We start from the raw sequence: 144,179 nt of genomic DNA on the forward strand, positions 1-144,179 counted from the left end.
CATAGAGTTTTCCAACCTTTACAGCTACTTCCTACCAATAAATACAGATCAACCGAAACACCTGGTCCAATGTGCTGATTTTGGAACGAAAGCCCACCTGAAAGTAACTCAAGATTTTTGCTTCCTTTATCCAGTTCGTAACCCTTCCTAAACCCTGCTTACAAAAGATTTTCTGAAGGGAATCAATAAGGCTAATGGACCTATAGTTCATAGGGGTAGATCAATCCCCTTTTTTAAAAATGGGCACTATTTCAGATATCTGCCAGGAGGGTGGAATAGGGGCACCTGTCAAAATCAAGTTGGTAATCAGATTTATATATAAAACCCACAGCATTTTGTCTTCTTTATACAGATCATTAGGGATTCTGTCCGGGCCAGAGGCACGTGCCGACACACAGGAAGATATTGCGGTTAATGTTTCCTCTAGTGTGATAACCAAATGTTCATCTTCACACCCCCTAGTGAGCTCCATTTCTACTAATGCATCACTAGCTGTGTAGGTGTCGTCTCCATAAAGGGGACCAAAATGTGCGACCCACTCCTCCGGTTGTACAGTATATTCAAGTGTAGGTCCTTCACCTTTTAGCCAGTATACAGCTTGTCTCCAGAACCCTTTGGGGTCATTATCCGATAGGGCAGTATGTAAAGAAGCCCAAAGTAAATCCTTCCACTCCTTTTTTGCTTTATCGATAGCCTTTTTGTACTCAGCTCTGCAGGTAGAAATTTCTACATGAACCCCTCATTTAATGAATAAGCACCCCCTTTGCCTTCCTACAGTCCTGATTGAACTAGGAGCTCTTATTATCATGCTTTAAGCCAATACATTGTCCCCCTTTTCTGCTTGATTTTTTTGGTTGGCTCAATAAACCTCTTATCTCATTGAAGAAAAGATCATGGGTAGGCCCTAAAGTCGCAATGGCATCTTTAGGATAAAGAACGCTTAGATCTTTGATCAGCTGCCTTTCTTTAACCTTCACTGCTTCTAAGGCTTCTGGATGTTTCTCCACCCATGTCCACTTTAGAGCTCTCTGGTTGTTTGCAGTAGTAAGTATACCCACATCGGGATGCACCCTGTGAGTTGGCTGCAGAGGGCCCTCGACTGACAGAATAAGAGCGAGAGCATAGTGGTCACTTTCCGTTCTTTTCACCACTGTCATGTCGACTAATTGGGGCCAAAGGTTTGGGGTGATTAGACAGTAGTCAATTCTGCTGGTTTTACCTGGTCTATTAAAGGTATGTTCCCCTTTTGGGTCAGACTTTGTCCTACCATTGGTAGCTCTAAGCTCATGTTGTAGAGTTAGCGCAAGCACCCGTGCTCCTCTCTTCGACCACCTTACTGTTGGTAGATCTAAAGGGGGAATAGACCATGAGGGATCCCAATCCTCAGTAAGGTCTTGGGGGGGGGGGGGGGGGGGGGGAGTAGTAATAAAAGGTTCAAAAGTACAGTATAAATACCCTGCAACTATAGTGGGGGTGTTGTCGGAATATTTTGTCAGGGCATCGTCTAACTTGTATATAGTGCCTGTTTCCTCTACTGCACAATCTACTCTATTATAAACATTACATATTCTAACCTTCCACCCACAGAACAAGGTCAGCTCAAGTGCCAAGATATCCTGTGTATCAACATTTAGAAGACTAGCTTTAAACCCCAATGTGATTTTTACCCAAGTAGCAAGACCTCCATAAGGTCTTCCCTGTTTTTTCCTTTTCGCGTCAATTGCATATACTGAACAACCCCTCCTGTAAGGGGTGGCCAGGCTCCATGTGTCCTGGAAAAGGAAAACATCAAAAGTGTCCACAAAGCTACACCAATCGGGGTCCGATTGTAATTTCTGGATCTCAGCCATATTCCACACCAAAATCAGAAAATCAGAAGCAGAGACTATCCCACCTTCTGACTCAGGGCCATGGATCAAACCACCTACTGCGCTTGCTGGTGGACGATCTATGACCGGGGGAACCAATGCCCATCTATCTCTATTTCTAGTGCTTTTATTTGGGCTATTGCTATCTAGTCCAACATAGGTTCTTAAATTATTCGCCTTTTCACCCACCCTCTGGCTAGTGACTAATGTTTTAGAAAGTAGTGGATTTAGCTTATCCCCTGAATTAACCCAATACATTTCTAATAAGCTGGTTCCATGCGTAGAGGTGACACAGCAGACGTAGCCGATAGATGTCTTTAGGATATTTATTGAGATCTTAATATCCATAGTAACAGGGATAGCCGCCCCACCAGGAGCAGCCTGCTAGCTGCTCAGCCCATCTTCCCAAATGTCTCAGTAAGACCAGGCACCCAAGCATTCGACTCATGTAAACATTCCACCCAGATCACTCACACTGGCTGAGCAGCTAGTTACAAGGTAAAGGGGAACACTATGAACATACCATGAAGATACTACAATTTACATGTAATTTCATTTTTGGTCTGACCTAGAGAAAGCATTACCTGTTCAAAGGTCTCATGTAATAAAAACAACATTTAAAAAACACATAAAATATATATACATAGATGGGCTTTCAGTCACTCCTCTTTATCCATTGGTCTGTTCAACTATCATTCACTTTTTAATTCATTCAGCTTAAAATATGAGACAATAAGTTAGCCCACTTCAGCTATGATCTCTCTTGCACTACTGAATGCCTTTTCCAGATAACATGCGAAATCCATCTAAAGAGAAGTGCACTTCAGTGTAAAGGCAGGTAGGCCAATACCTCACTTTTCCAATTTTTGTTTTTTATTTAACATTCACTGTAATTATCTGGCGTCACATTTGGTTGGCAGCATGATTGCGGCTTTTCATTTTTGTAGCATAAGCTCACAAAAAAATTAAGAATAATGATCGTAAACTTGACTTATTGGCCTTGTCGAATGTTTTCTTCCTTTGGGCCACTAACTGAGACTTGGAGTAGTGTATTGTACATGATAATACAGGCTTTTATTACTTTCATCAACACACGTTCTAAGCTTGACAGTGTAATTAGTAATCAACTGGATTCCAATTTTATTTCAAATATTTTTAACTCGTTTTGCTATATTTTGAACTATAATTTTTACGTTTTGTTCTCCATTGTCTTTGTACATTATACTAGACTCACTGAATAGTGTAATTTTGAACACCACTTATTAATAAATAAATAAATAAAACAGGCTTGAGGTTTCGTTTTCATTAAGTAAACACATACTCTGCCGCTCACCATTAACTTTTAACAAATGACAGCACTCCTGGTTGAAAATTAGAATAGAAGCCTTTATTTTTAATAACAGCAATATATGATTAGCAGGGTCCTCCTTAACGGGCAACTCTTTTAATTTAGGGTGCTTCAAGGAAAGTGCTGGGGCGAAATATAGAAGAGACAATCTTTCCCGTAGAGTTAATTGTGCCTTCGCCGTCTGAGCTGGATTCAGAGTCGCTGCTCCCCGAGTAGGCCCCGAGGCCGGGCAGGATACCAATACACACGGAGGCGGAAGGGCAGTGCACTATCGAACCACGGACTGAGCTGCTTCCGAGGGGATTGCTAGAGGTGCTTCCTACAAATGCGAAAAACAGAAAAGCATGTTACTACTTACATACAAAGCCGTCCATATGGCTCGTACTTATAGGATCAGGATGGGCATTTAGCACCACCTTTGTCATTGAATACATTTGTGCTCAGAAAGTACTGTAATGTGACCTTCAATAACTTTGACCCTTTTTAAGGTCATTTCACAGATTCATGTAATAATTAGTTCCTCACCATAACATAGCTACTATTCATCCTAATAGTACTTCATTAAAAATGGCGTTCTCCTTGAAAAAATAACTAAAGCACTTGTAGAACACGAAGACTAAATCTGTCTGGCCTGCACAGACTGCCCTGGACCAGGCCATGATCCTCTTCTTCCCATCTGCCATACTTCACCAGGACAGGGAAGAATACACTTGTACGTGTACTGCATGCATTTTGATAGAGTAAACAAATGCAAGGACTGAACCTAGCTTCTATGTACAATCCAAACAAATAATACATAGCAGACATATAAACGGACATATAACATTTCAAAACTCCATAGGAGTAAATAACCATTTAAAAACGCACGGGCATACACATTTACAAATGTCAACTAATTCCAAGTTGAAATCGTGTATTTTCAGGTTCTTTCTAAAGCTAGAAATAAAATGTAGCTAAATATTCAGCAGATTCCTAACATGGTACTGGCTACAGCCAGATGCTTTATGGCAAGCGCAGACGTCTTCGAGGATTACGTAGGGTCACACACCTTGACATAGTTAATACAGTTAATGGTCAGTGCATGTATGCCTATTCCTTCATTACAGGGTGTCCCTTAAATTGAGCAGCCTAGCCACAAATAGGCCTGGGCGGAAAACTACGCAACGTTCGCTGAGTGTGCGCAACTAAGCGCTAAGCGAATCGCACGTAGCTGGCATTTTTTGCTCGCTCGCGGTCCTCAACGTCAAGTTGGCGAGCGAGCAAAATCAACATCCCGGCGAGACTTTTTCCTCGTTCGTGATTGGCAACATCAAGTTGCCGATCGAGACAGTGGAAAATACCTCCCAGCGAGATTCTCAACGCGGGGAGGTCAGGTTTCTCATTGCGAGTGGTCGTGTATGCCCACGATGAGAAACTACCAGTCTGTGTTGAGAAAGCTGCTGCTCGAGTACAAATCTTCTCGAGCGGCAGAAAACGACCGCTTGCACTGTGCATGATGCCGTTTGCAATGATTGCACAGAGCGGACAAGCATCCGGCACTGTGCAATCATTGCGAACAGCATTTCCCTTCCGCACTACGCGTAGCTACGTGTCGTGCGAAGTGCACATCGCATAGCGCTACTACGCGATCTACACCCAGGGTTAGCCACAAGGGGAGACCAAGCTCTTGTTGCAGGCTCGACACAATCATTTTTACTTCAGTCAAACAAGACCCGAATGGATCTCTTGTGAACAGCTTGCAAAGTTGCCTCATGAAGTTGTGAAATCTGAAGATAATAAGCTGAGAGAGGGGGAGCCTTGATATACAACGGCTTCAAGAGGGCAATTCTATGTCTAACTTGCACTAAGGAGCAGATGTTTGACAAGTTGCACGGATGAAGGTGAGCCACTCTAATAACAGCTAAAACTTGGGGGTCAAAAGAAATCTCTAAAGCTAAATACCCTCAGACCTGTGCCTTGTTATTATGGGCTCAGGTGTCAGGACTAAACACAGCCGAGTATGACTGGTTGTGTAGGATCGAGATAAGAAGTACAGAAGCCAAATCCCTGTGCCTTCCAAGCTCGGTTATCACTGGATGAATATACTAATCTCCAAGCTACAACAGAACTCAGGGGAAAGGGAAAATGGAGAAAGAAAATACAACATATGACAAATAGAGTATTAACTGGATACCAGCCTGAGGTCTGAGGGGGTAGTAGAACCTCCTCCTTATCAATAGGTTCCAGAATTTACTCTTTCCCCACTGGTAAACCTAGTACACTTAAGACTGTTTATCCTTGTGAGGATCTTTGCACAGTGGAATTACTTCATTCCTAAACACCAATAAACAAACGACTACAAAATAAAATGACTTATTTATGAATGGGGAAGCAGCTACCCCACCAATGGTAAAAGAATGGGAAACTGACCTGGACTGGTGCTGGCAAGCAGAACACACAATATATGACAGCAGAGGTTGCCTTAAGAAATGGGAGAGGATATGGGGTTCATAGCAAGAGTATAGGGGTTTGTAACATTACGAACGGTGGATTGGTGTACTTCTGTCTTATCCTGCAAATTGTAGATAAGATTCTCATAGGTGGTTTTGAACATTTCTGTGAGCCAGTCCTCATGTGTGGGTGGATTCAGGGAGAGCAAGTGGAGTAGGATGCAAAGCTTGGCCGCTGTGAGGGACGTGTGGAGGAATTGGCATTCGTGATTGGACAGTGAGGGTCAGTCTGCTGTGTCATGAAGCATTATCAGATTGCGCAGCAGTAGGGTGGAGATCACGACTGCTCCGCTTAGCTCATGTCCCACTGCGTCCAGGAATGCGCGTACGACAGGGCAGTCATGGAGCATGTGTACAATGTTGCAATGTTTATGGTCGCATCGCCAGCAGTAAGAGTGATGCAAAACCCTCGCTATCTTAAGTTTCACAGGTGTCCAGTGCCAGTGTTAAAGAATTTTGAAGAGGCAGAATTTCATTCATGCCTCCAGTGCTCTGCAATTCAGATTTTCCAGCAGCTTGACCCAGTCTGGAGTCTCGTACTCCACCTGGAGTTCATTCTGCCAGATTGTGCATAGCCGCTCAATCTGTGACTGGGAGTATAGGTGTTGTATCAGGAGAATATAGAGGCCTAACATTACTCAGGAGAGTCCAAGGCATTGCCCCCTCAGCCTTCTAGAGAGAGAGTGAAACAATTGCGTATATATTTCCCCCGCTGGGTCGATGGTAAGTGGAATTATTCACAGAACATCTTAAAGGATTTGGGTGCAAGGATAGAACCCCTGCCGAGCGCCACAGGTTACAGTTGAGCATGTCACCCCCTATGAATATTTTGGCATTATGCCACAGCGGCATGCACCAAAACTAGCCTGTGAGCTTGTGCCCAATTTCTGATCATGGCCTGAATAATTAGTACTAGAAAACAGCACACTGGCAATGTAGGCTCCAAACGGCGCACGGGTGTGTAATTAATACACATTCTGTTTACTTCAACGCTCTACTTTTGTGACCCTATTGCCAAGAGGACACCCCAACACATGGTCAAGAAATAAATAATGAAAATGAGCGTTCAATTCTATACAGGATTATCTGTTACAAAATCAATAGGTGGTTAAACTTTTCATCAGAAATAAATCAAGTAGTCATGATGCGACGAATAAAAGTTATTCAGGAGTCTTGCGAGTTGCTTTGAGTCCAATTTTATAAAAAAAATGCCAATTTGACAGAATCAACGCGTCTCGTCCCAGTGGGACTTCATCAACGCTTGATCAATAACCCAATTTAGTCATCCACCCAGTGTTTGGCTCCTGCTATTTTTTCATAAATCCTCATAGATACAATTTTGCACCACTTGATGGCGTGTTGCGCTCCCATCTTATCTTCATCCTTTTCGCTTCCTGCTTCGAATGTCCTTTGAGCACACTCTCTCTCCGGTGGTAAAGGACATTGCCTCTTTGAACTACAAACACTTTTTGGCTAAATCTAGGCACTTCCTTGAGCAATGAAATAGGCTAACAGTAGGTCTTACGGGACGTTGTAACCTGATCAAAATGGTGATTCTACCTAAAATCATGTATTTATTTAGAGCTGTTCCTATATATTTAACAGCTGCTTTCTTCTCTCGGGTTGAAAGGTCTAGGGTGCAGTTCAATTCGCAATATAAATGTTCTCACTGCTCAATATGTAAAGGTGGGTGGTCACTTCAGAGTTTAAAGTACTATTATTGGGTTGCTATCTCGGAGCACGCCTCAAGTAATGATGGATCATACATCCTGGTACTTGTGGTCTTTGTATTTTGAAGTTGGACCAAGGGTACGGTTCCATGACCCCTATTACTTTAAGCATACTCAGTTTAAGACCCTCTGGCTGTTTTACTAGTTGTGGTGAAGCTTAAGGGCTAATTTGTCAATTGACCCTCACTTGTTAGACGACTCTATGGTTTAACTCAGATTTTCCTTCTTTTTCTAATGATTTACAAGCGGTAGACTGATCTAGGTCACGCCTTAAATCGGTTGACCAGCTGTTCACAGGGCATCATGTATCTTTTTCGGATTAAGTTACACAATTTGTGGTTCAGAGCACAGTTTTTTTTAAGTATATGCAGATTAGGATTTTAGTTTTTTTAACAAACAAGTTAAAGACTCAGGGCAGTTGAATCATGTTCAGTGAATTGAACTGTTGCATAGAACACATGGAAGAATGAGTATTAATCTATTTTATAAATCATTAAATTCGGACCAATGCAACAATATATCCACCTTAGCCTCAAATGGACTTGTTAATTATCACTACAAGTGCCTGCTTATGCTGAATCAATCCAGTTAATAATCGGTTCGTGAATGTATCTAAGCTGAAATACATAATTTCAAGATTCTTCAAGATACAGATCACACTCTAAACCTATTATTCAACTGGGGATGCCAGTCTAGTTTGAAATGCTTTAGGTGTGGCACGGTCGGAGCAGACACTGTGCATATTTTCTATTCGTGGTGTAGTGCAGCAATATTGGCAGGGGGTCTGTGAGGAAATCTCTAGGGTTACTCGAAGTAGCATTTACCCGTCTGATAAGCTGATAATCTTTGGTACATCATATGAGGTACCCCTGAAGTTGAAGGGTATTGTTTTCTTTACGATTCTGACGGCTAGGATTCTGGTTGGGAGTTTTTTGAACCCTCAAATGGCTATTACCTGGTTTAAGCAGTTCTTGGATATTTACATTTTAGAGCTGTCCCTTGTCAAGTGGGATCCTGCAAGGAAATATTTACGCCAAATGTGGGCTGGGGTCGATTTAGATTCTGTGGTTGGTAGGGTTGAGAGTCCATACATTTTCTATAAGCAGGCACCTTTTTTGATCTTTCTTCACTCATTAAGGCCGCTCACCTATCTTCTGTTATACTTTTATTATATTTTGATATTGCTGCTTTGGTTCTCTGATTTGTGTGTTATGGTATCGCCCCTCTGTTGCATCAATGTTGTAAGAGTGCGGATAAATCAATAAAATCCTTTAAATAAAAAAAAGCAAATGCAAGATTATAAAGGGTAGGTCTGCAGATGAAAACAATCGAAGATGTTGAGAATGGGGTAGGAGAACATTAGACCAGAAAGGATATGGATTTTGAAGCAGAATAATATTCAAATAATTTCGTAGATAGAAATGTTGCTGGATGATAACTAGAACTCCTGCAGACGTTTGTGTAGGTCATTTCTGTAAGAATTTTGAAGCTGGAACTATGTTAAGGGCGGTATTCATGCTTAATCTAGATTCAGTGATAAAAGAGGATGTCATGACTGGGGTCAGAGATATAATGATAAATGTTCAAATCCTAAAAATCTTTTTCATTGATCTGACATTTAGAAGGATAAAGGAAGGTAATTGTGTTGTCTCAGGTAATAAGATGGGTTCTGTAGAAAGAATCTGGGAGGAAGGAGAGGTGGAATTGTGTTAATTTCAATCAAGCTGGCTAAGCAGTAAAAAAGACATGGAAATTATGAGGGAGAAAGCAAAGGTAAAGGAGGCGTGGCACAAGTTAGTGAGGCTGATGTTTGATGGGCAGGTATGTCAAAGGAAGAGCTGAAGGCTCAGATGTTGAGAGAGCAATAACAGCTGAGGTGTACAACAGTAGGAATGTGTAACGGAAATGGAGGCTAAAGTTGGAGGTGAGGCAGAAATGGATTTGATTTGAGGAATCGGGAGTAGTAGTCTTGTGGGTAAGAGGAGATGGAAGGTGGTAATTAGATAAGCGAAGGGAGAATTTATATTGAGAATGGAATATATGACAGACGAATGGAATGAGGATGAGTGGGATGGGGAAGAGGCAAAAGAGGGGTGAAGAAGTTAAAGAGAATGTGATCTTTTAATAGATGGCAGCAGCAGGAGATTGAGATGTTATAGCAGTGAGGCAGGTGGGGAATATAAACAAAAAAGTAAGGGAAAAGATGGCGCAGAGAAATACAGGTAAAGGATAAGATAGATTGTGGGAATAAGTATCAACCAGAGAAAAGGTAGGATTAAGAGGTTGGAAAGAAAGCGGGATGATGCGGATGAAGGTATGGGAAGAGAGGTAAGATAATTATTCTCATTGGTGCACAGTAGGAATGAGAATGTAAGGATTATTTATGTATTTTTTGGGCTGGATGGTGACATGAAAGAGCATAACACAAAAAAACAAATAAAACATTGCATGTTTAAGTCAATATACACATAATTAAAAGCAATAAAAACTTTGCGGCTTCTACAATTAAGCAAAACAGCCTCACTGAACCGTCATGGACGTGAGAATTAGGTAGGACCACTAGGGAAGTAGGACTCTGAATATAGCAGCATATTATTATAAAGTGCAAGGATTTGACAAGTTGAAGCGGAATAATATATCATGGCCCGGCCCAATGTAAACAACATAAGACTCCCTAATAACATTAGACCAGCCATTAAACAATATTAAACGGGTCCTAGGCTGGTGCAATGCTTAAAAGGAGGCAGAAAGTATGCATTAAAACTGCTACCGGGACTAATTAAAGAATAAGAAACATTCATCCTAAAATTAGCTAATAAAAACAAGAAACCCAGGCTATGTTGAAGCAACATATACATCTGTACCCCATGAAGACGAGGGTGGCTACTCCTCACTTCTAGTATTCCTTAGTTTTACAGCTGATCTTAAGAAATTCACAGTGCTGAACAGCGTAAATGGGTCTGAGGAAAGTTTCAGGAACAAAAGTGCCACCTTAACCTGGCTAAATTTGGTACGTCTTAAAATAGTTTTTAAAAACAATGACCTTGGGTACGCATAAAAGGGACAAAGTAAAACAAAATGGAGAGTATCTTGCGGAGATCTCTGATCGCAGCCGCAAGGTCCCTTTGTGTCAATGTCTGCTGTGAACCCTGAAGGAACTGATAAAATATGATGCAAAAGATTCAGTCTAAATCTGGTCATTAAGAATCTATCATGTTTGTTGTATATATTAGACAAATAAAATTCCATTCCCGGCAATGATTTTGTTAGCAGGTGGGCTCTCACTGTGACTTTCAACAGTTCTCTATCCTCCCTTTCTCATGCTAAGCGCCATAGAAATTCAGTCTTTATAGCACCCTTGTCTCGGGAAGTGAGTGTAGAGGGCTCATCAAAATGGTTGGCATAACCCAACCATTTCAGGGTATCCCTTACATGTTTGAGCCAGGGTATCCGATAACCTTTGTCCCGAGCCTGCCCGCCGGGTTGCAGGCGCTCGGATCTGGGCTGGAGTGCTCCATTGTGCTTGTTGCTCTCGGCCAGGGCAGGTGAATCAGGCTTGTTCTACTATATTAGGGGGTCCACTAGTGCTCAAGCCCGAGCGTTTTAGCTTGGTGGTTGTTCCATTTCGTTAGGGCGACAGATGCTTCTGTTTTCGAAGTATGGGGTGGGGGGTGGGGGGTTGGGGCTGGTTTGGGGTGGTTTCTTCCTCCTAGGCAGGGTTTTGTTGGTAGAGGGTGACCTCCTCTCTGTTGTTGTTCCAAGGCATCATGTAACCTTTGACCTGCTCTTCTGATCGATGTCCCGCTCTCCCTCCTCTCTGGGGACCCGCGCAGCCGCGCCTCCATTGGCCCCTTTTTAAGTTCACGACCATGGCTGACACGCCCGTTCCTAAGGCCGCCATGCGTATATTGTCCTGGAATGTCAATGGTCTTCTAGATCGTTTTAAACGCATGGCTGTCCTTAAATATGCACAGCGCGCGGAGATTGACGTGCTCCTCCTTCAGGAGACCCATCTTCTTGGCAATAAATGTCCCTTACTCGCCCGCTACGGCTACGATAGGGTGTGGCACTCCGGTTTTGCGAGGGGATCCCGGGGGGTGGCTATCTTGCTTCGCAGGTCCTTTCCCTTTGTACTGGCTCAGGTGCATTTGGACCCCCAGGGAATGGCAGTTGCGGTTTGTGGTACTCTTGAGGGGCGACCCCTCACATTGCTGTCCCTTTATGCGGCGCCGTCCCTTCTCTCGACGGCCCTTTCATACACCGCGGGGCTCCTCCCGACGCTTCCGGCGGGCTCCCTCGTTCTGGGAGGGGACTTTAATGCTGTCTACGTGCCCCATCTGGACTCGACGGGTCCGATCTCCCTTGCCCGAGCCGCTCGCGCGAAGCAGCTGTCGACTTGGGCTGAATCGCAGGGCCTGTGTGATGTCTGGAGGATTTGGCACCCACAGGCTCGACAATACACTCACACTTCGGCGGCGCACCACTCTCACGCCCGGATCGACCTCCTCTTCGTCCCGTCTACCGAATGCGCGGGGGTGCATGATGCACGCATTCTTCCGAGGGGCCTATCGGACCACTCGCCGGTGCTCCTTGCTCTTGGCCCACCTCCCCTCTCTGCCCGCCCGATATGGCGTCTGAATGCTTGGTTCCTTCAAGACAAAGCTTTTCGAAACGTGGTGGGAGGTGAGATAGCCGATTATTACTCTCACAATGCGGGCTCCGTCTCCTCCGCTGCCATCCTTTGGGAGGCTGGCAAGGCGACGGTTAGGGGGGCTGCAAAGGGGCATGTGCAACGGCAGAGACGTAGGCAACTCCGACAACTCGCGGCTCGAGATGCTCAGGCCTTGGAGCTAGAGCGGAACCAGGGGGCGTTGGGAGACACCACGTGGGCGCGCCGACTGGCCTTTCTGCGGGAGGAGATACGCCTGCACTCCCTGGAGGCGGCGAAGACTCTTTGGCACTCCTCGGTGGCCCGGGTCTACGGATGGGGGAATATAAATTGTACACTCCTACTCCGGCTGGCTACTTACCCCCGGGCGGCCAGGATCATTCCTGCTATCACTGACTCTGCTGGAGGGACACACACGGTCTTGGTGGCAATGGCCCAGACCTTTGCTGACTATTACTCCCAGCTTTACCGAACCCGAGCGTCGGAGATCTCCCTTGCGGAGTTGCTGGGGGCGAGTGGGGCGGTTCTCGGGCGGTTGGAACAGGAGGTGTGTGAGACCCTCGACTTGCCCATCACGCTGCAAGAAATTGAGGAGGCGATTAACCGCCTGGCGTCCGGGAAGACCCCGGGGCCAGATGGTTTCCCACAGGAATACTATGCTCACTACCGTGAGGCCCTGGCCCGAGGCTTCGGGATCTTTTTGCAGAAGTGGTGGAGGGGGCTCGTTCCCGCAGAACACCGACACAGCCACTATAGTTTGTCCTTCCCAAGACGCAGCCCCCATCACAGTCCTGCTCGGATTACCGGCGGATATCCCTCATTAATACCGAGCTCAAGATATATGCCACTGTCCTCGCGCAGCGGCTGCGCCCGTTCCTTGCCTCATTGGTCCACCCGGACCAATGTGGATTTATGCCTAACCGGGGAACCGGACACTGCTTGCGGCGCTTGCATCTTGCCCTGGCACACCGCGAGCGCCTTTCCCCCTATCTGGCCCTTCTGCTGGTTGACTTCGAAAAAGCCTTTGACTCAGTGGGGTGTGACTACCTGGGTGATGTCTTGGAGCGAATGGGCTTTGGTCTCCGGTTCCGCGCTATGGTCGCTGTCCTGTGCTCGAGCCCGCGAGCCCGTGTGTTGGTCAATGGGGCTCTATCCCGCCCGTTTCCCATAGGACGGGGGACGCGGCAGGGCTGTCCGCTCTCGCCCCTCCTTTTCGCTCTGGCCATGGAGCCCCTGGCTGTGCTGATCCGGTCGGACCCCACTCTCCGTGGGTGGGATTGGCCGGGCATGACCCCTGACAAAATCGCTCTATACGCGGACGACGTCCTTCTATATCTCTCTGACCCGGCGGTCTCGGGGCCCCGGGTCCGCCGGATTCCTTGCCGGTTTGGCCAGGCATCGGTTCTTCATCTGAACCCCAAGAAATCCGTACTGGTCCCGCTGCACCCGTCGAGGGAGTGTTTCGACTGGCAGTCTGATATTCCCCTCCGGAGGCTCTCCTTTAAATATCTGGGGATCTGGGTCACCCTCCTTCCGGAACTTTGTTGGGCCCTCAATGTGGCCCCTGTGGTCAACAAGACCAGATCCGATATGATCAGGTGGCAGTCGCTCCCGTTGAACCCACTGGGGAGGATCGCCCTCTATAAGATGATGATACTTCCCAAGTTCTTATATATGCTACAGAACACTCCGTGCCCCTTCCCGCGCTCGTGGTTCCGGGATCTGGATAAGGTGGCAACTAAATTTCTTTGGGGCGGCGGCAGACCCCGTTTGGCGTTGGACCGCTGCCGGGTCCCCTCATATGATGGAGGCCTGAGCATGACAAATCTTTACTTGTACTATTTGGCCACCCAGCTGCTGGTGATTCATGACTGGTTCTCAAACGGTTGGGACGATCCGGCCTATAGACTCGAGGTGCAACTTACCGGGTTCTCATCTATTCAGAATATGCTCTATGGGGCGACGGTTTCCCGGTCGCTTCCAGATGTGGTGCGGGCACCGTTTCTGGCGTGGCGCGCTGCCTTGCGGCATACCCGTTGGTCGGGAACAGTGACCTTGGTCACACCACTTTGACACGGGACTTGGCTGCGGGAGGTGGCGGGGCTTGAGGGATTTCGAACGTGGGATCTTCTAGGGATCTCCAGCTTGGGCGATGTCTGGCGGGGGAGCCACATGTGTTCCTTCGAGGAGCTTCAGAACCGCTTCTCTTTACAGTCTTTGCAGTTTTATAAATACCTACAGCTACGCCATGCGGTCCAGTCCCATGTCCCTCTAGATTCCAGACTACCTGCCCATAGTCCGCCTGAGGCTCAGATGGGTCCCGTACCGAAAAGTACTTTCTAACTACTGCCCTGGTGGTGGCCAAAAGAGATATCGCGGCCGCGTGGAAACAAACCGACCCACCCAGAAGTGCTACTTGGAGAAGAGGGGTGGATTGGTGTGCCGCTCAGGAGCGGACGTTGTACGCTGCCCGGGGCTGCCCCAAAAAATTCCATAAAGTATGGGGGAAATGGCTTGGGGGCCTGTTTTAGGGGAAGGGGAGTGCGGGGGGGCGGGGGCGGAGGGCTGCGGAGGAGGGGAGGGTCTTGCAATTGACTGTCAATGCTTCCATGATAGGTTTTATTGATGCCGAGTTAATCAAACTGTTGTATGTCATCCTTGTTTTTGCTTTCTATAAAGAAATAAAAATGTGCTTATCAAAAAAAACAAATTCCTGTATCTGGGGTAGGTGGATCAGCCAAGCCACCATGATTGTACAGGCTTTTAAAGTGAGACACCCAGGCTTCAGGCAGGATGTGACAAGCCACCTTCGGGTTATTCGGTGCCTGAAAGCAGGGGTCATTAATTACCCTCCAGAAGCTAATAGTGTCCCTACGCTCGGCAGCCTCTCTCAATGTCTCCCATGCCTGATTCTGTAAGGAAGTTTTTCTCTGTTTTGTAGCCAATTTATATTGAGCCCTACAGTCAGCAACCTTACTCCTATCCTTCGGGACCATTTTGAGTGCTAACTTCAGATCCCTTTGTGCCCTAGAGCAGTCATGGTCAAACCATCTGGGGTATAGGTGGGCCTGCGTCTTCTTTTTGCCCCTCAATAATCTATCAATATGCTGCGCAGTGCCCTCAAATGCGCTAATCAGTTCTCTCCCCTCCACTGTTGGATCTAGACACCTCCAGGTCTGACTTTCAGAATTAGCGAGAAGCGTTCTATAAAACGCTTCCCCGTCTATATTAATCCATCTTATTCTCCTGCCCTGGTCAGTAGCTTTGAGTAAGCCGCTGGTAATACTGTTACCAGGCTGTGTGGATAGGTTGACGTCCCTCATGGACAATACCAGTGGGTTGTGGTCGCTGAAGGCACTGACATTTATACTAAAATTTGTGACCCTACATTTAAGCATATTTGTGACAAAAATAAAATCAATAATCGTGTCTCTACCCCTACCCTTAAAGGATGGGTTGATTGTGTTAAGCTTCCCGCTTCGGATCAAATCCATCGTATGTGTTAGGTCATAAGTACCCAGAATCTTGCTTAATTCCCTACCCTCTCTGGAATGCTCTAGATGCCAGTCCTTGGTAGATGGACATGATGCCCATTTTCCCCTTAGCCCATTTCAAGTAAGGGCACTGATGGCAGTTAAAATCACCCATTAATATCAGCTGGGAACTTGTGTCCCCTGCATCTTGTATGCAAGCCAATCTATCATCTAGCTCGCGCAACCTTTGCATGGACTGTCCCGCATTAAAAATGAGTTTTAGGCCCTTCTTACGATACCTGATACCCTGGATGCAGTCCGAGCCCCATCCCAAATCCTCCCAGGTCCCTTGAATTGTCAGGGCCACATAGGTTATTAGGCCGCCCTTAGCGCGGCCCATATTTGTTTTGCAAGCCGGGACGAAAAACATTTTGTAACCCTCTAGATGTGGGGCACTGATGTTAGTTTCCCAGGTTTCCTGGAGACAGATGATATGATGTTGTCTGATGAAATCTAGCCATTCCTTGTTTTGTAATTTGGCTAAGATCCCTGCAATGTTCCAGGAGACCACTATAATCTCTTTAGTTGGTGGGTCGTCCGCACTTCTATCTGAGCTAACCTTCCCTGAGGATTATGACGTTTCTAACCTGCTTGCAGCTATTACCATGCCTTCCCCCCACTTCTCTCGCTGGGCTACCATGTGGGGTGCATTGCTAGAATCTATTTCTCCTGGCGAACCTTTGGCGTCAGTCTTGGAGCAGCTCTTATGTGTTATAACATTCTCCAATCTCCCTCCCATGCCCAGTCAGTCCAGTTCATTTACATAGCGTTTACTACAAGACTTTAGGTCAACCTAGAAACTTACTAAAACAAAAGATGGAAATCAGGGGTGTGGCTACAACATGGACCCATGTAAATGTTTCCTTGACGAGAACCTGACACAAGGGTGCTTTCCCCACTCACTGAGGTGCCTAATTTTACTAAATTCCTGCTAAATGTAGTAATTTTAATAGGGAACCCGTGAGGATCCCAATGGAAATAAATATGGAGCAGCAGATCAGTGGAAACATAGAGGTGAGCTTTGTGTTCATTTCGACCCCCTGCTTCGAGTGACACCAATCAAGATGGCTGCTGAGACGCATAGAGAAGAAGTGAAAAGAGTGGGATGGATGAGGGTGGAGTGCAATTTTAAAAGCAAGCCGTAAACCCTTGAGCTAAAGTGAGAGGAGAAACAGACGGAGGTTGCTGGACATGGGAGAGAGATAAAGAGTGGCGGGTGCGGAGGAGAGATGCTGTGCCTTGCTGCCGTGTATTCATAGTCAAAGAAGGATTAAGCTTATTTGAGTGGAAGCCTTCAGAGACTATGCTCTGAGAATTAAGTGAGGAGATAAAATGCTTCTCCCAAAGAGTGTCTCTCATTAAAAGGAAATAAAACATAACAGATTGCACAGCAGCAGTGAGAATAGGGTCTAGTGGTAAAGATCCAAAAAAGTTTGGCGATGGCAGAGATTAACAAGAAATGGTTGCTCAGGGAAAATTCCCTCTCTTGTGAAGGAGAGGTCTACAACACTGAAAAGCGCATAGTATGGCAAGATAAAACTGGGCTTTAAATAGCCGGAAAAAGAGGACAGTAACTGGGCTTGTACACATTAAGGGAGTAAACCCCTCTAACTGTAGGTCAAATGAGTGTCCTGACCGTATTCACCTAAAACGAAAACACCAAAGGTGTCCTCAACTAAAGACATGCTTCACTCCCAGGGGAACTAACCAAAGGGGTCTCTTCTAAGGGATAATGCCACATCGAGTACACAGGAGGCCACCAACCTGACAACCAGTGAGCTCTAGATGCCCAGGAGACAAGAGGCGGCATTCACCAGCTGCTGGACAGTGCAAGTGTGAAATTGGAACATTAAGATGAGACCTCATCAAAGCCATCTCGGGACAGATAACAATTTGCAAAAACTGAACCGAAGGTAGATCAACTGGGGTTTGCACTGGGAGAGGGCGGCTCACAAACTAGACAAAGTCGACATTTCAGTAGAAGAATTAGAAAGACACTATCAAATTATCTTTGACAAAGCGAATAACAGTAAGGTGAATGACAGAAAATTGATCCAGACAGAACAACCTAGGCATTCTGGAGAGAGTGGCAGATCTAGAATTACAGCGATACATACAGGAACTATTTTGTCATCTGTTGCAGGAGCCCAATGGCCCTCCAGTTGAGTTGGACAGGTCAACTAAATTATTCACACCGCCTACCACACCCAACACAAACTTACTCTCCGATGACCTGACACAAATTCATTTCTTTAAAAAAAAAAAAGACGATATTATGAGAGAAGCAAGGAGGACAGCATGACACCACTACAGTGTGTGAGGGTAATATAAACAAAAGGAATTTTTCCTTCCCCACTCTCTAGTGGGTAACAGCTCATTGCTTCAAGAAGGACCTTCCCAGATCAAACTTACCAGGGTTAGCTTTAGGTACTTGTGAACCTTGTTCACAAGACCGTGGGGTACTTTTTGTGGATTAGTGTTTAAACACGGGAGGACGTACTCCCACAAGAGGTTGCCTCTCGGCCCTTTTGGCACAGGGGAAGACCCCTTTCCCTGGATGCCATAGTTCTTTTGTGATTAATGAAGCGGCCCATAAACTATTAGATACAAAACAACTATATTATGAGAAAATGGGAATGGAAAAACGCCTATAAAATTAGTTGACAGAGCCTTGAATGCAACATGGGCTACATGGGATGAGGAGGGAAGGGATTTCTTTAGAAAACGGATCAAGGTATCAAGTATGTCTTGACAGAATTTTACTCTAAATTAGACAGGGATGAACCATGCAACCAACTTTTCAGGCGAACTACTTAGAAGAGATTGCTTTTCCAAACATAGATCCCAACATGTTATTACATTGGAAGAGTGAATGGTATATTGCAAATGAGTTATCAAACTCAGTTCATAAAGCTGTTCAAGCAATACTTAGTTTGGTTCTGACCAAGGTTTTCAATTAATTTTCAGAAACACACACAGTCACTCCCAGCATGATGAGCTCCACGCTCCCTTAAATTTTGAAGCCTGATAAACTCCAGGGTCTTATGGCTTATATAGACCAACTGCCCTTCTAAATTGTGATGTAAAGCTTTATACATAGATTCTGGCTTAGAGAATTAAAATTCTTTAGCCCATCTTTATCTCACCCTTTCAGCATTTCTTTTATCAAGGATAGGTAGACCAGAGACAATATTAGATTGGCCCCGACTGTCAGCCATAAAGCCTCAACGGATATGGTACAGTTACTCCTACTCTCGCTGGATGCGGAGACGGCTTTAGACAGGGTACACTCGTCATATCTGAAGAGGCTCTTGGTCAGACATGATCTAGATCTGAGAAATGGAGTCTTAATTAAAGTTAATATCCAAGAACCAGCTGCTAGATTATAAGTGGGAGCGAGGTTTTGGGACCCAATGGTTTTGTGATGGGGTAGGAGCATAGGTGCCCTTTATCACCTTTCATTTTTCCTTTGACCATGGAACCTTTTTTATTTATTTTACTTTTACAAAAGGTGAAGGCTAATCAAGATATCACAAGAATGCAGACTAAGAGGGGCAAATGAATGTTGCTACGTTTTTTGACAATGTCCTCTGCTTTTAAACTAATCACCAAGTGTCTACTCCGAGATCATTTGGAAGCTCCAGGATGTACAGGGATCAATTATTTTACATCTAAAGGGATAGTTGTGGACACATATTTGAGGATAGTAGGGGAGAGACAGTTGACCATGGGTTAGAGTGGTCACCCCGGGGGATATACCTTACCACAGGGGTGACTCCTCCCCTTCAACAAATGTACTACATGACATTAATGTGCAGCTAAGGCTTGGGGCGTCTTTCAAACACCTCTATAGGTGGGGGAAGTTGGTGTTCTTGAGTAAGGGGAGGATTACTTGTGTCAAAATTAACTTTATGCCTAGACTATTCTTCTGGGATGGGTATTCCCAGACGTGGGACCCGTGCTCACTACGCCATTGGAGTCAAGCTATCCTGGCTGATGACGGCTGATAGCCAGAAACCAGTCCTAGGATGCTTGATTCCGGTCCAGGAAGACATGGCTTGGCAGTTCGGGCTGGACTGTTCCCATGAGGCACAGGGTCAAGACTGATTTGCATATGGCCATGTCTGAACTGGGGTGGCGTAGTGGGCAAAAGAACGATGGATTTAACCCAGATCTCTTGACTGGGGGAGAATGTCTGCATTGTCAGCATTCCGTCTATCATTTGTTTGTTGTAACGCTTTTCGCCCTAAGTGGGATGGGTATTCCCAGACGTGGGACCCGTGCTCACTACGCCATTGGAGTCAAGCTATCCTGGCTGATGACGGCTGATAGCCAGAAACCGGTCCTAGGATGCTTGATTCCGGTCCAGGGAAGACATGGCTTGGCAGTTCGGGCTGGACTGTTCCCATGAGGCACAGGGTCAAGACTGATTTGCATATGGCCATGTCTGAACTGGGGTGGCGTAGTGGGCAAAAGAACGATGGATTTAACCCAGATCTCTTGACTGGGGGAGAATGTCTGCATTGTCAGCATTCCGTCTATCATTTGTTTGTTATAGACTCTTCTTCTGACAAGATTAATGCCCTAAAATGTTCCAGAGTAAAATCCAGAGGTTTATATGGAATAATGGATCTCCAAAAAGCTTCTGGGCTTCAGGCTGATGAAGGAATAGGGGCTTGAGATATAGACAGATAAGTCCTGAGATTCAAGATAGCGCCACCTTTGTTATGGGTGTACATGAGGCGGGAAAGACCGTGGTGCCACAGGATGGTTACAGAATTGCACTACACCATCTTCATTGGCTTCCCCTGCGGACACATAAATAATCTGGGTCCCTGATGTCGTCCACCAAAATTACCCTGTTTCACTTGGAGAGCAGTCCTGACACAAAAGAGTACTTATTTTCCTATCCCCTGGACACTAGTCTTTTGGAACCCCAACTTAGATGGGGATATGTCAGATAAGGAATTCCTGAGATGGGCAGAAGGAAAGAGCTGTTCAATTGGGGTTTATTTTTTAGAGTGGCAGCCTCATAAAATTACACAGTGTGCTAATGACTTCCTAGTGCCACCCAATGATATATACCGATTAACGCAGTTGTTGCATTGAGCTTGGCAGCCATCAGTGACTGTTTCTGGGTGAGTAGAGAAACTACAAGCATTCAGGACATACACATAAAGTTGGCAAGACTAGTGACATAGTTGCAAGGCTGTGTAACTCTCCTCCCAATCAAAAATGTAATTACACAATCAAGTGGTTGGAGAACCTTGGACAGGGTTTATCCGACAGCACGTGGATTTTGATTTGTCAGAGGACAGCTGTGTTCCATAGGCACCCAATATAAATCTAATGCTTACAAGATCATGGTGTGGTAGTACAGGACACTGGCTATGTATGTCGGTCCAGATTTGTGGTGGAGAGGTTGCAGGGAGAGAGGAACGTACATTCATATGTAATCGCTTGAGGTCCTTTTGGGCAAAGGTTGTGTCACTGATCAAAGATATTGTATATGAAACTACAGGTTACCACAGAGAGGATATTACTTGGACATATGGATGTGGGGGGAACCTTCCATTGTCCTCCCATTTAGGCAAACTCACTGCTCATCTTTTGTTAGATGACAGACTGACAGTGGCTCAGAAATGGAAAGCTGCTGATCTTCCAACTGTGGCCCTTTCGTGGTCAAACTTATGGAACTTAGGTTCTATGAAGAAATTAAGGGCTATACTTAAAGACAAGAATGTAAACTTTGGAAATATTGGACAGCCTTTCCAGACACATGTAAAAAAGATGTTTCAATGTTGGGGATCTACAGACAGCTTGGCGTAATTTGTATAGGAGGGTTCTCTCCTTTCCAGAAGGGTCCTCAGAGGTGGTGGGGGAAGATGGGCGGGAGAGGCTAATCTAGATGTTCTGAGGTTAAAGTGGATGTCAGAAATTTTGAAAATGAATAGATTATTTTTAAATGCTGAAGCTTGTTCTGAAACCTGCCTCTAAATTGTACCTTTAGAACAAATGTCCTGTGATTTTCTACCTGTCCCTCTCCAGCTTACATATGACTTGAAATAAAAAAGGTTAAAAAATATGGAAATCTACTTTTGCCCTGTCAAGCGATGATAAATCTACAAACAACTGGAAAATAAACGTTCAATTTAATTTTGGTTCTATATTGGGATTATATACTTGAACCATAAACTCATTGAGCGCCCAGTGGTTATGAAAGGAATATGTTACCTACCATGTAAGCATTTATACGTAGATTGTAGTGCTATAGATTCATATGCTTAGCATTATCCTGCCATCTAGTGTTGGGCTCAAACGATTACAATTTGCTTTTCTTCGAAGAGGTCTTCGAGTCACAAGGTATAGTGACTCCTCCTCCAGTGTGTATTACACATGTTCCCCAGCTCCTTTGTTAGATTGTTTTGGCTCATTGGGTGAGCGTTAGGAAAGGAGCAAAACAGTAACAGAATAGAGAAACATACGCAGAAGTGTGTGCTAAATGTAATAGTAAATACTGCAACCAAAAGCTTCCGGGGAGGGTGATTGTATATGAATCTAAGGCACTACACGCTACAAATAGATGTTAAACGGTAAAGTCCGTTCATAGCAAGTGTCTGCCATAAAGGCATATACTTAGCATCTAATGAAAAGCAGCGCTCCCCTTTGCAGTGGCTATCGACTTGTTGAAGTAGTGTTGGGGTATTAGGATTAGTGTTAGAGGCATTTGTGTTAGCTTCTGTACCACATATGGAATGAGTGGGAGAGGAGGGAAAGAGAGGGCAAACACTTCTGACCAATTCATCCATAGGGCACTGCCCTTGGATTGCGGATGTGGGAACTTGGAGGCAAAGCTTTGGCATTTGGTGTAGAGGTGAGTGGCAAACATGTCTAGGTCAGGTGTCCCCCATCTTTTGAAGTAAGAGTGGAATAGTGGTAGGTTGATCTCCCACTCGTGTACCTGCTGATGTGTTCTGTTGAGCATATCTGGGAAGTTGTTGTCCACCACAGGTAGGCATTCTGCTAGGAGGTGGATTTTGTGAGAGATTGCCCACTGCCAGATGTGCTCTGATAGGAGGGATAGCTGTGAGGGGTGTTACCCCCCTGTTTTTGAATATAATGTATTGTAGTCATATTGTCTCTGCGTATGAGCACTACCTTCTGGTGTAGGTGACTGCGAAAAGCTTTTAGCACTAGTTGAATTACTAGAAGTTCTAGATGATTGATATGTAGATGCCTCTGATACACTGTCCATAGACCGTGAACTGTGAGATCCTGCATATGTGCTCCCCATCCCTGAAGGGAAGTGTCTATGGTAATAGTGACCTGTGGAATTGGGGCTTTGAAGGGGCAACCCTGCAACAAGTTGTTGCAGCTCCATCACTGCAGGGAACGATGGGTCGCTGGCCCTACAAACACTAGATCTTGTAGATGCCCCTCCGCTTGAGACCGTTGAGACTGTAGAGTATCCTGAAGGGGGCACATATGGTACTGGCACGTGGTACTATGACAATGCAGGAAGACATCATACCTAAAAGACCTATTACTTATTTTCCTGCGAGTTGAGTTTGTGGTTGAAAAAAGAGGCAATGTTTGTACAAACTTTTGAATTTGAACTCTTTCTGGACTGAGATAGGCTTTGGCTGTGACTACATTTGTAGGGGTTGCAGATGAGACTATAGTATGTGGAGGGTAAACCCTAGTTTGTACAAAAAGTTTATACTGCTGATAGTTTTCTATAGAAGAATAATCTCGAGTGTCCATCCATTCAAAATAAATCATAATGCATTCCTTCATTGATTTTCATGTGTTCCTTTATTTTTCGACGGATCCTTCAATAGTCCATCAATAATGAAGTGTGCCACCTTATATACAAAGAGCCAACACATGTTTTGCCCCCTATGGCTATTGAGCCTGGGGCTTTCTCAAGGCTGCAAAAATGAGATGGACAAACTATCCCCTTCATTTCTACACATGACTTTTCTCCAACAGCTAGTGGGTTTTTACACGTACAAGAACTAAATCTGCAAACTGGGCATATCCAAAACCAAAGAACTTGCAATAAATGGTCACCCCTACACAATTATATTTTTTAAACTGTGAAAGCACTAACATGATCTACTTAATAACCTGTAGCACCACATCAGAATCCAAGAGCATTTCTGAAACATGCACAAAGATGACCACAAGTGCCATCATTTTTCTTTGGCATTTACAGCTTCTCTATATTAATTTCTTTTTTATTTCCTATTTCTTCATCTTCAATTTGGTTTCATGAGCACTAGTGTGGGCTATAAGATGACACTTTTGAGAGACTGGACATACAAACTAATATTTAGTCCATTTTTAAATGATTTTAGAGGGACCCTGACATATATTTTCCTGTCGTACTTTACAGGACTTTTTTTTTCTAAATACCTGTCTTCCTGATGAAGGCTCTCTAGCCGAAACGCACAGTGGACCACATAGCCATTAGAAATGAATATCCTTACAATTTCAATATTGTTTATTGCAGAATGACGCCAATATCATATACAAGAAATTTCCTGATATTCTGATAACAGTTTTTCAAGTTTTGAACACTATTGAAAATAGAAAAGCATGTTATCACTAGGCATGTATATTTAGATAATTTATTGTGATGTCTCATTATGTAATAAAGAGGAATGAATGAATATGTAAGACTGTATGATTGAGATCTATAGGAGTATTGGTATAAGCACAGAATATATTTTGTATATGCATCGTGATGTATATATTTATTAACTGTTTTTTCATACAATAAATGCACCACATGTGATTATATTTTGGGTCTTCTGGGTCATGCATTAGGAGTCCCCTAATTTAGTATTGATTTGTGTCAATGATAATAACTTGTATAGTTGCCTAGGAATATTTTAGTACAATTTATTTATTTGTCCCTGACTTAGGAACGTCATCCCTGCCCAGGGGAACCCCAATTTATTTTCAGTTAATTACTGGGTATTATGCATTGATGGGCTGTCATGTGATGACCCTACAAAAAAGACTATACTGAGATAAGCTGGCTGCAAGAATATTGACCTGTAACAAACCACCAACTTAATCTTGGTATGAGGAACTGCAGGACTTATTTGCATTGTGCGAATTTACTGTTTTTCTACGGTACATGTCTAACACGGGGTACCTACCACTTATTCGATCTCCATTTGCACATTGAGCTTTTATTTACTAATCTCCCCTTATCAAAGAGCACCTAGACACTTAATGAGCAGTTCTGTGGTCGATCCAAGGGTCTTAATACGAAAGGTTTTAATAGCAACAGGTAACACCTTCACCATTTGCAATTTACTTGTGCAAAGATGGCGGCTTCTACCAGCCAACCCATACTCTCGTTATATGTAGAATCTACCCATATATCCCACTTCCCTCTCAAAACTTTACACTACACGCATCGAGGCTGTTTTTCCACACTTAAATTAAATATTGTGACACTCGTGACGGACCGAAAGTGAATAGACCGAACAGATACAAGTTACACATTTACTGGCCGTATTTTACCTGCTTAAAGATGGCAGCCTCTACCAGCCGACCTATTCTTCCATGATACATAGATCCTACCTCCATGTTAAACACCCCACATTACATACATTGTAACAGTCGGTCCACATTTTGAATATTAAAATATTGGGATATCCTTTCCTATTTTTCTAGTTGCCGTACCTTTAAGTCTATGACAGTAGATAATAGCCTCAAATAAATACAACCGTACTTGGTAAACAATTTACTCACTTCACACTCAAAGATGGTGTCCCCCTACGGGATGCCGATCCAGCAGTTCCACTAGCTGCACTGACACCAACATGGGATCCAAGTACATCTTAGAACATGGCGCTATAGAACCACGCCAGTACCACAACCAGTGGACGAGCTACAGATGCGGATTCCACCCAGGACTAGGTAACAAACATACAAAGACAAGGTACCAATGCATTCTTTTTGACTTACTTGTAGCACACCATAGCTCTAGGAACCACAGGCCTTTTAGCACATTAACTAACAAGCATAATTTATCGGGCCCAACTATATTCTGTGCACACCAGTCTAAGAATAAGCTCAACAATGGCCACCTAGACCTGCCATTTCATTACAGTGTAAACTGCTCAGGAGTTCCGGAGCCTTCTCTTTTCTTTATTCTTGTCTATGTTGATGTACTAGGAACTCACCTCTGTTTCACTATAATGTGCGTTTACGGTCGATAAACACATTGTACTCAGAGACGCATTATGATTAACTTTTAATGTCTAGTACTTTCGGCTACACTCTGAGAAATATGCATGACATGTTGATATGGCCGCCATAGTCTGTTAGTATGTAATGACATAAGACGGCTAGTACTAATGTGGTACTCCAAAGACATGATCTCCTTGTTTCTGAAGCCGTATGGATGCTTTGTTGGGGCTCTGCTTTGATGAAATGTTTCAAAAAAGCACAGTGCGGAGGACCACAGTTTTTTTCCTCTGCAAGACTTGAGATGTACTTATGACATATCAACATTTACCCCTAAGTCTGCTAGTCTGTTATGATTCATTTTTGGTGGTTAGCAGTAAGGTGGCACTCTGAAAATATGAGTTCCTAGCTTCTGAAGCCTTATATATGCATAAAGTGAATTCTATTTAGATGTAACAGCCCAGGACAATATCTTATAGATGAGATTTGAAAAACAACAAATTATATAAATGAGATATTGTGATTGGTTAGGTCTATGTAATGTCAAGTAACTATGCCCTCTCTATAATAGCCTTTGCCACTAAGCATGCCTTAAAGTACTAACAAAGGCAATTCTGTTTAAAGTACTTATCTACCCCATAAGACAATGGTCACCCACCATTAATAAACCTTCCCCCCTCTTGCCTCTTCTTCCACCTCTTACCCCCCGCGCCCCCCCTCTTCTGCCGATCCTTCTTGATTTCTTCAGTCAGCCCGCTTACACTTTCTCCTGCTTTTCTTTTTCCTCCTACACCATTGCTCAAGATCACACCCTCAACCCATCTGCTTATCAATCTAACTTTCAACATTTTGTTTGCTAGCACCTACTAATAGGATAAACACCTAGCTCCTCCTTTATATAACGAATGACCGCTGCACGGATCTGGGTAGCACTACTGTCGCATGATGGATATAAAACTTTTTGGACACAATTAGACACTTTGAATACAGGAAGTCTTAACGTCTGCACATGATCTCATGGGTGCTCCCTCACTCCAACCCATGGTGATGGTCTTATCGGAATACAGAATCTCTATTATAGACAGCCACTTGTTCTTCCCACTCGTTTTCACAGCCTTGAGAAAGCCCCAGGCTAAATAGCCATAGGGGGCGAAATACGAGTCTGCTGTTTGTATGTCAAGTGGGGAACGGAAGGTCCAAAACTCAGAGTGGTCCACCCCTGCGAAATTATGGTACTGCAACAACACGAAGAGAGCGATGGATCTGGCCTTCTACCATCCTAACTGCTGGTAGCTTGTGTTTTTGATGAACCAGTCGTAGAGATAGGTGTATACATGTATTCCTTCCCTTCTGAGGTGAGCAACCACTACTGCAAGGCATTTGGTTAAAACCCTTGGAGCTGTAGTGACCCTGAAGGGTAGCCCTTTGAATTGGTAGTTTTGTCCGTTGAGTTGGAAATGGAGATAACGGCGGTGCGCTGGATGTATGGGAATATGGAAGTATGAGTCTTTGAAGTCTAATTCGGTCATGTAATCCCTTTGCTGTAGCAGTGGTATCACCTCTTATAGTGTGACCATGTGAAAATGTTCTGAGGAAATGTAAATGTTGAGAGGCCTGAGATCCAGGATAGGCCTTAATGTTTTGTCTTTTTTGGGGTTTAGAAAACAGAGGGAGTACACTCTGCGTCCCTGATGTTGTGGGGGTACGATCTCCACCGCCCCTTTATGAAGGAGAGATTGGATCTTGTAAGAAGTTGGCCTGGCATATGCTGTCCACTAATTAAAGTGGGCACCTTGCACCAGTCCAAACGACCCTTATTGATGATTAGGTTAAAGACAACCTTTATAGAAAGCTATCCTAGTGGTAGCTGTGGAGAGCAGCCTTCAGGCTAAGTCTCGAAGGAATGTAAAGCAGCTTGTTTTACCAGAAGAGAACCTCCTCAATGACAAAATTAAAGGAGAACCACACAAGTGTTATTATAAAAAATATGTATTCATTACTAAACACACTCTACTAATCTCTAGACGAGATTAGAACAAAAAGCACCCAATATTTAATCAACAGTACGTCAGTAAATAGCACAATACACAGCGGGCTCCAGGGGGAGACCGAACCATATACTAAGAAAGTGGTATAACAACCACGACTTCAATAGACACAGTGCCTAGAGCACGTAGAATCGCTGGGACCCCAAGGAACCACCCACAGGAGTGACACAGGGAGTCCACAGAGGACCGGTGCAGTATCTCGAGCAGAATCACAAAGCATCAGCCCACAGAGCACTCGTGGAGTGGAGGCTGGAGATCTTCAGTGGAAATGCTTCCAGGGTCGGGACTACAAGTAGTCCAAAGCACAGCCTCAGGGATCGCAAAAAAGCATATGATGCTGCAAAAGTACACGGTGCACAGGGGTTCGGGTTGCACGGTCCCCACGAGGGATACTGGTCTTAGGATTAATGAGAGAGTAGATCGACCTCAGAGACACTCTGGAACCCACCTCCTGTGTTGCAGAAATCTTCGGAGTCCTCAGGAGCTCGGGAGATGCAAACTGGTCATGCGTTTAGGTGCCTGCTGCTGCAGGGGAGTAACTCCTTTACTCCAAGGGAGATTCTTCTGTCGTCCAGCGGAGTGTAGACCGTTGAAGTACTTGGTTTCTTGTTACAGAGTTTAGTCTAGGTAAAATCCAAAGTCCTGTAGTCAGGTTTCCTACTTTATATCCAAGGAAGGGGTTGGCCAAACTCTGGGGACCCTCCTGGGGAGGGGGGGAAGGCAGGACAGAGGGGTGGTTGACCCATGTCCTTTGTCCAGTTTCGCGCCAGAGCAGGAGCAAATGGCTCCTGCAACTGGTTTGAGCTGGACTATGCATGGGGATAACAAATGAGTGGACTTTCTGGCACTCTCAAAGTGCACCCAGCCAGCCCCAATACACTAAAGCCTGTCTGGGAGGTGGTCACACCTACCTGTGACAGGAAACCTATAGTCCGGCCTTTCTCTGCTCAAGCTTGGCTCAGAAGCAGGAGGGCAGACTCGTGTTTGTGGCTGGCAGCATCGATTTTGTGCTGCCCAGGTCGAGAAAGCTGGTACGGGGTAGACCGGTGACCCACAGTAGTGGTTCTAGAAGGGAGGAATCATACCTCCCACACCACTACTGGTGTGGAAGTATGATTCCAAGGGGTTTGACACCAAACACAACATGTTTCTAAGCAGCCGTTTTAAGTTAGCATTTACCACGAGGTTATAATGCACTTTAAATATATACGGTGGGCTGCATCACAGACAACCCCGGAGAATAGATTCCGAAGGCTGCAGAGGGGCCCTGCTCATGCAGGGGCACCCTCTCACACAAAACCCAGAACCCTGCCGTCAGGATCGATAAGGCCTGCCATAGGGGTGACTGATAGGTTTATATGTGCAGTGATTTAGAATAGATATAGGTAACCTATATGCATGCACCACCTTACACAGGCTGCAGTAGCAGACCTGTAGTGTCAATTTGAATGGTCTCTCAGGGGTGGCACAATACATGCTGCAGCCCCTGGGAGGCCTCTGGGGTACCTATGCCCTGGGTACTTGGTGTACCATATACTAGGGACTTATAAGGGTACCCCAGAATCCAATCTGGAGTGTACCTAAAGTACATGCAATCAATTTAGAGGAGAAAGTAGATAGACTAGGGTCCTGGATAGCAGGATCCCGGTCAGACTAGGTCGCAAACAGTGATACATCAGCAAAAATTGGGGGTAACCATAAGAGGCAGATCCTACTCTCATACAGATCTCAACCTGTAAAAAGGTAAGATGTTCTTGTTGCATTTTTTGTGTTCTTGGTGGTATTGTGGGTGGCATCTCCTTGAGTTCTAGACAATACCCATTTTTAATTATTGATAGTACCCATTGGTTTGTGGTGATGTGCTTCCAATGTGGATAGAAATTTTGTAACCTTACCTAACTGGTGTTATATGTGGTGGGAGGAGGTATAGGTGGTCACTGTTTTGGAGGGGTGGGAATTTTGGTAGTGGCTGCACAGCCTCTACCTCTATTTCTGTAGTTTGATCTATAGTATGAACCTCTGGTAAATTCACTTTGATATGAGTGCTGTTGTTTAGGGGCAGTACTAGTGTCAGTGGACGATCGCCCCTGTGGCTTCACCCCTGTATTGGCCTCTACGAAAGGAACTATGGTTTTGGGAGGTCAGTAGGGTCCCCATTGCTTGAGCAGTGTCTGAGTTCTTGTCTAACGTTTTCAACATTTCATCCACCTGTGGACCAAAAAGATTATGTCCATCAAATGGTAAATTGAGCAAGTGTTGTTGCATATCCGGTTTGAAGCAGGAGACTGATCCATGCATGGTCTCTGATAAGGACACTGGTGTTGACCCTGTGGCACTGATGTCTGCAGAGTCCAGGGTGCAGTGGATAGTGGCATTAGAGACAGCCCTGCCCTCTTCAACCAATTGAGTAACATGTTGTTGATATTGATCAGGGAGGTGTTGCAGTAGCTCCTACATTTTGTCCCATGTGACACGAATATATCTGGAAAGTAGCCCTATAGAATTGGCAATACGCTTGTGGTTGGCTGCCTGTGCTGGGACGCGCTTGCCTGCAGCATTGTATTTTCAACTTTCCTCATCTATAGGAGGCACGTCTCCTGTGCCCTGCGAATTTGCCTTTTTTCAAGGCTGTGTGTACCATTAATAAATCTGTTGTAACTTGGCCCTTCATATATTCAGGGTCCAATAGGCCTGCCTTGTACTTTTTTTCAATTCTAAGGGTGACAACCCTAGATTTAACTGGCTGCTTAAATATGTCCTGAGTAAAGGACAACCTGCCTTTAAACATAGGGAGCGATTGATCTGCCTTTTGCCAAGTGTTTCTACTAGAAAATCATCCTCCTGCTGCTTAGTGTGTAGGTTTACTTTATAGTATGCAAACGCTCTGCTAATAATGTCAAGATATAGTGTTCTATCTGGAGGTGATTCTTTAGATGGGTAGCTGTTAGGATCGGAATCTTTTACAGGATCCACATCATAAATATCCCATGAGTAAGGGGTGGTTTCAGGATCCCCCTGTGGATCTGTGAAATAGGGGCTATTGTATGTCTCTGGTTGGTCGTCACCAATAGGCGACTGAGCTGGTGAAAAATGTGGCTGCTCTGAGGGGAGGTGTTCAGGAAAGGGTGAAAGCCCTGGCCTTGGTGGTGGTGAAGGCGCAGTAGGCGAGGATGGAAGCAGAGAAGGAGGGGAAGGAGTAGGACAAGGAGGAGAAGGAGAGAAAAAGATAGGGCTCTTGCCTCTGTCATTCTTCTTCTTTGGTGGTTTAGCGGTTTCAGGCCCAGCAATGTCCTCTTCAAATGTGTTCTTCCTTTTGTGAAGTGTAAGGGAAACAGGTGGTGGTGCTTTGGTGCCTAGTTTCCCAGTATCAGGGTAAGAGTCTTTTGTCCCCCATCAAGCTTGTCTTGCAAGGGATCTAGAATGGACTGCACTGGTCTTTGCTGTGGCAATCTTTATTGATTTTCATTGGTGGGCGCCGAAGAGGGTTTTGATCCTGATGCAGATTTGTGCGTATTGATATTCAACACCAATGTCTTAGGTGCCGGCGTTGGCGCCTATGGCTTTGGTGTTGAAACATCTTTTGATTGCAAGGTTTTCTTCGGATTCATTGTGCTTTACTTTGGCTCAGAGTCTTTGCCAGACTTTGGTAGTGCGTATGTGGCTTTTTTTTGGTATGGGCAGCGAAGCAAATAGGCCTTATTTCATCATCATAGTCTTTATTCGAATTTAAAATTCATACAAGACACAAACAAATACAAAATAAAACAGCTATTAACATTCCCTGTACAATACATGAAATCATTCAATAAATACTTAAAAATTAAGTCTAAGAAAAGCATTAAACATGTCAATAGACTGAAGATGAATTGGTATTTATAAAAATTCAATACAAAAGGGAGGAATAATGTAACCATTAGGGCAAAGAATAAGTCAGCCGACTTCCCATCGTCGCATAACCTCACAAAGATAGTCCCGGAGTTTTCTTAGAAGCCTTATTCCTTAGAGACCAAGCCCAACCCAAGTATTTAGCTAAAGCGATTGAAACAATTGGTAAAGTGCTTGTGCATAAAATTCTTAAAGCAACGGCACAACTCCTTGTGCCCAGAGTTTTGCACATAGGAGACAACCACACTCGTCTAGGGATAGCATATACAGGACAAACAAACAAGAAGTGGGCATTTGATTAGTCTTGGAAGCCGCAAGCAGGACATAGTTCTACGCTTGCTCCAAACCACCCACTTGTAAGGGACCTGAGTGGAAGAGAACCTGCTCTAAGCTGAAAGTAGAGTTTCCTATCAATAGGTTTAGGGATCAAGTCCCAGGACGGTTCTGGGGCAGGTGTAACCTTAGCCTCCAGAAACCGTCTGGTCATCCTAGGGCAGTTGGTATCGCTCCAGGCCCGATAATCAACCTGTTCCCAATAGATAGTTTTCAGGAATCTCTTGGGGGGAAACAAAGCAGCCACTGGGTCACTCCACAGCCCCTCCAAACCCAAATGTATCAAAAACTCGCGGAGGCTCCTCAGCCACCCGACCTTGTGGAACGTGTCAGATTTTATTACGTCCATAAGACTCGTAGCATATGAAGAAAGCTCCGGGGTGGTCCACAGCCTCCGCCAGTATAAGACCGTGCGAAGTTTGGCTAAGTCCTTGATAGCCTTCCTACCTAGATCATATCGCAATGGTACCAGGGGCGTGCTCTGTGGGAGGCCAGTTATGCTACGGAAAAATGTATTTTCGACTACTGATAAAGAAATTAACGCATCGAAACCCCATAGCTCAGCCCCATACAACACAGAACTTAGGGCCTTGGCCTCGTAAACTTGGGAGCACAGGTTTAATTGGCTTGGTAAAAGATTTTTTGTGCTCGCTGATCAAGGCTCCCGATATCTGTCTAAGTTTCATAGTGGACATCTCGATGTGCCTGCTCCACTTGCTGTCATTTGTCACATGCATACCTAGATAGACGAAGTTGTTAACCTCTTCAAGCGACTGCCCATTTATAAGGAACTTTCCCGCTTTATAGCTTGAGTGTGGATTAAGGACCATAAGTTTGGTCTTGGTCACGTTTACCTCCAGGCCGATTTCATGGCAAAAGTCTTCGAACACTGACAAAGCCCTGTGCAGACCACTCGGAGTTTTAGATACAATAAGAGTATCGTCCGCAAACATCAATATTGGGGTAATAGCCCCAGCCAGCTTAGGGGCGTCAGTATTAACACTAAGCATGCGGTCTACTACTCCATTAATATACAGCGTAAAGAGCGTGGGGGCCATAGTGCAACCTTGGCGCACACCTCGCTCAACCGGAAACTCGGGGGTTATTTCGCCAGGTCTTCCCCACTGTATTTTAGCAAAATTAGACTCGTGGAGCCGCATAACCAAAGTCAAAATTTCTAGAGGAAGCCCCAGCTTTTCGAGGACAAACCACAATCGCGAACGGGGCACAAGATCAAAGGCAGCTCTTAAGTCCACGAAGGCGACGTAGAGACTGCCTTTTCCCAGGGTTACAACCTTCCAGTATAGTTGGACGAAACGAAAAACCTGGTCCACTGTACTGGTAAATTTGCGGAAACCAGCTTGAAAAAGGGACAAAATCCTATTGTCTTCGATCCAGTCCAATATCAAGTTCAAGACCATCCTCCCGATGATCTTCTGGATAGTATCTATTAAGCGGATAGGTCTGTAATTACCTGGGAGTGTCTTGTCTCCCTTTTTGAAAATCGGGATTATAACGGCACCCCCCCCCCATGATGTAGGCACTGGGGCACCTTCAGCCACGGCGTTAGCCACCAATGCAATATACTTACCCCAACAGGTTTTATTGTGGAGAAAGAGGTCGGATGGAACCCCATCTAATCCTGGGGCACGCCCTGCGGCTACAGATCCCAGAGCTGTTACAGCATCCTTGGGACTAAAAGGACCTTGCGAGTAAAAGACATGGGATATCACCCCCGGGGGATTATATGAAAGGTTACATGCATATTGAGGTTTAAAATACCTTAGCCACTCCTCTTGCGTGACATGGTTTGACGGTCTATCCGGCAAGCCACCTCTGTTCCACTTGATAACATTCCAGAACAGTCTAGAATCCCTGGCGTAGCATGCTTACTTCAAATCTTGCCAGTACAGATCATCCCATTTCTTTTTTGCCTGATCAAGACATTTCTTGTAGAGCTGTCTGGCCTTTTGGATACAAATCTTGTGACCACTAGAAAGGGCTTGAGCCAGATTACCTCTGGCACGTCTGCAATCGCCGGCGTGCCACCGTAGTCCCTTGGGTGGCGGCTTATTACCCTTGCTCGTTGGCTTCAGGAAAAATCCACGTAATCCCTCAAAAAAGGACTCATGTAGTCTAGTAAATTGAACTCTACCATCTTTGGTAACCGGCGCACCCTCTATTTCCAACGTAGCTTGGGCAAGCTCAAAATCAATATTAGCAATGACCTTGGCATTGGTCTTAACCTGGGTCCACTTAAGTCTACGCATATCATTAGTAGGGACGCTTTCAGGAGGCGCTGATTGCAATGCCTCACCTACTGTGTGGGTATCCCCCCACCACCAGTGTGTTACACAAATAGGGTTATGGTCGCTCTCGGCTCTTGGTTCGACCACCATGTCTTTGATGTAATGCCATAGCCTCATACAGCAGAGTACATAATCAATTCTACTTTTAGAGCGACCATTGTCAAAAGTACTAGCACCCTTCTTATCCCCTGGGGTCCTGCCGTTCAAGGCCCTTAGTCCTTTCTCGTAACAAAGGGCATTTACCTGCACTACCACCTCGGACCATCTTTTAATTGGGGCAAGCGCCAGGCCAGGTATTCCCCACAGCCGGTCCTCCTCGGGGTCGAGACCCCATTCCGAGTCTGAATCTAAGAGGGGTTCAAATGTGACGTTAAGGTCACCCGCAATGATCACATCCCTCTCATTCGAGATTGCTTCTATAAGGCTGACCAAAATGTCCAAAACCCGCGACCTTTTCCCCTTGGTCCCTCTAAGATATAAATTGTAAATGTCAAGTTCGCCCATAAGTCCCAGGGTTAGCCTAACTAGTTGGATGTCAGGGGACCCCGTGGGTATCTCGCTAGCCCTGGGAAATCGGTCCTGCCGGGCCCAAATGGTTAGGCCACCCATAGGGCGTCCTTTAGGACCCTTGATGACTGGGACATGAAAATTCAAGTATCCCAGCAGAAACTGGGGCTCACTGGACCAAGTTTCCTGGAAAAGGCAAACATCATAATTACTGGTGAATTCAACCCATTCAGGAGAGTCCATCTTTGCCTTCAGACCAGCTAGATTCCAAGAAATCAATGTACCTTGCCCTTGGCCTGACGGGGTACCTTGATGAGCAGCAATAAAACTTTCCTCATGTGGCCTCTCGTTCGCCCTATGCGATCCCGGTGTTGTGTCCCTATGTGGGGTGGACATCCCAGATGGAACCAGGGAAACAACATCAGGTCCACCAAAGAGCTCACTTCCAGCTACCGTGACGTCCTTAAGAATTAGTGATTTCAACTCTCTCTTCCCCGGTCAATACTGGGCGTCTAGGTTACTCAGACCCTTGCAGTGATCAACATAATCAGAGGGTGAGATAATAGGCCCGGGGTTCAATCCACTCGTCACCCAGTCCTGTCTAGTTATACCCTCATAGTTAGGGGACAGATTGTAAAAATGATGTAAATCATGCACCTCGATCCCTGATCGGGACCCAAGGAATGCGTGGTCACAAATAAACCTCGGTATCCGCCTGTCCACAAAATTTACAATAATGGAATCACCCAAAACATCTTTAGGTCTAGAGCCCACCCAGCTTACCCTTCTAACAAATAGAATCCTCCCATTCATATTGTTGGGGATTGGTCTGTTCTTGTTTAACCAATGACTCACTTTGTTTTTAGGTCTCGGCTCGAAGGCTGCGCTTGCGCAGTCTCACTCCGAGATTTAATGACTTGGAGAAGAGGGGCTTGAACCCGCCCCTCTTCTCCCCTCTTCTCCATTGGCTGGCCTCTTGAATGCTGGCCAGCCATTGGAGAAGAGCTTCGTCACTCCGAACAGGCCCCGTCCTTTTCGGATTCGGGGCGTGTTTTTTTCAACTTTTCTGATTATCTCCTCCAGCCAATGGCAAGAGGAGAGAAAAGCAAAACACGCCCCCGAATCCGGAAACGCCGCTGCCTTTCTCCGAGGCAGTTCTGGCTGACCTCGGAGAAAGGCGGTGGTGTCCAGCATCAGGTTAGTGCAGCTCGCAGCTTGCAGCTTCCTCCTTGTTACAAGGAGCTTCACACGCCCGCTCTCCCCCGCTGGTGCTCACCGTGGTTTGCGTGCTCGAGGGCCGCTGGTGCTCACCGTGGTTTGCGTGCTCGAGGGCCGCTCGTGGCAGTGTCTCATTGGCAGATCTCTTCAAAGCAGCCTTGCTGCTTCCTGATAATGACCCCCCCCCTTAGTAGCAAGTGTATAGCGCCTTCTACCATTAGTAGCGCTTCCCTACCCCATGTTTTTGAGCTTCCATTGCTCGAGGAGCTTCACACGCCCGCTCTCCCCCGCTGGTGCTCACCGTGGTTTGCGTGCTCGAGGGCCGCTGGTGCTCACCGTGGTTTGCGTGCTCGAGGGCCGCTTGTGGCGGTGTCTCATTGGCAGATCTCTTCAAAGCAGCCTTGCTGCTTCCTGATAATGACCCCCCCACTTAGTAGCAAGTGTATAGCGCCTTCTACCATTAGTAGCCCTTCCCTACCCCATGTTTTTGAGCTTCCATCGCTCGATTGTATATTGCTTGGCCGTGTGTGGTTAGTAGACATTTGATTGTTCCAACGCTAGTTTACTTATGACTCATGCTGATTAATGAACAGGAAGAGAGTCCCTCCGGATGGCGGGGAGCCCGGACAGCCTGGCACAAAGGGTCCTCAAATGCCCCCTAGCCACGGGTCTCAAATCCAAAGGATGCTGATAAAAAATTGCTCGTGTGCTGTGCAGGGGTCGTGCAGTGCTGGCTCTCATATGTTCTGATATGATAGCGCCGCTGCCTTTCTCCGAGGCAGTTCTGGCTGACCTCGGAGAAAGGCGGTGGTGTCCAGCATCAGGTTAGTGCAGCTCGCAGCTTGCAGCTTCCTCCTTGTTACAAGGAGCTTCACACGCCCGCTCTCCCCCGCTGGTGCTCACCGTGGTTTACGTGCTCGAGGGCCGCTGGTGCTCACCGTGGTTTGCGTGCTCGAGGGCCGCTGGTGCTCACCGTGGTTTGCGTGCTCGAGGGCCGCTGGTGCTCACCGTGGTTTGCGTGCTCGAGGGCCGCTTGTGGCGGTGTCTCATTGGCAGATCTCTACAAAGCAGCCTTGCTGCTTCCTGATAATGACCCCCCCCTTAGTAGCAAGTGTATAGCGCCTTCTACCATTAGTAGCCCTTCCCTACCCCATGTTTTTGAGCTTCCATCGCTCGATTGTATATTGCTTGGCCGTGTGTGGTTAGTAGACATTTGATTGTTCCAACGCTAGTTTACTTATGACTCATGCTGATTAATGAACAGGAAGTGAGTCCCTCCGGATGGCGGAGAGCCCGGACAGCCTGGCACAAAGGGTCCTCAAATGCCCCCTAGCCACGGGTCTCAAATCCAAAGGATGCTGATAAAAAATGTGCTTGTGTGCTGTGCAGGGGTCGTGCAGTGCTGGCTCTCATATGTTCTGATATGATAGCGCTTTCTTTTGTAGAGAAAAGTTAGCAAACAAGGCGCAGGTGATACTAGACGCTTTGGAAGTCAGGCCGGGATGTGAGGAAGGTGGTGGCAAGGTCACCTTTTAGGAATAATGTCCTCACTCCTATGTATTTCACTCTCCATTCCTTCTCATCGAACAGATGTTGCCACCCCTCCCCCAGCCCTTTATACCCTGTAACTGTTGCCATGTCTACTCCCACATGCCTTTCCTTGCACACATGCAGTTTCTCCCTATATGTCTCATATCGTCAACTAGACACCTTCAACCTGTGCATGTGCCGAAGCCGTGCAAGTATTTTTAGTACTCCAGGCAAAATAACTTTTTCCCGTTGGAGCGCTCTCCTTTTAGTGAAAAAGCTAATTTAGTAGTATTTTGCTCCTGTCTGTAGGGCCCTTGTTCAGAGTGTCTCAGTAATGCACCCGTTAGCACTGTGCTAAAAGCGGCGGGGGGGGGGGGGGTAGAGGAGGGAGGTATTGGAAGAGAGGTAGAGAGAAGGTAGCTCTCTGCGAACCGCCAGGCCTCTAGGACTTTCACGAACTCCATATAAAACGCAAGCAGATTTTCTTCGCCAAATGATGTTTCTCCTCATCAGCTCACAAGAGGTGACGTGGGTGGGTTACTATCCCCTGGCATTTGCTGCCTCCCTCCGTCCCAGAGAGCTCACAAATTCACTTTATGACACTGAGAACCCCGAAAGGTCTGGGAGAAGAGCCCCAAGCCCCCAACGCCAAAGCAAGGCGCCCCGTGAGAGTTTAGGGTTCTTCGTGGTCTCCGTGGGCCTGGCTTCTCCTCTGTGCTCTTGTCTGCTTTTAAATCAGTTGAAGAGTTTACTATAGGGTTGAGGTCCTCAGCTGAACGCTTTACCGTTCCTTAAAGCCCCCTAGGTCTGAGCTGCAGTTGAGCGCCTGTAATGAGGGAGCAGGGCTTTTAACAAGGGTTATAGCCCGATAGAGAAGAAGAGTAGAGGGCTATTACAGCCTTTAGAGAGAGATTAGAAAATTCCAGAGTACTTGAAGTGAAACAGAAATACAACTATTGAAATCTCGGAGCACCAGGCCTCTGGCATCCATTATTGACCCTGCGCCACTTAATTGGCTTAGAGGCGCTCCCAACATTCCAGTGGTCTGATCCAAATGAAACACTAGGTTCCTCTACCTGCTGAACTTCGGTGCCTTCAAGAACCGATTCAGAGTGCTACCCAGGAGCGCAACACCCATTGGACTCAAAGGGCTTCAGCCCCCCCCCCCCCCCGTCGTGTGTGGCAGCCCGGGATGAGACACCTTCCCGGGCAAAAAAGCAGCCGCACCCGAGCACTTCACAGGTCTTTAAAAGACCATTTGCATGTCAATGAGGCCTGTCTGTTGTTTCACCCCTTCTAAGAGCCCCTGCAGCTCCACTCTAGCAAAGGCAAGAGACTGGCCGCAAATGCCAGAATTATTGGCTTTTTTAGGTCTGATGTTAGTCAAGACCTTAACATTTTACGAAATGTATTTGTATAACAGAGCTATTTTTTGGAGTTTTCAGTCACAATTCACCCATTAGTCTGCTGTTGAGCCAATCACATTTTTCTTCCACCCACTCCAGCATGCATCATGGGACAATGGGTCAGTGCACTTTAGTGATTGGCTAACTTCACTGTGAGTTAACAGTATGTTGCTCTTTCAAAAGGAACACACCCACACACAATTTGTGCCTTTCAGTGCCAGGAACTACGATAATGCCGTGCTGCATGCCTGAAAGTAAAACAAGCATTTACAATGCAATGGTCTCGGCATTGGTAAAGTTAGAGCTATTGGCATTGCTCATGACCTTATTTTTGTTTATGTTTTTAAAACATTTAAAGAAACGGCATTGTCATGAGCAATGCCAATAGCTCTAACTTTAACAATGCCGAGACCGTTGCATTGTAAATGCTTGTTAAGTTCTTGGAAGGATTCAGGTTTGCTACCTAGTAATTCAGGAACACCAGTTAACACTACTACATAAGGAAGGGATTCAGGTGAAAGGTGAATATGGGCCAGGGGGAGTTTAGGGGGATTTTTGTGAGTGTCTAGATTTACAACTTCTCTCTCTCCCATGCCTTCCTTAGTGGGATTACCCCTGGATAGGTTGCTTGTCCCTCCCTCCCTCCCTCCTGAAAGTTTGGTTAGTATTCACCTGAGTCTTTAGAGGACCAAAACCTGGACCTATGTTTGTTGTCACAGGAAGTTTAATGATAGGGACCGGTACAGAGGTCAAAGGCTTTTCGGGGGGTAGACAATTGGGTTTAACGATATCTTTTATAGACAATTTAACAACATTTTTCAGTGAACAAAAATTGTCAAGAATCGTTTGTTCCAAACGTTCAATTTTATCGCTGACTAATTTTACCCTTTCTAAGAGAGGGAGTATTAGTGATCGGACCACCTGCTAGATCTGAGGGATCATGTCACCACTGTAAGGCAGAACAGGGACACTTTTGCTGCCTTCATCCATGATCAGGCAGTCATCTGGAGATGAAGCGTCGGGCTTAGCCGCGCTTTTTGTTAGTTTTGACATTTTCGCCTGCCTAATGCCTTGAGCATCCCCCCCACGTTTCCTCTTAGGGTTAACAGGTCTTGATGTTTTGTTGCCAGCCCTTGTCTGAGGGAAGGTAGCTTTGGGGTTTAATGAACCCAAGCCTGCCACAGCAGGGGCACCATTAGTAAAGCCATTGTCCTCCTTAGACCTCGTGCTATCTGGTGGCGTATTGGGATTTGTCTCAGTGTCTTCAAGCTGGGGCGGATCACCGCAACCGTGCCCCCTATCCTGTTTGGGGATTTAACCAGGGCCAGTGTGCCAATAGATGAACGTCTGGCATACATTGGTTCTGTTGAAAGGCGCCGCTCGGTAATAGCGATTTCGTGTTCTAATACCGAAACGGCTCTGGTAATGAATTGGTCCAGAGTACCAGACACTGTTGCTGACCCCACTATTCGCTTCCCTTTTCCTGTCATTTTGCCACAATACGCAGGTTTACACAATAATTAGCAGACTAGAATGTTAAACAAACCCAGGAGCAATGATCAAAAAATGCCACAACGTCTTACAGAATCACTGTTTGTTGAAGGGGTGGCCCAGCCCAGCCTTGTCCAGCCCCGGACGGCCACAGACGGCCCGCCCTTTGCCCGGGCTTCGCCCCGGTCTGCGCCCCGCTCGCGTCCCGCTCTCGCGTAGGTGGGCGTGTCTCAAATAGTAATGGGGGAGGGATCGGGAAGAGGCCCCCAGCTGCAGGCAATGTTCGCTGCGCAAGGTCCGCTGGTCCTCGCAGTCCCGATATCAGATTTGGCAGTACAACAAACCCTCGGCCCTCAGTGACACCCGGTCTGCTCCTCCAAGCCAGGGAAAGTAACTGCAAGTACAAAGAAAATGTCCAAGCTTACGACCGGCTCCCGCGAAGCGGGGGCCGTGAGGCGTTATATTTCGTAGATGGGAGGGATCGGTAAGAGGCCCCCAGCTGCAGGCAATGTTCGCTGCGCAAGGTCCGCTGGTCCTCGCAGTCCCGATATCAGATTTGGCAATAAAACAAACCCTCGTCCCTCAGTGACACCCGGTCTGCTCCTCCAAGCCAGGGAAAGTAACTGCAAGTACAAAGAAAATGTCCAAGCTTACGAGCAGCACCCGCGAAGCGAGGGCCGCGAGGCGTTATATTCCGTAGATGGGAGGGATCGGGAAGAGGCCCCCAGCTGCAGGCAATGTTCGCTGCGCAAGGTCCGCTGGTCCTCGCAGTCCCGATATCAGATTTGGCAGTAAAACAAACCCTCGTCCCTCAGTGACACCCGGTCTGCTCCTCCAAGCCAAGGAAAGTAACTTACTGACACCTCTTTGACAATGGTCAGTCTTAATTGCAGGGCCACATGCTTGTTCAGGTTCAGGCCTTATATTTTCAGTCGCTAGCTGGAGACTTTCCAAGCAGAGTGGATTTATCTTTGTGTGCCTGCTGTTGGAGACCACCATGTCCCGAGAGCAGTGGGGCTCCGAGAGCCAGTTTGGGTGGTTTGGCAGCGGGCTGGGCAGCTTTCGCCGAGGTACTCACATGCTCTTGCCTGGAATCGGGGTCAGAGTCCATGCTAACCCTACTGCTAGCCAGCAGTTTTGGTACATATGGAGGCGCTGCCTGTGCCTCTGTGTCCTCCAGTTCCTGTTCGGGGACTGGTGTCTTCTCCCCAAAGATGTCTGGTGCGTCTTCTGTGCGTCGCTGCATGGTGGTGTGGGCCAAATGATGCTTCCTTCGCTCCCAAAGTGTTTTCTTTATCCGGAACGCCAAGCACACACCTCGCAGGAAGTCTCCTTGTGTTCCTGTGATAAACAGAGATTGCACACTTCGTGTTGGTCTTTATGGGATTTATTCATGTGGCACTTGAGGCAAAAACTGAAAGCCGTGCTATCCCATCCCTTGTGGACATTAGCATGGAGGCAAAGAAGTTTTGAAAGGCTGAGCCAGCGCTTGGAAATGTTCAATAACGGTGTTGTTGGAGAGAAAAACAAGGGGCGCTGCCATGTTGGCGTCCTGATGGCGGAAAAAAACAATCTAACAGAGGAGTTGAGGTACATGCGCAATACACACCGGAGGAGTCACTATACCTCGTGACTTGAAGACTTCTTCTAAGAAAAACAGCGTGTAATTTTCCGAGCCCAACACTAGATGGAAGGATAATGCTAAGAATAATTATCTATGGCAAACACATGCTACAAATATTTGTTTTCTGGACTATTACTTTATCATAAGAGAAACAAAGACAACTAAAGATAATGCAAAAGGAAAGCTGGGCAATGCTTATATAGATAGAAAGGAAAATGGTTCTCTTGGAAATATTATTTTTGGAGTAGTAATTAGAGGTTTAAGGAACCAAAAACTGATCAAACTAGCTCGTAAGTAGTTAGAAAAAAAATCTTAACATAAATACGATGCTTTTCAGAGAGACATAAGTTATTAGCAGCAATAGAAATATATCACAAAGTTTATTAACAAAGACGAATATGTGAAAAAGAATGATTTACAGTATGTCGAAATTGACATGGTGTACCAGGCGAGACAGGAAAAAACATGTGCATAAGAGCAACACTAGTTGGTCATCTGCTTAGAAAGGTTACTAAATAATCAAATTTTTAGACGTTTAGTTAATATGTATAAATGTCGATAGCATGTCATCGCTAGCTCTCTTTGAGGGTCATCATCGCAACAGATGAATAAGGGAAGATATCAAGAATATGGCAACATTTTAACATGGTCTGTATTTATTGGTTACTGAAGCCATGGTTCTAAAAAAAGGTATTCAAGGAAATACTCAGAAGATGCACATGCAGGACAATTTAGCTCAGGTTTAAGTGAGTCTAAAAAAGGAGTCAATATTTGAATGCTAGCAGCCTGAAATCATGAATCGCAAAATGCTCCATTGTGTTTTGCTCAGGACTGTAAATGAATTGAGGGGTACTACCAACAATGAATGCTCTGCACAACTAAAGACAACCACAGTGCAGCGCTAAAGAGTTCACAATCTGAATGCACAAGTACATGCAGAAGGAAACAATAATATTTTGTTGAAAAAAAAAGGATTAAAAGTGTGCATGTAAAGTTGCTGATTTTACACGTGTGAAGTATGTCAATTTAACTGTCAGAAATAAGAAACTCTTGGGGGCAGAGATAATCCATTTTCATTGATTAGATTGTCTGCGTACCTTTTTGCGTTTGATCGTGTTCGTGGTCTAACCTTAGCTTCTTTGAACTACTTGAGTTCTCTGTACTATAAAAGAAACAAGCAAGAAAATTAGATTTTAGAGTTGAAAAAGTACAAAACTAAAATATCTTACATGTACTCATTTTCTAAGACCTGAACTGGGGATCATGGATAAGGAGTGCCAATATGTGTTGATTGGTAAGCACAAACAGGCAGAGGCTATACTAGGCAGTAGTTTTCACTTAATGACATAGTAACCCTCGTTCATTGTCTAGCAATAAGGTGATCACCATTCAAAGGCCATATGCTTTAAAAAAAAGAAACAAATGTTTTTAAAGATTTGCTGTTTAACACAGCTATTTTGTCAAACAGTCAATTATTCTTTGAGAAATTGTCTGCAGCACATGGGGCTACTTCACTGAAAACCACCCATTGCTAAGAAGATTTTCTATGATGCTACTAACAGTCTTTAGCTGGTATGAAACCTTGAATCATAGGATATATAAGCTTGGGCCTACCGGATTTCTGGTGTCAATACCCTCAATGCAGTTCCAATTGTTTCCCCTATGCATTGGTAAAGGGCATTTAAATTGATCCACAGCCAAAATGCATCAATGCCAAATGTTCACACTATCAGATATTCCTTATGTCACCTCCATAATGACTACATCTATTTAATCAAATACCTAAAAAGAATATGGATGCTGATGTTCTTGTTCCACTGTACAATTTCTCAAATCATAACATGTTCCAGGGAGCATTTTGTAGCCCTGTCCAAGGTTACACTGAATTTCAAACAGTAGGCAAGGAACAAGAGCTCGACTGGTATTTTTTTTGTCTTTTAACATGACATGCTAGGCATTCAAGACAGAAATATTTGCTTAAATTATAGGATGAGCATACAAATCATGGTAAAGTTCCCAAAGAGAATAGCTGCTTCGGTTTGCAATAGTAAAAGAGGTGTGTAAAAGAGGAATCCATTGGAACCTGCTTCTGCTGTTCCAATAGACTTACTCTGCTCTCTACTAGCAGCAGTACTCCACAATCAGAAGCTTAAAGATGCAAACGTATGGTAAAGAAACAAACAAACTTTTTGTGCTTGACTGCTCCAGCAAGAAGCTTAGCTTGAGAAAATTTGTTCTTGTTTTCAGCTACTTTTACAGATGGTTTCTTCTCTACTTCCTTCTTTGAATCTACATTTTCACCGGCTTTTGCAACAGCACTGTGGAACAATAGTTAAGGATAACACGCAATATGGTATACAAAAGCCACAGTTCAACTAGACTTAACAACCTAACATCAAAGTAATAATAACACATACAATTTTTACATAATGATTGTGGTTGTATTTCACAATAATCAGGGTCAACAATGAAGACCTGCACATATACAGACTCAAAAATATTGACTACCAACTTATTGTCAAGGTAAACATTCATAGGGAAGTATGGATCTACTTGCATTAACAATACATTGGTATTCTATATTGTGGGCTCAATGCAAGTGCAGATTGTTATTTATATTTTACTATTAAGCTAGAACACCAATGTTTTCTCAAAGGTTTGGCAGCTTCATATAGCAGTACATGTTTTCACATTTGTACCAGACTGCAAACCATAGAAGCAGCTTCAGAAAATTAAGTTACACACCATCAGAATCAACCGCGCACATGTTATCAACTCTGCAAAGATGACTCGTTTACAAAATACAATTTGCACAAAAAATTGTGGATGTATTGTCTCGGGACTGGTCAAAGATTGAAAATGGTCCAAGGAACCAAACTTGAACCAATACAGAAATAGTATCCATGTTAAATGGTACTTATTTATGTTCTCTAGCCAAGTTGTTGAAAACAGTCAATTATTGCACCTGCGATGAGGTGGTATGACCAATGACTAATGTGCCAAACGAAGTGTAGATGACTGGCCAAGAAAACAACACCTATATGGACACTGTGCTGTAACCTTCTTATCACCGAAAGCTTATTAATACGAACTCAAGATGCAGCTCGAGTTTAATATTTAGGACATTCCCACCTATCTGATTCACTTTATTTACGCTTGTTATATTTTGATTATGCTTGCATTTGAATCTCCTTTGCACATCATTTGCTGTCTTTTTTTTTGCAACAGAAGGAATTTGCCTATGGTTCATCACCAATTAAAATCTCCAAGCATATAGTTTATTGCAACCCCACAGGCTTTAGTGGTGCAAAGCAAGCTAAAACATGTGCAGTCTTTCTAGCCAGTACATCATGTATCCAATTGTGTCCTTCTGCATACAACAACTATTGAAAGAATGCAAATGGTAAGCAGATCATCTATTTATGACAGCTTTCTGCACTGCCTGTAACCCTCTTGAAGCATGGCCAGACTTGGACTAATTCCACAGCTATACTCTACAGAGTGGTTTTTAACCTGTGTTTCGGGGAGCCGGGGGGTTCGTGAGGCTTCTTCAGGGGGTCTGCAGATGTTTTACAGAATTAAATAGTATTCAAATTAATAACTGTAAATTAATAAAGTATATACAAATAAAGAAAAAAATAGAAATTTTGAAAACATTTTTCAAAATTTTATTGTGAATTAAACTAAATCTTACAATATTTGGTCATTTGTTTGGTGTATGCATGGTTTTGTATTTTTGTGCATTGTTTCGAGGTTCAAATCATAATCAATTGCTAAGGGTGGTGATCCCCAGCTTACATTAATGACTCAGGGGGGGGGGGGTCCCTGGATTCCAGTAATGATCCAATGGGGGTCCACAGCTCTCAAAAGGTTAAGAACCACTGCTCTACACTATCCATGAAAAATGATATATACTCTCATAGAGCCACTATTGTAGAATTCCAAGCACTGCATGTTGGCCCACTACTAGCTGGAGTGCAGCACTGTGGGCAGTTTAAATAGTATTCTGTGCTGCAGACTGATTTTATTCTTACCATAAAGCTCATGTTTGGTGAACTGAAGAGCATGATGGAGAGCTTGTCAGGATGCAGAGAAATGGGAAAATGCTGCACTTCAGCTCTTTAATGCGGTTGCTCCCTTGTAATCCTGCCAACTACCAACTGCAAAAGTAGGAGTAGCTCCACTCGACTCAGATGCATTTTTATTTCTACCTCTTTCACTTTTTCACTTACTACAGAAACCCTACACGACTGAGAAAACAAAGATACCAGAAAAAGGGACAATAACAACTCCCTCATCTGCAAGATCGATTTTGTTTGTTTATTTCTAATTCTTTCAAAGGTTCGGAGAGGGGACAGCAGAGCTTTTTAATGGAGATGGCCACTACTGAGTCACTTTGATAAAATACCAGTGCCTTGGCCTGGACCCCTATAGGCTGACTATCTCTAAGCAGCATGTGTTCCTTCAGAACCTAAACAGCTGGGTTAATGCCACAGCCAATTAATATATTGAGGAGGGGATGAAAATATGGACAATGTTGGTGTCCCATCTGTGAAGCCGGACACAACCTCATCTCACAGATTCTAAAACGAGCAGTACCTCCCATCCCATGGCTTTATTTGATCACGTCATCTGAACCACAATAAGACTTCACTTATGAGTAAATCACATATTTGGGTCTAGAATATGTGAAAAACCATGTGTGCATATACCAAGCACCATGATCTCCTACACTCTGAACTCCTCTGGAACTGCTCCCCTTCAGTAATTCCTGCCCTGCTGGATTAAAACATAAACTGTTGTTGTCGACCAAGTGGGAAAATTCAATCATAAAAAACAAACTCAGAAAAGACATTGAAAAATAAAGTTAAGAACAGCTTTTGAGGGGATTGGAGGTCACTTTTTCAGTCATGGCACAAGTGGAGCTCTTTTCCATGAGTTGGCACAGAAGGCACAGTCCTCGTTGCAGCTCCCTCGGTTGCTGCAGGTGCAGCCCAGACTTTGGTTAAGCATTTCTTTGCTGGGTCCAGGGACAGTAGGTCAGTCCTTCTGGACTGCAAAGAAGACAGAAGGAGTGATTTGTGTGTATGGGATGCCTCTTTTATGCCCTATTCACATTTGTGGGATGGGAGGACTCATTAGCCATCAATTGCTCTTAATAAGAGCAATTGACCTCTAAGGAGAAACAAGACCGCCAGGTATGGAGTTAATCCTTACACAGGGGAACAGCCTGGTGACTCAGGTGACAATCGGCTGCAGATAGACAGGTAAGGTTAAGACAGGTTTAGGCAACAAGGTGGTGAATTTCTATGAAAAGTTACTTTAAATCCAATTATAGCAATGAGTCAGGTTTATTGTGACAATTAATTTTATACCTAGTAGTAATATCTGTGGTGGTCCTAAATGGGAGTTAGGAATTAGCGGAGTGGCTGGTGTAATTCCATGTTCGCCATGGGATTACCAATCTTGATACAGTGAAGACGACAAATTCAAGTTTTCACTGTCAGGACATGTAAAGTTTCAATCAGACCCATCTTTCTTTTTAATACCAGGCACACTACCTTCTGAACTACTAAGGTGTGCCTTAGGGGTGACAAAAGATGCATCCCAAGCAGATTTTTTAAGACCAGAATGTAATCATAAGACAGAAAATGTCTACTTCGCAGGTGTCCTCTGTTTTGAGAGATCGTTTCAATAAAGTAAAAATTTTAAAGATATATTTATAAGGAATAATTGACCATGGGGAGCTAGGTTTAAATTCTTGTTCTTCACCAAGTACGTATGTTAAGGCAATACATGATTTGGAAATACCTGTGCAATTCTATATGTACAATAATATAACATTTGTTTAAAAAAAATAGGGAGCAAGGTTTAAAACTATGGAACCTTTTGCTGCATTTAAAATAAGCTTCTGCTCACTTATCCGCTATGTTATTTTCTATATGTGATGGATACTTTCATTGCTGCCGATTTCGAAAAAAGGAAGGTCTGGGGCATGGCCGTATCAACTTGGGCAGTTTAAAAGCTGCCCAACTAGCCTGTCTGCCTACACCAAGGTGTCCACTACCCGTTGAAGCCGATCCGTTAGCACCTTCACAAAAACCTTCCTCTCTACAATGATCAGGGATACCGGGTGATAGGACATGCAGTCCTCCTTCGGTTTCCCTTCCTTATAAATGGGAACTACCAGTGCGTGCCGCAGGTCTTCGTGGAATGATCCCTCAGTTTTAGCACCTTTGTATAGTTACCCCAACTAGGGCATCACTTGCGCCCTGAGAAAACTCAGTGGAGAAGCCATTTGAGCCGGAGGCCTGGCCCTTCTTCATACAAGTAAGGGTCTCAGCGATCTCGGAGTCTGAGATTTCCATGACTAGGGCTGCACAATCCTCCCCGTAAGCACCGGGAGGTCTCGGACAAATGCCAACAAACCATCCATATCCCTTGTGTAGGAAAGTGCCTCTTTTTGACATGGTCACTTCCACTTTTTGCCTGGTATCTGATGCAATTTTCACAGAAGTGCACTGGGATCCAGCTATCCAGGTCCCCAGTGCCAAATCTCTTTCCATAAAACAGTACAACTGTTTCACCAATTGGCAATACCTTTAGCACCCCTTGTAAGTCCCTAGTAAGTGGTACCCCTGGTATTTAGGGCAAAGAGGCTCAAGAGGATCCCTAAGGGCTGCAGCATGTATTGTGACACCCTACGGAACCCCTCAGCACCAACATGCAAACTGCCATTGCAGGATCTGTGCCAAGGAGCAGTGAAAATTGAAGACACAGCATGGCACACCTCCTGTGTGCGATGCTGGTAGACACTGCATGCAGCATAGGTAAGTCACCCCTACAGCAGACCTTACAGTCCTAAGACTGGGTTTACTATACAACATGTGTGGACATCTCTGCTTCAGCAGATATGCCCCTATGATATCCAAGTTGATTCTTGGATATTACAAGTAAACATGGACGCCATTTTAAGAACATGTGCTGGACACTGGTGTTTACGAATTCTCCAGCTACATGATGACTTCACTGAAACTATAGATGTTTGGTATCAAACATCTCATATTAATAAACCCACACTGATTCCAGTGATGGATTTATCAATACAAGCACCTAGAGGGCACTGTAGAGGTGCCCCCTGAAAATCTACTGACTACTCGTGTACTGTCTGGTGTAGACCAGCCTGCCATCACAGACAGGTTTATGACCCCTGCCGGTGGGAGCCCGCACTCTCTGTGGGCAGAAACAATGCCTGCTCTCACCGGAGGTGTTGTTACCTCCTCCAATTAGGATGGCTAAGTGATCAGCTTATCAAGGCTGGAGGCTTCAAAGGTATCTGCCACCTTTGATATGCGACCCACGGCTTCCCCAGACAGGGGAAATGCCACACCCTGCCCCAGGCCTATTTGGCACCAGGACAGGTGGGAACATGAACTAGTCAGGAGGCACCCCCCCCCCCACCCCTCAGGCTAGTTCCAACCCCAAGGTGGGCATCCTGATGTGGACACGACTTTTAGAAATCCACCATCTTCGTTTTGGCAGAATTAGGCTCTCTGGGTCAGGATTATGCCCATTTCCCACAGGAAGTGGTCATTGGCTAATACCTGTCACTCCTAGTATCGCCCCTAAATTGAGTACTTAGGTGGCACGCCTGACACAAGGAAATTTGATTTGACGGATCAAGAAGAGGACACAAGAGTCGTAAGACAAAGTGAGAACTGAAGATTGCTGTGGAGTTTTGGCACAAAACCCTGCCAACCTGCACCAAGTCTCGACAATTGTGACCAGTGACTCGTCCTGTAGTGGACCAGCTTCCAAGAACCTCGGGAGACTGCCAGCCCTTCACAAACTGCCAGCAATCTCCCTTGGAGTAGAGGAGCTACTCCCCTGCTCCGCAGGCACCAAGAAGCTAATTTCGGTTCACTGAGTTGCTGCTCATGAGCCAGCCAGCTGCTGCACCCCCCCACCCCCCAGGAAGAGGTACCTGGGCACCTGAAGATCAGATCATCTGTCCCCCACCAAGTGACAGGACACCAAAACCAATAGGAGCCACATAAGACCAATACCTGGGGTACTGGATCCCTTGCAGCAAGACCAGACCGTGAGAGTCCAGACTCTGAGATAAAGCAGCCATCGATAGACGTCAGCACCACACCGGCCCAATTCCAGAGACACCCTGCTGTCCTGATTTTGCACCCTCACCTGGCGAGCGCAAGGCCCTCGGATGCACCGAGGTCAGCAGACCTTTCCACTCTGCACCCAAGCACCTCAGCCCGGGTACCGATGAACTAGCTATGCCCCTTGTCCCCTTGTGACCAGAGCCCCCTGCTGGGAGCTCCCAGACTTGTCTCCAAGTCCCCATTGCAACCTGTTTCTAGGTGACCCCCCCCCCCCTTCTTTCTACCAGCGTAGCGCACACAGCTACCAACCCGACCAGTACCACTGCACCCAGACGCCCCAGGGCAGGTACTGAGTAACTGCTGGTGGTGCTATGGACCTTGGCCCTTCACCACCCTACCCTCCTGAAGAAGACCCCTAGAAACCGATCGCAAATAACTATATGTAACATATGCCTTTCCTCCCATAGGGAAGCATTTGCTGCGTAAAGATGCATTTTAAGTGAAACATGTACTTACCTGTTAAAATTCATATTTAAAAAGTACTTACTTGATAATAACGTTCTTGGTATCAACATTAACATAAAAATAGGAGTTATTTTTCAAAATTGGACTTGGATTTATTATTTAGTGTGTCTCATTTATTGCCAAATGCTGAGCACTGCCCTCTAATAGGCCTAACTGCCCACCCACACTACCACAAAAGAGAGAGCATCCGGGTTATCATTTGTGCCTATGTAAACCAATTGGGGTTTGCCTGGACTCTTTACACAGTGTGCCTCATTTTGGTCCACTATAGAAAGAGCCAGCTTCCTACACCCGGGGAGCTGTGAACTGTACACCTAACTCGTGTGGGCCACCATCACTCAAGCGATGGCCTCTGCGGTCTCCACCAAGGACCCATCCTTGCACATTAGTCCCCTGAACCACCGCTGCCCCTCCTCCTGCTTTGCCAGCTAGGCCAGTAACTTCCCTGCCTCGTCTCCAAACTTATATTGTTGCCCCTGTTTAGCCCACAAATGAGTTCTGGCTCCCTGGCGGGCCAACACTCGATACTCTTTACATGTCTTCTCAACCTCGGCTGCCAGTTCTGGCACTGGGTTGACAATGAACGCCGCCTCTAGGTCGACTAATTTGTTCTCCAAGGACACAGTCTTTCTCCCTTTCCGTCTTCTTGCCCACTCTGCAGGCCATCAAATGACACTTAATCATGGACTTATAGGCCTCCCATAACACCACACCTGAGGACACTGCGCCTTTGTTTTCCTCTTGTGGTCTCTGCGGCCAGCTGTTTCCTGGCGTCCCAGTCACTGAGCTCCCAGGGATCTAATCTCCATATCCCCCTGCTGTGCCAGTCCCCCCTGGTATGACACCATCATCGGACAGTGATACGAGATTCCACTTTGCAAATAAGTCACCTCCCTCCAATGTCCGGATTGATACCCGGGACCAACAGATAGTCTAACCTGGAGAGGAATTTCCGGGCATTGGCCACATAGGAAAATTGCCTAAGGTCAGGGTGTTGTTCCAACCACAGGTCCACTAACCCCATACACCTAAAAAATGTTGCCAGGTGTGACTCTGCCTTCGGGGGGATTGGGGGGGGGGGGGATCGGGATTGCATCACCATGACCACCTACCTGTACATAATCTGGTTGAGGTCACCCCAAAGGACACGGTACAGTCGCTAACTAATTTCCCATACGTGTCAGACCTTCAGATTGCAATACTGGTGAGAGGCACCAAGAAAGGCCATCGCCCTGCACCAGTATTGAAACACCCACGTTTTCAAGATGTGAAAGGGGACTGTCTTCCGGACACGTATCCCCACTCCCTGGAAGCCTTTCAAGAATTCAGCATGATCCACTAATCGGAAGGTACCCTTTTAGAAGAAACCCCAGTATATTCCCCGCCAGATGGGTTTTCTGCAGCAGTATCACATCTGAGGCGTGTTTGGAGATACATTTCTTCACCACTCCACTCTTAATACTGCTCCCCTGACCATTGACATTCCATGAAAGAACTTTCGGGCCCTTCCCCGGTCACCCCCAGGAGGCATCCCTAAACTGTTCCTGTGCCCTATTGTTAGGCATAAGCATACTGTGAATTAAGACTTTGCCCCTTCTGCCACTGTTAAATTAAGAACCAACCCTTCCCAAACAGCCTAACCTGCCGAAATAACCCCCCCCCCCCCCAACTCCCTAACCCACCCTGTGTCCTCGTGCAGGGAGTGTAGAACCTCTCACCCCCCAATGCTCAAGGCACCCGTTGCCCACTCCCCAACACATCACATTGCAACCTGCTCATTCTTGCTGTACTGCGGTAACGCCTTGCGCCACGACCAGGCCATTCAGCCCATCCATTGGGTTGTCATTCTTCACTGCAGGACCCATTGTTACTGGCATCAACCATTAAACCCCTCGGGATCTCAACCACCGGTTCGACCTCTCACACAATCTCATCTGCGGTCATGGGGGTCACCATCTCCCCCTCTCCTCCACCAGAGGCCTAGTCACTGTCTCCCAAATCTGGGGAGTCTCTCGCCAGGGCATCCCACTTGTTATTATTAGCCAATGGGTGACCCTCCTGCACCTCCTGGACTACCCTTGAGCGCTTTATCGGTGCCTGGTCCTTCATGGGGGGTTCTTCTGCCTCTTCTCCTGGTTGAGTGGCTGGATCTGCGTTCTTGCCATTCCGTGCTGCCGGATAGGCCAGCTAACTCGGGTGCCGGGTAGCATTTGCCCTCCAGCCAATCCCATACCTCTGCTGGGGAGACAAAGAAGAGAGCCTCTCCTCCAGCTGTAACACAGAGCTTTGCAGGGAAAAGGAGAGCGTATTTTAAGTTCAGACTCCTCAGGTGCCTTTCCACTTTCAGGAAAGTTTCCCTTTGCACTGATGCAGTATAGTCCCAAAAAATATTAACCGGATTGACCTCAACCTGCCAGGGACCCCTTCCATGTGCCTCCTACAGAATAAGATCCCGGTCCCTGTAAGCAGTCTAGATAGGATTGTCTTGAGGGAACCCAGGTGAGAGTGGCTTGCTCGGGTCCCTGTAGGCCCTCTATATGGAGTACAAGGTAAGAGCCTTGCCTTCGAACACCTCTGTAAGTAGCCACTGCTCCACAAACAAGTCCATACTGGGGCCCTAAGCGAGCTCCGGGACCCCAGTGATGTGAATGTTATTAAGTCTAGCGCCGCCCTCTGCATCATCTGCATGGACCTTCAGGTGTCTGATGTCTGACTGCAACTGTATGATCTGTGCGTCATGGCCCTTGACTAAAAGGGTAAGATCTATGATGGAACTTTCCACCTCCCCTACCTTCACTGCTAGCTTAACGGTGATCCCCCTTAGCAGGCCCAAATTCTGTGCCACAGTCTCAATTTTCTGTTCAAGTGCCACCTTTGTGCCGAGGATGGCCACTAGGATTCTGAGCGTGCCTCAGGTGGTGACCCCTCCGCCTTAGCGCAGTCATCCAGCTTAACGCTGGGGGTCATGGACCCCTGCGACCATTTAGCCTGCTTTGGGCATAGTATTATATCTGGTCGGTGCTTAGTCACTCCCCACAGTTGGGCCCCTCCGGCAAGTGGCACACAGGAATGTCCTTTCACCCTTCCTGCACTGAAGTGATCGGGATCGGTGGGCGAAGGTCTACCACCTCCACACCCCACAATCGGAGGGACCAAATGGCCAGCAAAGTCTTTCCAGGTCTGGTCAGGTTCACTTCTGCTCTCCAGTGCTGCTCCCAGGATAGGGTCATATGGTGTGGAAGTGAGTCTCAGTACTTCCCCGTACTTAGTTCCATCAGGCTCTGGTACGCAAGGTCCCTTTATCACTCAATCCTTACCCCAGGCGGGTCTCACTGCCTTATCTGAGATCCAGCCCATGCATCAGGGCCAGAGGGGTGTCACTCTCAGTTCAGCGCCCCCTTCACTTCTCACTCCTTGGGGCGCCTGTAAAGGTGCGTCATCCACACGTGCTCACTCACCCCCTTCTTCAAGACTCTTCTGAAGGTAGAATATGGGATGAAACATTTGGCATCATTACAGGCTTGTACTTGTAAAAAGTAAAGCGGTAAAACAACAAAAATCCTCCATCCTACCACAATTACCCAATATGCATATTTAATCATTACCGTCCCATCTCTAAAATAAATGCTGTGTAGGGGTACTAGAAGTTGTACAACTTGGGTTGTAAGAGATGTGTAATCTTCACTTTTCACTTGCTCAGAATGGGGACTGTTCTGAAATAGAGAGGTCAAGTTATGCAGCTGAGGGGCGCCAAGGGATAGCATGGACTTAGTATTGAGGGAACTCAGAAGTGTGGGGGATCTCATGGTTTTGATTAGCATCCTCCACAAAAACGTCCACCCCTGTTTGCGACAATGATTTGGTTCCCTATTAACAATATTTTCTTAGAACTGCAACCAGGAACCTGGCCTTTTCCACACAGGAATTTAGAACTGAGTCAGTTAATCTAAAGAATATTTCACTACCCCACCCTCTCATCATGCCCACACACACCAGCTACTTCCCATCCATATGAACACATTCCTCGCCTGCGAAGCAAAACCCTGCTGTTCCACCCAAACAACGTTAAATTCACTGTACTTACTAGTTGAATCACATAAAATGTTTCTCTGCTATCACATCAAATTAGTGCCAACCATTTAAATCTCAAATTCTATCACTGGCATATTTAATCTTCCCACCAAACCTCCCACAACTGAGATACTATCAATAAGTGGGTATTCTGTCATAAAAATCCTCAGGACTACTCATTTATGCAGCATGTACTAAGCATATGCAAATGTGGGGTCTCGTATTCTTGCTTGCTATAGTGACTGTTCTGGAAATGGATGTTTAAAATACACCATGAAATCTACTTACTACTAGACATGTGTTTGTTGCTATTTACCATGCCATGGTGATTGGTACTTTTGCAAGAAAACACATTGAAATACCTAGTCCTAAGGTGCATATTTGATGTTGGATGTAGAAAGGGTAAACTCAATACTTGTCGATAATGCAATGTAGAAAAAATGTGTGATGTTCATCTTGTCCCGTAATCAGTACTATAAATACTAGTTTGATGTTCTGCATCTTTAATGGTTCATATCTCAGTTGATGTACATCAATGACCATAAAATGAAATGGGCAATAAAGGGATGGGTGGGTAGAGAGGAAATGTTTACTGAGGCACAAGCTGGTTTTAGATCAAGGGTTAGAACCTTAGACCAAGCAGTACACCTATACTTGATCACTTGCATACAACAAAAAGAAAGTCATTGTTATATTTAATCTTTGCTGACTTGAAGGCAGCTTTAGATCTTGTGGAACAGGTGAAGTTATGGAGATCCTTGGTATAGCAAGGGGTAGACATAACTCTTGTAAAGCAATAGTGGCGCTTCACACCAATAACACAGCCAGGGTTAGATAAGGGCCGAGAGGTGAATGTAGCTAAACTTTACCAACTAGAAAGGGTGAATTGCAGGGCTGTATATTATCCCCTCTTCTTTATTGTCTTTTGTTAAAATGATGTTGTAGATTATTTATTGGAAAAACGTATTGATGCCCCTATAATAGTAGGACGAAAGGTCCCAATCCTGCTGTTGGCTAGCAACGCACTCTTGTTGGCCTAAACAGAAAATGAAATCTATAGGTTACTAAAAAGATTTGTAGAATACTGTCATAAGTAGGATTTGACAATTAACAGCAACAAGATAGCGTATGGCGCTGAGAACGTCCCCCAGGAGTAAGAGGAAGTTAATGGTAAATGGTGAGGACAGAGTGTGTTAAGCAGTATGATTATCTGGGGATACAGTTTACTGAGCAATTACATTGGGGAAAAAAAGTCACATACTGAAGGCAACTACAGTTTTATACCAGACCTCAGGTTTTTTTTTTTAATTTAGGCACAAGGCAGGTGCCTAGAGCATCAGCACCATTCTTCAAATTAATAAGCAAAAGGCAGAAGCAGCAGCACTCTGTGATGCAGAGCTTTGGAGGTACGAGAACTTATATCTACTGCACATAGCTGAAAAAAACTTTCTCAGGGTGTTAAGATTGGACCCTGGCTAGCACTTTATGCGGAGCTCAGCCTCATCAATCGTTGAAGTAGCAGCCATGAAACCAGTGTTAAGTGGTAAAAAACCCAAAAGCCACAATCTACCTAAAATTCCTGGAAGACTCTGATAAAGTCGGCAGTCCGAGTAGGAGTACTTGATTGGCTCATGTGAAAAGCACATTGAATGAGCTGCAGCTGGGGTTTCTATGGACTGACCAGAGTAAGGTAAGGCGAGATACTGGAGAGCTCATAAAGGAGTGTTATTATGCGTCAGGTGGGAGAAAAAAAGTTCCATGATAAAACTAGGAAGTATACTGGGGGAGTATTCAATAGTGGGGACAGCCCAGGGAGTATGCTATACCTGGACTTGATTATTTCTGAACCAAAATGTACACTATACGTCAAGTTCATATTGGGTATTCTGCCAACTGGGATATATCTTGTAAGATGCTCAAGGCTCACCATGGGAAGCGAATAATGTGACTGTAAGTTTGTGGGGGAATATTAATTTATTAGACTTGTTTTTTTTGCACAAAATAAGACCTAGCACATAAAAGATGGCTTCTGCCCTTATTTAGATTGTACAAGACCAAATCTATTGGATCGGTACTATCATTTTGTATTAGGACAGACGATGAACATATTTTTAAGTCAATAGCCTCGTATTTATGGGCAGCATGGCCCAATATGAAGGAATTGCCAGCTGCTGGTAGAAAGTGATCAGGTACCGCAAGGAATACATACTGCTGGCGGAAATATGCTGTAAAAATGCTGTAAACAATATTACTTTTAAATGGCAATTTATGGTGGAATCATATTAGCTATAATTAAACTATTGTTATGCAATTGCACTTTGTTAGGATGTTGATAGGAAGCGGCAGGTCAAACAGATATCCCTTTCTACACTCAACAGGCTATATGTGCTAGACACGAGACTGCGGTTTTATCTGTTTTAGGGGATTTATTGAATGTTTTTATTTATTATTGTATGGCTGAAAGGTGAAACAATAAATAAACTTTACTTGGACAGAAATGGCCAATACAGGTCAACTTTGAACCACCTACACTTTGTAAATTCCAATTTACTGTCTCCATCAGCCTGTTTTTGAAACCTTTCTTACAAAATACATAACATGACAATGAAGAAGAAATATTTTAAACAAATGAAGACACAGAAATAAAAGCATTAGAAGACGCAAAAACGATTCTTCCAAAAAATCTCCTACAGAGGTAAGAAAAGAGAGGAAACAGAGGTGCGTATAACAAAAAGGGTTTGAGGGAGGGAAGGAAGGAAAGAAGGAATAGCCTGCTTGGGGCATATGAAGAGTGAGTTACCCACAGTTATGCATACAAATTGTGGGTTAATGGGCAAGCTTTGATTTCCTTTAAAAAGAATCATTACGTTACCATGAAAATGCCTGCTAAGTATTTTATACAGAGCATAATATTGATATCTGGTCTTTCTCCAAGCACTCCCAGTTTTGCCAGGTAAGGGTAAAGAATATGTGGGGACTTACTCAACACCACATTGGAACCAATAGTGTGCCCTGAATCTGGTCTGGTGGGTCCAAAGTCAAAATCCTACCCACTACAACGCATAGCCTTGAACTGTATTAAAACATTTTAAAAAACAAAATTCACACAAAATGGATTTTTACACTTGGTTATGTTATGTGAGAGCCAATTTGTTCGAAATCCCCTTTTTTTTAAAAGATGAAACTGAGATAAATGGGCCAATAGTGAGCCACATATCTAACGTACACTACTTTGACATTTCAATACAAAGGATATCCTGTATTCATTTAACTCCTTCATATCTTCTTCCCTTCTATGTTTTTCAATTAGTTCTTGTTTTCTGGAAATCTCATCCAGGAAATTGGTCTCCTCTTCATCCAAGCCTCTTACCATATTTTCTAAACAAAAAATGAAGAACAAAAAATTTACAATACAAATATTTTTGTAACCTTGTACAATTATGGTAAACAAAGTATGACATTTCACACATCTTGTAGTTTTATAGTGTTAAACATTTATTCCTGCACTTATTCAAGATGCAATAAAGACAATAAAGATAAGAACAACAAAAATAAAAAGATGTGAATGGCTAGAGTCAGAATTGAGAATGATAGACTGAGGAAAATAGAAATAATACATACATGGCAAAGGGAGCATGACACAGCCCAGCTCTCAAAAGAGGTGAAGTAATGCTTGTGCCCGCCCACAAGCCACGCGCGGAGAGGGAGCCATGAGGGGAAATGCTGCTGCCGCTGATCACTGCTTGTAGGGACTGAATTGAGCTGAGCTGATGGACCCAACGGAGCTCTGGGGCTACCTATTTCAAAACGAGTCGCTGCATTCTTACAGCCCCCCCAACCCTGATCTGGTGCAAGGTTGGTCTCCATACCACGACAGCCCTCGACAAGGACTGCAGCAATGTTGCAGCATCGTTGCTGCTCCCATCGATCACCACTGTACCTTGCCCGCTCGTGGAGACAGGCGGGTGAAAGGCAGGGCGATGGGCAGCAGTGGCTGCAGGTGCTGCTCTTGCGTTTGGCTGATGTGTCGTACCTCTGGGCCTGCCATGGCAGTCTCCTCAGCTGTGGTACTATTTCCAGCTGTAGGGGAGGGCCCTCCAAGCCTAACAGGGGTATTGGCTGACAATTGAGCTCTGGGCGGACAACTGAGCTCCCAGACTAGGCCCATTCTACCAATTTCCAATAAGCGAGCGGGCCAACATTAGATCGTCAGCTTTGAGGACACCCACTATCTGCCATCTTCTGCAATCTGCTACGGCCTTGGCTTGTGTGGGTGGAAGCGGCGGCTCTACGGGACCAGGGGGAGGAGGTATGTGGACAATTGCAGTTGTTGTGCTGCTGGTTTTTCCTGGTTCTGCTGTACCTTGCCTGATCTGTTAGCCTTGTCACTATTAGTATGACCTGACATTCTTATTGGGGACAAGACCCTTCCTGCCGCCCTGTATCAGTTGGCTTCTTCTCCCACTAGGGAGACCTGATTGCCCGACAGTCTCCAGGGGGTTGTGACATTCTGGGGATAGCCGCTGCAAGTGATCATAAGTCCCAGGATTCCCCGGCCCTATTTCAATTATGACCATGGGCAAGCTTAAACTGGCACCAGCAAAGGACAGTATTCTGAACAATCCTCCAGCAGGTACAACTTTAGACTCCTTTTTGGTACAGGCAGTTAGCATCGTCAACAAGAAAACTGAGCAGGCTAAAAGGCGCCTATTGCTCGACATGGGGGAAAGGCCTAGTTTTGTTAAGTGTTGCCCGTCCGTGCCCATCAGAGGCCGGAGTAGGCTGGGCTGGGCAATTCCTCTAAGTAGTGAGGTGAGTGCACAAGTTATTCATGGGAAAACATACTGTGATTCCATCTGCCCAGGGCTCTAGAAGTTCCTCCATCATTTCGTCTTCCTTTGAAAGCATGCTCGAAAATGCTTTCATGTTGGTTACATCTGAAATTGAAAGTACTAAACGGAGATTGTCCCTGGGCCAAACAGTATCGTCCCTACATATGCCTGGTGGCCTCGAGAACGATGACCTTATAGTCCCTGTGCCGTTATCGCCAAGTATAACAATTGTTAATCCCACCTTTCATGATAATCCATCTGTGGCCTTGCTGATCGATAAGAACCTCATTGATACTGTCGATACTGTTGATACTGCAGACTCCCAGCAAGTTACTGAAGCTAACCCTAGCACCACTAACTCGGCCCAAAATGTAAAGATTGCGGGGGGAAAAGGAAGAAAGGTAACACCCAGACGCCTATTAGTAAGAGAAAACAACCCCCTCGCATTAATAAAACCCAACCAACCCCTCAGAGCATGTGGTTACGAGGAAAAACCATAGTAAGCGGGATATCGGCTAGTATGAGCACACAAACAGACGACTTACAGAATAGTATTGTTGATCTGACTATAACTACAGCAGAACCTAATTCTATGTGCACACAAACTGAGCCAATATTTGTAAATGGCACACAAGGAAGGACAAATGAGAATCTAATTGACACTATTTAAGCATTTGAAAAGTCTAATGGCTAAACAGTTTAATTACATTTTTAAACGTTTGGATAGACTGGAAAGCCTGGTGAAGAAAGAAGATACTAAAAGAAAAGGGACCATCATTATTGATCAAAGTAGGGGTGAACGACTATTGAAAGATATGGAGACAATTAACAAAGGCACTGCAGGGGGAAGCGGTAATTGTACTACACCTGGCGTAGACATATGTGAAAAGTGTAATGGTAACAAGAAGAGTTTGCCCTGTAACCCCATGCTTAGCACTTCGGTTAGTACATTGCCATTGCCAAACGCACCTCTGGCAACTAAACCTTCTTGTCACACTTCATCACCAATAGCAGTTCTTCCTACCCCACCTGTGGCAGCACCCATAAAATTTATGTCATACCCAAATAATGAGCCTATTCTTGCTACTCGGGCAAAAAAACATGCCGATACTGTACTTAATTTGCCGCCAGAAGCATGTCCTTATGTTCTAGTTTTAGTTGGAGTTCCATCACCTGCATGAAGACCAAAGTGAGTCTTGGGATCAACTCAAGAATAAGTGTATTGATTGGCTATTCAAGTTTAAGGGGATGGGTATGGAGACTGTTAACAAAATCCTGATGGTGCGACGGGTGGGATGGGTAGGACCTTCAACTAAAAATACTATGGGTGATTGTATAGTTGTGGATTTTAGACATCCTTCTTTGGTGAAGGGTATATTAAAATGTAACACTAACTACTTTAGTACCCCAATGGCCATAACTTCATTACCACTCGGCTTTTTTTATAGACCACCTCAAAGAACCCACTACTCAAACACTTCGATATAGCCTGTACATAACCGGTTCGCCGCCCTGTCTGATTTAGAGGGACAGGACTGACTACCGAGCGAACCCTCGAACACTGTAGCACAATCTCGGGATATACATATGGGCAATCAGGTCATGATCAGACCCAGCTCTATCGGGAACTTTCAAACGGTGTGCCCGGTAGAGCTGTTGCCTTTCTGCCCTGTTACTAGTGAACCCATGTCTACCGATCAACACCTAAAAATATTGAGTTGGAATATTGCTGGCCTAAAATCCAAAATGAACATAGTAGAGTGGACCAACATGGTTAGCAGTTTTGATGTTTCAGGAGACATGGAGTACTAGTAGTTCGTTTCTTGAGGGTTTTGTTTGTTATAATAGTACTGTTCTTAGCCCTGAAGCCGGTCGACCTAGTGGGGGGTTATCCACATGGATAAAGATCACTGCAGTAAGTAATACTAAACCCTTGGAAACAAATGATAGTCACTTTCAGGCCACACTCTATTCGAATGGGATTACGATATGTTTCATAAATTTTTATAACAATGATTTTAGATCACTGCCCAATAGGAATTTTATTATCTTATTTGATTTTATTGATAATATGTTAGAAGAAAAAAAGTTTGGTAAATTGGATGGAATTTGTGTGGGAGGTGATTTTAATGCGCATTTGCACAAAAGAATGGACAATGCCTTAGTTATACCTGTCCCGTTAATTCCGTGTAAAAGAGGGGAAGAATTGTATAATAATCTATCGACCAGGGATCTAACTAATGTCATGGAGAAAGTTGGTCGTATGTCTGATAAAGTTCCTTTGCCCACCTTTAGAGGTCGTGGCTGTTCATCGACCATTGATTATGTCTTTATATCCTCATCCCTTGAGAACTGTCTAGTTAAGGCTGAAGTTTTATGCACTAGCTATAGTGACCACAACCCAATTCTGACAACTATTACTTTTGTCAATAAATTTATTAAATGAAAAGAAATAGGGGCAAAGAATCTGGTGGCATCCACTGACAAACTTAAAGTAATCTGGAAGGGCATAGATAATAAGGCCCTACTTGCACAAATTATAAAATCCTATCCCTTACTTCTGAAGACTTGTTTGTCTAGTGGATGCCCTGATACAGAGATTATTCAGGCCTTTACTGGGTTATGTGACGGCATTAAACAGGAAATCTCTAAACCTGTCAGGAAAATAAGCAAGAACCCCAGATGGTTTAATGGCATCTGTTCACGAGCAAACCGTGATCTTCGTGAGGCATTAGCCGAAAAACCCAGGGATATGACCCTGGTTAAAACCCTGAGAGGACGATATAAAAAGGCAACTAAATTACGTACTGAGGAGATATTGAAGGAGAGGTGGGACTCCCTTGCATGTACTGCTGCAATTAAAGATGTAACTGGGTTTTGGGGTGAGGTGAAAGCTATGAGAACTATGGGATCTAATATAACCCCCATAAATTGTAACATGCCTAGTAAGTCTTGGGAGGAGCATTTTGCAAGAATATATACAGCTCCAGCAATAACTATGGACTCTCACTATCTAGCTAATAAGGTTGTTATATCTATAACTGAAGTTGAAGATGCCATAAATCAAAGCGCAGGGAACAAAGCCCCAGGCCCTGATGGGTTATCAATCGACCTTATTAAATCCGAACCCGATTTCTGGTCCCCTTTACTTTGTAATTTTTTTAATAATCTGTCCAACACCACAATTCCGAAAACCTGGTCAACAAGTATCATCGTGCCCATCTTCAAGAAGGACGATAGATCCAATCCTAGTTGCTACCGTCCTATATCTTTAATAGATAACACACTGAAGATTTTGGGCAGAGTGATTTTTAATAAAAATTAGGAATTGGGCAGAGGATAATCAAATTTTAAACTCTTGTCAGTTGGGATTCAGAAGTAATGTGGGAACTGTAGAACAGTGTCTGAATTTAAATCTTATATTAGGCAAATACACTATCGCCAAAAAAGTCCCTTTGTATCTGGGTTTTATGGACTTATCTTCAGCCTTTGATTTTGTTAACCGATCACGATTATGGGAGATTTTATTAAATTACGGGTTGGATAAGTCACTTGTTCACTTTTTGGCACATTTGAACAGAGACCTCAAAGCTCGGGTAAGGATAAATAATGAAGGAGAGGTCTCCGGGGATATTTCAATTGGAAGGGGGGTCAGACAAGGTTGTGTCTTGGCCCCCCTACTTTTTTATCCTTTATATAAATATATTAAATAAATCCCTGTCTAAATCAACATGCGATGTACCGAAAATTAATGGTAAATCACTCCCCGTACTCTTATATGCGGATGATGCGGTCCTGATGGGCCGCACACCCAAAGCACTCCGCGTTTTAATCATGGGTTTTGTTTCTTTTATGGCAGATTTGGACTTGTGCACTAATTTAAAAAAATCATACATCATGTCTTGTGGGCCTAAAAAACATCGTATTAATCACATAGTGTCAGGAGATAATGTTCTAAAAAGCACTGGCACTTTTCCGTACCTGGGTTTAGTTTTTTCAGACTCCGGATCATGGTCAGCACACGTGGCTCATGGTAGAAACAAACTCGGGAAAGCAGTTAATTCAATTATTAGTTTACGACAGCCAAAGCGGGCCGAGGTAGTGATACCTTTATTACAGATCTATAAATCACAATGTCGACCAACTTCAACTTATGGTGCCGAGGTGTGGGGGTACACAAACTTCAGTGGTATCCAAACTGAAGAAAATAGATTCTGTAGAAAGGTGCTAGGGGCCCAAATTTCTTCTTCACCCACTTACATATGCCACAAAGAATTAAATTTGTATTATGTCGAGGATTTTATCAAATCTCGGCCAGCATTGTTTTGGATATAGATTTGGCGAAACCCAGCAGCAATTTTAACTCAGGAAATAATTAACGACTGCCTTAAATGTGATAGGGGCAGTTTTATACCTTGGCTTAGTGCTGTTAAGAAATGTTTAGCTAGTGTGAGATTGGAACATATTTTCTACCATCCTTTAAACATAGATGGCAAGAATATAAAAATTGTGAGGGAGGCATTGTATGATTCATTCCGAAGGGAAAGAGGATACACGGAGCTCTATAAACCATCAATAATTAGATATATTTCCATTTCGACACTCCCAGGCAATAAAAATGACGCGCCACAGGACTATCTTAAGAAAAACATTGGAAGATGGAATAGGAGCTTGCTCTTTCGCCTCAGGGATGGGAGTATAAAATATTCACTTTGCTTCCCACTCGGTTTTAATAAATATTTAGAGAACCTGCTCTGCCCATGTGGAACTGATCATAAACAAACAACTTTACACTTCCTGTTCTTCTGCAACTTTTATATCAGATACACTAAACAGCATTTGATTTCCTATTTTAAGTCACATGCTATTATTGATTATAAATTGGCATTTGATGAAACATTGCGGCTAGGAAGTGATGATATGATTTTCAGAGTAAGCTCATTTTTGCAATCTGCAGTACGATCGCGAAACACAATGAACATTTTATAGATCGCATTTTGTTTGAGGCCCTTTTCATTCAGTTTAACATTTATGCACGGCTAATTTGTACATTGACATAGCTAGGTTTGTTGTTTATACAGTGTATATTTCGAACCTGCTAGCACTTTATTGCTATTTTTGCACAATTGTTTTGTGATATTTAACGATGTTGATTTTTATTAATCCTACTAGCTCTCTAATTTGGGGGTGATGATTTTCATTTATCGACATCTTAAATCTAATGTTTTTGGACTGCTAATCTGCACAAATGTATAGGTGGTCTGATGTTTACATGCTGCACTCATTGAATTTATTTGCACTTTACTGCCATCTTTGCACATATGCCCATGCTATTAGATATTGTTGACTTGATACCTAACTTATTTTAATATGTGTTTTATGTTATTGTATATTTGTATCCTATTGGTGGTGATGATTTATACTTTTATGGATATTTTATATCCGAATAAAGACCATTGACTGACTTGACTATAATTTCACTACATCCAGAGAAGTAAAATGAGGATTCTCAAGATCATATACATCTTTCCAAAAACACACAGAAATAGATTTCAAAGCCTCTGGAGCAGATGCTTCCATTTGGGTACACCACCTCAAGGCACCCAATACATTAAAACAGAAAAAGTTGAAAGTCTGGAGACCGTTTTAACACAAGATTTTTAAGTGCAATGACATTTTCACGATTCCTCAAAGAATGCATAAATGTATTTAAAGAAAACTGTCAATGTGTCAACACACACTTACCTCGTGTTCTCGGGTAACACACATCACTCACTCGAAGACCAGATGACAAGCAGAAGTGTAATACAAGGGCCAGCAAATACCTATTCATCTTTATGGGAATTTATCACTGCAAGCAGTCAGGAACTCACACTTTTGGCTTTGAAGGTAAAACACATGCTGAAACCAACCACACCATTATTGGTAATGCTTGGTAAAAAGCAGAAATGTAATTAGGTATCGCACAGTAAATTTAAAGTCGGGACTTATTTTCCCCAAACAAGCATCGGTAAACAACACCCAATGATCTTTCACACTGTAAAATGAGACAAAGATATAAGTTCATTATGTAGCAAAGCATGGAAGTGTGTTGGAAGGGGTATAGATTTCCTTCTTCTGAGTTACATTGGAGATAAAGTACACAAAATGTACAACGGTTACTGATAATAGACTTACTAAATTTAAATTGTTCTTCATATTCCTGTTGCTTTTTATCTTTCACCTCTTGTAGCTTTTCAAATAGTGACCGTGGATCATATACTTCTTCCGGACAATCTGTATGTGAAAAAACACAGAAGGACATGGGACTGTGTTAATAGTTTGGATTCTGCTGTACGACTTTTTTCTTCACTCCTCCAATAATAATTGCAAATGTTCAGAGCCATCAATGTTTAGGGAATCCACACCCAAGAGTGAAAAAACATCACAATCAACAGTGAAAAAACATCACAATGTTCCATTGCAGTTTTTCAAATATACTACTAGTTCACCAACTATTATTTAGCCTCAAACTGTACAAGATACCATCTAGCAGCTTTCAATCAATATGTTTATAAGTCTTTTCCATTAAGGACGTGAATGTACACGAACACAGTTAGCACATTACCATAGCTTGAGTGGGGAATCACAAGAATAATATATGAATGAGGGCATGGAAATTCTATTCCAGATGTGAAGGTCCATGGCAATGTTTGTTCACTGGCCTAGAGTTTGATAAAGGTATACAGTGTTTTCATTGTGTACCAAGGTTTCATATTCCGGATAGTCTAATGATTTTCAGTTTAGGCTCAGGTTTCACAGACGGATTGGAAGGTCACGGCTGCAAACACATACACAAATTAGAATTTGAGAATGTGGCTAGGTTTCAGGAGCTTCAACTTTAAACCAGTTTGGTCATAAGAAAGCAGCTATGAAATAAGTTTGTTTTTACTCAGCATCATGTTGTATTGCACACCTTGTTTTTCTACCTTCTGATTGGAAGTATGCACTTTTTTTACATTACAGCTTTACATTATTTGCAGAAGAACTAGATGATGTCAAGGAGCTTTCCTCACAAGAAGGATCCCTTTTGAAAGTTCGCCAACACAGATGCAGAATCTGTCATATTTCATGTTTGCCTCATCAAGGCAAATAACACTGGGTTTTTTGTCAGTCATGTGTCAAGACTACGGACTGAAAGGAAGTAGCCGACTGTTTTTGTCTTATGATATTGCATGCTAAAACATCATTAAAAGACCCATGTATCATTAGTCTTAAATACAGTTTAGATTGTCTTAAAAAGAAAAAAAAGCAGACGGAATGGAAAATTGATGGCTAGAACTTCATTTGGTTAATCGACCTGTGGGACAAGTGGGGATTTGCTTCTTTTTTCAAGATCTGGGATTAAACATTGTAATAAAATGTTTTATCATTTTTTAGCATGCAGACGGCAAAACATTGTATGTACTCTATTTTGATGCAAATAAATGAATGACTCCCGGTTAGGTGAAGACAAACCTTGCAACTTTAGTACGTTCTTACCATTTAACCAGTAAACTCAATTTCACAAAATGCGTTTTAAAACTGGCAAGCGGTGAGATTCAAAATAATTTGTGAAGAAATCATTAAAGTATAAAGACCATGAAGCAACTATCTACAAAGCACTCTAAATTTCCATTCTAAGGGTGAATTTGGGTTCCTAATTTACTAGATAGACATGCACCCTATAAGGACCCTACAAGGCAGTTAGACAAAATTGTAGCTTTTTTGGAGTCATACGATTTTCTTTTAATTTTGTCTATATGAGGATCTAGATCAAGGATAAAGGTTAATCGCCTTCATTAATATACAACATGTTAATATTCTAGTTAAATTGCTATATAATCACTTAAACGATGGCACTATAGGGAATCCTGGTTCAATCACTTGAGAATACAGAAAATAAAATGTTACTTGTAACCACCTATTTGTGGCTCGTTTTATTACAGATTCAAATGCAGTCATCTATTGCTGGTTTTCAAATATTACAACTTTTTTTGTTTTCGGCTTCATTTGTGATTAGAATCAGTTAAGATCAGTGATAAAGATGGAAACAAATGCCCTAAGATTCACAATAAAATGGGATCATTGAGTCTGACAGTCTACTTACAGATTTGTTTTAAAAAACTAAACCCCAAGGAAAATCGGTAACAATAACAAATGTGGTCCTAAATCTATTGTGGCTTTTGGGCTTAATTAATTGGTCATGAATAGACTAAAATTTAAATAGCTTATGGGCTGGGGGCGTGGCCGACTACACTGGGAAATGGCCGCGCAGTAGCTTCGCTCCGTCACGCCACTCCAGATCAATCAGTTTTACTTAGACTTGCCCCAGCCAGAATCACCAGCTGTGGAGCATGCTTGACCCCGAGGCTCCTCTCCGACACCACACCGAAGTTTGGGCTGATTGGCGGCGTCTGAACTGCCGCCGGAGCCAGAAACACCGCTGCGGGGCTGATTGAGGCTGGGCGTGCCGAGCGCTGAATCGGCTATGCGCCGCTACGTGGCACCGTGGCTGGGTCGGAGATCCAATGCCCAACAGGAGGCTGGGGGGGCGGGACGGTGACTATTACTCCCAGTGTGCCCCCTGGTGAATGTGCTGCCCCCCGCCTTCCCTGTGACAGCCGGCCTCATTGCTGCTGCGCTCTACAGGCCCCCGGAGGCCCCATCAGCCAAACTATTCTGAACCGCGGCTCGCGCCTCCCGTGCGGGCCACGTAGACTTCTGGCACACCTCCCCATAGGCCTTGGGTAAACCACACGGTTGCGGCGAGACTTGCTCCTAGGGCTCCCCTTGGGCCCTGATACTGAGACGTTGTACGCCGTGGCTGCTGAGGGGACTACAGACACTTTCGTATATAGGGCCAGGATAGAATATCCCCCTGGGCACTGTTTGTTACCTTTTGCTGCCATCGTTGGGGGCCTCAGTCCCTTGGAACGAGAACTGCTGTGGAGTGGGTAGGATCGTGGCACGCAGTCCCCCACCCAGTGTTGAAGCCTCCTGAAGAGCCCGCGCCACGGAACATTGCGGAAGGCGGGCGAGGTGATAGTTGCAGATCCTGATTGACCTCAAAGTGCTGGCTGCCTGGGCTGCGAACGCACCACCTCCTGGTGCGTGACTGGGAATAAAACTGCTTCGATACTGTACTGGGCCCCTCACTTGTTGGATAGTACAGTGCAAACATGGAGTCAGGGGCCTGCCCGGCTGGTGCAGCCCCTAGCATGACACTTACACTCTCTGTTTGCCCTCTCCGTGTCGGTGTGGTATTATTTGGCACTGAAGCACTCCTGGGTCTGGGGTTGACCGGCGGAAACAGACAGGCCGTTGTGAGCTGGTCTCATAAGCCGGCGGCGGTGAATAACTGGTCTAGTCCTGGACCCAGTCTTTGACTCACCACACCCTCCTACACCATCATGGCAAGCGGCCGTAGCGGGCGTGAGACACTCCAGGCCAAGCTCGAGAAGTATGCGTGGCAGAAGGGCCAAGACGAGAAGCAACCAGAGCCTGAATCCAGCGGGAAGAAACCAGAACCCTCGTTACAGGACATTCTTGCTGCTATCACGTCGGTGCGCACCTCCCTGGATGGCCGCATTGACGCCATCGCCTCGGAGGTCTCATTGATCAGAGCGGACATGCAGAAGATGGCGGAACGGGTGCGTGAAGTGGAAAGTGCAACCAAGGACCTGTCGAAAGACACTAACCTCCTCAAACGCCAGGTGGCTGACCTCCAGACTACCCAGGAAGCCATGGATCTGCAATTGGATAACTATGAAGGCCGTATGCGGCGCAACAACATCCACATTTTGGGAGTGCCGGAGCGTGCCGAAGGGCTGCAGCGGATCTCTTAGTCAAAGATCTGATCCGTAACGTCTGCAGCCAAAGGGACTATCCCAACACTTCTCCATCGAACGCGCACATCTTGTGCTGGGAGAAAGAGCCAGGCGTGGCGCGCCGCTTTGACCGCTTTTGGCTAGGGTCTTCAACTTTCGCGACAGAGACGTCATCCTGCAAACGGCATGAACGGCTCCACCACTGTCTATGGACAACAGTAAGGTCACCATTTTTTCGGACATTACCCTACGGGTCCAGAAACAAAGTTGCAGCTTCCTGGATGTAAAGCGTGCGCTGCGGGACCAAAACATCAAAACGCCATGCTCTTCCCTGCCAAGCTGCGTGTGGAATCTGATGGGAAGGTGTGGTTTTTTACTAGACCGGAGGACACCTGGGACTGGCTTGAGGGCTGGAGGACAGTTGAAAAACGCCATCGCAGGCCTGCTGGCGACAGATCCAACGACGACAGGTCAAGCCCACAGACAAGGTATCTGCCGAGTGATGCTTCGGCAACGTAGAGCCCAACTGGGGAAGGTTGGTGGCTTGACATTGGTTTGATGGGCCTTTGATCGTGGGCGTCTGCTGAGTAGAATCTCGGCAGACACGCTGTGCCTTGTTGACATTCCACCATGTTCTAACTTTCCGGGACTGTATCAGGCCTCCCACTGTTCACATTTGCATTGCTGCCGGCCTCTGAGGGGGGTGAACTACTCGTATTTGTATTTCGACTACACGCCTTGCTGCGCTTGGTCCCACGGATGAGGTTGGCGGTTGAGGGTGTTGCGAGCTGTTCCGTGGCCATCTTGACTTTTGGAACAAGACGTGAGGGGAACACACTGCTCTGGAGTCGTCAGCCCTCCACTTGCTCTCTAACAGACTACATACTCCAAATGTCCAGCTTGCCAATATGGTTTGTCTCAATGGGGTTGACATTGTTGTTTCTTGTGTTCTCCTTGATTACAGTTTATCATATTCAAGCCCTTGGCCGGGGGGTCGTATGACGGGAATGCACATACTCTCACAAGTTGATGCTTCAGAGAGAAGGGGTTGGATCACGTCCCTAATTCTGGTAAGGGTGGGCGACAGGCACTTTGCAAGTTTGAGGTGGTGGGTGGTTTTATGCCCGCTGTAAAGGGAGGCAGGGTGGGGGGGGGGTGGGTGTTTGGTGTTGGGGGGGTCAGGGGGGTATGTTTATTCTCTTTTGACTTTTGTGGTTTTATGATGCACTTTCTTATTACCCCTCTCGCTGGGGGGTTTTGTTATTCACTGCAGCATTTTTCGGTACCTACAGTACTGTATGTCCACATCCAGGTTCTTAACGAGGCACCATGGGGAGCACAGGGTGCCCACAGGGTTACAAATACTAGAGCATTTCCACCGTTTCGAAACACACGGCTCTACACCGGGACACTTGAAGGGTCGTCTTGTGTGTCCCACCCTCAATGTATGAACACTGACATGTCCTCTGTCTCTCGACTTTACAGTACCCATCTCCCTATCTATACATGGGATCACACTTAGCACTTAAGTTCCTCACGTGGAACGTTAAGTGTTTAGGAGATAAAATTAAGCGGGGAGTGGTCCTTCAATGCTTAAAACAGCAGGCGCCGGACATTGTTCTTCTTCAAGAGACACATTTAATTGGTAGCTCATGCAGCACACTTAGTAGATGGGGATACCGTTTGGCTGCCCACTCTGGGTTTACATCTGGCTCTCGAGGGCCGGGATACTTGTGCGCAGGGGATGTCCTTACTTAATCAACAGGGTCTGGTCAGATGATCAGGGTCGATATGTGGTGCTCTCCGGCACATGGGAGGGACAGGCCGTCAATGTTATTTCCGTGTATGCCCCACCTGGGATGCAGCATTCTCTGTTGCGAGATCTCGGGACGCTTCTACTTGACCTACCCCTGAGTCTGCTGGTGTTGGGGGGGGGGGGGGGGGACTTTAACCTTGCTTTAGATGGCGCCATTGATCGCCTTCTGGCCCACAGGGACCCCACAGGGGGGTCTCCACTGGTAGAATTCTTGGCCGCCGTGGGCCTGGTCAATGTCTGGCAGCGACTAAATCCGACCACCGTGCAGTTTACATTTCATTCTGGCGCCCATAACAGTCAATCACGCAATGACCACATACTCACCCACGCTCAAGATATTTGCATGTTTACTGACTCCCGGTGCCTCGCGCGTGGATTTTCCGACCATCGTCGTCGTCGATTTTTCTTCGGAAGGGGGGACAGGAGATGTGCACGTGCCCGGACAGGCGATGTGCACGTGTACGGCTCGCGGAGCACAACGCGAGCATGGCTCGCTTTCACTTTCCTAGTTTTCTTCTTTGGTGGCACAAAGGAATCGATTGCTCAGAGGACAGCGAGAGGGTGTCTCACAGCTGTCTGTGGATATTATCTTATGTTGCCCAGTGTCAAAAGGCATATCACCTCTAAAAATCCGTCACTTTGTGGCATCTTATTTTGTCTGCAGCCAAAGGGGGTTTAAAAAATGTGAACGCTCCCGATCTTCTCAGACGTGCATTTGAAAGGTAGGCTGTGTTCAAAGACAGACTGACTCCGAACAGAAGCTCTGTCGGTTTCCCAACAGGTCTGCAGTGTTTCTGAAAAACCAACCAGGGCAGAACGAGTTTGTCACGCGTCTAGCACACCTGCCTGTATAGTTTTTCTGGTCTTATTTATAAATACATATGATATCATTCTCAGACTCTTAGAGAAAGAAATATGGTAATAACATTTTTTTATTTACAAAATGGGTGGCACAAAGGAATCGATTGCTCAGAAGACGGCGAGAGGGTGCCTCACAGCTGTCGTGGATACAACAAATTAAAAGTGTCTGGAGAATTTTACTTACTCGGTCACAACTCATGTTGAGAAGTTCACTCCTGAAGGGCATGTGAAGTCATTTATAGAATCAAGGCAGAAGGGCAGTGGTCTCTTGTGTCTGTTTACTAACTAACGTTACAATAAAATCAAAAATATGCACAAATTATAATTGAGACGACATGAAAACGCATATGCATATAAAAATGAGGCAGAATAAGTAATCCCTGGTCATGAATAATGTGATGAGCCATGAAATAAGTTTCTAATTAAAAAACAAATTTGTGAATGGGGTGTAGGGCTCACCAAGGGCTCGGGTAGGTCCACCCACGCCTCGCCCCTCTCCCCCCGCACCATAGCGCAGTCATGCTGGTAAGTTATTCAGTGTGTTTCATTCTGGACAGCTCCTCCACCAGGGCAACAGCTGGGCTACCCTGTGGGCAGGGAGCACTCCTGTGCCCCTCTCTCACCACAAGGTGATGCCTCAACCCCCCCCCCGTTTATCCATAGATTTCATCTAACCGGAGGCCCGCCTCTGAGGTACACCAGTGCCGAACCTAGCAGATTCCTCCACTTTCTTCTGGGCGGTGCCGCCACTGTTCAACAGGAAGTCCTAGAACAACAACTTCACGCCTTAGTCCTTCTCTTATAGGAACTTTTCAGACAGAGACTTTTTTTATTTCGCATCTGAACTTTGAGGCGCTATCAGGCAGGATGAGCCGCTTCGTGTATCTGTGCTTCGTTAGTTAAGACGCTTTCTTTGTGTCCAGGGTTCGTTGGCGGGGGTGGGGGGTTGGAGGGGGGTGGCTCTACTGGAGATGATTCACTTCCACCCACCCAAACCATGGACAGAGAGGACAAGACAGGCTTCACGTCTTGTGACTATCACCAGCACTGCCAAGTACCACACATCAGGGATAAGACTAATACATTTTAGTGTGGTGTCTGCATTACCGCACTTAAGTGCACTGGTCACGTGTTTATAGCGCCCAAGGACCATCTGTGAGGTGTCTCAGTGAGGAGCTGCATTGGGCATGGAACTCGGTGGCGGGTAGTGCGCTGTGCTGCCTGAGCCTCGTGCTGTCTCATAAATGCACCATGTAGTCTCTTGAAAATTTTCAGACTCACGATCATATGATATCCGACTAGTTTGACGATACAGTAAACTTAACGCACAACGTGACTGGGGCATCAATCAAGGGGAGCCTGGGCCTCTCTCTTCAACGTACCACGTTTCCCGTCAGTGCCCTGTGGTATTGTAAATAACAACCCTGAGGACCCGGCAGGCCCTCACATGGATCATGTTGTAGCAAGACATGGACTAGTACTTTTACAGTAGAGACAGCAGTGTGATTTGTCTGTGGTTCTGCAGTGCAAGAAGGTATAAACAAGTATTTCACAATGCAATATGTCTCGCATTTTCTAAGCTTTGACCTATTGGCATTGTAAATTACAATGCCTTTTAGTTATGTGCCCTTTGTACTTCTAGTCATTGCTTGCAGGTTTTCAAAACACATAAATAAAAGGCATTGTCACTTACAACACCAATAGCTCAAAATCTCGCAAATGTGAGACCTATTGCATTGCAAATGCTTGTTAAATATGGGTATTATTTCTGCACCCTTCCAGGACGCGGGGATATCCCCCCTCGTGTGATGGCAGTAAAAACGATATGGAGCAGAGCGCCCTAATGTTGGGCTCAGATTGATACAGATCACCCGGTAGTTCATCTAGTCCTGGTGCTTTCCCAGTCTGAAGTGAATTAATCGCGTTCACAGTTTCCTCTAAGAAAAAGTTAATTGCATCTTCAACTAATGGCTCTCTACTACAGTCCCTACCTATCTCTGCTACCTCAGGTCTCTAGGTCCTCTCCTGAATAAAGTCTTTGAAAATATTTTTCCCAAACATGAGGCTGTAGGTTAAAGTCGGCTTCACTGACTGGCTGTTTGGCCCCTTTAGAGAGTAGATGCCAGAATATCTGGCAGTCCTTCAATCTGGACGCCTCAAATAATGTACGCCAATTCTCCACATCCCAATTCCTCTTTGCCTCATCCTGTATTCTCTTATAGGCTCTTCTTCTATTTATAATGTCAGTCCTTACTCCTTTCTTTACTGCCACAGTTTAATCAATTCTGGCTTGCCTGCAGTTCTCGTTATACCACGGGGTAGCATTACGAATAAATATATTTCTGCTGCACCAACTGCTAAAATAGGGCTTTATGGTATTGGATAAGTGTTGAAAAGTAGACATAATGCTATTATCATTTAGGTTAGGATTAAACAACACTGTAAGAATCTAAGCCACCTCTTTGTAAGTGTTAGGGAGCAGCTTCTCGTCAGCAATTACCTGAGGCCATTTAATTCTCCTATTTTTGTTGGTAGTAATAACAGGAGCCATCACTAAATTAGTCTTAGACTGCAGAATAGAAATGCCAGATAGTCTCAGGACAGTGCATTGATTTGTGGCCAAAGATCAAGGCCTACCATAATAAAATAAATCCTGCTCTTGACATATCTCCTTTGAAATGTAAATTTAGCTTCTGCATCGGAGGGTGTCCGCCCATTGCAAGCGCGCACCCATATGCAAGGGTGAACGACAGGACTTGCTGTCCAACCTAAGTACTTCTTCTAAGGGCTGGTATCTGGATACTTTTAACACCTCTAGCTTGCTCTTCCTCCTGCACTAATTCCTGTACAAAATCTACGGGGTTCATATGTCGTATTGAAGTCACCGGTACAATAAGATAATCCCCTTTACCTGAATTTTCAAGGAAGTTTGCAAGAGATGTTATGGTATCTGAATCCTTGTGGTGGCTGCTAAACCGATTATACAAATTAATTATTCTAACATGAAAGTTTCCCTTGAGTGATGATGAATACAGGCCCCAGCTAGGCCCGCAAGGCACAAGGGTTCGCTCTCCTGTAACGGAATCTATAAGGAAGTTGGCACGGAAACTGCAAAGTACAAAAACAGCATTTATTAACCCTTAAGGGTGGTCCTACAATCCACTCAACACTCTTCAGTATTGCATGGAGTAGTACAAAGAACTTGCGTACACAGTCCCCTTTTATACACAGTAGAGGGGCTCATAAGTGGGTGGATACAACATGAGGCCGAAGAACATTACCATTTATGGTCATTCCCGATACTGAATCAATACATGGGCGGAGCTAACACACTCCTTGAGCCCGCGAAACACATGGTCAAGCAAGGCTAATTATAACAGATGTGGTCAAGTCTGGGCAGGCGCATGATGGACAAGAGAGCTATTTATAAACTGTTACTAGGCAGATGACAAGAGCAACTAACACAGAGGTCGGACTCTCCTCGTGACGGACACGTGGCAGCAGGATAATACAAAATGGAGTCCGAACTTCGGCCAACATAACGGAAGAAACATGATCTAAAGGGAAAGCATTAATGTCTTTAGTGAATGCTTAATCACATTGCTGTTTCAATTTACAACAGACGACCCTTTCAGCATTTACTGAAGACATCCGGTTTCCAAGAATAGTCATCATATATGTCAATTATCATCATTCCTTTAACCTCTTTAGCTAGACCCTTCTGGTGAGCAACATCGGCAATAGTTTTCTTATCTGGAATGCAGAATGAAATGCATACGGAACAGCACAATGGTCCACATTGAACACACATACAGAAAAAGAACAGAATTGCTATAATAATACAGAGACCAGTTAAAACCTTCCATCCCCAGGCAGTAACCAATGCCCAAAACCATCCAGAAAAGGACCAAGTGCCGTTTTCTGTGTGGATTTCAGCTGCTATTTTATGCAGCTTGTTAATGGCGTTATAAACGGATGGTGTATGATCAGGGATGAACACACAGCAACTACTTCCAATAATTTTACAGGCTCCACCTCGATCAGCTAGCATTACATCTAATACCATACGATTCTGTAATGCAACAATCCTAGTTATTTGTAACTCTTCCGTAAGATTCCCAAGAGCAGCAGCAGTCTGATTTGTCACAGCTTCTACCACTCTTGTTAATCTTCGGATCTTCCTACTATTCAGGGCGGCTCCAACAAAGAAAAACAGTCCTAAGTTAAAATCAATATACTGTTGCAAGCTGGTATCAGTTTGATCCACATCATCAATCGATAGAGTACGTTTATACCTATTTACAGTCACATTATTCAACAATTTCAAATCTTTATGATACGATGCGGGTGCTAGGAATACAGGAGGCAATAAGAATGATACATAGCATACCCCAGACCACCCAGCCGGCAAACGGTAATAACCTTTATTTCCACATACAAAGTAGGTATTATGGGACGCTAGGAAGGTACTGTTGTTCAACCCATCAATATTCAAGACAGTTAAGCAATCACTGACACCAACAGGGATAAAACCCACACTCTGGACACACAGGTCCGCTTGAGCTTGTGCCACTTGGATCACGAATTTGTCCTTCCCCACAGTGTTTCTGGTGTTCGTGAAGATATAGGGAATGGATTCATTGTCTGGTCGGTACTCTTCCCATTCCCAAATTGTCCCATTCGCTTGAGGATATCCATTTTTGTCCTGATGACATTCTTTATTAAGTCTGAAAAGCAATCGTCCCACTGTCGGTTTCCGAGTGGCAAACAGTAAGGTATACCATGCTCTACAAGAGCCATTATGAGAGAAAGGAAGTGGTATGAATGGCGTACCTCCTTTCTTCTGATGGGCCGGCATCATCCCACATATCCAACAGTTCGTAGCGTTCGTAGCAACGTGGGTGTGATGCAGCATCTGAATGAAAGTGTTATTCAAATAGGACTGTCGATGCTTCAACTCCTGATACGGTAATGTATAAAAGTAGTGCTCCGCAGGCACTGGAGTCGTCAACACAAGTGTTTTCCGAGCAGGAGTTACCTCCTCCACAAACCATGTGGTCATCCCAACAATAGCTACTGTTAGCATGAACCCCAACGCACAAAGTATTTTCTTCTTCTCCATGTCAAAGGAAACAATACCCTAATATCTTCCTGAAACTAAAAGGTCTGTCAGAACTCTTCCCCTTGGGCAGCGGTTGATTTCTTCACCGGCGGGCCAAGACGGGTGTCACTACACTAATGCAGGGCTGATCCCCCCCCCCCCTTGCCTCATCGGCTCTCCGTTTCACTAACCCAAGGGCCGTTCTGACAGTATGTCCCGGCACTGGAAACCTCACTTCCTTGGTCGAAGATGATATCGCCTTCCTCCAGAAGTCGTGTGGTCCGGAAAGAGCTCCTCAGTGTCATTCGGCTTCGCAGCACGGCCTGTCTCTGCTGCTAGGATGTCTCGTTGATCGGTCAGCACGGCAGACTCCACCAATCCGGGCGGTACCTTTCGACAGTGCAAGGAATGGATCCAATTCTTCCGGTTCGAGACTCGCACAGCCGTCCTCGTTGCAAGGAGGACTTGCTCAGGTCCTACCCATCTCGGCTCCAAACTGTTCGTTCTGTCGAAGACTTTCACCATGACATGGTCACCAGGCCGGAGACCATGTCCTTCACCGGTAGACCGATCAGGGAGCGCCTCTCGGACCTGTTGATGAATAGAAACCAAGTTATCCGTTAACTGTGCCAGATAATCGCTCATCATTACACAAGGTACATCATACACAGCCTTAGGCCTTGGTGGACCCCAAATGTTCATTGGGCGTCCAAATACTATTTCGTACGGCGTAAGGCCGGTTCGAGAGTGTGGCACTGATCTAATTGATAATAACGCCAGTGGCAGGGCGTCTGGCCAAGTCAAAGACGTTGAAGCTTGGATTTTTGCAATCTTAAGCTTCAGTGTACCATTATACTTCTCGACTAGTCCTGCAGACTGAGGGTGAAACACGGCGTGGAACTTCTGAGTGATGCCTAGGCCCTTCAAGACATACTTTATAACATCCGCTACAAAGTGAGGCCCATTATCACTCCACAGAAGTCTACAGACGCCGTATCGAGGGAAAAACTCTTTTAGCAGTAGCTTCGCCGTGGTCATTGCAGTATTGTCTTTCGTAGGGTACGCCTCAACCCATTTACTGAAGGCGCAAACCACTACTAGAACATACTTCAAATTGTTACAGCGCTCAAGCTGGATATAGTCCATCTGCAAAACCTCAAAGGGCGCAGTGGGCGTTGCAAATCCTCCTGCTGGAGTTCGAGTACCCTTTCCTGGGTTATACTTCAGACAGATCATACAGGTCTGCACCACCCTCTTTGCCGTGCTAGCAATCTCTGGATGCTCCCAGACTTGGGTAAGCAATTTCACAATTGCGGAAGCTCCAACATGTGCTAGCCCATGTGCCATCTGAACCATAGGTTGTACGAAAGCCGTGGGTAACTTCCATCTATCCATCTGCTTATTTCTCCAACAACCCTCATCATCCAACTCTCCCTCGCTAGCCCATTGCTCCCGCTCTTTATCGGAAGCGGTCCGTTGCATTTCGCGCACTTCCTCCTTCGCATCACGCCATCTTTCCACCTGTGACTTTACTACATACATGGCAGTAGCACCAGGCTGCATCGCAGTCTCCCGTGCTACTCGGTCTGCTAACGCATTCCCTTCTCCAACTTTATCAACTACTTTCCTATGGGCGCTACACTTAACAATAGCAATTTTCTTTGGGTACGTCAATGCGGTTAAAAGATTGTGAACTAACTCTCCATGCATTATCTGTACCCCATGTGACGTTAAAAACCCTCTTTCCTTCCAGAGTAGGCCGAAGTCGTGCGCTACTCCGAAGGCATAGCGGCTATCTGTGTAAACATTCACACACAATCCTGTACTGAGCTCACATGCTCGTGTTAATGCTATCAGTTCCGCTGCTTGAGCTGACTTCTGTGGTATGCGTGCTGTCTCCACTATCGTTTGCAACGTGGTAATTGCATACGCTGCTGAAGTCGTACCATCTGGTAGCTTCAGGCATGATCCATCTACCCACAATTCTCCATCTACATCTGGAAAGGGCGTATCCTGGAGATCGATACGACCCTTTGTCTGTTCCTCAGTCACAAGAATACAATCATGCATTTTCCCCGCCTCAGGCTGGGTCTCAGGGTATGGCAACAATGTGGCCGGGTTTAATGTCACACACCTTTTCAACGTAATATGAGGAGCCAAAAGCGTCAACTCATATCCCGTTAAGCGGGCACTGGTCAGATGCTGCGTCTTTGTTTGATTAAGCAGGGCATCAACAGCATGGGGAACTAACACCAACAACTTATGAGATAACACAATTCCCTCGCTTTGGCGTATTGACACAGCTGTCGCCGCAACCGAGCGAAAACACCCTGGTAATGCTCGGGCGACAGGATCAAGTACAGCCGAAAAATATGCACAAGGGCGCTGCTTATCGCCATGCATCTGCACTAAAACTGATAATGCACATCCATCTTTCTCATGCACATACAACGAAAAAGGTTTTGCATAGTCAGGGGTCCCTAACACTGGTGCCGAACAGAGGGCCTGTCGTAATTGCTGAAAAGCAGCGTCACACTCATCTGACCAAGGGATCGGGATAGGCGTGTCTTTTGTCAAAAGGGCTAACAATGGCTTAGCTATATGTGAAAACCCCAATATCCACTGCCTACAGAAAGAAACAAGGCCCAAAAATGCACGCACGTCCTTCTGCGTGGATGGTCTTGGTGTGTCCAAAATTACTTGGATACGATCTGGTGTGAGTGCACGCCACTCCTTAGACAAAAGGTGACCTAAATAAGTCACCTTTGGTCTACAGAATTGCAATTTCTTCCTAGATACCTTATGATTGTGGGATGCTAAAAAGGAAAGTAAGGATAACGTGCTCTTCTCACACAACTCTAGGGTGTCAGCCGCCAACAAGATGTCATCGACATATTGAATGAGGGCGACCCCCTCGAGCAAAACAAAGGAATCCAACTGTCGCTTCAAAGCCTGACTGTAAATACTAGGGCTTTCTGTGTAGCCCTGAGGAATTCTACAAAAACGATAAGACCTATTATTTAATGTGAACCCAAAAAGAAATCGGCTATCGGGGTGAATGGGAATAGAAAAGAAGGCATTTTTCAAATCAATCACTGAGAACATGGTCGCCGTAGGCGGGACCAAGGTAAGCAACGTCGTTATATCGGAAACCACCGGGTACTGAGGTATCACGATCTTGTTTACCTCCCTTAAATCAATTATGAACCGATAGACCTTTGCATCCGTGTCCTTTTTCAGAATAGGGAGAATCGGACTGTTACAGATATTATAAGGAACTTCTTCCACTACTCCTACTGCGATCAAATCTTGCACAATCTGTATGAGAGCCTCCTCGCCCTCCTGGGAAATACGATACTGCGGGAGGCGTGGTAACACCGCCCCCTCCTGGACACTAATGTGGACCGGAGGAATCACCATTTATCCCACATCTGTGTCCGAAGTCGCCCATAAAGCTCGAGGGAGGGTAGCCAACAACGCATCCTCTGATATCGTACACATCCGCCCAGACCGGGGGTAGTTGTCATTTAAGATCACCCTCACACCCTCAGGGGAGCAGCGGATCGTAGCCCTAAAGTGCTTTAACATATCAAGGCCCATAATGTTATCCGGTGTATACGGAGCAAGCAGAAACGGACAGGGCGCGGAAAAAGAATCAACCTTAAATGTAAGGGGCTGTGAAAGAGGGCTTCGGGAGAGTATACAGTCAAACCCTACCGATGTAACCATTGAGCCGGATGGGGGAGCCCCCGGAACCAAGTACCTAGACAATGCACTACGTGTCGCTCCTGTATCCACTAGGAACTGATCAGTAGAACCTAAAACCTCAGCCGATACATAAGGACCCGTCTGGTCGACCGGCACCTCAACTGATTCGGACCCCCATCCAACGCATTCCTATGCATGCTGAGAATCATGATATCCCGATCGATCGATCTCCGATACGTGATACTGATGCTGGCGATCGAAAACGTTTGAGCTATCTCGGTGCTGCCCAGCAGTATCGAAACGGGCATTATCATTGGAATTCCCTCTAAAGTTCGAGGAACCCCCTCTACCTCTCGGGCCACCCGGAGTATGCCCCTGACGCGAAGCACGCAACACTGGGCAGTCCCTGGCCCAATGGCCCAATTGCTTACAATACGCACACTGGTTCCTATTCAAATCAGATCGGCCCGAAGGGGGACCACAAGATCCGCCCCTTCCTCTATTATTACCCCGTCGGGGCGGGCCATATACTTGTGCTAACATTACCTTTGTTTTGAGATCTTTCGATTTCTTCTCCTCCTGGCCCTTCGCCTCGTGCTCCTGACGCTCGTAATACCGAGCGATAGTCAGAAGGGCCGTCGGTGTCGCGGAGGACCAAGAACTCTCACTCGCTTTCAACCGGGCCGCAACTGCCGGCAGCAGATTAGCCACATATTTGTCCGCGAAAAGGTGGCGGCCTGTGTCGTCAGTAAGCGACTGGCCACTAAAGTCATGAAACGTTTCTTCAAAGCGCGTGAAGAAATCTGCAACTGACTCGTCAACTTTCTGTTTACATGCAGCTAACATATTCCAGTCAATCTTTTTAGGGGGAATAATTGTTTTCAACTTAGCCACAATAGCAGCAGGGAGATCTAAAATATTCTGGGGTGGTTTCTGTGCGGGCTTCCTATCCCTGTCTTCATCCTCAAGCTCAGACCACCGGGCCTTGAAGGCAACCGCATCATCTACCTTTCGGACAGACCGCCACGTGTCCGGTGGTAGAATAAGACCAAAGAACAGGTCTATATCCGCTAAGGTCATAATGCAAGAATTCAAGGCCCCCTCGACTTCTTCATAGAAGGCCGCTGGATTCTTGCGGGGGTCAGGCAATGCATTCTTTAACGCCATAACATCGGCCCTATGCCATGGAGTATAAACCCAATTATACACAAAATATCCCCTAGCATCGGCGGAGTTAATGTCCGAGCTAGTCCCCGCTCCTTTAGGAGGAACATACAAAGGCGCCGCCTCTCGCATTGGTTTAGCATGCACCACGTCATCCTTATCTGACTGGGAGGTGGATGGGTGGCCCCCTGCCGCAAACGAATCCGACTGCTTCTCCTCCTCCGTTTGTTGTCGTGCTTTCTCTCTAAGGGCCAGCACCTCGTCCCGTAAGGCGAACAGCCGCCGAGCCGCATCAGGAGCCTTAGGGGGAGAAAAAACACCGTTACGTAATGCTCCGGCATCCGAAGACACTTCGTCAGGCTCAAGGACACTAGAATATTTTCGGAAAGCAGTTATCACTTCATCCGCGAAATGAGACAGAAAATACACCCTCTCTCTATCTTGCCACGACCCCCAAGTATGAAACAGCTCCTCCCTAGACATCTTGCCCTTAAGTGCACGGAGGGAAAGTTTCCGAAGCTCAGCCATGTGCTCGGCCGGTAACATGGACCGTGTGTCTACCTTACCCGAAGCCGGACCAGAATCTTGCGGCCGCGGAGCAGATGCGCCAACATAAGGGGGCGGAGAGCGATCTAGCAAATAAAAATCATCATCAGGATTATTAAGGACAGGATAAAGCGGCTGGCGAACAACATGTTGACCCGAAACCTGTAGCCTACGCTCTTTCTCTTGTCTGTCCGTTTGCTCTTTGTCCTCCCGACGCTTCGCTTCCTGCGCTCGCACATGATCATTCTTCCGTTGTTCTTTATCAAACAGCGCTTTCTCACGCTTCTCTCGCTCACGCACTTCCTTCACCCATAACCGCACACACTCAAACATATCCTGACGAGCACGTCGCTTACACAGACACTGTTCCACATACTCAATCTTACGTATATCAAACGATCCATACAAAGGCCATCGCAACTCAGGATCCTTCTTCGTGTATTTCCTCCATACTGTGCTGTACATTATGGAAGAAAGACCATGCTTCACATACATATCCCTATTAGGAGTCCCCTCTGGGGGAGCTGGAGCAGATTCCTCGAGGTTCAACCGGTTACCAAAGCAGCAGCACCACTTACGGAGTGCGCTAAAAGCAGGCATGTTTAGGAATAATGCAAAATATGCAATATTATAAAGAAAAGGGCACTTAATCGTTGCGCCGTTCAAAGTTTACACAGCTCCGGAGAAATCTCTCCACATTACCTGCCTATATGTGTTGCAACGCATATATTTTCACAAAGACAAATACAAAATATGACTAGTCATCATCAATCAGACTCAAATAGCCAAACCAGGCTTCAAAGACTCGGAGCAAGTACCGTACAACGGTTCTTACCAATCAAGAGTCCAGGTTCCAACTGCCAAGCTCCACAATCGCCCAAACGGCTCTCACGGCAGGACCGACAGAAGAGGTCTCAGTCGATGACCGGTGCCACCCAGACGGTCAGCTCGGAAGGGAAGGAAGAAAAACCTCGGGATGCCAGGGCTAAGACGCCGCTGGCAGTGATCACGTCCCCGGCCAAACTCCTCACCTTCGTCGCGACCAGTCCTTCGAGCATCCGAGTCGCCGATGAGCCCCACGTGACGGGCGCCAATTGATGAATACAGGCCCCAGCTAGGCCCGCAAGGCACAAGGGTTCGCTCTCCTGTAACGGAATCTATAAGAAAGTTGGCACGGAAACTGCAAAGTACAAAAACAGCATTTATTAACCCTTAAGGGTGGTCCTACAATCCACTCAACACTCTTCAGTATTGCATGGAGTAGTACAAAGAACTTGCGTACACAGTCCCCTTTTATACACAGTAGAGGGGCTCATAAGTGGGTGGATACAACATGAGGCCGAAGAACATTACCATTTATGGTCATTCTCGATACTGAATCAATACATGGGCGGAGCTAACACACTCCTTGAGCCCGCGAAACACATGGTCAAGCAAGGCTAATTATAACAGATGTGGTCAAGTCTGGGCAGGCGCATGATGGACAAGAGAGCTATTTATAAACTGTTACTAGGCAGATGACAAGAGCAACTAACACAGAGGTCGGACTCTCCTCGTGACGGACACGTGGCAGCAGGATAATACAAAATGGAGTCCGAACTTCGGCCAACATAACGGAAGAAACATGATCTAAAGGGAAAGCATTAATGTCTTTAGTGAATGCTTAATCACATTGCTGTTTCAATTTACAACAGTGATATCAGGTCTAAGCCAAGGATCTCCTGGAGCCTACATTTAGCTGCTCGATTTTACAACCCAGGGTGGTCTTAACCCAGACCAACAGACAGGTCTACCAGCTGTTGAATATCTAGCTTCAATACTAAGTGCTCGGTGGCCCATGTTTCTTGAAGCAGACAATAAATGACTGCTGTCCACTAGCTTACCCCCCTCCGGGTCATTTAATTTAGACCTTAACCCCGCAATATTCCATGAGATTATATTTAGATGCTGGTCATCATTTATGCTTCCCTGAGACTGGCTACAGTTAATCACTACGCAGTCTCTGTAGATAGACTTACGTAGGCGGCCAATCCAACTCACTCTTCTAACAAACAGAATGTCTCCATAGCTGGAGTTTGTATAACCAGAGTTATATGATAACCAGTGGCAAACTTTATTTTTCAGTTGATTTGTGGTTTCTCTAATATTTCCCTGATGTAGGGGGACATTAGTTTAAATCGCCATATAAGGGCAACATTCTGGTGGAAGATCCAGGTTTATCTCATTTTGAGAATCATACATGTCAGCAGTATCATCTATTTGTGAAATTGGCTGCCTATTAGAGACAGTAACAGTTGCATTTTGTAAAACACGGTGTACTCTTGGCCTTGAGCTTCTCCCAGTGTACCCACCGCCAGTTGGATGATCAACTTGTCTCAAGGCTATATCTTTGGTTTGATCATTACCACAGTCGTCAACTTTTTTTGAGTGGTAACTGCAGAGGAAGCTTGTGTGGGTTCCTACCCAGTTATTTTGCCCTCTTGTGCCCCCCCCCCACCCAGGAGCAGGGTATTCCGGTCCAGTGGACCCAATTTTTCCTACCCCAGACGTGATGTTAATAATGGACTCTTAAGTATCTCCCACATTGGCCTCAAGTTTATCAAGTCTGTCCAAAATTGGTGAGAGATTTTTTGATTATATATTATCGAATCAGTTTATTAAAGTCTCTATGTCTTGCAAAGATAAAACTGTGGAGACTGGTGGCATAGAATGAGATTTTGGTGCTGTTGTTGGTACAGTTAAGGTGCTATTAGTTCCCTTGTGTGATGTCACCTTGGATTTTTTTTTTATCTGGTACTAGCTCCCAGCGAAGGCCCCTGGTCTTTCAATTTTCTCTTCCTTTTTGCTGTCATTGGAGATACAGAATAACGAGGTGAGGACTTCGCCGAAGACTTCACAGAAGAGGATAGTTCCACTATTGTCTGTATACTGACAGGGTTTTGCGATTCTATATCCCCAGGCACCCTTTTGGGAGTATGGTCCAGGTTCATAGCAGTAAGCGATCCCTACTCCACAGATAAACGACGTTCAACCACTAAGATTTCCTTATCTAAGGCTCTGGCGGCCCATGTCACAAAGCAATCAAGGGTAGAGTTCTGGAGAGTCTTTGGTGTGCTCCCCCTATCACCCGTTTGCTTCCATTTGGCCATTTTATAAACAGTCACAGCCTCACAAGGTAAAACCTTAAGCCAAGGACACAGAAACAAAATCAACCTTACTTAGCAGGGTTTAGAAACTCTTTGTCGAATTGCAGCGTGCCACCAACTATATCAAAGCCCAAGGGAAAAACCAAGAGGAAAGGCCCAGCCCAGCCCAGCCTCTTCCGAGCTCTGACGGGCATGGACGGGGACACCCGTGCGCGTCCCATGCTGCGGGAGCCATGAGCTGCCTTTATGAACCTCCTGACGCAAGTGAAAACATGTTGGCGCCTTCTGGCGCAGAGACTGTTGGGGGATGAAGTCCCCAGGAAAAGTGCAGCATGCAAAGAACCAGGTACACGATGAAGGGCTTCTACGCTGCGGGAGCCACGCGCTGCCTTTATGCGCCTCCAGGCGCAGGTGAAAACACATAGGCGCCTCTTGGCACAGAGACTGTTGGGGAATGAAGTCCCTGGGAAAAATGCAGCGTGCAAAGGACCAGGTGCTCGATGAAGTGCTCCCAAGTTAGTGTTATAGTGTTGAAGTGGCACCCCACACACTTATCGGTAAAGAGATTACCAGGATAAACATTGGCCGGCGTACTGGTCTGCTAGCCGAGCCTAGCTGCTTCCTTCTTTTCACCTGTTGTCAGTAGCACAACAGAACAGTAGTGCAGGGGTGCACAGGTGTTCAAGCAGCTTGCAGTTGGGAATGGGGGCACGAGCACCCCAATGGCGCCACCACACCCTTTCCTAATTGTCTCTTCCTTCCTCCCCCGTGTGCTGTGTGGGGGTGGACTCACTCCTTGCGCTGATGCACAGCTGGATGGCTTAGGTTTAGGGCAATCCGCCATATGCTGCAATATACCAGGGTGACCCTATTCGGGCCTCTCAAATCTCAAAGTCTTGACGAGGGAGGAGAGGATAGCCTGATCACAAGCAGCACCTGGTCCTAGCCGGGAAGCTTACGCGAAACAAGGTCCTACCCACCAGCCGCACAACTAAACTCAGCCCCCCCTTTACATGTTCTCTGCTATTCTTAAACAACTCCTTAAGCTATTTGGCTGCCACAGTAAGGTGCAAAAAGATAGCGGCAAAATGGCAGTGGTAAACAGCACGTGGCAGAGAGCAAGGGACATATTTAGGCTTGGAAGTTACCTGGCCGTTGTTGCGGCCTGCTCCCGGCAGCTTTCCCTCTGTGGCCCCACTCCCCTCTGGCCCCCTACAGTCTCTGGCCTCCCCAGGTCCCCGATACAATGTAGGGTTTGGAGGGCGGGGGGCAGTCCGACAACGGCGGAGCAGCAGTCAGAGGCAAGGAGCAAGACCCTGGGCACATTTATTGTTTCTTGTCCACATAGATTCTGCCTGCTATACAATTTCTTCTTAGCTTTTGTGAAGCACATTTGGTTAAAAATGTGGTAGAAATTCCAATAAATTGCTAAACCTCTTGAGTGTTAATGATGCTCAAAAATCGGAGTTAAAGTATTCTTTGTGTTCTTACCTAATTTGAGTTGGGCAAAAGAACAAAAAGCATGAATGGCTTCCTGAAACTGAATTTGCATTAGTAAAGTTACCTTACTGTACTGGGGTTGCATGGGTGGCAAACACTACAGATTTCCTATAGGTGTAAAGAAACAAAATGTTCAGATACCTGGGGACAGCAAATCTAAAGGAGGCAAGCGGTAAAGACAGACAAAGGAATAAGTGAAGCCCCTATCTATCAAGCATATGTAGGAAAACCTGTAGCGGACATGAATGAGACCTCAAACATTGTATGAATAAGAAGGTAAGATGACTATTAAAATGAAAGAGATGCAAGAGATGAAAGTAGATATGTTAAGAAACAGGAGGACTATTGAAAAGGCTTCAGTTTACCAAATGGTTAAAAGGACATCTCTATGGCTAATTCATATGCATACTTCCAGCCACAGGATGGACCGAAAATTAGACAGAGGGGGAGGGGTTGCGGTTGTTTATAGGGAAAGCTGGATTTTTATGCAAACGAACTGCCAGGATTTCATGGACAGCGAATTGCTAGATTTCTCCCTCACTATTTCCCCTCATTTTCTGATGGGAGGCACACTTATATATCGGCCCCCCTGGGTCCCCTAGTTCATTTCTTAAAATGTTGAACGAAGCCATTGTGCAGAGAGCTTTAAAATATTCAAAATATATATTGCTGGGTGATTATAACATTCACTTCGATTGCAGAGAACTAATGTTACATAAATGTGAGGAAATGGTGTATTTTAGCATGTTTGATGCTTTCATACCATTCTGGCTCCAATTGGTTCAGCCTGGCACTAAGGGGGCGGTGCAGAGGGCGAAAGGACAGAAGAGGCAGACAGAGTGTCAGAAAGTCGCTCGCGAAACACAACATTTGCAGCCTGTTGGACATTGACAACATAGACATGTGATCGGAAATCAACTGAACTGGCAGGAAAATCATGACTCGGTCATTAATGTGTTTGGAGATTTATTTATCGGAGATCAGTTGAATTGACATCCAGTCAAGAAAGTGTCGAGAATCAACCCTATGAATTATTAAAAGGGTTCAAAACGCGTCAACTGCTTTCTGCATCCAAACAAGTGTATTTTATGTGATACTACTTGGATTCTGAACAAACTGCTTTAGAAAGGTTTTTGGGATATCTCTCAGAGCCCAGTATCACCGTTTGGTGTCGGCCCACTAAGAAAGGAGCAGAATTTATGTAATTATGGAGGCACTATGGGCAGTGTTTTAAATAATTTGAAACAACAGAAACTAGGCCATAAGGAATCTTTCTGAATTGCATTATATGCACAATTGAGATTTTTTCACTAATTTTGATTAATTTTATGTTAACATGTGATTTTTTCCACTCTTTTTGTTCATGTCATTGATGTTTTCTCTGTGTATTGTTGAAGTTCGTACAGGTTATTTATGTGATTTCAGTAAAGAAAAAGTTTAAAAAAAAGGTTTTGAAGAGAAAAAAAAAGAAAACAATTAATAAATGTCTGACGGTCATAACACGTGTGTGTGATCTCAGTATTGAATGGTTGGGTGACAAAATGTCAGTATTGGCATTGGTGAGGTTTCTTTAATTCAGAGCATTCTGGGCATGTATAAGTGGTGTGATTGACCAAGTTATGCCTCACAGGACTTCCATGGGTCTCCAATCTTTGAAATTATCTAGCATTGGTTGTGTTCCATGAATAACAGCCGAGCCGGAGGCCAAAAATAGCTAACATATCCAAATCTTTGGACACAACCCTTGAAAAACATACTTGACATGGCTGCAATTTTGACCTGCTCCTGTCCCAAGTAATATGCCACACAGATATGGGGGTAACATTAGTATTGGTAGAAATGAAATACAGAAAGATAGAACATTTGCCACTAGCCACAAAGTCCAGTGCTTTCCAGAAGAAATATGAGGAGATTCTGTTTGCTTTAGCTGTAGTTTATTACCCATCACGCCTTGTATATGCCAAAGTAGTGTGACCTGGGCAAGCCACACTCCAACGTAATGTCAGAGCGTCTAGTTTAAAAGAAATGCATGGAGTTTGTATGGTTCCCACACCCATTTTGTGCACTCATCACCTTGGCAAATTGATAATCATTTTGGTCCTCAGAATACAGTTGACATGGTTGCAGTTTTATTCCAATCTTGTCAGATGCAAAATACCAACCTGCACCTATTGTAAGTTGGTGCCCATGAAATCACTATTTGAAAAATCTCAATAATGGATAAAGCAAAATTCTGAATGGCACCTATCCTTAATTCAAATTCTTGGGCACAATAAATAATAATAAAAAAATTAAAAAATACAGACATCGCCTTCATTCTTATTCATGTTATTTTTTCCTGGGAAAGTGATGCATTGTCAGTATTTGCACTAGCAAAGTCAATAGGTCTTGTTTTTGAAAAGGTGTTATCAACTTTAAAAAAAAAAAAAATAAAGAGAGCTGTGGCTTGCATTTTTACGTATGAGTGCACATGTGTAACCACACATGCGCATGTTTGCATCAAGTTGGTATATTTTTTTTTATTGCGATTTACCATTCCTTGATGATGGGCACTCATCTTGGAGCTGTAACTTGTACAACAAAAGTGAGCAAAATAGCCTTTTCAAGAAACCAGGGGCTCAGCGGAAAACTGCAGCTGCTGAATCCCCTCCAAAAAAAACAAATGTGAAGAAAATAATTGACTGTATCAAGTAAGGAGGAGCGGGGGAGCAGTGGATGAATGGAGCACCACGGGGTAAGTTACTGCCACTGAGCAGCAGGATAAAGAGCAAAGAGGGCAAGCAAGTCAAGAGTAGAAGGGGTTTATGTGCTACAATGGACAATTGGGGGGGGGCATGTGGGGGAAGGGGGTGGAGTAAGAAAACACATGACGTTCACTGTGTGCTAAAATTAAAAGAAAAAAGTAGCTCCATAAATGTAAACAATGAAATTATACGAGTCATTCAATCAAAACAGCGGTAAAGAAGATATATTCCAGGGGAGGGACAAATGCAAGAAGAAGAAGGAAAGCCATTGAATAAGCAAATAAACCAACTAACTTTAAGCAATGTGCTAGCTCAAAATCTACTGCCTGTTTTGGTATGGGCCATGAGATGTTTCAACAAAAGTCAGCTGAAAGCTTTCTATTGGTGAGACCTCAAAATCACAGTAAGCCACAGTAGTTGGCTCCGAGTATTGCATGAAAAAGCTGTATATATTTGCAACTGAAAGAGTCTGAGTGAGGAATGTGATGTTATATCACTTAGAGACCAGCTTTTAAAACAAAAACCTAAAGTAAACCTGAATATCTATTTCCCTCGCCACACACACACTCCCACCAATTTATACTCACTATTTTGTTAACACTTTGACCAATCTAAACAATCAGGCAAAACTAAATTCAGAAAGAAGTCTAGATTTCAATGCATGTATAACTTTCCTGGTTCATAACAGGGGGTCACGCCTATTTTTCCCAAGTAATTGCAAGCACGAAAATACTGCACAACAGTAAAATTAGTCCATGACGTACAAAACTAGCAGACAGAAAAATGTTTTCTTCCTCTCCGTTTGAGAAACTTGTAAAAGGGCGAGTATGGCACTTCAAACCTTTGTTAGTGCTGTTTTAGGTTTAAATCATTTTGTAAATCTGCATTAACAGAACAGGACTAAAACGATGAGACCAACCCAAACACCAATGCAAATAACTCCGGAAACACAGAGTTCTGCATCAGCATAAGGCTGAAGAACAAGGGAGAAGCACCCTCAAGGAGCGACAGGAAAGAAGGAACAGAGGAAGGAGAATAAGATAAAGAAATTAGGAAAACTTGGTTGGGGAGGGGCATATTCAAATGAGAGTATACCTATAGCATCAATTGATCACCTAATCCTAACCCTCAGATCAAACCATCCACCCATCCCATAATGGCAAATGAGAGGATTCAGGCAGTAATTATACACTGTTATCAGCTTAGCATCACAAGTCCTCTCATTTGGAAATCAAATGTGGTCCTATGCTACTTCAATTGTAGACCTACGAGGTGTGTCCATGTCACCTTGAACCAGTCTAGTAACACACAAAAGGCAGTCACTCCAAGACTGGACATTTTTGCAGTTTTTTCTGAAGTTCCTTTCATTTGGACTATCAATCAATCAATCAATCAATCAATTCTTTCTTTATTTGGTTATTGAACATGAACCATAAAAGTACAGTAAAAAATGAGATCAGCATCTACATAAATAAATATAAATATATAAAAAACCACGAGTATGTGTATAAACAATCATCATTACCAGTTCATATTTATATTACAGTGAATCAAAAATTGATTTTCAAGATCTAAAAACACTTCTAAAAAAAGTAGAAACTGAGACAATAGTTAAAATATTATCTAATCTCTGGATGGCTAAAAATGCAGGGCGACACTGATTGAGACCCATTGTCCTCAATAACGGCAGAATCCATCTTTTTCTTAGCACAACATAACACCTACAGAATAGCAAAATGTGCATATCCGATTGGTTGGACAATTCATCACAGGGACATTTATTAAGCCCCTTTGTCCAGTCATTCATTTTGGGAAAACTAAAAAGTCTGAATAAAATATTTAATCTAAAACGAATCAATAGAAACGTATCAAAGTCTTTCATCTGTAATTTCACATATGGCTGGATACCGCTTATAATCATTACAAGTTGGTGTGCCACCACTGTGCTTTTCCTCATCTCAGAGCTTGATCTTTTTTCCTCTAAGTATTCCATGCATAGATGTTTTAATTATTTTCTAGTTACTTGAGATAAGAGGAATGGATCATCAAAATAATCTTGACGACCTAGCTCCGTGAGGAATATCTTAACATATGTCAGTCATCTTATTTTCCTTGTTTTGTCTAGTTTACTAGCATCTCTCAGTATTGCTTGATTAAAAGCACACTCCTCTGTGGTCCACACCCTGTGCCACAATAAAACTGGTTGAATTTTTATAACATCCTCTATATAGGGTTGACCCAGCTCCTGGTGGCAAATATAATTGGAGACGCTATCTGCGGCTGATAAAAGATGTCTCAGAAAACAATTTTCTGCTAGTTGTAATGGTTTAACATTTGCGTACCCCCATATACCTGCACCATAGGTTGCAATAGCAACACTGGTTGCTCTATATATTATTAAAAGTTCCCCAATCGGCTTTTTGCCCATTTTTCTTGCAAAGTTTATAACAGCCATTAACGATTTAATAAACAGCAACTTCCATGTGTGTATTGTTGTATTCCATCGACCAGTTTGGTCGAACAATATACCCAGGTATGGAAAAGTTGAAGTGAATTCCAATGGTATAGAATTTATATACATAGTTTTCTTGTTCATTTGTGCCCTATGTCCACAATTCATATAGTATGTTTTCAAGGTATTGACTCTTAAATCTAAATTGGTCATGAAATTTGCAAAGGAAGTAATCTTCTTTTGCATTGCCAAAGGTGTCCGGGCCATCAAGACCGCGTCATCTGCGTAGAATAGCGCAGGGATCGATCCTTTACCTATCATTGGCATATCCCTGCACTCCCTAATTAATGTCTCTTCCAAGTTATGAACATAAATTTTAAATAGGAAGGGAGCGAGTATGCACCCTGCCGTACTCCTCTTTCGATATTAATGGGTGTTGTGCATTCACCATTCCTACCATATCTAACTGTGGCCCGTGCTCCCCTGTATAATTCTCTCAGAAAAATAATTATATTCATCTCCACGCCCATTTTCTCTAGTATGAGCCACAGCTTACTATGAGTGACACAATCGAACACAGACGTTAAATCAACAAATGTTAAAAATATAAGATTTTTCCTTGCCCTTACATATTTATCTAATAGAATATGCAGGTTAAGGCCCTGTTCGATAGTGCCAAGATGTTTCCTAAAGCCATATTGGAGGTCACTTATTATGAAGCAATCTTCTGCCCATCCCTGTAATCTGTTAAGGATTACACGCCCAAGGATCTTAATGGTAGAATCTAACAATGATCGGGCGATAGCAAGCACAACTTGCTCTATCTCCCTTTTTAAATATAGGTATTATGATTGACTCATACCAGGAGGGTAGTAATCCACTCGAACAGGCTGCATTAAAAAGTTTTGTAAGGATTGGGCCCCATAGGGCCGTATTATGTTTGAACAGGTCGACGGGCATCCCATCGGGGCCAGGAGCCTTCCCCCCAAGGCTGGCCTTAATACCTGTGATAACTTCATCCAATGTTATACACAAATCTATTTTATTATTTGTCATGGTCGCCTCGTTCACCATTTCTACAGTTTGTATCTGGTCCGGATGACTCACCTCACTATACAGACTTTCATAATGTTTTGCCCATTCCATACCCGTAATAGCTATCTCTATTCTAGCCTTTTCTTTCTCTTCACTAAAGGGTGCGTTAACTGCCTTCCAGAAGGCTGCAGTATCTTTACTCAGAGACGCTTCACACAAAGAGTCCCAAGCCTCTCTTTTCATGGTATCCCTTCTTTGTTTTTGCGCATTTTTATAAGCCTTTCGTCGTTCTATAATTATACGCTGGTCTCGAGCTGGGTCCCTTAAGGCATGTTTTAAGTTAGTAGAAGCCTTAGTGCACTGCGTGTCAAACCAGCTGGGTGCCTGTTTCTTCGGGTTTTTCTTATCGACCCATAAACTTTTTTTAATCCCTGAACTTATAGTTAGAAAAATGTTCATAACTATGTAAATGTAAATTGTAAATTGATACTTGTATAGCGCACTACTCACCCGCAAGGGTCTCAAGGCGCTTGTACGAATACCGCTGTGGAACCCATCCTGGCTTTCCCTGTGAGGCGTCCACTCCTGGGCACCCCCATGGTGGAGGCCAGGCATCCTTAGCGTTGTGGGGGCCGTTGTGGAGATTAAGCAAGCTATTACCCAGAGTTGCAGAGTGGGACTCCATGATTGGAATAGGCACCGAGGCGAGAATTATCAGGTCCGGGGAAATTGAATCCAAGAGCCGCCAAGGCAGGAATTGAACCCTGGTCCCTGGCCAGACCTCTGCATCAGGGTCTGCCACTCTAACCATTGAGCCACACTTCTCCACTATAGAGTCAGATGCATCAGCATCAAGGCACACATCAAAACTGGGTGCACACTGCCTAATAAGTTCTTGTAGGAAGTTCTCCGGAACCACTTTTGTCCATTTCAGGGCATATCCATTTTGTCGTTTTAAGGAAATATCTACTACTAACTCCCTATTTATACTGTCTTTATCCGGTATATAATCGGGATTTGAGAGTTCGATTATGAGGGGAAAATGGTCACTCAATGCGGTATCTAACATGTTAAAATGTATCACCTGTTTGTTATATCTAGTCGGGGTCATAATAAAATCAATTGTCGAGAATGCACCTCTCCCATTAAATGTGGGGCGAAAACTGACCTTCGGTTCACATGCTTTGTTTGCAAAGCACATGTCATATGAAAACATAATTTCATTTAACAGGTTTCCACAGACAGAGTGATCAAAATGTGATATGCTTGTCACCCTATCCAACAAAATCCCACAAGCCCCTCGTTCCCCTCTTTTACCTAATAGACAATTGAAATCCCCTCCCCAGACAATAAACATTTCCTTATTTTTCCATCCCATCATGTATTTAAAATCTGCATGCAATCCTCCTAGTACTGCCTCCAAGGCTTCCACCGCGATGGTATTATAAATGTTTACAATCAACAGACACTTCTTCTTGTTGATATGTATCCGGACCATATGGTAATACTCATTATTAATTGGGACTTCTATTTTATCGCATTTTAAAAGGTTTGATACATAGGTACACAGCCCCCCTTTGGCTCTGCCAGAAGCTGCACCTATAGCCGGGGAAAAAAAAGTTTTAAAACCACTTAAATGATGAGCCTCCTTCGCCCAAGTTTCCTGCAGGCTAACTATGTTGTATTCCGTTACCAGGTTCAGCCAATTAATATCTGACTGCTTGGATTTTATACCCGCTATGTTCCAAAACATTATTAACCAACTACCCTTTTTAGGACTATTTTTTGGCTGTTCTATGCTTCTTGGGATTTGACTGACTTGAATCATTTTTCTTGTTAATGTTTTCATACCTATCATGCTACCATCTGCTATAAGCAACCTTTCATTATCAGAGGCCCCATCTACTGGAATCTCTAATGTAGGTGAGAAATATTCACTTTCATATACCTTTTCAATCACTGGTATTATACCCGATGGTAAGGATTCTGTAATTGACAGACAGGGGGCCCCCAAACACAGTCAAACTACTCCTTCAATGCCCTCATAGCTGTATAAAATGTCAAAACGATTAGAGGTAGGGATATTAAAGCATTTATTGTATTCATCCCTGCTACTTCCACCCTGCTTGCCTGAGGAGTATATGTTTGTTTGAGCTAATAAGGGCGGCGGGTTAAAATATCGTAAATCCACGGTTTGTATACCGCTCCCTGCGCTTTGCTGACTCCAGCCGCAGATGTATCTAACCACTGCCTATCCCTAAAGTTGACTATAACACAGTCCCCTTGTTTGTCCTTTATTTTATGTCCCAGCCAGCTTATTCTACGAACATGCAGAATTTCACCATGCATAAAGATTGGGATAGGTCTAAACTTATTCAGCCAGTGGGTTACTTTATTGTTCAATTCAAAGTAATTTTCTAATTTACCATCTTCCAACTCAGGGACCCCCGTCAAAACAACGGTGTATGGGAACGATTCTGGTGGTAAATCAATACGTGGGTGTGTTTTTTTGGATCTAACGATATCCTGTAGTCCCTTGCCTGCACCCTCCTTTTCCCTGAGATTCCTAGGGTGCCCAGAATTTACAGTATAACCTGATATCTTTACCGGCCCCCCATACCCTATTCTTTGTCTCTCCCCTCCTTGGGTGCTCGGGGATCTGTTAGCTGTAGATGTACTCCCCTGATAAGTTCCATTAAATAATTGTGTTGATACATCTGCCCTATTTAGATTAGACATTGGGGCAGTTGTATTAACTGCGTTCTCAATATGGTTAAAGCAATTTGGTGACATCTTCAACTCTGCACAATTCTTCAATAACTCGTTATTAGCCAGAGTTGATTCCTCTAACTTTATCAATCTGGCACCTATCGTTTTTATCCTCTCTAGGAGGGGCAGCATTAATGATTGGAACAAATGTTCCATTTTACCCAGAATGTCCTCTGTATGTTCAGAATTGGAGATACTATAATATAACCGCTCTTCTAGAGTGGGATCTAATATTACTGGTGCTTCAAATGTTATAGGTGGTATCAGTTCTAGTATACTTAACGTCTGCGTCGCTATGCTCACATTTTTTTTTTTTTGTTGCTTCTTTCCCATATTCCCACCTTTTGTTTTCAATAATTTCACTCCCTGTTTCCTATTCATGTTCGGGCCAGTATTAAATGTTACTTGTGCCGTTGTTTTTTGTTTATTTAAAATACCTTTAGTCTTAGATCTTGTCAAAGGTTGTAGTATATTTCCAGTAGTTACGCTAACCACATTCAACTCATTGGGCTCACTTAGCACTTCATCTTGACTACTTTCATGTATAATAGATGGATTTACTTTGTCATAAGAGAGTCCTTCATCGCTATGGCTCGAGGTATTCTCTCCTATTCCCTTGCTTGCTTGGGTGTATTTGATGTTACAATCCCCCCCATCGATGATCTTTTAAGATACAGCGGTTCTAGCGAGAGGCGTCTCTCAGTCAAGGCTATTTCCTGATCTAAAACATTGGTTGCTCTTATTATAAAGTTATCCAATGTTCCTGTAATGCCCCCCCCCCCCCGCAATTCTCCCATTTCCTGTCCAAGCTGTCATCATTTTTTTTTAGATCACACGTTTAAATTATTTGGTACAAAATGTGAATATACGTCCACTTTGACCAGGATACATTTTCACAGCGCTTACTGTTTGTTACTTTTTTCGGGGGGGTAGCCCAGCCCTGCCTCCTTCTGCCACGGACGGCCGCAGACGGCCCCGCCCTTGTCCCGGGCTTCTCCCGGGACGCTCCCGCGCAGCGGAAGTAAGGTCTGATTAAATATCGTCCGTGGCGGTGGGCGGTGCTCAGACCCGAGCGCAGGTGTGGGGAGCCAGAGGGCTCCTGGGACTTTGAGTCCTTCAATGACCTCCACAGGATAGAGAAGCACTTTGCAGCCCCCAAAACTCCTTCGTTGGATAGAACAGCACAAATCAATTTTGGCCGAGATTCAAAACGGCCACATGCCTCTCACGCACAGCGACAGCCTTATGCTCAGGAGAAGAGCTGGACAAAGGAGTCTGAAGTGCCGATCTATGTTGTGGCAAGTGGTTCACAACTTGATGCCTGTTGTACTTCCGTCCCGGCCAGACTGCTTGTGTACCACACTCACGGAATATTCTGTGTCCTGCCTGAAGAGCCCCGCACCACAATCCACCCCGCCGCTGTCTTGAAAGCGGCCCCTGTCTCAGCGCCACATTGGACTACATTGCAGAACAACCTTCTCCTAAGCGGAATATTCACTCCGCTATCCCAATTTAAAGGACTCCACCCTCCTCAAATCGGATCTTATAGGTCTGGATGTTAAAGAACCTCATAGCTCCACCTCCGTTGGTAGCTACTATGTTAATATTTCTAGAAGGGAGCCAGGACACTTTTTTTCCTTTGAAATCAGCCTACATCTCCAGATGTACGTAGGCTAAGAGATTTCAGAAAACAACTGCATCAACACTATAAATGAATCCTCGGTGTCCAGAAGAGGGTAATCCACAATTCTATTATGTGCACTCTGATTCATGTTTTCAAGAATCGCTATCCTGCAGTACAACACCACTGTTGCGCCTGAGACATTACTATTGCAGTCTGCCTGAGTCCTGTTCAATATAACCCACACAGCTCTCCAGTGTTAATATTTTCAAGGTCATTTTTTTTACTGTAGACCACATATCTGAGACTTTATTTTCCACACTTGGCATTCTAGTATCCACAACCAATGATGCCTGTTCAACCTTGTCGGGCTTTTTTCATAGCCAATGCCGCCATCATGCTACTTTGCCTTTCAGCAAGGCTTCCCCTGCCAGCTAATCACTTTTATTGCCAGACACTCAGTCATTTTCTGTGCTTGCGGGTAGATAAAAAAGGAATCTTGTGTTCCTCCTCAAATGTTTGTCTGCCTTAGTGTGAGCTACCTTGAATTAGTCAGCCTCAAAAGCAGCTGGACTCTATTGCGGCCAGTTAGTAACATCTGTATTCCACCAGGAGAAACTTGCTGCACGTCTCCCACAGTCTCGACATTCCAGCCCAGAGGTGACGAAAGCATTGATTAAGGTACAATCAGTGACCCCTCTTGGGTGCTAGAATCTACTCGGTCTCCGTTAAGATCCAGTAATGAGGCAACGTTCAGGACTCTCCTCCACAACACACATCATGGAGTCACCTCTGTGGTAGCTTTCTTCCACTGGCAGTATCTCGCCTTCAATGTCACCACACACCAGCAGAGTCCTAGCTCCGTATGTTCCCCTGCTCAAGCTCTCTGGTTCAACAGCATATCAATCAGTCTCTTTGATGGTATCCTGTGCCTATCCCACTAACCTAATTGGGACTAGAGACATGAACTCAGTCACCAAGAGGTAGGATTTCTGAGCCACACACGGAGCCTGAGAAAAGGTAGTGTGAGGAGTCCAGCCAAGGCCCTCATGAGCAACGGGAGGTACCCAACATGGCGGCGGTGATGGTTCAACCCAGAAGAAAGGGACGCACTCTAGCCGTCCAAATACGTTGTGGGAGCATCGCAGAAGAAGAAGGAGGAAGACAGCCAAGGCGGGGTGGATTTCCGACAGCGAACAAAGGAGTGGAGGAGAGCAGGAAGACCGGAGCAGAGAACACGAAAACCGAAACCACAGAGGAAGCCGGAGAAGAGCCCCCAGAGGTCGTGGACGTCCAGCGAGTGGAGGGAAAGAACCCGAGACACGCTCACAGAGCACCGCTATAGAGACCAGTGCTCCCAGGAGGGACAAGGAGGCTGGATCTCTCATCACCACGGCCCAAGAGGGTCGTGGATTCAGGCATGTGCCGACAACACGTTCCTTTTCTTTAAAGGGTTGGTGGGCAGGGTTGAGTGCCACAACCCCTTGAGCACCGTTACTCTCCTCACCTAGGCACTTCACGGGTAGGGCACTGGTGGAGGAGCACACTTCCCTAAAACCTCGTACGCCAGGGAGAAAACAGCCTGAACATTTCTTTTGTTTTGTTTTTGCATCCCTCCTGAGGACCACACACCCCACGTGGACAAGGACCAAAGGAGCAAGAGACTCGAAAGGTGGATATTTGACCCTATGTAGGAACTATCTATGCGCTCTACAAAGTCTGCTAGGAACACTGAATAATACTTGGGGCAAGAAGCATACAAAATAAAGGCATATCCACCAAACAAAGGGCTGTGAACCTCTTGTCGGAGGGTGGGTTTGGGGTGTGCGAATGGACCTCCTTAGTACAGGTAGCCATCGCGATCACTGTCTGACTCTGAAATACGCCATTTTTAAATAATCATCGGCAAAGACAATAGAACTGTCCTTGGCCTCGTTTCAATTTATTTTTTTGTACAAACATATACAATTAAAATGGCAGAAATACAGCCCAGGTACACCACCTCTTTTGCCACCTTTTCAAGTGCCTATAGACATGTGATTAGGCAATATGCTGTCACTCACAATGCAAGATTGACAATGGATGAAGTGAACTGACCCATGCTTTATGCTGTAGTGGACAAAAGCAAAATGAAAATGACACCTGAACAGACTAAGGGATGAAGAGGACTGATGAAAAAGTCCTTTATGTGTGTAAACATGTATGTATTTCATTATGAAACTTCTTGAAAACGTGAGACTCGAAAGCCAGCTAAAGCCGTCTAAAGGAGAGCCTTAAAGTAGAACTACACAATTATGCACATTTTTCTAGAGAAAAAAAAGTTTTGCCATACTTTGGTGACTTTCTCAGACACTGACTAACTCACACACCCTACTTATCTTTGCAGTCTCCGTTATGTGAGGAAAACGGGCGGCACCAATGTGGCTTAGACTTCACTTCTAGAGACTAATAATAAAGGCTTGAGTCAACCATACGAAATCTCAAAAAAAGGAAAACAAAGCCTATGTGGAAAAGGTTCACAGCAAGTGAGTAAATAGTCAATTTCAAGTAATCTGGACACTTCCAAAGAAGGGAGTAAACCATGAAAACAACAAAGCAAGAAAAAAGCAACATTGGGGAGAGGATGTAGCCTTACGGCTAAAGCGGTCGACCTCAAAGCTAGGGAAACGTTTTGAGTCTTGGCAACGACGTTCAACGTCTTGTGATTCTGGGCAAATCATTTAATCTCCCCGTGCCCAACCAATAAAAAAAAAATGTGTCCATCTGTAATGAAACTGGTGCTCATGTAAAGCGCTCCGATACCTAAAATCTTCAGGGCTAGTTTGCAAGATATATATAACTCTGAAAATTAAAATAAAACATTTAAAAAATGAAGACTCGAGATGAACATTCGGAATTGGACAGGGATCAGTACAAATGTTTCCAAGAGACCGCAAAAGCAAAAACTTCAGATTTAAAAAAAAAAACATAAATAGTGCTATTAAAGAAAAAAAAATAACAATGTAAAAAATGCAATTTCTGAACTAGTCGCATCCCTGCTAACTACTACTATGCAACAAAGAGGCAGCAATGTAGAGTGTAATCTCTTCCTTCTCAGACTGATCCTGTCATGAGCTATAATACAGTTCTCAGCAATCTAATATGGCTTTATAAATAGCAAAAAGGAACATCAAAAACGAAAAGAACCCTGTGGATTTCAGAGAGCCCTTCCTTTCAAACTCCACAACTAGCTGCAGTCAAGTGACTACTGTAGTTTAATTGAACCAAAAGGCAACCTAGTTTGCAATGTGTGCGCTTAGTTTAATGCGCAAGCACTTCCTATTATTCTAATAGGTGATTTGTATCAAATCATTTAAACTGGGCTTAACTGTGGCTAATTGTTTAGTATTGTCATAATGCACTTTGTATTAATGCTTTTCATAATTTTAACAGTGCATGACAAAAACAAATACAATTGTCCAGGACTAGTTTGCCGAGTCAGCATATGGAAATGCAAGAGTGCTCCTAACTCGGCCGAGAAGTTAATCCATTTAATTTCTTACTTCATCACCCAGTCTAAGATCAAGGATATCAGTGTGGCCAGGTACACATGTACATAAGCGAGTCTTAACCTAGACATATAGGAACATTTTAATGGAATTTCCTTGTGGCAACCATCCAACATAAGGCTCTACCTATAAGAAGAGTTGTTGAGCCACATACCGACAAGCTGGAGCGTACTGCTAGATATGAACATTAAAAGTCTGGTAAGGCTATTCCTCTACAGTCTCTAGGTAACTTCAGTGTACACTTATTTTTCTACTGCCACTCTTTGCCCTGGCTGTCGAACTTGCCATCTTTCATCATAAATATCGGAGCAGTGGGGCTTGCACCAACTCGCCTCTAAGAGCTTTGTTCGGTCTTCAAAGTGATCGATAAACAGTACAGTGCAACCAGTGCCTCTCTTTTGCTTTCATGCCCTAGGAGTGCAAATGATGCACTCTGTTCAGGAATAGACAGAATCATTGCTAGGTGCCTTCAGAGCCGACAAGTGTCCCATCTAATCATTCATCTTGCTGGCCATGCCCCGTAATAATGCACTTTGGGCCTTTTTTCTAACTCCATTCTCAATGAGTTAAATGTAAAATCAGATTTCATGTGATGTTGACAGCTTGTAAAATATGTATTCTTGTTGATTGCACCCCATTTTGTTTACTGAATTGAATTAGTTGATTAGTTCTCTATTGGGGAAACATCACAAAGATATTTAAAATTCTACACATACAGTCTGAACAAAGTGATTCCTTTGGTAGTATTTTCGTCGTATGTACACATTTATCAAAGATAAAATTGTTGAAAAGAAACACAAGCATTACAATTATATCATTAAAGCTGAAAACTAATAGGAGCAACAAATGAAGAAGAAGAATCAATTATTAAAACCCCAAACTCACTAGTGAATATCAAGTACAGGTCTACCTTCTGGGTCCTCTGGTTTTCGCACTTTCTCCCATTCTTCTTGCCTTCGCTTACGAATTTCTTCCACCTCTGCCTCTGATACGAACCTTTTGTTGATGATACTACTGCCTGGGTCTCCTTCCATTGTGAGATTCCTGGTAAAAAGGTTAGAAATACAGGTAAAGATATACATTAAGCCCAATTTAAACGATTTGAGATTATTCGGATTTGACCATTCACTTTGTGGTCCAGATTGCTAAACTGCATAATGGTTCTTTAAAATACCAACAATGAATGCCTCTCAAATGTAATAATAATTCATACAGATGCAAAGATTACCATTAAAATCCCTTCTTTGTTTATCTTGGTTTCAAAGCATCAGAGAGGCAATGATTAAACTATCTCTCGTTTTCACTAGTCAATGCTACCCAAACCTCTACTCCAGTACATGTTAACAACCCATTGTGGAGACCTTTACAATTTTACAGTGTTAAAGCCACCATTAACAGTAATGGACTATTTTCAAAAGAAGTGATCCTGGAAAAGAGAAGGAAACAGTGGTCTTACATCTCCCATTTCATTAAACCTTGCTCTAGAATGTATAGTCATTGTAACTAGATTCGTTTTAAAAAGAAAAAAAGCTATTGTTATAGATTCAGCCGACTATAACGCATTACATTTTGATGAGGACATACTGGAAACATTCATTTCAGCTCTCTTGCAACATGTGGAAAATTGGGTTCCATTTCAAGGCAAGTCAAAGTAGTGAAACCAAGCTTAATGCCATCTCAAAAAAGATTAGCCAAGCACCCTTTGAACAATTTCCAGTTTTGCAGAGAATCAAGAGAAACAATATCTGTAAATAAAATTCACAAGAAACGCTAGACAGTTATGTGTGTTAAACAAGGAAGACTGAAACAGTTCAATAAAGAAAGCCTATCAAAGTGAAATTGAACCTTATACCATGAATTCTTTATGTATTTGGTTGCTTGTGTAAATTGTTTATATATTTAGTAACTTTCAATAACTTACTTTAAGAGATGTGGGAGCAATTTGTGCGGGGCATTAAACACAAACAACTATTTTCCACCCAAAAACTCTAAATTACAACCTCCAAAGGACTGTTATGGTTTCAAGAACACAAAATATATTATAGGACTTGTATCAATCCAGATTTTGGTTAAATGCTAATGATCCTGAATTGTCCACATGTCCACAACTGAATAAGAAGCCTCATCAGGACATACCCTACGATCAGAATTAACAGTTGACATATATAGTGAACACCCAAGCCTATTTAGTACATTTAAGAAAGCATGCTCTTCGTTTGCGTATGTATGTATAAACATAAATGTAAACTACATGTCAATCGTGTTATGTAAATTTAAGGAAAAAAAATAAAATGTATTTTGCAGGTAAAAATTTAAATTGGCAAGCATGCATTCAGAGACACTCTCGCCGTGCATCAAATATTAAACCGCGGACCTGTTGTACCTTTCAGTGATTTACAAAGGTTGTATTCTCTCCTCAAAATGAAATATGGAAATTCATTTCACTGTTGTATACTGTACTACTATTAACAGGAGTGGCCTAAATCAAAATGAGCTCCTGTTAGATTTAAGAATGAATAAACCGGATCTAGACAAAAGCATGAGTACTGAAACATATAAGCTTCTTTTGGAAGAGATTATATCATCTTTAGAAAAACTGTGATCTAACTGGGAAAATGAACTTTGAATCCAGAGCCCTCATAAACCGGAACCTCTTACATAAGAAGTATTACAAAAATCAGCTCATGTTTGGCAACATATGATAACAAAGGCTCTCACTGCACTACTGGAATCATTTGCAAATGAACAAGCATTGGCATAGCCAATAGGTCTCGCTTTTGGGACCTTATAAGTATTTAGCTATGCAACTGTTGCATGGCTAAACACTTATAAGGTCCAAAAGGCAAGACCGATTGGCTATGCCAATGCTTGTTTTCTTTCTAATCGCGGCACCGGTGCTTTACTTTGAACATTAAAAGTAAAACACCAGTGACGCGATTAGCAAGCTAAAAATGCTAACGCCGGCCACAGCTTGCAGTGCGTGTGCGCGAGTGGTGCGCACGCAGCAGTAATCACGCAATATGGCGCCTCTGCTGAAGCCCGCGCACATGCACTGCAAGCTGTAGCCGGCTGTAGCATTTTTTAAAGCCCTTACTAAAGTCTATCCGAGCAACGCTTGCGCGCTGACTCAGCGAGACCTAAAAAATGAATATTACATGTTATATAAAGTTGCTCTCAAGCTAAACTTACTCATATGCTAGTAACTTGTGCTACAACAGAAAAACTCTGGAGAAGCGTCTATGAAAATACGTCAATGGTTTTGTACTGCATCATTACTCTATCTTGGATGGTTGTTTTCACTGGCCTTATTACAGCTAAATCTCTACTACTTACAAACAGGAAGCCTTCCTCAACAGTTCAGTCAAACGGTTGGCATAAATGCCTTCTCTCATTTTCAGTAAAATTTGCATAATTGTGTCACTTGTGTCTCAGAAGCATATAATCTGTTCTACAGAGTTTTTGACCCTTACCTGAAGACGTGTGGATAATCCAGGCTAATGCTATTTGAGAGTGAGAATAAACATGTGCTATGTGAGGCTTAGGAAGCTGGTTGGCATATATATATATATGGTTTCTGATATTGAGGAGGAGGAGGGGAGAGTGCAAATAATTTAAGCATGTCCCTCATTCAAGCTGTGGCACCTCACTGCATTTCAGAAAGGCATGCTACCAACAAGCATTTAGAATGCAACAGGTCTCACAATGACATTGTTTTGAGCTATTGGCATTGAAAATTTTATTGTTTTTTTCCCCTTTGTGAAGCATTAATCAAATGGTGTAATTGAAAATGGCAATAGCTCACTTTGTTGTAATTGCGAAATCTATTGCATTCACACAGAGAGCCAGGCCAGGGGGCTGGCATGGTGCCCGAAGCCAAAGCACCAGCCGGACCATCAAAGGACCGACCATGCAGAAAAACAGTTCATATTTGGAAGACTTAAGAAACGCCTAGGCGGCGTGAGTTATGGGAACCCACATTTACACTTTATAAATGCTCAATAAATATAATGTATATGTTGATCTGCATTACACAGCTAGATTGATTTACTAGTCATTAGTCTTGAAAGCTGCAGTCAAGGACAAGGAAGCACTGTGCGCAGGCTCACACAATGTGCCCTACTGTGGAAGCCAGGAGTATGACACTGGAGTACTGCTAACACCGCCTGTCATTCATAGAAGCAAGCTCTTCCTTTTTTAAAGGAAAGGCCAATGCCTCGTACGGATTTGGGTCTCGAGAGCAAACACTGAACAACAAGTTAGACATATCCAATAAAACCCACTGGTCAAATGTACAAACCAAATGAAAGCTTTTCCCTGCACAAAATAAGACATCTGTCTTGGGAAAACCCAATTTGACTTTGTCACCAACTATCTGGTAAACTAGTAAAGAGATTTCCAGCAAGCTCCATGGATACAAAATGCACCTCCCTATTTTTAGTTTTAGATAGCGCGAACTCGACCAGAAGATATCAGAGCACTTTACATGAGCACCAGTTGCGTTACAGACAAACATATTCATTCTTGTTAGGCACAGGGATATTAAGTGATTTGCCCAGAATCACAGGATGTTAAGCGTCCGTGTCGAGACTCGAACCCCTTTCTTCAGGTTCGAGGTCTGTCGCGCTCTCCTCTTAATGCAAAGTTACCTAAAGGTATTACGGAAGCATCCATTTACAGTTCCCTGACAGAATACAGGGCTATTTCAGATGAAGCCCCCTCTTAACAGGGGCAAAGAAATAGATTAGCAGGGTATGAAAGTCCTTGGCATGGGTCTTGCTCCCCGAGCTTGCGCGCGTGTCACGGAAAGTGACACTGGTTGCAATCTGTGGGACACGTTTTCACATTGTTTTTAAGCATTTATTTAATGTAAACTGCACATTGCGTGGAAGGGGAGCAGGCACATTTCGGATGTCACACGTGGTGGTGCGTGTGCAGTCGCTCCTTCCTTTTCAGGACCCTGGTGAAGGAAGCTGTCAATAGACCACGGAAGTGGGCGCTGACCTCCGCCCCGATCAATGCAGACAATGGATCATCGGCAGAGATCGATGGGGCCTTTAATCAGGTCCTAAAGCCTCCCTCTGGTGATAAATGTCAGCTGCTGATGGATGAGCTCCCCGGGGGGGCTGTGGACGTGGGTGGGCGCGCCAGCACGCGAGTCCAAGGTGACATCTGCTCAAGGAGTGTGCAGCATTACAACACAAATGATATCTGTACACAGCACAAACTGAACACACACGAGCTGATGGCCTACACTGTGCACGAGTGCCTGTGTTGTACTCACGTCAGCGCCAAGTGTGGGTGCTCTGTGCTTTAGCAGAAGGTCACACAAGGCATTGCTCTCCGAGTGGCAAACGTGATTTCAACATATCATGGGGCAGACTGTGTGGCTTCTGCTGAGGTTGACAGGGTGCTTGTGTCAGCCATGGTAGGTGTGTTCGCAGCCGGGGATGAAGGACTGAATGAATGAATACTGAGCCGCACGTTCTCGTTGTGCTCTCCTTTTAAGCTGAGTTGCATTCTCTTTTATGTGTGTGTTAAGTCGCTGCCGGGACACAAGATATCTCAGCAGACATCCCTCCAGCATTTGCACTGTCTCCTTTTGGGACGGCCCATCCAGACTGGATCCTTTGCTTCACAGCTTGTTTAGATAATACGCCTCCTTTAGATAAGAAGTTGCTTCACGACAGCCGTGAAGCAAACGATCCAGTCCGGATGGGCCATTCCAAAAGGAGAAAGGGCAGTGACAAAGAAGACTCATTTTCAATCGGAGGCCATTGTTTACCATAAACGATGACGCCATCCAATGAAAATAGGGGCGGGGCTTCGAGCCCCCTTCTGAAATCGCCTCTCTAACTAAATGTCTCGCCGAGCGAGCAGCGCATTCGTGCTGCAGCGCTAGTCGAGACCTAAAAACAATCTGTGTGCTAAGCCAATTCCTTTTTGGTCACAGTTCAATGTTGCACAGACATAGTAGTCATTTGAGAAAGTCAAGGTCAGGAAGGGGCGTGGCTGATTGATAGACGTGTAGGCATACAGCTCCCGGGCCAAGCCACATAATCCTGTCATTTTACTGCCCATGGGAGAGCATCTCCACAATTAAGTGAACCCCTTGATCACCGCACATACCGTGCACGGCGGGGATGAAGCTGGAAATGCTCCGATTATGAAACGCTGCTGGGGCGGGGCCTACATCATGGATGCGGAGCAAGGGACCGAAGCTCCGTGGGACCGAGCCGGAAGCTGTGGAGAGCAATTAACGCGGAGCGTGGAACTGAAGCTGGGGGGTGGAGTACCGCAGCACTGGCACCCCTAACTGCTGTGACTGCAGAGGCAGACCACCTCATCCTGGTGACACAGGACCATGGAACAAAGTGACACGTCACCTCCCGTAAAATATAGAGGCCCAAGAGGGGGCGGACCAGACTGGGATCAACACCAGAGATTGGGCCTTGGCCGGGCCCCCTCTTCACTGTGGAGATAACAGAGAGATGTCCAGCAGGGCCTAACCCAAATGCTACCACACAAGTGAAACGTACCTTGCAAGTTCAAAGCAGAGTATAGAGCTGCGACCTCCAGGGCGGAGACACAGCAGTTGCTGGGACTGGCGGCAGCCCCAGACCTCAAGGAGAGGGACGGCGCAGTTTGCGTCAATGCACAACTGTAGCAGAGAGGTGCTCCCCAGCACCGGCTTAGCTAGCGACAGCATCCGCTGAAACAGATTCCCTTCCCCGTAGGAAGAGAGGCCATGCCAAGATGAGGAAAGCGCGAGCTCAAAAGGTACCGGGGCCCTGGTTGGAACAGAACGGACCTGGTCTGCTGCCCGAGGTATGGTCCCCGATTCCAGCGCAGCTCGGGCCCGACACTCCCCTCCACTAACAAATACCCTGAGGAAGAAAGTCACAACAACTATAAAATCAATAACGCTTGTGGAATCCCACAAGGCCTCTAACTCACCGGGATAGGAAAAGATTGGCAGTGGTTGCAGGGATACTAGGAACCAAGAAAAGGCACATGACTGACCCCTCGCTGGCCTTCTCCCCAGAAACACACAATCTCTAAACTGAAATCTCCAGGACTATATGTAAGTCTGGTTGGAGATGGGCTGCACACGAGGGAAGACAACTGAGACGTCGAATATTAGTAGCTCACAGCAAAGCAGTACTGGGTATCCCTCCGCTGCACAAACGGAGGACTGCACACCACCCACCAACATGGACTCGCAACCCGATAAGCTTGATATGATACTGCAGGATATTCGTGACACAAGGAAAGTGATCGAACAACAACTAGGGACATTGGACTCGGACCTTATGCTCCTCAAAGCAGATCATACCAAACTTGTGAATACAGTCAAAAACAACAAAACCATAATAACAGACTTTGCCCCACACCACATACAACACTCTAACCAAATGGAGCATCTGCAGCGCCAAGTAACAGTGCTACAAGACCGAGTGGAAGATGCTGAGGGCTGCTTACGAAGAAACAAAAATTCAGATTGTAGGCCTACCCGAAAATAGTAAAGGCTCCAACGCGACGCAATTTGTGGAGAAATGGCTGCAAGAGGTAGTGGCACCGGAGTGCCTGACGGACTTTTTCTGTGTGGAGAGGGCGCACAGGGTACCAACGTGGAATCCAATCCCAGGTGCCCTACCGAGCCCTGTGGTAGCGTGCACTCTGAACTACAAAGACCACAACACCTTGCTCTGCAATGCCAGGGAAAAGACCCCAATAATGGACGACAATAGATGGATCTCCCTGTTCCTGGACTACGCAATGCTAGTACAGCGACAAAGAGCTTCCTACCAAGAAATAAAAGGAACTCTCAGGACACTGAATCTCAAATATGCCCTGCTATTCCCAGCCCGAATAATGTATGAGCAAAAAAGCCACTTTTTTGAAAACCCAGAAAGGCACGCGTCTGGCTCGAAGGAAATTTCCCCAAGTAAAAAAACAGCCGAACCTCAAAGGAACACTCCTTATAACACACGAAAAGTGTACAGGGGTAATATGAAGCGGAACAAAACTTCTCCAGAACGAACAGATGTGACCCCATCGCCGGAACAAGCCGCAGAAGGTAGAAGAATGGCGCTCTGAATGGCTGAGGCACTTAAGGATATAAATCCACCATCAACTGAAGGGTCCTCCAAAGGCAACACGTTACACTTGGACAATTGTAGGACTCCGTTTCCGTCCATCACACCACAGCTGGCGGACGACTTACAAGGACGAACACCCATGCTGTACATTTGCGGACCAACGGGATATGGGGTGGTAAAGTATAAAGTAAATGATTTGCTGTTTCCATAAGTGATCTAAAGTAATGGGCGATATATGATATTATACTAGACAGGTAACCCCACCTGAGACACACAATCACAACATGCTCCAAAGCCGCTGTATCTTTACCCAGCACCCACTATACAAATGCATATTTTTTTTGTGTACTGTAAATAGATACTAATGTTCACATCATTATATCCTATATTGATACACACTAAGAAGGCAAGGCCCCTAATGGCTCCAAGCTACACTCCCCGTTAGTAAATGACCAACACCACAGTCAATGGAACTATTGGACGGACTTAAGTACACAACCCCATTGGCGTTTGCAAATTGTTCAATATGGCCCTTGCTGCAGAGTTATTGTTCGCTAGTTTGGTCGGACGCAGTTTCGCCGTTGGACCTGGCATTGGGAAGTTTTAGGGCAGTTAGATCACTTGGCTCATATCGCAGACAACCGGATAAGCATCGCGCTACAAGCATCATTACACAGGAGAACACACTAACACCACACAGACATATATGGTCATCACAGGAACATACAACATAATCACCTGGAACGTCCGGGGGTTGGGCTCTGTACATAAGAGACATAGGGTCTTTGCACAAATGCGTAGACGCAATGCACATAGACTATTTCAACAGGAGACACATTAAATGGACTACGAAGTAGCTTAACTACCGAAAAAATAAAGAGGGAAGGTTTTCAACACCTCTTACTCAGCTTTCGCATGCTGAGCTGCCATTTGGATAAAACCAGGGAACCCTTTTGAGGTGTAGAGAAACGTATAGACACAAATGGCAGCTATGTCCTGTTGCAGGGCAACCTGGATGGGAAACCTGTAATACTTGGATACTTGGTAGCATATATGCCCCAAACATAGAACAAGACAATTTCTTACAATGTCTAAATTCCAAACTCGCTGACTGGGCAGAGTACTCTGGGTATTTGGAGGAGACTTCAAGGCAGTGTTAGATATAGAACTGGAACGTGCACATCCTCCACTGCCAGGTACAACAGCTACCTGCCAAGCCAAAGCACTTCGTACTTGGGCACAGGGTTGGTCAATATCTGACGCATGGCGTAGGAAGAGCGAGTGTCCGAGAGAATACTACTATTATTCCCCACATGCACTACACACAAGGTTAGACCGCGTATTCTGCTGTATTCCCAAGTTTCACACACCACCTACCTCAGGAAGACAATATCCAATCATAACCCACTAGAGATAACTCTGGAATGGGGGTGACTCCCCAAGCCAATCCCCATATGGTGATTAAACCCCAAGTTAGTAGAAGACGCAGTATTCAGTGACACCTTAGTAAAAACTATAACTAACTAATTAACTGAAAACACCAATACAGCTTCCAATCGGCTAGTTGAATGGGAAGCATTCAAAGCAGTTATCAGGGGCACATCCATTAGTGCAGTTGTAGGAGCACGACAAACAGTGCATAACAAGCTGAAGCGAGTTGAAGACAGTCTGGGAGCACTAGAACAAGCTGCGATAACAGGCCCGGGTAAAACCCCCAAACTACAGAAGGTGCGAATTGAGTATGCAGAACTACTAGAGTGTCTCTGTAACATAGACTACAAGTCATACACCCAAAAGGTCCACACTGAAGCAGACAAGGCAGGCACACTGCTCGCTCAAATGCTTCGGAAGGCCCCGACACCGGTCCCTATTCTAAAAATTAACACCGCAACTAAAAGAAATGCAACCACACAAAAAGAGATCAACTCGGCCTTCTGCGAGTACTATGAATCCTTATCCAACAGCAGAGCCCCAAAATGTAGAGGACTTCCTCCATAGACTCACCTTTCCGCAGTTACCAGCCGACATGAGGTAAAAACTAGAGGCCCCAATAGCTACAACAGAGATTAAAGGGGCTATTAAAGAGCTCCCGCGAAACAAAACGCCCGGGCTAGATGGCCTACCAGTAGAGTTCTATGATACCTTTTCTGCCCAACTGGTTCCACATTTGGAAAGATTATACCAAACAGCCCTAAAGACAGGCAGGCTACCCCCAACTACAATGCAAGCACTGGCGACCTCGCTGCCAAAACCAGGCAGAGACCCCAGTGATATTACAGGGTACAGTCCATTATCGTTACTGAATACGGAGTATAAAATATTAAGTCAAATAATCGCCCGCCGACTACTCCCTTCCCTAACACAGTTAATACATAACGACCAATGTGGATTTGTACTGGGCCGTAACACATCTTTGAACATAAGAAGACTATATCACGTAATAGATACCTCCCCAGAGGAACTTCCAAGTGCCGGGTGTAACTCCTTGGACTTACGGCAGGCATTTGATACCCTTAGCTACCTACACTTCACCTTCACCTACACTATTTGTGCTATCGATGGAACCACTAGCAATGCGCTTACGTCAAGAAGCAGTGAATAAGGGTATCTGCATAGGACACATTAATCATGTATTATCTCTTGATGCAGATGACATAATAATATACATACAGAACCCCAAAGACGACTTACTTTCCATACCTAATGTGTTTGCTCAATTCGAATACATTTTGGGGCTAACAGTTAAAGCAACTAAGTTGCATGCATTCTTTTTTAGAAACGACCTACAGCCCTCGTCGATCCTATTTGGAGATCTGGAACTTCATGTCGCACCTCATACTTTTAAATACTTGGGGATACAAATATACAGATCACCACAATATCTTCTAGAGGGAAACCTAGTAAGCGAAATCTCCTCACTACGATCACAAGTATCTTTCTCGACCTCCCTTCCTCTATCAGTACCCGGACGCATTGCTATATCAAAAATGGTGATGCTCAAAAGATTGTTATATTACTTCACTAATTTGCCTAGAATTATCCCGCCCCACTGCTTTATAACCTTAAACACACTACTGACAAAACTGATCTGAGGAAATGGTCGTAGACGGGTTGGATTAACGTAGCTGCAACTACCACCCAACAAGGGGGGCCTAGGGGCTCCCGATTTCCAAGCCTACTGCTTCGCAAGCCAACTACAGTGGCTGGCGTACTGGATAGACAGCCATAATCTGCATGAAATAGGGTACACTCCGGAAAGACTTGCACGCAGTGCGCTACACGCATTATTGCACCCGCGGACACAGATCCCCACAACGGCACCACTACTGTTGAAGATAGCCATTATATACTGGAAAGCAGCTCTAAAGTACATGAAAAGAGCGATTCCCTACGCTCCGAATAACCCGCTCCTGGGCCATCCCACCCCTATGGGTACACTAACATACTGTCAGATAAGCGGATGAGAACAGGCAGGAGTGAATATGTTGGGAGCACTGTACGGAACTGGAACGTTGCTCAACCACACAGACTTCGTACACGAACAAGGCACCCCTGACACATTGTTCCTCCTACATGCACACATTACCAGATATGCCCGCGTTCACTGGTTCCCTCACGTTCACTGGTTCCCGCAGGGAACAGAACCCTCCCAACCATGAGCTTGTACATTCCCTCTATCTGATGGGAAATGGCAGGCACCTTACACGCTGGCTTTAGAAGAGCATACGTACACATTCTGCTGTAACCCTGGCACGCTTACATGAAAAATGGAGTCTGGACCTGGGCAGGAAATTTCAGGATAAGGAATGGCACGAAATATTAGCTTTCCCCCAAAAAATAACGTAACACTAGATTCAAATTCATCCAATATATGATTGTACATAGAGCATACCTAACACCGCATAGATTACAATGCATGTTTCCAGAAATGCCAGTAAAGTGCCCGAGGGGTGTAGACCCAGACGCAAACCTGATGCACATGTTATGGGGATGCTCAGCACTGTCACCATACTGGACATACCTGACAGATGCGATAAGAAGGACAGCAGAGGGGCTGCATTGTGATACACCTGGCAGCTGATTACTGGGCCTACATCGCCGTCCCAAAAAGCATAAAGTACAGGCGAAAAGTGCTGGCCTGGCATAATTATCGGCCAAAAGAATAATAACTAGAAGATGGAAATATCCATCCCCACCAGGCACAATGAGTTGGCGGGAGGAAGTGATACACTGGGGAATAGCATAAAGTGATGCGCTCCGAAAGGAAGAATACAGGGGACTCCGCAAAACACCGATCTCTATGGAATGGGACACACTACATGAATCCTTCAAAACTATAGATGAACTGCTCACACATCAGCTGCCCTCCCTACCTACTAGCCCTACAGACCAGTAGAACCTTGAGAAATATGGCCCTTAGCATTACCACCCGGACACCCTACTTATACCCACCCAACAAAAGAAACAGCCATTAAATATGTCATTTGTAGAAGATGCAACCTGTGAATAAAGTACTAGACATCTCATGCATCAGGCTCAACAGAGTACTAAGTGAAGGGGGAGGGGAGATCGTTTTTGGAATAACATCCATCATAAACTGTGATAATACAAGACTGGAACTTGCATCAAGAATCCAAAATGTTGATGGTAGTAATGAACTTGATATATGTGTTATTTGGGGCACAATACGTGTATACAGGAACAGATTTGTATTGAACATAACGCAAGTTCCCAGATGCAATATGTAATGGATGTACTGCTCACAGTACAGAAAGAGGCAAAGTGCTACGAGGAAAAAATCCACAAGTGTATCCTCTGGCATAAGCAGCTCACACATAAAGGTAAATGCCAAGTCCACGTGCATAGTTGTTCCACATATGAAAAGCACATCAAGTTTGCAAGTCTACAGATACCAAGCAGGCACAAGGTGAAAACGCGATCTGACACTTTAACAGTTTGCAAGTTCAGCACACCAGCTGACTGAAATAGTAGGTTTCTAGGGGGTTCCACTGCAATCGATTCACAAACTTCAAAAACATTACTCTGCAGCCTGCGGATGGATGCCTAAACTATGTGTATAAGTGGCATACTTCAGTGTTGTACCCAATACACAGGTGAAATGTACAACAGAACGCCCTGGACATTGTAGAATGTCTGATAATTGTCTCTGCCACTGGCGCTCAGAGCCCAGTTCCAACGCCCCCTCATAAAACAGAATACAGCAGCAGGCCTGAAGGAGGCAATGCATATTGTTACCAAAATATAATGCACCCTTTAATTCATGTATCTGCACAAAATGCAGCTTTTACTCATTATGTTGCTGGTACACACATTGTGAACCACATTTAAATAATTTTATTTGAGCATTGTAAAATTTTCAACTAGAGACAGTTATTCACATTTAATATATAACAGGAACAAGAAGAAAATATGAAAACAAATACGTGCTTAAATCAGTCAGCTGTTTAACAGTAAAACAAACATCACCCCACAGATCGTTTATATCACATGAAGTGCAGTTTAGTCTCCAACTCACATACTAAAGGTATTAAATGTACATCAATTTAACGTTATACATATGCGTATAAAAAGAGTTTACTTAATCTGGTTCCACAAGAGGTTCATCTCACAGTCCCTATTTATTGTGTTGGTGTCTCTTTGGATGTTGTTGATCAAGACCTTAAAAGTACTAGTAATGGCGGCATCAAGATACTCCTTCTTTAAGCCTATGCATTTTGATCTCTGTTGCGGGACCACAGTTCAATGAGATCTTCCTTGGGGCTTATAAGTTATTTTCAATATAGATCAGGTGTCCATTTTTTTATTTGGGAGTTGCTGCAGGCACTGAATAATTGTTTGCAGAAGATGTTTTTGCTTAGACCTTCCAGAATCCATTCACTGTGCTCAATTTCCCTAAGTGTCAATTTGTGGCCTTATTAGTAGGTCGTGCCATGGCATTAGTGTACCAGAGTTGGTAAAATAGGCACGCCTTTAGTTGAAAAGCCCCAGTCAAATTCCTCTGCTGTCGTTTGAAATATCCCGTTCTGATCCGGTGGTGGCATTCAGGCTTTCTTCATTGATTCTCGGCTGAGAATTTGAGACATTCAAAGTAGAGTCAGTGGACCCATACATTTTACACAGCCAACACCATACAGAAACCTAAATCTAACAACCAACAATGTACAACCCCTGCACAATCCGGATCAGTTGATTTGCACATGTGGCCAATTTATGTTGTCAAAACATTCAGCATACGCATTAAACAGCTATGGCCTTCACTGGGCAAACAGTTTAGAAGGGACAATTATGAAATTCATTAAATGTCTACTGTAAGAGCAATTACTAAATCACATCAATCAATGACACAGTCTTTCAATTCTAACACATTAATTATGAAAAATGAGAAAGGTCATCAACCTGATGAATAATAGAACTATAAATTACTCATCCTTGGAATAATATGAAATGTTCATAATTTCACGAGACAAGACATTCCATAGGGCAGGTGCTTGGTAGCAAAAGTTCTTACTACCACACTGCTTACACTTAATGGTAAATACCATTATTAAAAACTTGCTCTCAGTCGTCAAAGATTTAGGAAGACTACTTTCAACTTCTTCATTGCATACGAGACAATGCAAAGTGCCTGGTGAGTCAAAATTAGAAGTTTTAGCCTGCTTTCTCTGGAAGCCAAAGTTCCCTCTGGATATCAGGCACAAGCACTAACTTGCAGACATTCTTAACATTAGCCACTTGTTTCTAAAGCACTTGCAGTCTATTCAAAACATATAGTAGCATACCTACCTTCAAAGACTGTAGGATAGTCTAAGTTGGCCCCATATAACTAGTAATCAGGTCTAAATGGATTTCGGTTAGAAAAGGTTAAACCAGTCTCAGCACCATTAGAAACTAGGAAGTGGAACTCACTATTACATTGGCCTTCAGTGCCATAGATATGTTTGTGTCAAGACTGTTTGCCATTAAATTGAGACTGTCAGGATGTAATATTGGTCTGCTAGAAATAAATAATATATTTTAGAAACCATCACAGACTTGTGTTGCATTGTACATACAAAAGCTCTTTTTTGGCAATATTAGGGCTCAGTCAATTGGTCCTCATCCGTACCTGGACTTCCCTACAGATTACATGAAAGCAAGTTAAGTCGGCCTATAAATCCCCCTTGAGTTTTGGTATTATCAGGTTATTTATGAAATCCTACAACAAACAACTCTAGAAGCTCATGGACAAGTAGCAGGTGTAGATTATACTACGAAAGGAAAGTCGAGGCTCCTGTGGAACAACGCATGTTACTGCAAAAGATAAACCTTGTAGAGAAACATCACTTATTTGCACCAAAAAGGGAGCAAAGAAGCGATTTACCTCTCACAATATACTGGTCAAAGTGGATCCAAAACTACGTCAAGATCCTGAGTGTCGAATGCAACCGAAAACGTCAACAAGCTCAGCATAGCTGCATCCCCTCATCAGCAAAATGATTTCAACATTAGTTGGTGTAGTTTACATGAATCTACCTGCCTGAAAGTTTAACGTTTTGGTCCCTTTAAAAGAGGATGAAGTGCCCCTGGAGCTATATAACCATGCACCCGAGACTCCAGACACATTGATGCTGGCAACAAAAGGGATTCCTTTACCTAGGCAGTAAATTTACGTGTGTGATGCTGTTCCCCATAGCTACAAATGTCGCGCAGAGACAAGCACTCCACTCTGGATAAAATAAATCCCATCTTGCTCCTATCACTGAAATAGGACATGCCTCATGTACAAGGAAAAGAAACAGGATGGGACATGTTGTGAGTGCATTAAAATGTATATAATGAATATGGCATTCAAATTTATTTTTTTTGCAGAGTTTTATATAGCGCGAACTTGACCCAAATCCGAATCCGGTATTAGGGCGCTTTACATAGCACCAGTTACGTTACATGAGGACACACATTCATGTGCTGCTCTGTGAGACATTTAGTGTGTGGCTCCAGAAAATGCTACCACACGCTTTTGCTTGTGGCGGCCTAGAGCTTGCAGTTACGCGCACAAGCGCACGCGCCTCGCTCCGCCTCTCCAATGCTCGCTATGCCTTCGCTTTCATTGCTATCACTTTCGCTTTCACGGCCGCGCAGCCGTTACTTTTACGACTGCGCAGCCAATTCTTGTCTTTGTTGCTTTTTTTTTGTGGTTTGCTACTTTGTCTCTTTACCTTGGTACCATCCCGCATGGGAGATGCAGCGAAAACTGCACATTGATAATTGACAGCACCTCCTTTGCGCCTGAGGACCAGAGAAGCTTTGTACAAAGCCAGACGGGTTTCCTCCACATCACCATGAGCAGAGATGGCTCCGAGGCAGCAGGCATTCAGTGGCTACATCCCTGACTTGTGATTACTGTAAACACAACATGTCTCTTTGCTTTAATTACATGGTTGTTATGCAACACATCTCAGAGATGAGAGGCTGCAGACAGCACACGATTTACATCTCAAAAGACTCAAAGGATCACTTTCTTTAAAGCAGTGGGATATAAGTGAGTGCGTTGTGCCTCAGAAGAGCAGTGTGCCTGTCTGTTGTGCGGTCTCTGCTTGAATTAGTGTTAAGAAATGTGCCACGTATCTTGATATCTGTGCTGATTTGCAGCTTGCAAGAGGTCTTTGTTACAAAGCAGGTCATTTGTAAAAATAAAAAACACACCTTTTTGCAGACCTTTATGCTGCACTACCAAACAGAATTCCAGTCTTTTCGTCATGTTGCCCACGCACATTGTATATGGTGCATACATAACCATGCTTCTCCATAGCTTTTGCTCGTGCATTGATCTGGACGGAGTATATTTTCAAAATCGTGGCAGTAGGAGGGACGAGAGGCAGGTGTTATATATTCAGGGTAATGGGGATTAAGTTCGTCATGAATATCAAGCAGATGTTTTGCTCCATTTTGGCTCGTTTCTTATATAATGATGCATCGTGTCTTTTTGTTGGTATCACAGTGGTCTACAAAGTTGAAGCTCATGAGTGTTTGTCAAGCTCCCTAGACAACCAAGAAAATGGAAGGTTTATTTTGGAACTGATGGTTTTCTTTCAGCATGCCCCAGGTAACCATCTGATTTCAGGATAAGTGACATAATGCATTCCTTCATTACCCTAGAGAAAATCCCTTTTGTTGTAAGTAATTTAGGACAGACCGTTGCTCTTGGGGTTAAGGCATTGTTCAACTTAGTTCAAAATCAGATTGCATCATTTCGTGGTTAGCTTACAACAGGCTGACAGCTTTGGGATCCATTTTCGAAAAAACACAGCCAGCAATGCTTCAGGCTAAATACATGCCGATATTTTTAATTGATATTTTAAGCTTCACCCCTTCCCTTTGTTTTTCAATTTAGCGGCACACGATGACAGTCCTTGGGTGTCTTGGTGTGGTGCAAGGAAGGGGGGCAATGATTACCTGTATTTACCAGTTATGACTGACTTTTACTGGCCAAAAGGGAGGTAGGGGAGTCTGGCCTTCTTCTTTTTGTATATACACCTTTTTAATCTGTTCATATTTTTTTTAATTTTCTAAGCAGTCACGGACCACCTGAGGGTCTTTGTGGACCTTCAGACGTCCCGGGACCAGAGGTTAAGACCACTTTCCTAGTCAGAGAGCCAACTCTTCACTTGATCTCCTCGGCCATTTGCTGATCTGCAGAAAGAGCAACTGAGTTTGTATGTTGTGTGTCATAAACTCCACAAATGCCAGATGTTGTTCTTTTTGGGAAGGGGTGCAGGATAAATAGCATTACCCTCTTTCTTGGTAATGCTTTCCTGCGGTATTCCTAAATCCCGAATGTATTTTTTTTTGTAATGTAGTACAATTTGACCCACACATATAGAGTTCGGGAACCGGAAAACACACTTCGTTTTAAAGTACAGTACCCACTTTTTTTTTGTTTTTTGGCAAACAACTCCACTAGAAAGGAAAGCTAATGGACTTTTGTGGAATGTATGTTTTTCTTTGGCATCCATATGCTAATGTCCGCCTTGTAGGAACACCTCAAAAATGGAATGTAGAAATAAGAAAAAGTGAAAGTGAGCTTTAATTCTGCTCTGTGGGTCTGTTGTCTAGAATATCTCCACCAATACATGAATGTGTATATACATATACTTTAAGAAGAGCGCTTTTTTGACACAATACGGATTAAGGCCAGATGTATGACCCTTAAATTTTTCGAGTCGCAATTTGCGTCACTTTGCAACTCACAATTTGTGACACGCAAAATGCAATTTACAATATTGTCTCAGACACTGTTAGCGATTCCTAATGAGGTCACAAATTACCTGCCTCATTAATATTCATTCGGCAGGTGCTGTTTGCGACCCCATTAGGAATGGCTAGCACTCCCAGGGATGGTAGACCTGCTGGGGTCAGCAGACCAGCGCGTCTGTGACTGCTTTTTTAATAAAGCAGTTTATTGTTTTTAAATGGAGCCTGTTTTCCTTAAAGGAAAATGGAATGCATTCAAAAACAAGCATTGGCGTAGCCAATAGGTCTCGCCTTTGGGACCTTATAAGTGTTTAGTTATCCAGCACAATATCCTTGGTGCAACAACATCAAGTGTTGCATGGCTAAACACTTATAAGGTCCCAAAGGTGACACCTATTGGCTATGCCAATGCTTGTTTTTTCTTAGGCACGTGGAGATTAAGTTTTAAACTATACCTCTTTACCAATGCATGTTCGCACGGATTGAAATACTGTATTCACAATGACGACCTATCTGGAATTAGGTATTTCTTAATTTACTTATCTCCTGTGCGTTTACGGTATAGCTATGGTTTTTGTTAGTTCAAAATGAGCATATGTAATTGCATCTAGTAGCTACCTCAACTGGGAAATATCACAGCCTTCCCTGCTCAAAAGCCAAAAAGGCCCGTGAGGTAACGCCAGATCTGGAGCCTCATAGCCGCTGCAAAGCAATAGTTTTACGAGTAGACACCTCTAGGTCCACAGGCACTGCCTTTGTATTTATTTATTTGAACGCAGTAGTGTTAAAACGTGTACAATTTAAACTCGCACGCACAACATAATAACCATAGCATCCCGCACACTAAAACCCAAAGAGAGGAGGAAAACATTTCTCAAAACACTGGTCAAATTAAATACTTTCACAACAGTCGGTAAGTGCAAAAAATTGATCAACGCACACTGCCGTTTAGCGAGGCTCACACGCACAGTACGAAGAAAGGTGAAGGGTGCTCACGTGTACTGTAAATGCCCTATTCGTAAAGGCAGGGTACGGTAGTGACAGTGCAGTAAAGTAGCATGCACCACAAAACCACCGTACCGTAATAGCACGTTCAGTATTCTCCAAAGCAAAGCTCTAAGCCAGCGGCATCACACACATACGTTGGATTACTTCATATTTGCTAAATTTCCCCATGCTATTAGACAAGGTGACAACTACTTACGCAGAGCTTCCTAGAATTCAGCCTAATACGCTTTTTCCTTGTTTTGATGTTTTAACGGATGTTATTTGTCTATATTACCAGTACTTCCGGATCAAATAAAAATAGTCTCTAGTCCAAATAGCCTGACTTTTTTGCCATGCGTACTCATTTTGTGGGTTGACCCTGTTTTCGTTCTGTTTCTTTGGATATTTGGGCTTCTTTTCTTATTGGACCTTATGCTAGCTCCGACTTGGAAGTGAGGAGCTGGGCAGTGTTGCTGCTAAACTTTGTGCTTCAATGGGCAGCTGGGCAGTGCTGCGGCACTACTGTACTTTTTAGGTCTCGTGAGCCAAAGGCTCTAAGAGACATTTTATATCTGGGCTTTTCAAAGTGCTGCCGTGGCCTAAAGCTACAGTGCACGTGAACGTGCACGCGCGCCATGTGTCTTTCCTTCGTAGCGATCGTGATCACTTTCACTTTCGCGGGCTCCTCTGTTGCTGGCATTCCCCCCTCCCCTCTCGTTTGTTTATTTTCTCTGGCTGCACGCATAGCCTGTTCCCACCTTCAATGAGCAATGGGTCGTTTTAAATTGCCCTGCCAAGCGCTCGCGCCACGCTCCGCCGGGCTTGTTTGATTTCCTTTCACTGCCGTGTCACTTTCAGTGAAAGCCCCTCCCACTCCCTCCTCGTCAGCTTCATGTTTTTTTCCAGCGGCGGGCTTGTCTTGTGTTTTTTTTTAACCATTTACCACGTCATTTGCCCCCGACTTGTATACGTGGGCAGAACTTAAGGTACTGACTGCCCCGTGCACGAGTGTCCGAAGACCTGATTACACCACTCATAGCGGATTGGCGCTTGCTTTCTGCTCTGCCCCACGTCTCTTCGTCACAATCGTTTACTTTGTCCATCTTCACTCTTTCATGTCAAAATGATAATCAAGCTGCTTCCCTTCTGCAGACACGACAGGGTAAACCCAAATAGGCAGTGCTTTGAAAATACACAAAAACGCATGTCTTTGCAACCCAGACACTTTTGATATATGCACGGTCGAGCTGCTTTTCCACAAATGATAACCGTACAGGAACAGGGCTTTTGGAGTCTCACATTGCAATGTATTTTTTTTTAATTTCATTCAGTATAAAGGATAGGATTTTGAAACTAAGAGCTGCGCAAAACGGTACTTGTGCGGTCTCCTTCTGAAAGACACACTTCAATGCAGAGCACACGTCGTAATGACATCACTTTTTTTTCTCCATATATCATCAATTGGGTACCAAAATATCTCAACGTTACAATATTTTGAACAGGCATATTAAACCCAGAAATTACACCCCGCTCTTACCTACTGCCGTCGCGGGACAGCAAACGCAGGGACCACCATGGGCACCAAAAGATCTAGCTACGCCACTGGCTGGGATGTGAACTGGGTCAGAGGCAATTGACATGCACCCTCCATATGGAAGCGTCAAGGCCTGATGGAAAGAGGATTGCAGTGACTTCAAAGCATATCTGTTTTTGTCAGGCTGTCACCGGTCCTGTCCTACCAGACATTAGCCTTGCAAAATTGCCCCTTTTCTCTTCCCTCACGTGCCCTTCCTTCTGGAGTATGCCCGGCTAGTTCATCATACGATGAACAGCTTTAAAGTTCACTTTTTCCTCTGGCTACACAAGAGTACCCAAAAGTCAACATGCTTTTATTGTAACTTGGATTTGCAGGCTTCGTCACTGGGACCCGAGGCCCACCGGCCGCCGGGATGTTCTTCAGAGGGTAATTTTCATATTGTCTCTTGGAAAAACATCTGTCTCTCGAGGCTAATATGCAAAGGGCGGGCACCGATTGAGAGTAGACGCGGGTCTTGTTTGTAACTGTACCATTATGCAAAGCACTTCACGTGGCGCCACGCGCTTCTCTGTGCACCCTGGCCGGTCGCGTGCATGGGATGTGCGTCATCAGCTCTGAGTCCAGGTGTTTCTGTAGGGAACGGGCCGGGGGCAGGGAGGGGTGCTTGGCGCGCAGATTTTAAAAGATAGAAAGCCCTGATGTTGATTTATACCCCATGACAGAGTAGGTGACTAGAATGTTATGTTACAGAGATCTGTGCAGCGTTGCATTGCACTAATATGACCTTGCAGCGCTGCCCGAGATGAATCTCATTGAAAGTGCCTGTTGGTTGCAAGGGGTGTTTAAATACATTAATCGAACGAAAAGCAGAAGAAGTGACACCTGGGCACATCTACCCGCCCTTCATCACCACGAAATCCCACCTAGAGCTGTATTGGCAGTACGAATTCGCAAGACCTGACAGATAGTCAGCGGCTCAAAGATTCCCAACATCTATGATATATGTGTATTGCAGCCAGCTTTCGCCTGGTTACCCTGTAATTCTAGCGGCCCGGCCGCCGCCGGGGTCACAGGCTTGTTATCAGCTGTGTACTTCAGCACAAAACCATCAGCGATCGGGGGGCGCGCGAGGCACTTCACAAGGCCACCCCCGCCATTCAGGTTGAGCTGAGGCCTTGAGCCAAATGTTTACTCGCGTGAGGAGGAGGCGCGAGGCTAGCGTAAGACGGGCTGATAATACAGGACAGAAGACTGGGGAGCGGGGTGTGCTAGGAGCATTAACCCCCTGCGCTGTAACCAGCATGCGGCATTTGTACACCTACCAGTGTGTCAGTGGGTGCACCGGGTGAGGCTGAGCCCCACACACACTCGGACCCCCTGCTCGCGCGGCTCAGAGGTGCACCTGGGCACAGGGTTTAGGGAAGACTCTTTGTACGGCACAGACCCCCTCGGAAGGGAGTGTGCATGAGGGGAGGCGAGGAGGGTGGGGCTGGCTCAATAAAAAGAATGGGTTTGCTTTTCTCATCACCACCCCAGCGAGGTATAAGCAGGCTCCCCACGGCCCTTATTGTCTATGCCCTTTGTGTACCCCTCGTGAGTTATGCTTAAGGAGTGCAGCGGGGCACGGAGGCGGGAAACCTGTCCTCTTCCGTGCGCTGTTCTGCATTTATCCTGACTATTTTTGACAACTTAGAAAAACAAGCATTTGCAATGCATTAGGTCTCGCATTTACGCGAGTTTGAGCTATTGACATTGCAAATAACAATGCCTATTGGCATTGTCATTTACAATGCCAATAGCTTTAACTCGTGTAATTGCGAGACCTATTGCATTGCAAATGCTTGTTTAGGTCTCGCCTGGCCCAGCGCATGCGCTGGTCTGGCGAGACTTATTGAGAGGGCTCCAAAAGTGCTACCAGGCCAGCCTAGACCGACAGTGCATGTTCGCGGGCGCGCGCGCCATGCTTTATTGCGATTACTTTCGCGGCCGCTTTGATGTTTGATCGCGATTGCGATCACTTTCTCTTTCGCGGCGCAGGGCCGCTTTGCATAGCCAATAGGTCTTGCTTTTGGGACCTTAGAAGTGTTTAGCCATGCAACAGCTACATAACTAAATACTTATAAGGTCCCAAAGGCGAGACCTATTGGCTATGCCAATGCTTGTAGTGACTGAGGCCGAAAGGACTGTCAAGAGAGAGAGGAAGCCAGCGGGTTTAGATAGATCTCTCCTGCGAACCCTGGGAGATCCTCAAGCCACGTTCCTGGTTTTTCGAAAATCCTATGATTCTAAAGACAGCTAGGGGTTGTGGTTTCCCCTGGAGGGAACCTAGAAAATTGGCAAAATATAACTCCATTTTGAATTTTTGGGGAAAAAAATTGGAAAAAGGTAATCTGGATTATAAAAGTGTCTAGTTTTTCTCTAAAAATGGCATCAATTAAAGGTTTGCTCTGCTGAGATCACTACCTTCCCAGCTTGGATTTTTTTTTTTTAACGAGGCATTCCATTTTTAGGTCGAGCATCGGTGCATGCACTGTCTGCAAAACCTCCTATAATCACTTTACAAAGTGTAATTACAGCTGGTGCTTGCCATTGGTAAACAATGCTACTGCTGTCGTTTCCTGGCTCCTGATTGGCCGGTGCTCCCGATATATCACTTCCGTTTGTAAGCGGGGAGCACCGGCCAACTACGGTTTCCTTACACTGCAGCCTTTTGTCTTTTTATTTAGGGACTATTTATTTTTTTGTAAGTGCCCCATTCCGCGCTTTACCTTTAATGGCGATACAAATAGAGGTCAGAAAAGTTCAATTCGCATAAGAATGAGGGACTGTACACCTGCCATATCGTGCGCAATATGTTTACAGGTTTTGTAGCTACACACTATCTTTCCAGTGAAAACTGGGCTCAGAGCCTGGAGGGACTGTTGGCCTCTGTTGGACCCGGCCTCGTGGCGTGGTCCTTAACCCCGTGGATTGTGCCCGTTCCCCGCCCCGGCCTTCACGGGCCACCCTTCTGAACTGCACCGAGGCCCTTCATCCTGAGCCGCACGAGGTCGCATACCCCTCGTGGCTCCGCCATCTTGTTGGCATCCACGTGACTCTGTGCACCAGCCAGCGCGACCCCGCTCAACCCAGCCTCGACCCCAGCGAAGCCCCGACATCGAGGCACCACGAACTGGCCAGGGGGTGCCGCAGGAGCCATTCATCGCCCCCGGCGGAGGGCAGTATCGATGGGACCCCCAACTGTCCTCCCCTCTCGAGGTGTGATCGCCCTGCAACTCCCTTGGGCCTGGCGCCTCTCCTGCTGGGCGTCTGGCCACCTCCACCCGGCCTCTCCGCCCCCCCCGGGCGCCTGGGTCCGGACATCAAAGGGCTCCAGACCTATATCTGGGGCGACCCCGCCACAGATCGTCAGTTGTATCCCGGAGTCGAGAGCCCTGCTGATTGAATCGCGGCTGACCCTACGGAGAAGAACTCTTGTCGGAACCATCACGAGCCCTGCTGACTGCGTCGCGGCTCCTTCTTGTGAACACTTTGAAGCCACCTGGAACATCGGAGCCCTGCTGACGCTGTCGCGGCCCAACCTCGCTGAAACCTCCCTCGGAGCCCTGCTGACTACGTCGCGGCTCGAGCTGAGCAGAAACCATCTTGAGAGCCCTGCTGATTGGATCGCGGCTCTCCACGAACTGTACGCCGGAGCCCTGCTGACGCCGTCGCGGCTCGACCCCTCCGAGATCGGAGGTCCTCCAGCTTGAGGATAAGAACTGGGCCCCAGGTACCCTCGTACCGCACTCCTGCCAAAGACTGTCCCGCTCCCCCTACCCTTCCAAAGAGACACTGAGACTTTTGGTGGATCCCTCGATCCCTTCGTGTAAATATTGACCTCGTAACCTTTTTATTGCTGATAAAGAATTGCTTGTCTTGAGACAACCTCCTTGAGTCCTGTGTGGTGGTGTTACTGTGCTAGTACATGATAGGAGAAGGATCTCTCAGGAGACTTCTCGGCAGCGCTCGGCTACTTCGTGCAGTGGGAGGGCCCCCCTTGGTGGTCTCACCGACTCCTTGGGGTCCGCCTTCCAACAGCCTCTTTCTGCCTTGCGTGGATTTGGAACTTGTTCTCAACCAGTTTTTCCGAACGACATTCCTACTGCTGCGTAGATGGGCTGCTGGCCAGGCGTGCAACTACCATTGGGCTGAGAGGGCTGTTTAGCCCCCGTCATTTTCCGTGGGCTGGAGTTGCTGGTCTGACTTTCAGCCACAACAACACAGTATTCCTGTGAGGACAATTGCTGCCCTGACAGTCCTCTGTGTGTCTTTATTGCTTTATACAATCTCCGCTGCCTTCCTGTCTCAGAAAATACAACTGCATGTTATTATATTACATGATTGTTTAATATCCATAATAAAGAATTGTGACCTGCTGTGTAAAGTAAACAGATGAAATGAGTCAAAACTGCAATTATTGCATCGCACGCTCACCAACAAATAACAGCAGGGTTCCGAGCAGCACTTTCACTCCAACCAAAGAGTTAGAATAAGTACCCATCAAATGGGAGTAAAGTGACAGACGGTGCAATCAATGGCAGAAGAATTTTGCCTTTTAAATAGGTTTATAGCTAGCCTAGTATATTAAAGTATAACATACATTTTAATAGCATTTTGTCTTATATTTTTATGCTGTTGTAAATCGGTATTGAGAAACACTATTTAAACATGAAGTGTACAAAGGATATATTGCATCTTGATACAAAGGAAAAAAGCATGCTCCATTCTGTTTAGTGCACATTATAGGCAACTGTATATCATTAGAAATATGGACCATTATTGGGCCAACTGCAGACATCTACACACAACCTGCATAAATGTTGAATTCCAGTAGGGGTAGGGGTGTCTCAAACTTTCATCTTTCTGAGATTGATAAAATGGATATCACTTAGTTAAGGACAGCCCTTGTCATTTGCAGTGATTCAAAATTGGACAAGTACCCAGGCTGATTTGCATATCGCTGGTTCCTGTCTGAGGGCACCTGTTGGGCAAAAAACAATGGACTAGACTGCAGCTCGGAGTAATTACCATTGGCTGAGATTAATTTAAGGAATCCATCCATCCTTTTTTTCTTTTCTTTGATGTGACACTCAAGTGGTGCGTGTGCCTTGACCTGGGTCCTACGCTGAATGTGCTATAGGACTCAAGCTGCATCCAGCTGCCGATGCCTTAAAAGTTCAAAACTGGTTTAGGGTTACTTGTGCTCCCAATAATAGGGTTCTTGGCCTGGACTATTCCTATATAAGCAGGACTAAGGCTGAAGCACATCTTTCTCATTCCTGTCTGAGATGGCATGGTGGGCAACAAAAAATAAATAAAACAATGGACTGGAACTGTAGGAGAGTAGGATCTGCTTCACATGGCTATCCCCACTTTTTGCTGGTGTTTCACTGTTTTTCGACCTTAGTCTGGCTGTGGCCCTGTTAATCAGGACCACAACCTAGCTGCTTCCTCTCTAAAATGGTTTGCATGTACATTAGGCACATATTTAATTGGATTCTGGAGTGCCTTATAAGCCCCTAGTATATGGTATACTATGTACCTAGGGCATAGGTACCTCAGAGGCCTACTGCAGCCTGGGTAAGGGTGTGCTTGCACCCCTTACTGTGGTATAGGCTACCTATACCACTACCCTTATACAGACACATATAAACCTATAAGCCACTCCTATGGCAGGCCTTGACAATCCTGAAGGCAGAGTGCTTGGTTTTGTGTGAGAGGGTGCCCAAGCATGAGCTGAGTCCCTCTGCAGCTTTCCGAAATACTTCCTTATGGCTGTTCTGTGATACATCAACAGTCACAATGACCTGAAGCACACCCTATTCTATCCGTGATTGTTTATGAGTCAAGTTCATCAGATTCGGCGTGCATACTCTTGTAAGGCGCTCCATTCCTTTAGTGCCTTATGCAATTTCATCAAAAAAGTGACCCGCGCATCTGCGTGTCAAAAGAATTGCACAGCCTGATACACATTTGTAGTCCATTGAAACACGTACTCCGTAATTTTTTCAAAGTTAATCCCATTTATTTTCCATTTTAAATCCATTTTTATCCGTCACGTCAAGGATGTGAAGTTATTATTTTCAAGCATTTTCATTAGCGCAGGAATTGCCCATCCAGGCCTATTCACAGGCTCGTGTAAACTTCATTCCTCTGTATTATACAAATTAACCCAATGCATTTCGGTCATATGAGACCTTCTTCAGGGGTATCTAAAGGTAGTTAAAAAACATTTGTTAAATGAGAACTTTTTTGAACACACCCAAAATTAAGACTGAATGCTATATTTATAACTGTGCCATACTTTGTGTCTCTCCCTCATCCCTCAAAACCTTGACATAAAACATAAAACATAAAAACACTCCCCCTTCAACCTCCCATTCCCTAACCAAAGCGTCTACAAGCATACGAGCCACGATGTTCCTCTCGCCTATCAATTGATAAAGTTTTGCATTCTAAACCACCCGTACTTCAAACCTTCTTACTCTTCTTCCCACATTTCTATCAAATTTGTTTCTCACTTCAAACTTCATGTGCAGTCAATACCCTCCCCGATGTTTACCTCTCGACAACTTGCGTTCTGCCCGATCGTTTTTCTCTCCTAATATTTAGCGCGTTGGCGTCTGAGTGATTTTATACAAAAACGTTTATCCCTTGCACCTGTAGTCACCTCGTGTCACATGTTACATCTGCCCCTCCTTCCTTTATGCACCTCCCACTTAGAACCACGCTACCCACGTTATTCAACCTTATTATTTAACTGCATCACCCACAATACCTCATAATGCAAAGAAAACTCAAAGCAAACAAAATACGTAGAAAACAAGCATAATAACCCTAAGTGCTTCAGTTCTTCACCCTGACGGTTCACATTGCACAAATGTTCTTGTTATTATTATATGACACAGAAAGTCCTTGGCGTGACATCGTAGCTGCATGAAATTTGATTTAGTACTTTTTCTTCCTTCTACGGTTTGAAGTACGGGTGGTTTAGAATGCAAAACTTTATCAATTGATAGGCGAGAGGAACATCGTGGCTCGTATGACCGAAATGCATTGGGTTAATTTGTATAATACAGAGGAATGAAGTTTACACGAGCCTGTGAATAGGCCTGGATGGGCAATTCCTGCGCTAATGAAAATGCTTGAAAATAATAACTTCACATCCTTGACGTGACGGATAAAAATGGATTTAAAATGGAAAATAAATGGGATTAACTTTGAAAAAATTACGGAGTACGTGTTTCAATGGACTACAAATGTGTATCAGGCTGTGCAATTCTTTTGACACGCAGATGCGCGGGTCACTTTTTTGATGAAATTGCATAAGGCACTAAAGGAATGGAGCGCCTTACAAGAGTATGCACGCCGAATCTGATGAACTTGACTCATAAACAATCACGGATAGAAGAGGGTGTGCTTCAGGTCATTGTGACTGTTGATATATTGAATGCCATTCCAACCCTGGCAGCACCCCAAAGAAGGAAGAAAAAGTACTAAATCAAATTTCATGCAGCTACGATGTCACGCCAAGGACTTTCTGTGTCATATAATAATAACAAGAACATTTGTGCAATGTGAACCGTCAGGGTGAAGAACTGAAGCACTTAGGGTTATTATGCTTGTTTTCTACGTATTTTGTTTGCTTTGAGTTTTCTTTGCATTATGAGGTATTGTGGGTGATGCAGTTAAATAATAAGGTTGAATAACGTGGGTAGCGTGGTTCTAAGTGGGAGGTGCATAAAGGAAGGAGGGGCAGATGTAACATGTGACACGAGGTGACTACAGGTGCAAGGGATAAACGTTTTTGTATAAAATCACTCAGACGCCAACGCGCTAAATATTAGGAGAGAAAAACGATCGGGCAGAACGCAAGTTGTCGAGAGGTAAACATCGGGGAGGGTATTGACTGCACATGAAGTTTGAAGTGAGAAACAAATTTGATGGAAATGTGGGAAGAAGAGTAAGAAGGTTTGAAGTACGGGTGGTTTAGAATGCAAAACTTTATCAATTGATAGGCGAGAGGAACATCGTGGCTCGTATGCTTGTAGACGCTTTGGTTAGGGAATGGGAGGTTGAAGGGGGAGTGTTTTTATGTTTTATGTTTTATGTCAAGGTTTTGAGGGATGAGGGAGAGACACAAAGTATGGCACAGTTATAAATATAGCATTCAGTCTTAATTTTGGGTGAGTTCAAAAAAGTTCTCATTTAACAAATGTTTTTTAACTACCTTTAGATACCCCTGAAGAAGGTCTCATATGACCGAAATGCATTGGGTTAATTTGTATAATACAGAGGAATGAAGTTTACACGAGCCTGTGAATAGGCCTGGATGGGCAATTCCTGCGCTAATGAAAATGCTTGAAAATAATAACTTCACATCCTTGACGTGACGGATAAAAATGGATTTAAAATGGAAAATAAATGGGATTAACTTTGAAAAAATTACGGAGTACGTGTTTCAATGGACTACAAATGTGTATCAGGCTGTGCAATTCTTTTGACACGCAGATGCGCGGGTCACTTTTTTGATGTTCTGTGATACAGCCATACCATATACTCTTAAGTGCATTATAACCTCGCAGTAAATGCTAACTTTGGAATGGCTGCATCAAAATATGTCGTGTTTGGTGCCAAACGCTTTGGAATACTACCCCCCTGCCAATTCTGGCAGCGGGGGTAGCAGTCCATCCTTCTAGAGGGAGAGACATGTTCACACTGGCTAAACCCGGTAGGACTTTCCTGAGCCCTGGCATCACAAAATGGATGCCTCTGCCACAGATACGGGTCTGGCCTCCTGCTGCTGACCGAAACTCCAGCAGGGGAGGCCTTGACAATAGGTTTCCTGTCAAGGGGAGGTGTAACCACCTCCCCAGACAGGCAGATGTGTATTGGGGCTGGGCGGGAGCACTCTCTGGTGCTTTGAAGTCCTGCACTGGGGGCACACTTGGTGTCCCTGTGCATAGTCCAGTTCAAACCAGTTGCAGGGGCTACCTGCCCCTGCTCTGGCGCGTAACTGGACAAAGGAAATGGGTGTAACCACCCCTCTTTCCAAGCCCACCCATAGGTGGGGCCTTAGAGTTAGTCCATCCCCTAAACGTACTATAATTATAGGAATCCAATCCCTAGGACTTTAGATTACCCTGGGCGAAACTCTGCCACATATATCCTGGACCTTCGACTTTCTATCACGACTAGAAGACGGAAGAAGTCTCCCTTGGGGTCAAGGAGTGACTCCCCTGCTTGGCAGGCACCAAAGCTGAAGCTCCCGCCGGACGCCGAAGTCTTTGCTTCACCAGAGGTGGATTTCCAGACTTCCCCGAGGCTACCCTGAGTCCACAGCAAAGCTGAGGCCCGTGGCTATCGTGGGTGACGTGGAACCGTGACCCCTGGACACCGTGATCTTTTGCACCAACACTATCTTCCTGGACCTCCTCGAAGTTGTGCTTTGGGCTCCGAGTAGCCCAAATTGTGAGCACCTACTGCACCGAAGATAGTTGGCTTCCACTCCATGAGTGACCCGTGGGCCGGCTTCAAGTGCGACCGCTTGAGGCTCCTTCGCAATCACTAGCCCGTTGGCTAGCAGGTCCCCACGAAGGCAACTCCCTTTTCTGCTTGGGCTTTCCTGGTTGCTCCAGACGTGCCCTGACTTACCCTTGCTGGGTGAGTCCCTCAGTCCTTGCTGGTCTGCACCGCAGTCCTTTCTCTGAATTCCAGTGACTTGCCGTTGCCAAGGCTTGTTGAGTCCATTCTGGTCGCTGACACCGCAGCACCTGACAGACTTCGTGGGACTGCTCGAATCCGGCTCGTGGACTTCGTGGCTGAAGAATCAAGACACCCATCAACTCACCTGAAGCACCCAACATCTATGGGCATTGGGTCCATCCTGCCCTCGGTCACTGGCAAGTGACCCAGACTCTGTCCCCTCTGCTTTCAGGTTCCTTCCATCCTAGATCCAGGCTTGGATCTCTTCGGACACTTCTCCTCTTCACGGCAGCAGCAGTTCTTTGCAGGCTTCCATTGAAATGGATGACGCAACCCCACACCAAAAGACACCTATGCACCCGGCTTCCCTGGGTGAGGTAACTCAAGTACTCTGGTGCTCCCGTGGGTGCTGGCCCTAGAACTTCTTAAGTCCAAAAGGGTTTGGTCCTGACTCGATTAGAAGTGTCCCTAATCTTTAAATTTCCAACCGCGACATTGCCCATAGAAGATAACGGGAACCCGCAGTTGTGTTCACACACTGCATACAGTCCCCGTGGGTCCCCTGTGTCACTACCTTGGGTGGCTCCTTGGGGTCCCAGCGATTCTACAGGCTCTAGGCCTTGTGTCTAGTTCAGTCGTGGTTCTTATACCACTTTTGTGGTATATGGTTTGGTACGCCCCTAGGGCCCAAACGTGTATTTGTGCTATTACTGATGATTGCTATCTTGTAACTTAAGTAGTTCGAAATCCAGTCTCATAAAGAGACTAGAGGGGTGTGTTTTAACCTTTATACATATATTTTAAATATATACCTGGTGTGGTTGATCATTCAAGAGATTATAGACTGGTAAAACCAGCTGCTTTACATTCCTTCAGGACTTAGCCTGAAGGCTGCTCTCCATAGCTACCACTAGGATAGCTTTCAATAAAGGTTGTATTTAACCTATCACCATAAGGGGTTGTTTGGACTGATACAAGGTGCCCACTAGAACTAGTGGACAGCATACATCAGGCCACCTTCTCACAGGAACATGGTCACAAGTAATTACAAGTGACTTATATAAGTCAAACATTCTACCCATCACTTTTTTTTTTCTGCAAAATCTGTAGTAGAAAGGATTTGTGAAATGAAGAAAAAGTTCCATGAATTTTAGTGGAGTTTGCATTTGGTCTAATTGGTGGTTTTGGAAATGTGAAATTCCAGCTTTTTACATGTTTGGAGGGCAGAGTAGGGTGATGTATCAGAAAATATAATGTTTGTCCTCCTATATTTGATTTTAGTCCAATCAAGTACTGTTAGACCTGTCAGCCCTTTGGGTGCTCCCTCCTCATCATTATTTATTTTGTCCCACTTCTGCCTCAAACCCTGTTATAATTTTTCCTTTTTGGGAACCACCAGACTTTTTAGTGTTGATGCAGGGTCAGGGAGCCATTTTCCCTACCCCTGGAACTTCTGTCTGAGGGCCTGAGACACAAAATGGTGGCCATCCATTGTCACCTGTGACATAACCAGAACCTCCTGGAACATTCTAGAATCCTGGGATAGTGGGAGGCAGTTTAGAATGTTGGGAGGCCATCTCAGAGTGGCAGTTGGCAACTGACTGGAGAGGAGAGAGGACAGAGATAGAAGGAGGTCGGAGTAAGGCATCAGGGGTGGAAACCAGTGCTTGGAGTGGGTCCAGAAACCCACCCTTGATGCTAGTCCCTACTGACCAAGCCCAGCCTAAAGCCCTGTGTGGGACCAAGACCAGAAGAACCATCTTAAGGATCTGAACATTTGGAACAGGCCTTAAAGAGGAAGAACAGCAAGCTCCTGACCTGTTCAACGGTGTCCTCCTCAAGTCCTGACGTCGAGAAGCCTGGAGACCTGGGGCCTGAGGTAGAGAAGCAGCGCTGACAGAAAGCAGACGTCGTACCCGGAGACGTCAGAGGTCGAGTGAGGGCGCCGACGGAGGTCGTGGAGAGGCACCGGAGGTCGAGTGAGGGCGCCGACAGAGGTCGTGGAGAGGCACCGGAGGTCGAGTGAGGGCGCCGACAGAGGTCGTGGAGAGGCGCCGGAGGTCGAGTGAGGGTGCCGACGGAGGTCGTGGAGAGGCGCCGGAGGTCGAGTGAGGGCGCCGACGGAGGTCGTGGAGAGGCACCGGAGGTCGAGTAGGGAGTCACCCGAGGTGAGGCGTCGCCAGGGGAGTGAAGTCCGCCCACCGGAGTCGCCGGAAACTGAGGTGAAGCGCGCCGGAGGTCGGGAGTGGAGATCGCACTCCGGAGACACCCGGAAGCGGGGAGACCGTGTCCCTGCGACGCCGGAAGGCGACATCGAGTCGAGACCGCCCAGCGACATCGAGTCGAGACCGCCCAGCGACATCGAGTCGAGACCGCCCAGCGACATCGAGTTGAGACCGCCCAGCGACATCGAGCCGGGCCCGCCCAGCGACATCGATCCGGAGCCGCCTCACGGCGGCGACGCGGCGCCGAGCGGAGCCGATCGTCGAGGAAGGGACAGTAAGTGGTAGAGGGGGCGTCTGAGGCCCCGTGGAGCCCTAAAGACCATCCTAGGGGTTAGAGGGGTGTTAGGACCAGCCTGGGAGTGCCAGGGGTGAACTGAGACTGGTACCTGGGTGAACTGGGCTGTGTAGTTTGGAGGGCCAGATCTTTAGGTTACCCTTGTTCTGCCTCAGCTTAGGCCCCAGCCTTGACCAATCTAGGTGGGACACCCCCATGCCATCCAAATGACCATAAGCTGTGTATGGGCAAAGTAAGACCAAGTGACCTCATGAAAATGATCTGATCTGTAATTGTCATTGATTGTTTTACCTTATTTATTGAAGGTGCTTTATTTATTGACTTTCACTAATTTATTCTTGCACTGTATTTATTGTCTGACTGTGTTTATTTGCCGTCTGTATTTATTGCACATCTATTTATTCTTTGCTTAGGGATGACCTGAACCTATTTGTTGAAATTCCAAAGTAGCATTGTTTATTTGACCTGTTCTTTTGAAGGAAAATCCTATTGTATTGTATTTACTATGTGAAGCCTGCAACTAAGAGAAAATAAGATAAAGACATATATATTTTCAACTTGACTTCCATAATTTTTACGGTGTAGTGTCGTTTTTGGAACGGATGAACGCATGGTTATTGTGAGGGTGTGACGTACGCTTAACACGGTGCCTGACCCCCAACCGCTCGAGCCAAGCTACCACTGTGCTGGGAACCTGGTGACTGCTAACCCGGTTGCCCGGTTTCCAACAAGTACCCTAAAATTTTAATGTGAAACATCTACAGTAATCATTGTTCACTGTTAAATACCTTAGCAGGCTACATCACAGGGGCGCGGGAGGGAACAAGGGGGAGGTTGTACCAAAATATTTTTAACTCAAGTGTGACTCAACATAAAAAGTTTGAAAACTACTACAATGAAATGTGTGTCCCTGGCCACATTAAAACAATATTAAAATTCCCATGCTTTTGGAGCAGCACTGCCAAAGAAATAGCCAGGGCATTGACAAATTCTAGACCTATGAGTCCCACCAGCCAAAAACATGTGCAGCTATTCAAGGACTGGTGGCAGGAAATATGGTGACCATCTAGTCGCAAGTTTCCCTCCAGTTGGGTGGTCAAGTTTCCGACGTTGTGCTATCTGCTTTTGATGTAGATATCACTTATAGCTCACCAACGAGATCCCCTTTACCAGGATGAGGATGGAGACTGAATGAAGCCTAGAAATAGAGATACAGAGAGAGTGACAATAACCAAGGTGAAATTTTAAGTTCGAAGTGAAGAAACTATTAACTGCACCAGTTGCATTAAGTGAGGACACATTCATTTTTGTTAGGCACGGGGTGATTAAGTGATTTGCCCAGAATCACAGGATGTTGAGCGTCGTTGCCAAGACACGAACCCGGTTCCCCTACTTTTTTTTTTTAGGTCGACTGCCCCAGCTGTTAGGCAACATCCTCTCCCCAAATAACGTATAATTTTAGAACGATGGACTTCAGTTGTTGTCTCCGTCTTAAGATGTGTTGATGCTTATTTGTATAGCTATTTAAGCTGTCATAAGATCACCTAACAGCACAAAGGGAATGGGAAAGAGAAAACATGGGCAAGGCAGAGAGAATGAGAAAGGGAGATTGAGTATGTAGCGGTTATTGACCATGATATTGGTATCCCACTGGCTAGGCAGCAGTGATTTATAGGTAACCAGCATGAGGCATCTCAGAACAGGTAGAGAGCGAAGAAAAGGAGATACAGTGAGCTGAAGGGGAGGGAAGGAGTTTCTGGATTGCTTTGTTAATCATGATATACTATTAAATAAATGCGAAGCTAGGTCTGAGTGTATCTCTAAGATAGGAAACTACTCAATATCTAAAAGCTGACCTCTTGTGTGCCTCCTCCTAATAGTAACATTTTACTGTGTACCAATCTCTGAAGATAAAGTTTTGGAGGAATAACTGAGATCCTGGGATGGCAGAGAGAGCATCAGGTTAGGGATTAGGTCTCTACAATTGTTTAGGGAGTGGGAGTGAATGAGTTAGTTTAAGAGGAGGAGCAGTGCTCCTTAGTAATGTTTACCAAAACAGTTTTCTTAAATGTTCTGACCTGGCACACATCACTGCTGTTAGAAGCCAGCCCACCATTGTTCTACTGGACATTACCCCAACCCGAAGACGTCATATTTCATGATTCTTTTGCCCCACGCAAGGATTCCAGGTAAACATATGCACCACATCATCTATAAAACTGAAGTTAATTTCCAGAGATGTAAGATTATAAGTTGTAGCATTTTTTCTTCATGAACTGTTGCTGCATATTTCTTTATAGTATTTTTATTCAAAACTCTCCTGATAATATTCATGTATGACATGCATGCTTAGACAATGATTCTGTGCTGCCAAGGAATTCAAATGACTAAAATAGAAAAGTGGAAGTGACATGAAACACTCTTTCACCATAAATGGCAATTCACGGTTGACCCCTCCACCCACCAAGAGTTCCACAACAGACTCTCATGGACTCTTCAGTCTAGCTGGAAGAAAAGGAGTGGGAACCACAGAACATTTGAACTAGGGTTAATATCTGACCCTGCCACTGTATTAATGGACCCCAAAACCAGCAGCTGGGAGGACAGTGCCATGCTAGGAAATGGCCTAATAGAGTTTACCTGGTATTATCCTAGTTAAGACTTATTTGTGTGAGAGGCGCCATTGATAATCACACTTTATGCCCCCTTTCTACACTCCAGTTGCTGTTGAAGCCAAAATGTTTACAAATGATAAATGCATTTCAAGCAATGGTGCTAGCCAAGTGTATCAAAACAATGTATACTTGATGGGAAATGAAACTCCGGATTACCATGCACTACGACTGAATATAGATTTACTGTTTTCTGAGTTACAGTGTCTGGGCATAAGTCATCCTTCTAAGGATTAGCAAGAAAGTGGTTGATTCTAATAGGCTTGTATTCTAACATAAACGTATTGTGTGCTGAGAAATGCGCTATGAAACGGAACAATGACAAAACAAATGCATTTAAACTGAACCACTTGCTACAAATTTTGAAAAATCTCGTTTGTGAAAGTATGCCTAAATATCTTTCATTGTTTTGAGTCCCACTATGTTAAGATCAATTCAACTGGCCTGGTGCATTTTGTAATACGCTATTTGCCAATTATTGTTCCTGAAATTCCACATCCTACTTGCTCTACTGACCCAATGTACATTTAAATGTAGCATTCACTGTTCATTCTTCTAAAATGTCTTGATAGAGAATCCTGAAATCCCACTAAAGGATAATAAATTGAGACCGATGTTATTGACCCAGTATGCTTCAAAATGCACCAATGTCCACATATTGTCCAGAAAAATGCTCCCCATATTATTTAGCATACAACAACAGTAAAGAGAGCCCCTACAAGACTTTTTGACACAGGTTGTGCCTGAGCCCTGCCCCCAATGTTCAAAGTGTGAGGCCCCCCCGAAGTTTGAAGCTAGTTGCGCCCCTGCTGCTGGCGCTGCACGTATTTTTAGGTCTCGCCTGACCCAGCGCATGCGCTGGACTGGCGAGACTTTTTGAGAGGGATCCAAAAAGTGCTACCAGGCCAGCCTTGAGCTACAGTGCATGTGCGCGGGCACGCGCCCGATCACTTTCACTTTCGTGGCCGCACGGCCGCTTTGATGTTTGATCGCTGTTAGACGGAACGGGAGGGTCGGCCGAGGACAAGGGGAGAGGTCTCCGGGGAGAGCCGTCTCCAGCGATCGTACAGACAAATAACTTCCCCCCCACAGACAGATACCACACAAGGAGAAGATTTAGCGTTCTTTATAAGCACTTCTTAAGGTACGATGGAATGGTACAAGGAGGTCTGGACTCAGGGGTCCCCTCGATTCAAGTCTCTCAAGATAGGAAAAGGGGTAGCGGGACAGTCTGGTTACCAGTCTGGTAGTTGGGATGGTATGGTGGTTAGCTCACAATCCTCGAGCTTGGTGGTCTAGCTGGTACGGGCCGCGGCAGCGCCAGCAGGTCCCGGTGGAGATGGTCGATACACGGTCCGCGGCAGCGCCAGTAGGTCCCGGTGGAGATGGTCGATGTACGGTCCGCGGCAGCGCCAGCAGGTCCTGGTGAAGATGGTCGTTACAACGGGCCGCGGCAGCGCCAGCAGGTCCCGACGAGGATGGATGTTGCAGAAGGCCGCGGCAGCGCCAGCAGGCAGGACGATAGTTCGCAAGATAGGGCTACGGCAGCGCCAGTAGTCCGTCAAGGCTGAGTTCTCTCGGTGTCTCTCGACTCCAGGATACAACTGCCTTCCTGCTCCGGAGCTGCCCCAGTTATAGGGCAGGCGCCCTTTGATGTCCGGACCCTCGCACTTGGAGGTCGGAGGGTCCGGGATGAAGCTGTCCAGACACCCAGCAGGGGGGTGGAGCCGGGGCCTGGGGGAGCTGGAGGCGATTGGCACCTGGCGGGGGAGAGTCCTTGGCGCTTCGTTCTTCCATTGACCTGCCAAGTGGTCCGCTCACCTCCTGGGTGGATGGTGGTGCCGGGATGTCGGGGCCGGCCAGGCCCAGGGTTAGGGTCGGATGGAGGCCACGCGGCCTCGTGGCGCAGGGCCCAAGATGGCGGCTTGACCCGGCCGGGGGAGCCGGTGGTGGCTTGGGCCCGTGATACATGGAGGTCCGAGGGCAGGGGTTCCGTCGGGAGACGGGGTGCGGGTGATTCTCGTGGGTCACGCCTGGTGGGCCGGGGCTTGGGCCCTGTCATGCGGGGAGGGAGCCAGCCCTTCGTGTGGCCTGTCCAACATGCGTCCCCCCCAGCTGAAGGCGGGGAGAGTCACCCATCTTCTTGGGGACTCTCCTCGTCGAGGCGGAAAAAGCGTGACAGGCCATCTGCGTTGGCGTGGTCTTGGCCCGGTCGGTGCTCCACGGTGAAGTCCATTCCCTGCAGGGAGATGGACCAACGCAATAGTTTCGGGTTCTCCCCCCGCATCTGCATCAGCCACTGCAGGGGTCGATGGTCGGTTTGTACCCGGAAGTGGGTACCGAAGAGATAGTGCCGGAGCTTTTTGAGGGCCCACACCACTGCGAAGGCCTCCCTCTCGATTGTGCTCCAGCGCTGTTCCCGGGCCAGGAGACGTTGGCTGATGAAGGCCACCGGCTGGTCATGACCTTCGGGGTTCAATTGGGAAAGAACCGCCCCGATGCCGTGGTCGGAGGCGTCTGTCTGTACCACGAATTCCCAACTGTAATCGGGGGCCTGGAGCACAGGGGCGGTGCACAGGGCGGCCTTCAGCTTTTCGAAGGCCGCTTGACAATCGGGGGTCCAGTTAATCCGCTTCGGTTGGTTTTTGGACGCGAGACCCGTGAGGGGTCCCACAATGCTGCCGTAGTCCCTCACGAACCGCCGGTAGTAGCCGGTGAGCCCCAAGAAGGCTCGGTCCTCGGTCTGGGTGACGGGGGGCTGCCAGGACTGGATGGCAGCAATTTTAAGTTGCAACGGGGCCACCAGCCCGCTTCCCACCTGGTGCCCAAGGTAGGTCACGGACCCTTGACCAATTTGGCATTTGCCGGCCTTAATCGTGAGGCCGGCCCGCTGGAGGGCCTGTAGGACCTCTTGGAGGTGGAGGAGGTGGTCGGACCAATGGCGGCTGTATACAGCTATATCGTCCAGGTAGGCAGCGCTGAACTCTTCGAGCCCCGCCAAGACCTGGTTCACAAGACGTTGAAACGTGGCGGGGGCGTTCTTCATGCCGAAGGGCATGACCTTGAAGTGGTAGTGGCCATCGGGGGTAGAGAAGGCGGATCGTTCCTGAGCCCGGGGTGTGAGACCGATCTGCCAGTAGCCCGCTGTTAGGTCGAAGATACTGAGGTAGCGGGCGGCCCCCAGCCGGTCGATCAATTCGTCCGCTCGGGGGATAGGATGAGCGTCGGTCCGGGTGACAGCGTTCAAGCCCCGGTAGTCGACGCAGAATCTCAGTTCAGGTGTGGTGCCGGGGGCAGCGGCTTTGGGTACCAATACAACGGGGCTGGCCCAGGGACTGTCCGAGGGCTCGATGACCCCGATCGTGAGCATTTTGGCTACTTCTTCTTGTATGCAGGCCCGTACCCGATCTGGTACGCGATAGGCCCGGTGTCGGATAGGGGGACTGTCCCCGGTGTCCACGTCGTGCAAGCACCAAGGGGTGACCCCGGGGGTGAGGGAGAACAGTGTAGCGAACCGCAGCAGGAGGTCCCGGCAGCCCTGGTGTTGCTCTGGGGTGAGGGCATCAGAGAGCCGGACCCCGTCCACGGAACCGTCGTTCTCCTGAGTCTTCAGGAGATCCGGGAGGGGTTCAGAGTCCTCTTCTGCCCCACTGTCCGTAGCCATCAGGAGACTGAGTTCTGAGCGCACAAAGTGTGGTTTGAGTCTGTTGGTGTGGAGGACCCGAAGGGGGTTCCGGGGGGTCCCCATGTCGATGAGGTAAGTGACGGGGCTTTTGCGCTCGACCACTTTGAAGGGCCCCGTCCACTTATCTTGCAAGGCACATGGTTCGGTGGGGGACATCACCCACACTTGTTGACCAGGTTCGAACTCGACGGAGGAGGCATTGTGATCATACCATCTCTTCATGTCCTCCTGGCTGGCCTCGAGGTTCGCCTTGGCCATCTCCCTGAAGCGCCGGGTCTGATTGCGTAGGGCCAGGAGGTACTTGAAGACGTCTGGAGGGGTCTTTAGGGGGGCCATCTCCCAACCTTCTTTGACTAGGCTGAGGGGCCCTCGCACAGGGTGCCCGTACAGGAGTTCGAAAGGGCTAAAACCGAGGGATTTCTGGGGAACTTCCCGGTAGGCGAAGAGGAGGCACGGGAGTAGTACATCCCACTGGCGACGGAGGGGCTCTTCCAATCCCCCAATCATCCCCTTGAGAGTGCGGTTGAATCGCTCCACTAGTCCGTTCCCTTGGGGGTGATAGGGGGTCGTGAACCTGTAGGTGACCCCGCACTGTTGCTAGAGGGACTTCATGTATTTGGAGATGAAGTTCGTGCCTCGGTCGCTGACGACTTCTCGGGGGAAGCCCACCCGGGAGAAGATCCCCATTAGGGCCCGGCCAACCACCGGAGCTGTCACAGTTCGTAGGGGTACCGCCTCGGGGTAGCGGGTGGCGTGGTCCACCAGTACCAGGATGAACCTGTGTCCTTGTGCCGTGCGGGGGTCCAGGGGCCCCACAATGTCTATTCCTACCCTCTCGAACGGGGTAGTGACCACTGGGAAGGGTTGCAGAGGGGCTTTCAGCTTACGGCCACTCTTCCCGCTGGCTTGGCACGTGGGACAGGACCGGCAGTGGTTCAGGACGTCGTTCCTCATCTTCGGCCAAAAAAAATGGGTTACTAGGCGACTGTAAGTTTTGTCCTGGCCCAGGTGTCCAGCCAGGGGGACATCGTGGGCCAGGTTGAGCAGGAAGTCTCTGAAGCGGAGAGGAACCACCAGTACTCGACCGGCCCCTAGCTCCGCGATTCTTTGTTCGCTGTAGAGCAGGTTGTTATCCCAGTAGACCCAGTGAGTTCCGGTGGAGTCCCCTGCGCTCTGGGCGCTGGCTTGTTGGCGGAGTCCCTCGAGGGAAGGGCAGGTCTTTTGCTCCTGGCGGAACTGTTCTTGGGTGGGCCCCCCTTCTTGACGCCACTGAGCCAGGCCGGGTAGGTCCTGGGGTTGCGTGTCCCCTTCGGTCGTTGGTTCCGGGGGGTTGGCCTCGTCGTTGTCTTCTACTGGGGCGACCGGGGGCGGAGGGGCCGGCCATTCCGGTTCTTCTGATCGGGGGACGGCACGGGCGGCCATGGACCGGGTGGTTACGCAGGCCCAGTCCGGGAGGCCCAGCATCCCCAGGTGCTCTCTTCTCTCGACGGTGGCCCACGGGGAACTCTCAAGGTCATTCCCCAGGAGACAGTCCACGGGGGCATCATCCCGGACCGTCACTTTCAACAGGCCGGAGACCCCTCCCCATTCGAAGGGGACGCAGGCCATTTGACACAGACTTTCGGAATTGTCGGCTGAGCGGACGGGGCAGAGAATGTTCGGCAGGATCTGCTCGGGCTTCACCAGGTGACAGCGGACGGCCGTCACACTGGCGCCGGTGTCACGTAATGCCTCGGCCCGATGCCCATTAATGGTCAGCCACTGACCGTATTTCCTGGTGTTGGCGGGTAGGGGGGCCCGCGGGACCATGTCTTTTCCCCCTAGGCACGCTAGAACCATGGCGGCCGGTTCCCACTCTTGCTGGGCCGGCTCATACTCTTCCTGTTCCTCTGATAGTCGTTCTTCCCCCAGGGCGGCGGCAGCTACCTGGCGGGGCTTGGGCGTTTGGTTCTGCGGGCAGCTCGGGTCATTGGCGTAGTGGCCGACTCGCTGGCATCGGTGGCACGTGACGTTGGCTCGGAACCCAGGACGCATCGGGGGGTTGCCCCGGCCGGCCGGGGGTGGAGTGCTGGCCACGGGTGTTGCCGGGAGGGTGTCTCTCCCTCGCCCCTGGCCTCCTCCTCCTCCCCGAGGACGGTGCTGGCCTTGGTTGCTTCGGTTTTGCTCGTGTGGTCCTCTCCGGCCCACTCGGGTGCTTTCCCACCGGTCAGCTTCAGCGGCGAGCTGCCGGGGGTCAGTCAGTTTACTGTCGAGGAGGTGCTGCCTGAGTTCGACGAAACAGTTGTTCGACAGGTGTTCCCATACCATAAGGTTAAAGAGTTGTTCGTAGGTCGTTACATGGCTCCCCTTGATCCAACCCTCGAAGGCTCGGCTGAAATAGTTGACGTACTCCACCCAAGTTGTACCCGGGATCCGGGTGCAATCTCTGAACCTCTGGCGGTACATCTCGGGTGTGAGGCCGTAGCGGGTGAGGAGGGCAGCCTTCATGTGGTCGTAGGACGACATTTGGTGATCTGGGAGCTGCAACAGGGCATCGCGGCCTTCGTTGACGAACCTCCCCCATAGTCCGGCTCCCCAATCACTCCGGTCGATCCGGTGGGAGGTCATGGCGATCTCGTAGGCTTTGAACCACTGTTGTATGTCGTCTTCTCGAACATACTCTCGGACAACATCCTTGGGGATGTGGACTTTTTCTCGGTTGCCCCCGGGGTGTGCGGTCGCTCAGGCACCCCCGGTTCTTTATTCTGTTTCCGAAGTTCTATTTCCGCCAGTTTGCGCTCGTGTTCGAGTGTTATTCTTTTTTCCTCAAGCTCTCTCTGTCTCTGCTTTTCTTCTCGTTCTTCTCGGAGCCGCAGATGCTCTAGATTTATTTTCTGCTCGGCTAACTTTAGTTCACCGTCCATCTTGAGTCGTGCCATTTCCAACTCGTGTAACCTGGTTCTTTCTCTTTCTTGGATCTCCTCCTGTGAGAGGCCCGTTCCCCGCTCCTCGGGAGCCGTGGCGTTCCCCTCTGGTGCGACACTGTTTTGGTCGGAGGATCCGGCGATCCCATTTTCTGCCCACGACTCAAGGGCGCG

At 45.5% G+C, this 144,179-nt stretch overlaps 1 protein-coding gene across 2 annotated transcripts; it reads right to left on the reverse strand.

Moving 5' to 3' along the window:
• Positions 1-3,233: 3,233 nt before the first annotated feature.
• PSME3IP1 (proteasome activator subunit 3 interacting protein 1) lies at positions 3,234-121,281 on the reverse strand. 2 transcript variants are annotated; one of them, XM_085637602.1, is made up of 7 exons: positions 121,159-121,281; positions 102,515-102,648; positions 65,923-66,021; positions 58,169-58,291; positions 44,384-44,516; positions 43,295-43,359; positions 3,234-3,535 (listed from the first exon to the last, which is right to left on the reverse strand). In XM_085637602.1, exons 2-7 carry the CDS (start codon positions 102,636-102,638, stop codon positions 3,318-3,320), a joined length of 762 nt encoding a protein of 253 aa, XP_085493728.1. In that variant the 5' UTR covers positions 102,639-102,648; positions 121,159-121,281; the 3' UTR covers positions 3,234-3,317. The 2 variants fall into 2 exon arrangements, with proteins under 2 accessions (XP_085493728.1, XP_085493729.1); XM_085637603.1 differs by lacking the exon at positions 121,159-121,281 and adding an exon at positions 121,035-121,136.
• Between the last annotated feature and the right edge of the window lie 22,898 nt (positions 121,282-144,179).

The sequence above is a fragment of the Triturus cristatus genome, chromosome 12, assembly GCF_964204655.1.
Source record: "Triturus cristatus chromosome 12, aTriCri1.1, whole genome shotgun sequence".
Classification (NCBI taxonomy): domain Eukaryota; kingdom Metazoa; phylum Chordata; class Amphibia; order Caudata; family Salamandridae; genus Triturus; species Triturus cristatus.

Bases quoted from the DNA above. Each gene is read 5' to 3' on its own strand.
- PSME3IP1 (XM_085637602.1), bottom strand. From the start codon at position 102,638: ATGGAAGGAGACCCAGGCAGTAGTATCATCAACAAAAGGTTCGTATCA. The intron at 66,022-102,514 runs GTAGACCTGTAC...TTTCACATACAG, and splicing joins AAAACCAGAGGACCCAGAAG to ATTGTCCGGAAGAAGTATAT. The intron at 58,292-65,922 runs GTAAGTCTATTA...TTTTTTGTTTAG, and splicing joins TGAAGAACAATTTAAATTTA to AAAATATGGTAAGAGGCTTG.